This window comes from Protomyctophum parallelum, assembly GCF_964188405.1.
Source record: "Protomyctophum parallelum genome assembly, chromosome: 11".
Taxonomy (NCBI): domain Eukaryota; kingdom Metazoa; phylum Chordata; class Actinopteri; order Myctophiformes; family Myctophidae; genus Protomyctophum; species Protomyctophum parallelum.
Window position 1 is genome coordinate 17,986,960 of NC_139707.1, and position 112,500 is coordinate 18,099,459.

The following is a 112,500-nucleotide window of genomic DNA, read 5'->3' on the forward strand; positions in this document are numbered from 1 at the left end:
GGAAATTGCAAAGTGTGGTTGCCCACATCGCACCCGTCGAAAATGGAATCGCTTTTGGCTCTGCGTTGATTAAGCCACCCTCGACATGTGATTCAGATTTGGGATGGATCGGACATTCCGTGCGTGAATTGTGGCGTGTTTTGTAAAGTAGGCCCCTCCCACTAACTTCGGAAGACGATTACGGCCGAACGATACAGAAGATCTAAATTCTGACTGTGCTGTTTTAATCGGATAGGTCCGGAGATCATGTGTACCGATTTTTGTGAAATTTGGACAAAATCTGTAGGAGGAGGAGCAAAAAGTGTGTTTTGAACAAAATTCAAAATGGCGGGAAATCTATCTAGACGCAAATGGGCGGGGCCTATATGGGGAGATGCGTCATGACCCAAGGAATCCAGGGAAAAAATATTTTTGATTTTACGACCTACGGTTCAAGAGTTATACCCCAAAAGGTAAAGTTGGCTGTTATAGCGCCACCATGAGGCAGAACGTTATACTTCTAAGGTAATTAATTTTAGTAATTATTATGAATCTCTCCTCCAAGTCTTGTAAGTATAGCCCTTACGGTCTCAGAGGAAAAAATACTTGAAAGTGAGTTTTTGCATTTTCCCATTCATGTCTATGGGGAAATTTAATGCACTAATTAATTCATATCAATTAAACTATCCAACAAATGTCTTATCCCAATACACGCACACGATTCCCGATGTAGCCCGTCGTTTTGACATATGGCTCGAGTGCGCGCGACAAAAACTGTGGGAGGTATAACGGGACAAAATAAAGTTTATCTATAATAATAACATTATTAATAATAATAAAAGGTCACAAAAACAATAGTATGGTTGCCTTCAGGCAACCACACTAATTAGAAGTTGTGCTCGTCCATCACAATTGTTTCCCTACAAGGGGATTAACCACTCACCCACATCAACTCTAGTCTCACCTATTCGGGGCATGTCATAATAGGCAAACATTCGTCACAAATTGGCGAATGAATGAATAAAGCTAAATAAAGCAGCATTTTAGGAATTGGAAGCCGGATCAGAACCATAATATTCAGTCATTGTGATATTCCTTCAATAATGATCATGGAAGAGAGATTTGAATGAATAGGTGAAAAAAATAAGTCGTGGAATGAGTTCCCTAACCTGGCTGATTGGCAAGAACAGGTCTTTCATCTTGGCTCCTTGTTGGAGGAGCAACATGCTCTCCTCTTTCAGGAGTTTTTGGAGAAACTCTGCAGCAACCTTGTTCTTCTGGGTGAGGAGGGAGGCCCAGACGGCCTTGTAGACCACAGTATTCTCTTCAGTGGGTTTTCCACTGGGGTTATCAATCACCCCCACACGCACTCCAGAGCTGGCCTTCTGCACACGGGCACGGGCACACGCACACGCACACACACACACACACACACACACGCACACACACACACACACACACACACACACACACACACACACACACACGCAAGATAACACACAATAAATACAAGATAATAATGCCTAACCAAACGTTTTATTTCAACAGATTTCTTATTCATATAACACAACTAGGAATGTCCAGATCAAATTATTTTGCTCCCGATCAGATTCCAATCATTTTATTTTGAGTATCTGCCGATACCGATTTTCCCTGATCCAATAATTATATTTTTATAGAACACTTATGCCATATCACAATAGTACAATATCCAAAATCACAGACAATATCCAGCCTAATATCATGATATGGATATAATATTGATACTAGGGATGTCCCGATCACATTTGTTTTGCTCCCGATATATACGTACATATATATATACCTGGATATACGTAGCTGGCAAAAAAAATAGTTAATTTACAGGATGATTGTTTTGCTGAGAAAGGTGCCACTACACTTGCTACAAGTGTAGCAGTATGCAATGCAGAGACTACATAACAGAGTGATTTGCATTGTTATGAGTCAGGCGTCAAAATGCTAAGTAAATAATTTATTAAATCAACATCAATGCTACTGCATAGTAATACAGTAGGTGCACATGTGGGCATGGACTGCAGTGCACAGTAAAAATCCTCAGTGATTATTTAACTTTAACACATTCAGACCGTAGCTCTCGTTTGGAATATTAATGCTTCTAGAGATACTTTATTTGTGACATCGTGAGGTAAAGACGGAACCTTATACCTCCCGTTTTTTGTACGGAATGGAAGAGGGGGGGGGGGGGGCTTTCAGAGTTAAAATAATACTGAGGAATTTGCTGTGCATTGATGTGTAAACAACTGCAAATCAGTGAATGTGTATGTATGAATTTAAGAACGAACAGAAACCATGATCTCACCACATGTTTCAGGGCATTGAGAAACAGCCTTCTTCCTGACTCCTTCTCAAAATCACCAACTATCCACATGGTCACACCACACATGCCATCCTCATCTGAAGCAGAAGAGAAATGGTACCATTGAAATAATGATTATATGGCATGTCACATGTTATATCTGTCATGCTCAAATACCATTTTGATAGCAGGAGAATGTGCTCTGTGACAGACTACATAATCGATATGCATATCAATCCCCACCCTTGCATTTAAGTGTAGCTGTAAAGGCAAGTGTGTTTTATCCAATTTTCCCTTCCAATCTCGATCCTAATGCTTAGCTTGCTTTTAGTGTTGCTAATCCTTTAAAAGGTTCTTCACGCTATCTACAGTCTATACGCCGACAGTGAGATGGCAGCAATCAAGTAAATGAAATACTGTGTGTGCGTGCGTGTGTGTGTGTGTGTGTGTGTGTGTACGACTGTACGTGCACATCCACAAGTAAGGCAGATGGCGAGAAAGACGGGGCAAGAGTGAGAGAGAACAGTGAGAAACGGAGAGATCCTGGGCAGACTGAAGATCGTGATACCCCATCATGTCTTTATTTCCTCAATCAATCAGTAAGATGGACAACCCATAAGGCTGTGTGTTGGTTCCAAACAGCATTATCTTGCTGGCTGGAAGCTCTTGGTGTCTTTGGCAGTGTCCTGCTAGTCTCATTCACCTGGCTGCTATTTTCTGGCTATTCCATCATACAGATTCATGTTGGTAACATCTTGCTGATGTTAAGTACTGCACGCAACATTCTGGTGTAGCACCCATCTAGAGACTTCTACAGGGTTGGCTTCAGGGTCCAGCATTCACTGCCGTATAGGAGAACAGACTAGTCTACAACACTTTAATTTTAAGAAATTCCATTTTTAATTAATTTCTTATAATTAATTTAGGCTTAAAATGGTTTCATCTTGTTGCGGATCTTTGGTCTGTCTCTGAACTACAGTATGTCAGTCAGTAAGGCACTGTAGTAAGAGAGGCAATCAGTCCTTCAGTAAGGTACGCAGTCAGTCAGGTACTGTAGTGAGAGAGATAATTTGTCATAGCTACACTCCAGTGCAGTCTTGGGCAAGTGTTGGCTCTGATGACAGACAATTGGCCTAGAGCCAATCAGCAACCCCAGCAATTATCTTGCTGGACGCACAGCCTGTCTCTGTATCCAAAGAGCAAATTCACACTTTCACAGATCCACTTCACTATAGCAGTGTATAATTTTTTTTGTTTAGATACTATTTGCTTTTGTGATGTTTGACAAGCAAATACACCATGGCAACACATTTGACCATTTGAACAGTGGTATTTGCCTCAGTGGGCTTGAGAATTTATCTAACATGTTGACCAGCAAGCATCGCATTAAATGATAAGTGACCTCTTACCGTTTTTTGTGAAGTACTTAATTCTCTTAGCCAGCACAGATGTCTTGTCCCTGGAGTCCAGGAATGAAAACATAGTTGTGTCCTCCCAATCGTCTACATCTACAAAGGAAAAGGAAATCTGTTCAGGAGGTCAAATCACAAAGGCTTAAGTATTAGGGAAATTAAAGTCTGGAGCTTAAATACGTACGTGGAGAGGAAGTGAAGTCCAGGTATTTTCTGTCTGTGCTGAGAATGCGAGGGTTGATCCTGGGGACTACATTAGGCTGGTCCATCAGGTAGTCCACTACATCAATGCCCTCGGTCAATTGACCCTTGGTATGAAATAATAGTCACATGATGTTACCATACCATATGTACTATATGTAATACTGTACTATAGGCAACATGAATACTCATCAATATTCTAGGCATTTCTTCACTTGTATTGGTATAGCATTCACAATATTATGGTAGTGGAAACCTCATACCGGTATGTCCAAAACTACATTTGATTAAAATTAAAAAGAAAAATAACTGACATTCAAGCTCAAAACATGTCATATCACAATGCTTTTTTAACTTGTAGAGCTGATATTTTTTGCTACTTTTGTGTGACACTGTTGTATGACCAAGTAGTTCATAAATTTACGAAAAAACACAAAAAGTTGAAATATGGAGATCAGAGGTTTCTGCCAGACATCAACGTTATGCTAATACAGACATCAATACATTTATGTGTACATTTAATGTACTATAGCTCTGCAAGCACATCATCAAGTTACACATTGTCATAGGCTCCACAAAATGTATTAGATACGAGAAGGTTAACCATATGAACCCTTGCGCCTGTATTCTGGGCATGTCATAACAGACGAACATTCGGCAAAATGATTATTGGAGTAGAAGGTCAAAATCAAAGAGCCCTGGAGGACTAATTATTAATGGGTTACTTTACTCTAAGTGGTTAAGGCCCATTTCACATGCAGCATCATACCATGAAGACAGCTCTCTGGAAGACGTTGGTTGAATCCATGATGCGCTGCAGCAGGATGGTCTCCAGCTCATCAGGGTCTGTCTCATCAGGGCTGAGAGGGACCCCGTTAAACAGAGCCAGAGGAAGGGATCCCAGCCCACTGTTCTTGTAGAACTGGGCACCTGTCTAAGAGCAGATTGGGTCAATGACTTACATTCATAGTCATTTCGTTTTCATACATTCACCCCAATCACAAGATTCCCGAGGTAATTGGCAAAGACGTCTTTTCTTTGCAGAGTTTCCCGAGTTATGTTTTATTTGTTTTATTAGCCGATTTCTGTAATTTTTAAGACATACAAGGTTTTCCGCTGACACGTCACACGTTTGGACCGGGAAAAAACTGCTTCTCGCAGGGCTTCTGGGTAATCGAGTCCCGATGCAATCCTATGGACAATGGCGGCAGGCTGTGGGTGGGTCTGTTCTTGCTTCTTGTTGTTGAAAAGTTTTCGACATTATGACAAACGATCGCACTATTTTAAGGTGGACTTTCGTGAACTTTTGTGAAATGGAGCTACGTTCACGATCGGATGATTCTTCAAAAGTTAGTGAAAAACTGCTGCAGGGAAGCGTTGTTATCGATTCCTTTGGGAGTCAATGTGTTAAAAAACCGGCGAGATTCTAAGGACATTAGGGCAGCAAATCAAGAGGGAACACATTTTTATTTCCTTACCTTTCTTTTGTCGTCATACTCAGAATTGACTCCGAGAACCCGTTCAGCGTTGGCTTTGGGGAACTTTCTCTTCAGGTAAGAAGAGACAGTTTCGACAGACAGCGTCTCTCCTACGTCTACTTGGCTGTACATCTGCAAGAGCATGAAACAGCAGACCAGACATGACCATCACTCATCTTTACAGTATTACACTTCATTATTCATTATTCCTGCCACTGCTTATAACCTCCACCCCTGCTGATTTCCGAGGTGAAATCTTCTCCCTCGTCTAGTCGAATAATGTCTCAGGCAGTCGAGCAATAGTGAATGACTTCAGAAGCATGATGAAATATGAAATTACGATTGCTTAATAACCTTCACTCTCCCCATTTACTCATCATGCCAAATTCCAATAGCCCTCTCCCTAATGTTGAACTGGGAAGGGTATGGACACACATGGGAGTCACCAGGTGCCTCGTTTCACCCAGAAGGCATAAACGCGTGTAGAGTGGACTCAGTGGAGTGCTATTCTGCTCCTTGCTGAACAGACCATCTTGTAGGAGTCACTGGTTCAGTCCAGACAGTGTTACCAATTCGGAGTAGGGATGCACTGAAAGGGAATTTCTTGGCCAAAACCGAATAATATATTATATTATATATATATATATATATAAAAAATACAGTTGAGTTACCCCCACCCCCCCCCCCCCGTAAATAATATATCTATTATATATTATATATCTTTTTTCCTACCATTGCTATCATGGCCGTACCTTAAAACTACCTGATTTATGGCAAAATAAATGGTTATGGCAAAACTTAACTTAAATAATAATCACTATTATGGGTCCATAAAACATTTATCCAGTTATTTTGAATACATTAATTGCATACACTATTCGGTGTATGCAATTACACCGAATTTTGAATGCATACACTATTCGGGCCGAAACCGAATAGGCAGAAAATGCTTTTTTAGCCATTTTCTGCCGAATATTTTCTGTGGCCGAATATTTGGTGCATCACTAATTCGGAGGCACCATGGATGAATTGAACCCCAGTAGGAAGTTTAACGCTGTGCCACCCAGATGCTAGCATGCTAGAAGTAGTACTTACGGAGACCATAGAAATCAGAGCTTGGGATAGATCATACTCTTCTGCAATGTAATTCAACAGCCGGTAAAAGGCAACCCCAGCATCAGCGAAGCCATCAATCTCATCTTCTGTGTTGACAACAAACACAAATCCAATTCTACAAGAAGTGAGAGAATACAGGTATTCAATTTGCAGGTGAAGTGAGAGTCACCATCTGGTGAAGATGGCAAGTGCAAAGATTGCAGGGTAAACAGATGTACAGTACAACCTCTGCTGAGCCAGGACATACTGTACCTAAGAGGAATCTTATGCTTGTAGAAAAGCTCTGCCAGTTTCACCAGCTCAATGCTGTCTTCTTGTACTGGATCAAGGAAAAGAACCTGACAACAAAGGAGTAAATGATAAAATGAAGATGTTTACGCACGCGCGCATTCACACGCACACGCACACGCACACACACACACACACACACACACACACACACACACACACACACACACACACACACACACACACACACACACACACACACACACACACACACACACACACACACACACTACCCAGCGTTGTCTGTGTTACATAGGCACAAAGCAATATGTTTGAATGGTTATATAATCAATTTTAATAAACATTTTATTGATCCTTAGCAAATGAAATATCACGTACAGCTTTGGCTATAGTGAAGCCAGTGGAGTGCACTGCAAATGTCTGTGGTGCCAGGAAGCACACTCCAATGACGGAGTGACATCAAACTGTGTTTCTCGCTCTCTACCTGTATCTGTCTGTGTATAGTGTGGTGTGCGTGCACGCATGCGCACGCCGCACAGCACGCATCACAGGTGTGCTGGTTATGTTTAGTGAATTGGTATTAATCAGAAATGGGCTTTAACTGAACGGCATCTCTCTCATGCACGTGCACATGAATGCATGACATAGGTACGTCAGACACTGCAGAAACCGCTGCCTAACAACACTGAATTACACGGATGTCAGGCATGTCCATCCATTTTTGTCCACAATCCGCCCTCCCACCACTGTGACAGACACACTTGAACTGTATACAGGTATATTAGAATAGATATACTTACTGTATATAAAAATATATTAACCTTACTCAAGTTCCTTTCCTCTGGTTGATAACTACCTTGTTGTTTGATGTGTCTTAATCAGACCTGTTCTAACATTGTTGTAATACACCACAAAATGCGGAATGTTGATTCAACTTTAGGCCAAAGAAAAGCTGAGGAAAGTCACTTTCAGAGTAAAAATGAACAGCCAAGCTGCATACACTGCAAAAGAACATTGACATTTTGATCAGGGACTCAATCTGGGTAGAGAATCCGAGATCAAGGGTTTTGAGATTTCAGTTAACCTGGCAGTAGAAATAACGGTGATGGGTCGCACACATCAGTGTCACACTGATGAAGGCTGGATAGCCAAAACGTTTGTCTATTATTTACTATGCAAGAATAAAAACTAAAGCAGTTCTTGGTGTGTGCGACACATCACCGTTATTTCTATTGCATGATTTGAACGGGTAACCATGAGTCAGAGCGGTGGTCACAAAGAAAAGTTAACCTGGCAGTGAACGGAGGGGAACTTTTTCACTGACGGACCATGGCCTAGCCCAGGAGACCCCCGGAAATGCTTTGGCCATGTCTCTGGGACTCACCAAGTTGAAAAGGTTCCGCCGGACCTGCCGGATGACTCCAGGAAAGGTGGCTCTGAGAAGCTCCTGTACTCCTGATGGCCAGCTGCTGTACATAGGGTCACTCTCGATGTCATTCACCCACTGGAAAACACATAAGAAAGATGATAAGAAGGCAGGTGTTCCCTTTATTTTCACAGTTTGTCAGTCACTGAAGGGATCCAGAAACAACAGCCACTTTCATCACAGCATCCAACGTCTGAGTCATGCCTTCAAGATGTTTACTGAGCCTGAAGTAGAATGACAATTTAGGTGTCCTTTCATCACAGTAATATCATTTTGCATGACAAAACTTCACAGGGAAGTGGGGGGGGGGGGTAACTCAACTGTATTTTTTGATTTTTGAATCTGCTGACTTCCTTTAAGACTCAAAGCAAATTACTTGGTGTAATCATTCTAACTGATGACCTGGGCACTTGACCTTTATGGTGTTGAAGAAAACAAATTCTGTGTAAAGTGGCATTTCATAATCCCAGGAAGGCAATATTATATAACACTGAGAAAGGTTTAAACAGGACTTATTAACATGACTCTCATCCAATCCAAACCATTGTCAATGTGCCCATAGGACATCCTGCCCCTACACTATAAGAACCCTTGTGATGAGACTATGTTGGTGGTGTTCCCTTTATTTTCACAATACTCCTTAGTTATGTGTAACAGTTAGTCAAGTTAGTTAAAAGTGATCCATAAACAACCATAACTTCAATTTCTGCATCCAACATCTGAGTTATGCCTTCAAGATGTTCAAAATGAAAAATGGTAAAGCATTTATATTGCGCCTTTATCCAAGGTGCTTTACATTCACCCAATCACACACACAACACACATTCATATCCGACGGCAGAGGAAACCATGCAATTAGGAGTTCAGTGTCTTGCTCAAAGACACATCAACACTAACTCTGGGGAGGCTCTACCCCCTTAGCCACTGCCGCAACCTCACTTTGTTCTGCGTTACATCATTGTGAGCAGAAATGTGCTGGGTGTGATGCTAACATATCAGAGCAACGTTCTACAAAAACAACTTGACAAGCACCAAGCTTCACCTGTGAGAGATACGTAGGGGAAGGAAGCTTCTGTAGCTAGTAAATAATCCATCACCTGCCAAAATGGCAAAAACAGCTAATTCACTTCCAAAAGCCTTGAAACCTCCATAAGAAACAAAAGTTCCTCCCTGTCACTGTACTTATCCATCACTCCTTCACTCACTGGGAAGACACTGGTTGAAATGATAGGCAGGGAAACTAAGTTGAATGAGTACATCGTTCAAGACTTAAAATGATCACATTCATTTGTTTAGTCATTTCTATCCCTCAACCATTTGAATATTAAAATGGCCAGAGGGGCCTGAATGAAAGTTTGCAAGTTTTTTAATTTGATAGCTTTCCTTGGCTGCCTTCCCAGTTTATAATTGAGTTTTTTTTGCAGACTCGGGACTGTTGCCATAGTGGAATGACTGATCCACTAATCCACACCCTCATGCCAGTGCTCAACACAAAGCACCTGCAATGCTGATCTGCGCCAGCAGAATACTGCAGCCCCTCTGCCGGACAGCACTTGGCACAGTCTCTCACCATTATGGCTGGATGTCTGATATCCAAGGCATAGCTATCCTCCACAAAGTTCACAGGTAGCCTGAGGAGCTTGCCCTGGTTTTCTCCTTTGATCCCAAGGTTGTGAAGACCCTCCAAGATCCTGGCCTCTCCTCTGATGATGTCCAAAATGCTGACAAACATGAAACACAAAAAGCACAGGTCAGTTTCCATCCATATTAGTGGGGCAGTGGCTGTCTGTTGTGGTCCACTCTCTTAATACTGGTGTGTGCGACAGGATCAGTGAACCCTGGGCAGCTTTGAGGCAGCAGGGAGTGAAAGCAGGCAGACTACTGCCTACTCTGCCAGGCTCTTACCTGAAGGGGTTGTGAACGTCCAGATCAATGTGCAGTCCGTTAACGAAGAGCCCTCCATCTCCTGGGTGGATCCCTATAGTCTCGCTCAGTCTCTGGAAGAACAAACTCAGTGATGTAAGTGCAAAGTAGACCCGGCCTGAACGATTTTGGAGAATCGTACACCACCAAGGCAATAACCAAAGGTTTGACAGATTTTGTCAAAAAGCTCAAAATGTTCAATAATAATCATTGAGAATTTGAGAACATTTCACTTATAAACAAAATAATATAATATAATAATTGTTTTTTACTGACATGCCCAAATTAGAGAGGCCCTCCCCAGAGGTTGCCCACGGTTGAAAGTGACAAAGAATCAGGACACATGGGCAGCATAATATCCAATACCAATATTGTCCAAAAAGTCAAATAATGGCCAATATATCGGTCTGGCCCTAGTCAAAAGCCAATTACAAAACCCTTGAATGTGTCTTCCCGCAGTGTGTGATCTAAAAAATATTAAATAGCCTGAGCAAACACAACAGCTAGTGCAAAAGTAAGACTAAATATGTCATTGATTGGGATGATACACTACAATGATACACTACAATAGACTACAAATAGTAAGTAAACAGTAAATAGTACAGTACATCCTTATAGCGCTTTAATCTTAAGTATTTTTTAGATACAATGTACAACACATTCACACACCAACAGAGGCGGCAATGACACAAGGTACCACTCTCATCAGGAGAAGTTCAGTGTGTCTTGAAGTACACTTCAACACAAAGCCAGGAAGAGTACAGTCACTCTACCAAGTAAGCCACACTTAGTTACGTACTTACATACAGGAATTAAGTAATTTATTAACAAAGTTACAACAAGCTAATTGTCTGACACTCACGCACTAAAGATGTTATTATAATGTACAAAGTACAACACGATCTCAGGGGATGGTGCGTACGATATCACACCTTTTGGTTCTCCTCGATTTCCTTTCTCATTTCATGTTTTATGGCCACTCTTGTCAGGGATCTGTGGGAATAGTAAAACATGAACAGTCACCATCAGCTCTTTCCACCCCAATCCCCGGGTTGGCAGTAAAAGCCCCAGTTTTAATCTCCCAAATCTGTGGCCCCTCAGATGGCACGTCTTCAGCTGACTCCCTGTAAACATTCACTCCAAGTCTTTACTCAGCACTTTTTGGTTGTTCTTCATAAGAGCTACAGTACAGTAATATAGGCTTAGGCTATCAGCTGTTCTGTGGGCATGCGCACATGTAGGCGTGTGCGCGCGATTGCACGTGCGTGCAGGTGCATGCGCGTGACGTGGTACCAAAAAAGAATCGCCATTACACCACTACCCAGCAGAAAGATTACATTTGCTTTGATATAACAACATGCTGGGTTGGCAGTGTTAGTTAGGTCACCCCAAACTTTAATTCTGCCTATGCTCGCGGATTCTGCCATTGCTTTTCAATTGGAACGGAGTGGTTTTTTGTTGCAGAAATCCTCGAATGGCAACAAACCGCTCCGTTCCCATTGACATTAACAGAATCCGCCCGCATCGGCAGAATTAAAGTGGTTTATCTATTTCCCCCCCATTCAATTTTGCATAATTCAAAAATGTTTTGACTAGAGGACTGAGATTTTCGGAGAAAATAAAACAATTGTGCAAACAAAAAGCATGGGATATTCGTTTTTTATATGTCTGATCATTTGAAATGACATGTTGTAACTTACCTGGCTTTGCTTGGAAAGTTCTGACTAAGATCTTGCATGAGCTTCAGAGCATCAAACTTTGGCACAGACAAGATTCTAGCTGCTGCCTGGAAACTAAGATCTGAGGGTGACAATAATATACATTTGCATGTATGGAAAGTAGCTGCTTAAACAAAGAGACCCAAACAAGAAAACCAAAGAGCAGTGGTGTCATGCTCATACCACGCCGTGGTACCCCAAAAAATGTGACGTGCACGCGCAGGTACGGTACGGAACGGTGCACGCGCATGCACGCTAGAACACGTCCCCCTAGAATCTAGATTCAAACGAGAAGACACACCTAACCTTGGGTACGAGACTTAACAAGACACACCAAGTACCCAGTATACTGCTGTGAACCTAGACGAGCAGTATGGCTCTAGTAGGCTACTGCCTGCTGTGTTCTGCACACAACAAGAATGCCTCCTCCACCATCAAAGAAGAGATTTGTCCGACTCCAAAACAAACTTTTTTGTTTCGTTACTGTAAAGAAGTTGTCTGATTATTTTAAGTCTATTTTTGTGTTTGTGTGTCTAAAACTCTCGTACACTTTATAAACATTAAACAATATAGGCTTAGCCCAGGCGGTGGCGTAACCGTCTGGGCACCCGACTGGTGATCCAGTCGCAGTGTGCCGCGGGTTCGACTCCCGAGCCCGACACGGCCTTTACCGCATGTCTTCCCCCATCTCTCTCCCGTTTCCTGTCAGCCTACTGTCTGTCCCTTCAAAAGAAACCCAATAAAAATATATATAAAAAGAATATATATATATATATATATATATAGGCTTAGGCTATCAGCTGTTCTGTGGGCATGCGCACATGTAGGCGTGAGCGTGCGATTGCATGTGCGTGCAGGTGCATGCGCGTGACGTGGTACCAAAAAATAATCGCCATTACACCACTGCCCAGCAGAAAGATTACATTTGCTTTGATATAACAACATGCTGGGTAGGCAGTGTTAGTTAGGTCACCCCAAACTTTAATTCTGCATATGCGCGCGGATTCTGCCATTGCTTTTCAATTGGAACGGAGTGGTTTTTGGTTGCAGAAATCCTCGAATGGCAACAAACCGCTCCGTTCCCATTGACATTAACAGAATCCGCCCGCATCGGCAGAATTAAAGTGGTTTATCTATTTCCCCCCCATTCAATTTTGCATAATTCAAAAATGTTCATCTAAATGTGTGTTTATATATATAAACTACAACTATAATATAAACCTGGAGGCAATAAATACCTTGCATCTCCCAGACTTTAAGAGGGGCCATGTCATTGGTGCTCTCCAGGAGATGCTTGCAAAATTCCCCAAGCTGCTCCTGCAGTTCAGGGTGAGATTTCCTTAGGAATGGAAAGAGGAACAGAAGAAATTACATTAATTAATACAATTGCAATAACCACCATCTACATATTAGGACGCTACTAAAACATGTATAGCTACAGTATATACAGTATAATCCTTGGTGTTAGTTCATCCATTTGTATCTCTGAGGCCCCTTTTCCAACGGTTGGGAACCGGTTCAGTTCAGAACCAGTTTTTAGTCCATGAGCCAGACCTGCAAAATTGGAACGTTAATGAATTGAGTGGGCAAAACCTTACCTATATTAAATTATTATAGGATCAATATAAGTAAATTAATAAATGATAACTCTTTCACAGGAGTAGCTTTTTCAGATTTATCACACATTTTGTAATTTTCACCTACAGTAGGTCTATACGGGATCGGTGAATAGGTAAAAAAAATAATGAAACCATGAAACATCCCCAGTTGATTACTTAAATCGTACATTTAAATATGCAAATTAAGCATTATGATCAATTCATAATTAACGTTCCAATTTTGGAGGTATGGCTCATGGACTAAAAACTGGTTCTGAACTGAACCGGTTCCCAACCAGTGGAAAAGGGGTCTGAGAGTGTCCCTGTTACAGGGGGCCGGCGTGCCGCCCCGCGTCCGAAACGGTTGAGAAATGACAGAGTTATCGTGTGGGGGTCCCTCTACTGTACTGTACTGTCACTGTACTGGCACACCCGAAATCATCATATATACAGTTAATATGTCCGTGCAGGTGGTGAAAAACAACCATGCTGTTTTCGTGCTCATACCCACCCAGGCACCCACCCAGCTACCCAACCAGCCAGCCACACACACACACACACACACACACATAGCTCCGTAAGGGAGTGGTTGCACTACTCAAAAAATAATAGGAGACACTGAACACACTAAAGCTTAGATGCTTACTTTAACGTTCCAAAAAGGAATCCTTCGACATCTTCATTATTATCATCTTCACTGTTGGCAGCCGAATCTATAGAACAAGGTTTTCAATTCAATTTATATAATGTGAAGATACAGAACAGGATGTGTAATTAGTAACAAACAGACCTTTTACTTTGGTGTCATCCACAGCTTTGTACTCTGTGCTTTTTATAGCCAACTCAACACTATATCCAGACAAGAGCATCTTTTGTGGCTTAGGATCCTGTAGCAAAAGAAGCAACATATGTTTTTCAAGGTAATCTGTGTAGATTTTCTCTGAATATATTAGGCCTGCAACTATTGATTATTCTAGCAATACATTTTCAGTTTAATCAAATAATCTTTAAGGAAATAGCAATATAAATAAAACAAAACTGCATTTGGTAAGAAAAAGGGACAAAAAAATAGTACATGTGGACCACAAACACGTGTCAACAAAGTTGCGCATATTCAACGTTGACACCAATGTCAAATTCTTATTCAAAGCATTTCCTCTATGTTTCACGCCTACTGTACAAGCTGCCTTTCTTTGAAGTACACGTCTAAGAGCATGTCAGTTCTGCAAACTGTTTAAAGGCATCTTAGACCGCCCCTGACTTTTACACAGCAATGTGTTTCATTCTATTCAACATTGGCTGGTAATGCAATCCATTTATTCCATCGCTTGCCTTGAAAGACCTCAGCTTTTATCTGTGTTGCACTAAGGATGGTAATGGCCTCCTTGCAACATTTCCATCTAAGTAATGCTTAAAGTTGCTACTGTGACACCGGAAATACCAAACTCATATCAATGTGCATTTCCATCAACTCTAATCTACAGCAATAATTGATGATAGAATTTCCCAATGTACATGCCAAATCTCAAATCAAATATCTTGTCCTTGCAAATAAATGTCTTCCAAGTCCTATTAGAGTACAGTACAGGGGTATTAATGAGCAGAGACAAACATTCTGACATACATTACGATACAGTATGTGCCATTTGCTAAGCCCCCGCTATGTAAATAATAGTACCCTGTCAAAAGCATACTAATTCTGTATGCACACCCAAGGGAATTCACCTTATATAAAGGGTTGACAAAATCATGTTACTTGTTACAATTCACAGGCACTGTGGTTGGTGGGTGCAATGGTTGGGAGCCCTAACCTCACAGGAAAGCCATGGGTTCGTTTTAACCTGCCACGGGTTAGTTTTAACCTGCCACACATGTCAGGAGCCATGGGTTCATTTTAAAGGACAACTTTCGTTTTTTTCAACTAAGGTTCATGTTTTAGGTTGTTATTAGAGTAACTACAAGGTGAGTGTTAATTTTCTTTCATTTGCTGCTTTCTTTTGTTTTTGGGATTTTAGCAGTTTTTGACAGGGGGGCATTCGAGCATGGGGCTAAATATGTATTTCTTTACAAAATATTATGGCGATTTATTTTTGTATTATTTACTATAGTCCTAATAAACCCCAAGACATTACATCTGACCACAAAAGATCACAAGATCTATTGAATGTGACAAACTGACATATTGAGCCTATACACACAGTATAAGCCTTCCCCCAGTAGGCCTCCTTCACATTCAGTAGATCCTGTGATCTTCTGTGGCCAGATGTAATTTCCTGGGGTTTATTAGGACTATAGTAAAAAATCCCTAAAACGAAAGAAAGCAGCAAATGAAAGAAAATTAACACTCATCTTTTACTTTCTCTCATAGCAACCTAAAACATGAACCTTGGTTGAAGTTGTCCTTTAACATGCCGCAGGTGAGTTTTAACAGGCCATGGGTTAGTTGTAACCTGCCACACATGTCGGGAGTGACGGTGTTGTTGGACTAATGCCTGTCGGACTGTTAGTATGTCTAACCAACGTATGCACCCTGTGGTTGGTACAGTGGCTAAGTGCTTAGCACTGTTGCCTCACAGCAAGAATGGTGTCTCTCTCCCCATTCTCTCTCCCCGTTTCCTGTCAAGCTACTGATTATCTATCAATAACGGCAAAAAAGCCCCCCCCCCCCCCCCCCAAAAAAAAAAGCCTGTGTTTGAACCCTACTGAGGCTTTCTATGTGGACTGGAGTTTGCATGTTCTCCCTATGTTCATGTGTTTCTGTTGGGGACATACTCCTACCAGTTCACTAAAAGTTAGATTCCCCACAAGGAACAATAAAGTATAACTTCACTTTAGGTTATTTGAATTTGTCTGTAAAATCATTGTTACTCACCGCTACATAGTGACGCAGTACATATGTGAGTATGCCCTCTTCAGCCTTCTCAGACAGCACCTTATGAAAGGAGTTGAATCTTTTCGTTCCGACTTCGGCATAGAGAATCACAACTGGCACATCCGTCTTATTGAGCCCTGGGTACCTGTGATCATTCTTGTACAGATACGGCTTTGGCCTGCAAATATTTGAAGTGCTTGTTAAAGGAAAAACTTGACAATGACATAGACAGACTTATTTGTAGGAACATGATATGTGTCTGTCTGTTGCAGGAAGTTGTATTAATTAGAGCACTATTGTAAATGTAATTGTTTCATCTTTTTATTTTTCGTTCGGCTGATTAAAGTTTGGCACCAGTAAAGAATATGATGTGTCATTTTGGGTTACCTGCCCGCAGCTGCCTTCAGGAGCTTCTTAATGTCCTTGGTACTACAGCTGTGTTGACCATGCACAGAGACAAAGGCAGGGCAACCCCCTGGCGGTGGTTCATCAGTGGCGATCTGGTAAGGGCAAGGAAAAACACATATGACATATCATAGCTCCATGGCCAAGGCCTGGCTGGCACTAATCTCAACCTTGTTGCAGGTGTGATTCCCACTGAGGTTAGCCATATTAAAAACATATGTGATACTGTTGTACTGTAGGAGGATTGACATTTATTACATATCACATATAGCAATTCTTGCCTTGTTTTTCATCATTACAACACCTGCAGTGCAATAGCCAGGATTTGAGAATTACTGACTACTACTGGCTACTGAATTACTGACTGAATAAAATACATTTATACAACCTAAGACACATCATGGTTGGTGACGCCTAAGACTCCCATGCTCTTTAAATACCCCACTAAACACTCTGTGATGCACTCTGTGATACAAACCGAATGCATGTGAAAGATAATAACCAATTTAATTGGTAGAAACAAACAGTTCATAAACTACCTCTTCACTTGATACGATAATAAAACTTTAAACATCTGTGTTATGTCTGATGTTTTATGACAAAGGATAGGTGGAAGGGGAGCCACAGGGGAGGGGGAAAGGCTTGCCTTTGTTTATTGAGGCTGTGTGTATATGTATTACCATTATGATTCATTTAAAAACAATATATTCTTTTTACTGTGTGACACACACACACACACACACACACACACACACACAAACCTGCTGCGATGCAAAGACAGCTGGTGAGTAGGACCGCAAGGACAAAGCAAATTTGAGCAGATTGACCTGCAGGTCTGTGAGGAATTGTCCAGCCTTTTTGAGGACCAGGTTGTAGTAGGAACGCACAGACTCTGAGAAGAAAACAAATGTGATGCAGAAGCATTATAGTAGCAAAATTACAGATTACAAATTACAAAAACAGATTATTACATCTGAAGGGTCCCTATAGTTCCCTATTGTATTTGTCAGGTTTTTTTTTCTTCCACAACAAATTGCAGTTCTGGCTTAACCATGCAGTCGGCTTTTGCAGTCGGTGAGGATGCAAAGCCCACAGCCATTGGCCAAAGGGTGGTGCTATAGCGGCTCATGAACCGTTTGACCGTCCGTCAGCAATAAAACTTCGATACGTCTCCTCATGACGAACAACTTTCGTGTTCTGACTTTTGACCTCTGACCTTTAGATCACCCACCATTTTTAATTATATGGATAACAGTTCAAATCGATCTTTGATCAAAATTCATGAACATTTCTACACACAAACTTTGGACCAATATCTAATGAAAATGTTGGGCTTTTGTTTTTATATTTAAAAATTGCAGTTTTATGAGCCAAAGAAAATTGCAGTTTTATGAAAATTCTGCTTCTGTTCCTAATACATGCAGAGTCAAATGTTTATGAAACTTTACAGTATGATAGAGGGTCATGCCAAATAGCACTGAAACCAGTCTTACTCAACTGGCCAAAGGCAATAACAATCGTTTGAAAATGAAAACTTTGAACAGGTCAGGCATAACTTAATGCTTTGTTTGGCCAAAAGCCATGGACCTTGTTTACACATGTGTCTTGACTCGTGCGGAAGACATCCGTTAGTTTAACCAATAACCTCCGCCCTCAGCAATTCGCGTGAAACGTTCTACAAATAATCTATGATTATCTAACTGTCTGTAAGTTTGGGGTACGAACAGCTGCAATAGCGCTGGGTGACCTAAAGTGGCACTGTTGAGCAGCCTATAACTATAACTGCAGCCAGCCAGCTGTGTTGTTGTTGAGCAGCCTCAGTTCACACAGGGGTGATATCTATCTATATATACAGTATATATATATATATATATATACACATACACATATACACACACACACACAATCAATATATATATATATATATATATATATACTAGAATTTCGCGGCCGCTCATCCCAGAGTTACTTTGCCGCGCACTATGGGAAGAAGGTAATTGCGGGAGTTGACTCCACATGTAGTAACGGATGGGTTATTAGTTATTATTATGTGTCCTTATTAGTGTAGTGTAGTGTAGTCAACACGTTATGGCTCATACACACTGCCCGGTATTTCCTCCGATTATGCTGTCGGGGAGCATTTTTGGCGCTGGCCGACAAAACCGCTGATCTGACGTTAAGCGGTGCCCAAAAGGTAGATCAGGATCTACCAGTATAGATCACAAAGGCTTTGCAGTTAGACCACATGACATGGCCCTAAAAAAATATATAATTTTAATATAAAAAACGATTTTTGCATCTGCCGCTTGAAATGACCTGAGATGACTTGATTGACATCAAAAAGGGCCTGTCAGCTCAAACACACACACACACACACACACACACACAAACACACAGTACAGTTGAAAATAGCAGATCTACCAGCTCACAATGCATAATCATGTAACATATTCTGTTTCTCACACACACACACACACACACACACACACACACACACACACACACACACACACACACACACACACACACACACACACACACACACACACACACACACACACACACACACACACACACACACACACACACACACACACAGAGAATTGACATAAAAATGTACTTTACAGTTGAAAATAGCAGATCTCCAAGCTCATGATGCAGCAACACAGCAGATCTCCAAGCTCATGATGCAGCAACACAAATGTCCAACATAGATAAAAGTAATTACTCACCTACTGCTGCAGGTCCATAAATAATCCCAGTGTTGTTCAAGATGCATAATAATGATTGTCGCGTGGTTTAGCGACGACTACCACAGTCCACATACCACTATGAGAGGAGAACGACACACACGTGCGACTACACCCACACACGTGCGATACCGCACGCACGCAGCGCACGCAGCATTGATGTGTGTTGCTACGAAGCAGCATTGTGTTGCTACGTGCGATAACACACGCACGCAGCGCACGCAGCATTGTGTTGCTACCTTAGAGTATATACTCTAAGGTTCCCTGGTATAGATGATTATTAATGCTGGGCCGTTATCGGCGTTAACGTGCTGCGTTAACGCGAGAATATTATCGCGCGACAAAAGAATTATCGCCATTAATCTATTCTCAAAGTTGGGTCTGGGAGCTGGGTCTGCATTGACTGCATACAGCGAGCAAACTAGGAATTTCACTTTGATAGTTTTACCTGGCGGAATTACTCTGTGGGAGGGAGAAGTCCTAACCTAACAGGGACAAGGTGAAATAAATTACTCTGAGAGCGGGGCGGTAACAAATCCTAACCTAACCGGACACGGGTGAAATTAATGAACAGTGCGGCGTGCCACATCAAACGTCAGCATGCAGGACTCTGTGAACCCGGGTTTGCTTCAGGGGAAATTTCTTTACAAGAAGCTTCCCAATGGAAACATCGACAAGAACAAGGTGGTTTGCACCCTGTGCAAAGCTTACTGTAGGAGTTCTTCAAGTCTGAAGTATCACCTAACGCACAAGCATCCCTTTGCGTTGGTTGATGATAGCGAAGCTGCCGGCGGGCCAAGCACTAATATGGCTCCGGGGAAAAGTGTTCGTCAAACTACAATGTTGGAGTGCAACCGTGGCAAGCCCGTCAGCCCAACTCTCTCAGCTAACTAACCTCCTAGCTCAGTGGATTGCCATCAACTGCCGGCCTATCAGTGTGGTTGAAGATGATGGGCTCGAGCTTCTTCTCCAGGCGGCCACAGGCGACCCATCTTACAAACTACCTGCGAGACGAACTATCACAAGGAGAATCCATGACCAGTACGCCGCAGAGAAAGCTGCGAAAGATGAAAAGTTGGCCGGGGCGGTTTGTGTTTTCAATGCTTTCGGCTGAGTTCAAATGAGCCATTTTAATCTAGATTAATCTAGATTAACTCCAGAATTGCAGTGAGATTAATCTAGATGAAAAAAATTAATCTATGCCCACCACTAATGATTATATATATATATTCATTCCGTGGTTAAATCCCTGTAGGCTACCCACATATTGGTAGCCTATATTAGCCCAACATTGGCGTTATGCATTTCACTTGAATAATGTTGTGTGAGAAAGACAGTTATTTAATGAAACTCAAGATTATAACGTCCTGTCTCGCTGCCGCCGTGTATAGGCTGCACGGCTATTCCTGTGTGTGTGTGTGTGTGTGTGTGTGTGTGTGTGTGTGTGTGCGTGCGTGGCGAGAGAGAGAGAGATCGTGGCTTCCAGGCGTGCGTGTGTGTGTGTGTGTGCGCAATGAAATGTACTCGGCAGTATGGCTGGCAGGCGAAATGGCGAATTCGAACGGCGTAATTGTAATAGTTTGGAACAAACCAAAATCTGTCAAAGAACAATATTTATGTAACTAAGTGATTCGCTGAGAGAGCGATATTTAATATACAGAGATTTAGAAGGAATAAGCAAAAGAGTGAGGCGAAAGTTCCTCTCCTTCCTTGTATTTTTCTCCTGCGGGCTGCGGAGTCCGGACAGTGGACAGGACTGTCAGGGAGACTCGGAGATCAGAGCAGCACAGGCTGAGAGGCAGAGCTAGTAGCCAATGAAAAGACGGAGTAGTAGTTGCCAGGTTCGCGAATTGTAAGCGAGTCGTAGTGTGTGTTGAATGGCATTTGAATGGCATTGGGCTTGTGAATGAATTTTCTCACATGTAATTTGTGCTCACTTGCATAGACCTGGCGAATTTAGCGTGGTGAAAGGGCAAAAGTGTTCCGGGGGTGTGGGTGCTTCGGGCGATAATGTTTGTAGTAAACAAATGCATTGGCGGCGTGAGTGTGGACGGGAGGCATTTTTGGTGGCAGTGCCAGTGCCAGTGTTTGGCGGGTGGTGTCGAGTTTTGCCGTTCGGCACGATAGGAGGAGATTGCGTTGCAACACTGCGAAGGTAAGTGTGTGACGTCACTGCCGTGTGAGTGTGTGTGGGTGTAGTGTGTAAGATGGTGTTGTGGGTGTTGCAATAGCGACATAGCTGTTGTGCCTTTGCGTTTCTTGCCATGTGTTGGGTACAACTTTACAACTATTAAATTAGATTGTGTGTGTGACATTTTTGAAAAAGTCTGGAAAATGGTTTACTCTTTTTCCATTTAGAGATCTAGAGCAACTTCGGTTCCCAGGAAGACACCAATTTTCTCTTTTTGGTCTCAAGGTGAAAAAGTTTGGGAACCTCTGTAGCCTACTACCGCATAAACTAACATTGAAATTAATGACTTGTTTACCAATTCAACATACCTCCATTTTTGTAGACAGTGAGCTCTTTCACAGTGTCAACAAACTGCCAGAATCTGTCATTCCCATCTTCTCCAATATACTCGCTGCACACAAAGAGATTGAAATCAAACCACCAAAAGAAGAACACAGGAATAGAGTACTGGCACACATGGCATTAGCCTCGGACACTGCAGGCGGTTTTGTGTGCCCATAATTGTTGTGAATTAAGTTACAGTATGTGATGCTATGTTGGAACCATTTGATTTCAATATACAGTATGTTGCATTTATTTAATATTTTGACAGATTTCATGATCATTTACATTTGACAGGTCTAAAGGTAATGTTTCATAAAATGAAACATATGAGGCACTGGCTGTATGTTTATTTCCACTGCTTATTGAGGAAGTATTTTTGTTAACGGGTTAACGGTATAGCTGTTAATTTGGAATTTTTCACAATATTTCAGTTTAGCCATTAAATAAGAATAAAGTAACTGCATTTTACATAGTAAGGGGGGGAAGCATGGTTTGTAAAAGATGCTTGGCACAGACAATTTAATGAAAGAAAAATACTTGCTCTGTACATTCACCATACTCATGAAGACATAGTAATGGTAAATTGATAGTTTGAGCCAGCATAGCCATGGTTCGTACAATGAAAACGTGTACATAAACATTCAGATTTCAAATATAAAGTACTCACCACGTGGGCCACGGGTGTTAGAAATGTGCTGGTACAGCGATTAGCAGTGTTGCATTCCGTGTTGTTTAATAGAAGGCATTTTTATCCGAGCTGGGTTTTTTTGCCATAGGCTTTCAACTACACGCCCTTATCGGCCGGGAGGAGTGTTGCTCTGGGTTTAAGCACACTTGGGCTTCCATGTGCGGCCAAAAGCCGCTCGTGGCAGGCGTCTCGTCCTTGGTTTTTAGCAAGGAAGCTTTGAGAAGGAAAGGAAACGGTCAGGTGACTGGGCTGCGCCATGACACTTTCATGGACACTCACACCGGAAGTTCAATGGCTGGACCAGCTCATAACAAACATTTGAGATCTTTGTCATATAATCGGTTCAGGAATATAAACAAAGACATCACTTTCTTTTCGATGTGCACTTAAGCCTCTCCAACTGATCCAAAATGCCGCAGCTCGCTTGGTCTTCAACCAGCCAAAATTCTCACACGTCTCTCCCCTTCTCCGCTCCCTCCATTGGCTCCCGGTCGCTGCCCGCACAGAATACAAAACTCTGATGCTGGCATTCAAAGCAACCAAAGGTATGGCTCCCCCATATCTTGCAAGTATGATCGAACCCTACAAACCCTCCCGTGCACTCAGATCAGCCAACGTGGGGAAGCTGGAAGTACCTTCACTAAAAACGCCGGTACAACGCTCCACACGTCCCAAACTCTTCTCCCTTCTAGCTCCAAAACTATGGAATGCACTTCCCATTACAATCAGAACTGCAGCCTCACTCCCAATCATCCGCCGTAGTCTGAAAACCCACCACCTTTATGTAGACTTAGATAGCATTTTATACAGACTCTGAGTCACTGAGCTTTCATGACTCCAGTGCATTCTGCCGAACTTCCGGGTGTAGTTTGGCTTCGTTTGGCTCCCATGAAAGCATCCATGAAAGTGTCATGGCACAGCCCAGTCACGTGACCATGTCCTTTCCTTCTCAAATCTTCCTTGGTTTTTAGACAGCTGGTGGATGGAAATGAAGCTCCACCCACGCAGAAGATTTTCAGCCAGATTCCCGGAAGCGCTTGCCCAAGGAGCTTCATTTCCGTCCACCAGCTGTCTAAAAACCCGGAAGAGACGCCTGCCGGTCGCGGCTTTTGGCATCTTGTAATCAGAATGATATTACAAGTAAGGTGGGTGAAAACTTACAGTAGATTGCAGTTAAATGTAGAGAGAGAAGAGCATAAAGTGCATAACATGACAATTGTGTATAATAAGTAAAAGTTCATCATGTATGCATGTATGTATGTATGACTACTGACTAGGCTATAAACAAAATGAGTCCCTATTAGAACATGAATCCGTTCAGACTGTGCAACAAAACTTAGCTCTTGTTCAGCAGTCTGATTGCTGACAAGTAAAAGATGTTCAAGATGCTCCCGATGCTCCTGAATCACTTGCCTGGCCGTGGGTGCGGCAACGGCTTGAACAGGCTATGGATGGGGTGGTGAATGTCCCTGATGATACTTTACTCCTGTGTTGAGAGTCATGGGGTCCGATGTGATGTTTCCCATTCTCACCACCTGACCACCACCTATTGCTGTTAAAAAGTTCAGTATCCAGCTGCACATGGCCGGGTGCAGGCCTAGATCCCTGAGCTTTGCGTCTAGTCTGGTGGGAATGACGGTGTTAAAAGCAGAGCTATAATCCACAAAGAGCATTCGGACACACCTGTTCTTCCCCCCCTTGTCCAGGTGGGTGAGCGCCAGGGCAACTGCATCGTCGGTGGATCGGTTCTGACGATATGCATTGCAAATTGCCATGGGTCCAATGTAGCCGGCAGCACAGAGCAAATAGTCTCTCTCAGTCTGGTGACGCTAAAGTGTGCCTGCGCTGACTCTGAAAAACTGGATGTGTTCGATATAGGCACGCTGACCGCACTGCCAATACAAACCAATAGGCGAGTGCGCTCCTGGTGTACAACTGTGAGTTTTCAGAACGCACCCCATTTGAGAATAGCCGGGGCGCTCGGATAAAAATGCTTTTTATTAAACAACGCGGAATGCAGCAATGCTAATCGCTGGAGCAGCTAATTTATAACACCCATGGCACACGTGGCAAGTACTTTATATTTGAAATCTGAATGTTTATGTATACGTTTTCAATGTAAATGTAGCGATTGCATAAAACTGGCTTCAGTTGCATCATGACAGTCATGTTTCAGGGCTAGAGCCAGCATAGCTATGTTACCTGAAATATTATGAAAGCAATGGAGCATCAGAAAAAAGGTTCAAAGTGGCGTACTGGAATTTAATGCATTTAATTTAAGTCTTGTCCACCTGTTTATTGACCACCAGAAAACATGTAGCCTATGCAAGATAGGCCTATCACCGGTTTGGATGGTTTAAAATACTACTGCTAGGATCAACATATGCAGTTTAGTTTTTTAATCCTGGTTGAATCTCACACTTTGATGAGTGTCACGTATCTTGGAATGTGTGTGTGAGAGCATCCAGTGAGAATGCTACCTTGTCTCTAGGAGGAAAGGCGTCATGGTCCATTTAGCCTTTAGGCTGGCAGAGACGCCTTTGGATGCAGACAGAACATGATGGATGTTTACCAGCAACAACAGCAGAACAGCTTTCCTCATCATGTTATGTGCAGGGCCAACACAACCCCAGTGTAGCATACACCTACCAAAAAACAAACACGAAGCATGTCAGTAGTACAGTAGTAATGTTACCCCTTAAACCACTCGTCGTAGGGCACAAATATTTGACATTTTTTACATGACATTGACATGCCCAAAATAGGGACGCCCGATTAAGATACGTTGCCACGTAGTGTTGTTCTAGCTACAACACAGTTTGTGTTGTAAAACGTAACAATAGGCTATGGCTAGTAGTCGTCCACATCAATCTAAAAGAGTATAAACTGTTGAAAAAACAGAGCACATAAACTACGTCTGTTTTATAAGTGTTAAAGTGTAGATATAGACATAGTCGACTGTGTGTGGCATGCAGCGGGACAGCGCTTAAGATGGTAAAGGTCCATTTGGCTTTGAATAAAATGATACTGCTCAAATACACGTACTGTACACTTGCAGTGCTTCCGTAAAACGGTCAATTCGAATAAACTGGCTGTAACGTTGCTGATAATACATACACGTCTCTCACTCGCTGCTTGAAGCTTCCATAATACAAAGCACTTCGGGGGTCTTTTTTTACACACAGTGAATTGTGGTGCCTTGCGCTGACATTCCCCGCTGAGGGAAACAAAAGTGATTTAAAATAATACTGCAGATTTTTATTTTTTAATTATATGATTCTATGGCAGTCTTGTGCATAGATACACAAGACTGAAACATAAACATAAAATAAAACGAACCATACAATGGTACATTTGTCAGGCAATGCCATGGCCACCTACGTTTCTGAATCGACGCTCTCGACGCTCTCAAAAAGATTCCCACCAAGCGACGGAGCGTCTGTTCTCTGCTCCTACCGGCTACCACTGCTGTCAGGTCAGTGGAAAAACCGTGTATGTCCAAAACTGTTACTTTAAGTTTTTAGGAGATAGACGATAGAGAGGAATGGAAAAAATGGGGAATGTAGATATTATTTAGTCACAAGATATTTTTAATACTTTTTTAGCTCTGGTCCATAAAGATTGATTGATTGAAATATTTATTAACAGTTTGTAGAATTACAGTACATTTCAAGCACAAACTCAATACAAAGACTGATAACTGTGAGTGGACGACCCAATTAAGCATTACACTTGTTTACAACAGGGTCCACATTGTTCAATTCATCAAAACGGTAGCAAGACCACTCGCCCTTGGCGAGTGGTCTGGGCGAGTGGTCTTGGCGACTCGCCAAAAAGTCAAGACCACTCGGCCCAAGCAGAAGGCCATTCGGCCCGGGCGAGATGACTTCCCCTTTTGGCGACAAGTCTTCACTTTCACTAGCTACTGTGCTAAAGCAACAAAAATAACATCCATGCGCAAACCAAACCAAACCAGGGTTGCCACATATCGTGTAGAGATGAGTCGGTCATGAACGAACGAATCAAAAGAACTAGTTATTTTTGGTGAACGAAACCGATCCGGTCACTTCCGTGAACGATCCGTTCAAAATGCAAATGACGGGGAATCGCCCGGCTGCTCTTCTCATTCAGTGCGAGGCTGCGAGCCGGAGGGTGCAGGTCGGGGCCGTGCTCTCAATAAAAGTGACTGGTTATTAAATTTGCTCTCTTCTGTTTAAATGTACTAATATTAAAATTTATGGTGATATATACTATTATATTATTATTATTATTATACTATTATGGTGAAATTATATCAATGGAAAATAAACAGGCTAATACATACCAAAAAATATATATAGTATTTAATGCTATAAAAACATGAAAATAGATTAGGCTCCTTCTTTATACTAATGGCATTAATAGCATACAATTCATATTACCATAATTGGTTAGTATAGATTAAATATAGGAGGGGCTCAATAACCATGGAAACTAAAGGGATGGAGGGTAGAGAAATGGAGTTAATCAATGATAATATTTTATTTGTGGATAAATTATATATTTCCCCTAAAATATCTTAGTTTTACCAACATTGTTAATGTGAAATAGTTTCAATATGCTTATTTATTTAAATTGTGATAATTGCTATAGCTATTGGAGGCTAGCTCTGGTGGTCCCAGAAGACAGGGGATGTAAAGAGGAAATTATGCCCGGGTAGAAGGCATCATGCCTGGGGGTGACTGGGAGGAGTGACTGGTGTTGACATCGCGGATCGTCTGACTCTGCCAAAACGGAACAGTTACCCTTAAAAAAAACACCTCCATTCAGTTTCATTGTAACTGAGATTTTCAATCATAATTCATAATTTTTTAATACTGTATTTAGCTATAACGAGCGCAAATGTTCGATGCTAATTGACAGTGCTAGTCTGCTACTACCATAGACCGCAGGGGAAAAAATGGCTACTCTCAACCGCACAAGAGGAGATTAGACCCCATCCCTCCCAGAGAAAATCCCATAGCCTGATTCAGATTTTACAGAGGCCAGTTTCGAATTGCAGCCATCCGTAGGTGCCCTTTGAGAGCGGTTTTGAAGGAGTCAAGGGATTCACATGTCTTAATGACTGCTGGTATAGGGTGTTCCACATATTGGTGGCATAGGAGCGAAAATAATTTAGACCCTTGTTTGTGCCGAATCTGGGTTGTACATGGTTAGTTGCACTCCCTCTGGTGTTGTGGGTGTGGACTTCGTTTACATTAAGGAAGTATTTAGACAGGTACATGGGTATCTTGGTCATGGTGTATCGAATCTTGTGGACCAGACCCATTGCAAGATGCTGTACTCTGTCGTCGACCCTAAGCCATCCCAGCCTGTCAAAGTGGGCAGGGGTGAGGTGGGTTCGGGGGGTGAGGCCAAGTAGGAGCCTGACCAGCCTTACTGCTTCTATGATTCTGCCCTGCAGTATAAAGCTAACTTACTGCAGCATGGGCTATGGACCAGAGTTAATACTTTTCATTAGTTCAATTTGTATAAAACTCAGAGACACACTTATCCACTTAAACTTAAATTTATTTATTGAGGCTATTTGTCAAAAATAGTTGATCTACAAGCTGACCACAAAGTGCTTGTACCTACATCAACTATTGTTGGAGCGGTGCCTCCGCTCCATTACGGAGCTATGTGTGTCCATATGTCTGTCTCTGTGTCTGTTTGTATGTCTGAGCAGTGAGCACGGAAAGCTGCAACACTTAAAGTGCCAGTAGAGTACAGCACAGAGTACAGTACGAGCCCTGGGCTGTTCCTGGGTCTCTGGATGTTCCGGGGACCCCCGGGTACCCCCACACGGACCCCTCGGGGACCCCCACATGGTAACTGTCATTTCTCGACCGTTTCGGACGCGGGGCGGCTCGCCCGAACCGGCCCGGGGCGTGTTCCTGGGGGTCTGGATGTTCCAGGGACCCCCCGCGGGGACCCCCACACAGTCGACCGTTTCGGACGCGGGGCGGCTCGCCCGAACAGGGCCGGCACCCTGGGTGCGTTCCTGGGGGTCTGGAATCTCTGGATGTTCCGGTGACCCCCGCACAGTACACTACAATACAGTACAGAGCACATTAGAGTACAGTAACTATAACAATAAATGTATAGTTGCACCGCTCAGTTCACACAGGTGTGATTCTTCTACTTTTGTGCGAGAATACGCTATACCTATAGGGCATTATTTATGGGCAGCGGTGGCAGTGCGAGGTCGCGAGGGTGGGGGGTAAAAAAAGTTGAAATGTGGAGCTGCAAGGTTTCTGCCGGACCACATCTATGCTCCTACGATTTTGGTCTGGACTGCCAGGTAGCTATAACGAATAACGTAATGCACATGTGATCATATAGATGTTTGAGAGGGTAACAAGACTACTCGCCCCGTTTCTGTTTTCCTCCCAGAATTTTCCCCAGTGAGGGGTGGGAGAGGCTGGACAGCAGACGGCTGGACTTTGAATTTCTCTAACTATAAACTTTCATGACAGCAGAACAAATATAATGTATGAAAAGCTACAGTGAAGTCTGTTCACAGAAGTTGTAGTATGTGGGGATTATCTGACGAGGTACCATTTGAGGGGGCAAAACCTTACATAAATAATACTAAATTGTTTATAGGTTCAATATAAGTCAAATAATACAGCCTTTCCACAGGAGTATCTTTTTATATTTTTCCAAAAAGAATACAAACAGCCAATAGCATATTACAAAGTTCTCCCCCTCACTGGGGAAAATTCCGGGAGGAAAAACGGGCGAGCACCGGGGCGAGTAGTCCAGTATTCTTTGAGAGCATGCTGGCCCTGCATGCCTGAAGCATCAACAAATATGTTAAAGTGTTAGTTCTTGTTTTTATTGTTATTCGCCTATAATAATAATAATAATAATATTAATAAGGGTAATGATAATAATAATAATAATAATAATAATAATAATAACTAGAATTATGCAATTAGCAATTGCAAGTGTATAGTTGCCTCTTGTAATGCATTTTACCAGACTTTATATACCGGTAAGTGGAGATGCTGATGTGTATTTATGATGCGTCCACCGGTAAGTGGAGATGCTGATAAAATAGGCCATAAAGAGAAACATATCACCACATTAACGTTCATTCTGCATGAATGCATTCTGCATGCACCACCTCATCACAGGACACCATCACCATATTACGGTATTGTTATGATCAATAGCTTACTGATTCTAATCTAAGTACTTGGACCCTCGTCTGGTTCTGGTGTGTGACGACCCGGTTGACATTTCCATGGTTCGGACAGACGGACATACGGGCAGGCCTGCTCCGGGAGAGAGATTAACATGACACGGAGACTTGGTCACATCAATACAATCACAAGGTTTATTGTCTTACAGGATCATATATATGCTTGCATACTTTGTGTCCTACTGACGTCACTGACTAGACATCACAAATCACTGCCTGCAGCACGCGGCCTTCAGCGTGCCCCTAACAGACCTAGGGAATGTTACAGTTCCGGCAGTGCACCTTACGCATATATCCATACACATATATAAGTACATTGCATATTCACGTACAAGTACCTGTTATCAGTACACAGCCTGTTGGATATATTACAACAGCCCACTCTTTGACCTTGAAAAGGACATCAATCATCAATCAATCAATCAATCAATCAATCAAGTGCTGTGGTTATAGTGCGGAAAAAGTGTACAATCACGTATTGATACCAAAAAAAACCTGGACTCCGCCAGGGAAAATTGCATCAAGCCTCTCTCGGATCATTTTCATATGATCTCTTTACTTAATCAATAATCATTGATCAATCTCTGAGCAAGCACGCGCACGCCACCTGATTGTACACGAAATGGAGAGAGATAGCAGAAACACAGGAAGAAAAGAGGGGAAGAACAATATATAATATATCTGTACAATATATACACAATTTGAAAATACTAAGGATGTGGGGATAGGAAAAGGTACATTATAATATCACATTAATGTAATATCACTTCAGATCACTGATCATTTAGACTTAACATTACCTCGTGTCTAATTTCAACACTTCCCGGATCATTCCCTGCTAATCTATTCCTGATTTGCAGGACGCTCTCTGAGCAGTATGTTATGACTCCGTCCTCAGTTATGTCTTATCTGGCCATGTTGTTGCTCTGTCTGGAATGAAAGTACAGCATGTCTAACTGGATTAAATCAGGCAGGACTACACTAGCCTACCTCTACCTAAGGCAAACAATTGCATTGATAACTGACATTTCTGACATTTATAACTGACACCACTCTTTTATACCGCTCAACGCCACTCTTTTATACCTCTCAACACCACTCTACACTTGATCTTGCCTGCCTTATCTCCGGAGGCCCTGTGTGAGTGTCATGTATAGGGACAGTGTATAATAACAGCAAAGAAACACATGTTTTACATTGAGACAAGCAACCACCAGTCATTAATCCCATAAAAAGAAAATGTTGCAAACCGTCCAAGCACCGAAACATTAAAATAAAATATTCCAAACGTCCAGGACCCTATTCCAAATGTCCAGGACCCTGACAAGACAATGTTCCAATCGCCCAGGACAATGACATTACTAGAAAATGTTCAAGAGCGTACCATGTTCACCTCACGACCCTAATCCACGTCACTGGAACCGATAGTTCATGGCCCAGAACCAACAGATCTTCATACTGGCAACCGCGCGCAATTGTCCCGTACCGAATCCATATCAGATAGCGCGCATGTGCCCATGAGGCCGCGTTGATGATATATCCATAAAAGTTGCGCGCGAACAATCTCGCGCACATCCTGACCCAGGACTTGTCTCATAAAAGTCTGAGCAAAAACAGTTTCCGTCACCATGTGACTAGGATCCTATTCCCGATCATGAGTTCAGGATCCGGGTAATCTGAACATGGGATGTCGTTCAAATAGCACACTTGCATCTGGTCTCCTAGACCCCCCGCTGGGCCGACGCCGACCCTCCTGGCCTGCGGTCCGACATGTGACCTGTCAGATACAGACCCTTGCAGGACGCGGTCTGCGTCCGGTGTAGGCCGTGGTGGTTCGACCCTGATGTAGCGTCCGCTGTAGGCCGTGGGCTGGCCCTGACGTGTCATCCGATGTAGGCCGTTTAGGTCCTTCAGACTTGGTCTGGGCCCAGCTGTGGCGTCTTGCAGGCCACAGTTGCTGTTCGATGCCAGAGGCCATCTCCCTTCCCCGGCTGACCGCATTAAGCCCGCTGGACCTGGTGCCTACCAGGACTGGGTCTCGAGAACCTTTCTGCATTTTTTGCAGGCTGCTGTCTAGTGTCCTGTGGAAAAACTTGAACAGCACAGGGTCTCCCCCCCCCCCAAAAACAAAGAATACACACGCGTATTGTGTGTGTGTGCGTGGGGGCATATGTCCTATCTTCATTGGGTTTTCATAATCACTATCCCTCCAATTGATCCATCACCCATCCAAGAGGACTACTAATATAATACAATTAAAATTCAAAATGTGTATTTTTGAGCATGTTGCATGGCGCGTCTAATACTTACCGCCCGTGACCCCTGAACACTGGTGCTTTCTGGACCTCTGCCTCGTGCTGCACACCTGCTCTGTGTAAACAATTGCTAACGGCCCACTGTGTTCTGATAAGACACAGGGCCTTGCTTTTTCACAACAACCATATACGCTCAGAGGGCCTTCTCCCAAATTCTTTCAAACCAGAAGCCCAAACACACTTGTTATGGATTAATCTTTCAGACCATATTGCGTCATACATCCATCTTCAAATACAATTTGTATTTGCCCTCTTGAAACACAATTATACAGACACATTTCATATAAACGGCGGTAGGGGACATAAAAACATGAATTATAGTTATTCAGCATGTCACAGGTCCGGCGGTCCAGCATGAACTGCATTCCTGACTGCTTCTGTGCGTTTCTGTGAAGGAATATAATTAGGGTTGAATATAATTAGGGTTAACTTTACTCACCCACTCTTAACCACGCTTGTGAAACACAACGTGGTTTTATCACAGACTATCACCTCTGTACTGCTGGCAAATCGATCGCCAGGCTAAACTACACCATGGTGGTACTCCCTAACCTTTCTCATGAACCCTGACACTCAACTAATTTTCTCTGCGCTTATATAGCTTGACAGACCTGCGCTTATATAGCTTAGACCTTACATAATTTTGCTTTTAACACTTCATTTATGTCTGTCTAATTTATGTCTAAACACAACACTCCGCTATTTATTTATTTGAACTGAATATGATACTTCTCCCCCCTCCACAAAAAACATGCGTCCATGCTGTGGAATGGAAAGAAGCCCCCGTCCAGCCAAAATCTAAACCCTTCTCTTAACTGAACACTTCTTCTCTCACTCAACTGGGGTTTTTCCTCGCTTACTTAGTAATTAAATACAAATTATTTCAGGCCTAATAGTGCACTGATTATATTACTACTCAAAACTTGCACACCTCTCCTAATGGTGCACTGACGCACCCCCTATCTTCTCTAAGTTTACAATAACATTGTCCCAAAAACACCACAACAAAATCGTCTCTCTTTGAACGATTTATTCGTGAGCATCGCTTTCTGCTCCTTACCAGGTGTAACTACTGAGTGGGACATGTTGTATGTGCTGTGCTGTAGTCCTGTATTACTTTTACAAACCCTGTCTGTTTTCCCAAGGTTGTGGTCATTATTTAAACTTCTCTATTGTCCTAATTTGACAGTTACTTACTTGCCCTATCCAGACTTTATAAGACTAAAGTTGGCCTAATCCGATAAAACACAGTTACTTGTCTTCACCATTGACTGGGCCTAGGACCTATTGGTTTTTATTCCTCCTTAATCCTTATCTAGATGGAGTTCCCTTCCAAATGGATTACAGCTTGCTTATACATTGCACCACAATTCTGCTGCAACAATGAACTATACTTTACTTAATGATTGTGAAAATATCAGATCTACCCTGATGCACACACGTATGTGTACGCTTAGGTACACACACATCGCACCCCTTCCTTTGAACAGGACTTCTTACTATAGACAAAACATTCCCCTGTTGTCTATCCTTCCGTGTGTGTGTGTGCGCGTGTGTGCGTGTGCCTGGGCGCTGCTCTCACCCTAAATGTGAAAATAACTTGCCACACATTTCCGAATTCCACTATAAAACTGGTAACATAAATATTTAAACCTTCCCACTCAACCTCGTCCGCTGATGTAGATGTAGATATGACGACATGGAAAGCCCCGCTTCTTTCATATGAAACAAACAAAAACAAGTGTTCATTGTTCAATTCAATCTAGTGTGTCACCAACTGGCACACACAACCCATCGCATGAAATCAATGTGTCCCATCCGACACAAAACAAAAATGCCCCATAGTTCAGTGCCAGACAAACGTTTCAGTGGTCAAAAACTCCACAGAATGACTTTCTGCTGCTCCTCTCAGCAAAATGGTTCAAAGTTCATTGGCAAACACGCTTAGTGGTAAACCTCCACAAAATATCTTTCTGTCTCCTCTTAGCACAAAAAGAAAAGTCCAGGTTTATGGTCTTGGGTGCTCTGGCTGGAGTTTACCCCAGCTGGGTGGCTGGGCTGTTGACCATTCATCTTTTAGACGATTACAGAGTGGGAAGGATGAATATCCTTGATACTTTGGTTTTTTTTTTTTAATGTGGCAGTTTTACTAACATAAAATGTTGACTAAACACTTCCTTTTAGTGTGTGTGTGGGTGAGTGTGTGGTCGTGTGAGAAATCTACACACATGGAGTGCTTACTGACTGCACCTATGTGAACTGACCTCCAGGCTGACTACAGCCCTAATATACTGTTTGACCTAAAAGCTGACTACACCTTAGAATATGACATTGACCTACCAGGCCGGCTTAAACTGTCCTCCCTGAGTCATATCCATTATAGTTTAATTTGATAAACTCCCTATATGCTTCAGGCCTGCCTGATTCCTATTCAACTCAACACACCCCCCCCCCTCCATATAGGGACCCTAAATATGGGATCATGCATTTGGTGCAACTTAAAGGGCTGTGTAATGAAATGTATTTGACTGGAACTCCACCAAAATACCGCATTATACACTGAATAATGACTAATTTTCACTTAGGTAATGCTTACATTTGTTAATACCTACTACTTAACCTGGCCAATTTGCGCTATTCATTTTATTTATTTATTTTTCTTAGTGCATGCGGCCCTTCCGGCCATACGAGCTTGTAGATCTGCTATATATATATATACTGATCGCTTAGTTGGGTGCCTAAATGTTCTATCCATAGTGACTTTTAATACCAATGATCGCGTGTATACACCACGCAGTCTTTTCCAAACTTGTCAAGTCACAAGAACTACACCATTTCGCTTCAAACAATCTGACTACCGTGAATGCGGCCCGTTTCCTTAATTTGTTCTCTCTGCAGATCTATTTTACTCCTGATGAATAGCCTCGCTCGTTACATAGTAATGTACCTGACCTAGCCAATGTGCCTATATTTTACAGCTGAATGAGGCCATACCGGCCATTACGAGCTTGGAGATCTGCTCTTTTGCTGCCTACATTAAGGTCCTCTACTTAACTAAACTTGAAGTATTTGTACATATCCTGTCCAAAATTGCCCTGGTCACTTTATTTCTTGATACATACTACAGTGCCCTGCCGGGCATAATGAGCTTGTAGATCTGCCCTTTTCTTTTACTTTTTACTACTTGGCTAATTCCTGTCACTATACCCGTGACTAATCATCTCAGGCCTATTTGGTGCTCCTGATAAATAATCAAGTATTATTGCTGAATGGTCCTATCGGCCAGTACTCGACGTTTGTAGGCCCGCAACCTGTCACTATGCACGTGACTAATCAGTTCCTAGATTAATAATGAGTTTCACTCTGACTCTACACCAACTATTTAGTGTTCCTAGTAAATACTCCTGTATTGTTTGTTCACTCCTGAACTTTGGCCCAATGCCATATCACTTATTGGTCTTTTCTTTACAGCATTTTTTTCGTCATAAATTAATATAATGGGTTTCTTGATGCGTTTTCAGTGAGTAATATTAGCCCATACTGAGAGCTTTATTTGAGTGTGAAAGCATGTCTTTGACCTTGGCTATATGAGATAAGAGATAACACGCTCCGTGAAAGTCAGGGAGTAACTCTCTAGCTGCGTGGGGGTAGGGAAGTTCTAAACATGTTGTCTGCGCCAAGCCGCCAACGCTCTCTCGGCTTTCCTCTTGGCCCAGTCAGAATCTCGGGGAGTGCTCCTCTCTGGCGATAAGGTTACCATGGCTACGCCAGCTTCAGCGCTTTCTCGTCCATGGCCCGATGTGCGGAACAGAAAAGATGAGTTCCACGTCTCGCAACCGAAAACCGAAAACCCCCCCTCAAAAAAAACATTATAGCACTTCCAATCCTTACTTTGAGGCTATCTTTTTATTATTATTTATCTATGGTCAATTGATTCTTAACAGCTCACAGGGCAGGCTAACTAGACACATTGAAACTTTACTCCACTCTTACATTAGACCACCTTTCCTGCCTTTTTACTAATAGGCTGGAGATCCTTCTTAATGCTCAGATTTTTGACTATATGAGACTTCTATCTACATGCCTTGTAACTAGGCCGGACAATCTATTTCAATTAGGCTATTTGTGCCGCTTGTAGATCGGCTATTTTGCACACCCATTTAAGTGAATGAAACCCGAACCTCACTTCGGTCCTTACTGAATACTGATTCATATTTCACTTAAGCAATCCACCAGCCCCCTCAGATTGGAGGTTGATTTAGTGTGTGATAACCACATCAGCTTGACTACATACCGTGCATTACACTGCATTAATTCACAAACTGCTTGCTACTGTATTAACTCAACTCCCAGGCTGTAGCTCAGCAGAAACCAATGTATTACATGAAAGACACCAGAGATGCCACTCTTATGTGCCCACCTCTTACCATCACCCTGGCATAATGGATGACCGTGTCCTAACAACTGTGGTACACTTTCATACACATGAGCACCCCACTGCTGGGGGGAGCTTGAACTTCGACTGCCCATAGCCGAACTACTGTGGTACTTAAGCGTGTCTGGGAACCTCGACATCACTTTTTTTTTATAAACTTGTGCACCCCACTGCTGGGGGGTTGCATCAACTTTGACTGTCCATAGTCGACAAGACACAGAACACAACAAAAAACATAGACGCCACATGGAATGCACAACAATGTCTGTTCACACACCAGCCCTTATCTGGTACCTTGAAATGGGTACCTAAAATCTAGCAGTGACTTTTGACTTTGACCAGAGTGAATTACTGTATGCTGTGGAAACACGACCACAGTCTTTAATACGCTATATCTCAGAAACGTAAATACGCTATATCTCAGACACGTATCCTGCTAGACAACATCATAGCAGATTTATAAAACAACAGGCAGAACTCACTAACCTAGCTGCGTGATACAACACTAGGCCACTGACCTGCTTCAAGGAACAGTGTAATAACCAACAGAATAAATCTGTTCAGCTGACGTACCAAACGTCAGGCTTAATATGGACTCCAACCATATGCTGCGTGGAAACACAGACGCAGTCTTTTTCAACAGAATTAATCTGTTCTGCTAATGAACCTTCATTAGGCTTACATATGGACTCAAACCATATGCGCTGCTTGAACACAAACAGTCTTATCTCTAAACTCTGTCAAGTCACTAAAAAAATTGTATCAGTCACTTAAAAAACACACACTGACTAACAGGATCTATATCAGTGAAATTTGGAAGCTTGTACTAAATGTGGGAACAATAAAAAAGACAAGGTTTAACTAAGGTAAACCCTGCATCATAACCTATATTACTTTTACCAGACAAGAGGAGAGGCACTTTTTCTCTGGATGAAGAGTAAAATATGAAGTGAACTCACCCCTTGTCTGATCCCACTTCTGACACCAATTGTTATGATCAATAGCTTACTGATTCTAATCTAAGTACTTGGACCCTCGTCTGGTTCTGGTGTGTGACGACCCGGTTGACATTTCCATGGTTCGGACAGACGGACATACGGGCAGGCCTGCTCCGGGAGAGAGATTAACATGACACGGAGACTTGGTCACATCAATACAATCACAAGGTTTATTGTCTTACAGGATCATATATATGCTTGCATACTTTGTGTCCTACTGACGTCACTGACTAGACATCACAAATCACTGCCTGCAGCACGCGGCCTTCAGCGTGCCCCTAACAGACCTAGGGAATGTTACAGTTCCGGCAGTGCACCTTACGCATATATCCATACACATATATAAGTACATTGCATATTCACGTACAAGTACCTGTTATCAGTACACAGCCTGTTGGATATATTACAACAGGTATTATTACAGCTATAGGCCTATATATACCTGCAGCTATAAGATCCCACGTAAATGTTTCTCACACAATTTCCCTCTCTTAACAGACACAAACATGTATACTCAGGTATAATAATCCCATCACCTGCAGTTAATGACGCCCATGCACTTTTCCTATATTTACTATATATATATTTATTTCATTATTTGTATTTATTTTGTAAGTTATTTTGTCTGTCAGAATGTTATGCTTTATTCTTCAAACATGATATGTGTAGAGAGGCAGGGTGGATAGCTTGCGTGCATGCTTCTGCAACTGAATTATACTGGCTTGTCCCAGCAATGCTATTGTATTCAATCTATTTAAGGCATTGATTAAAGCACATATTTTTGCCATCTCAAGTTCTCAACTCTGAAAGGTCACATGTACGCGTGCCTGTGATGTGGATTTTTGGGCCATGTCGCGGGCTACACGTGTACACACTCAGACACACTCGATTGCAAGTTAAAGTTTAGTGATTATATATGTGCAAAATGCAGGTGCCTCGATCAATTCAGTTGCCTGCAGGCTATTGTAATTGTGGCTTTGCGCTGTAACAACATGGCAATGCGATCATGTGAGACTCGATCACTCGAGAGATGGAATGAATGAATCTATCCTCTCCCAGTCCCAGCCCAACAACGACAGCGATCGCATAACGCCTCACTCGGCATGAATGCAGCATCCTCCTCCTGGTACCACAAGTGCAAACCGCGATGATGCTGTAGGATGCTTCAGGAAGATTCATCCCAGTTGTCTCTCCGCGCCCACGGTTTGGACATGCCGGTGAAACTGAAGATTCCAACTGAAATTAAGTAGACAACGGACATAAAACAGTCTGCGATTTAGATTGGGATCAGAACAAAAAGTCGTTTCAACTTGACATCAAGCGTCGGTACGGGTGCAGTAGCCTATAGTCTCCTGCTTTTAGAAGTTGGAAACCCAATGGGCTCGGGGACAGCCAAAATGATTATATGCCATATGACTTCTTTGCTATTGGCTCAAATTCTGTACATTTCTGCTGCTACAACACCTCAGGCGTGCAGTATTTTAGAGACCTAAACGTATAGGCTACCTGATACTTGAGATTGTGCCTATTCAGAGGACCAGACTACAGCTATCTTGATCAACATGTGGTAGGCTACCGGTACTTTGAAAATCTATATAGACAGTATACACATAACCTCAATGAAGCATGCATGAAGGAATTAATCCTGAAGAACCAATTGGTAATTGTTATTCACAGTAATGGAATGAAAGCACTATCGTGATATGATGGATGATAGATCCAGTAAGCTCATCTTGGTTCCTATTTTAGCCGTTCTTTTTGTAATGATAGGTTATCAGTATATATGTCCAGCTGGCAGCAATGCGTGTCATTTTAAGCCCGTGGAAAATGTAAGGGGAGTAAGTCTGCTCTCTACATCATATCTGGAAAGCGACGATTTTTACAAAGATCAGGACCTCGAGGAAGATAGCCCTCCAAAACTACCGTCAAAATTCAACTTCACTGAAAGGGACCTTGAGCGACACGTGGAGTTCCACATCAAAGGAGACGACGTGATTGTGTTTTTGCACATTCAGAAGACCGGCGGTACCACGTTCGGAAGGCACTTAGTTAGGAATATTCGTCTGGAGCAGCCGTGCGACTGCAAACCTGGCCAGAAGAAATGCACATGCCACCGGCCAGGGAAAGAGGAGTCCTGGCTATTCTCCAGGTTCTCTACCGGCTGGAGCTGTGGGTTGCATGCAGACTGGACAGAGCTGACGAACTGTGTACCTGTCATTATGGACAAGAAGGAGGCTCAAAGGAACAGACGGTAAACATCTTTGCTCTTTGCATGTTTTTTGTGTGCGTAGTACGTATACACACCCGAGCGTGTAAACTATGCGTTTAGGCTAAACTTGTTGTAAGCTAATTGTGTTCATTGTAGCCTAACCGTCCGTCCGTCCGTGTGTGTGTGTGTGACTGTGTGTGTGTGTGTGTGTGTGTGTGACTGTGTGTGTGTGTGTGTGTGTGTGTGTGTGTGTGTGTTTGTGCGTGCGTGCGTGCGTGTGGGTGTGTTTGTGCACGCGCGTGCTTGCGTATAGCAGATTGAAATGTTCAAGTTGGAGTGACCTGACCTGCAGTACTGAGTACCACTACCATACCATGCAGTAAACTAAAGTCACAGGCAACTTGTGACTAAAAGTTTGATGCTGTCCCATTTCATGCTGTCCCATTTGACACAACATTGTATGAACAGTGATGGATTTATTCCACATTTATTCCACATCTCTTCAAATGTAAACCAAAGTGAGAGAGAGAGAGAGAGAGAGAGAGAGAGAGAGAAGAGTGATTTGATTAGTAAGGGCCGGGGTTAAAGGTGTTCCCAGTTTCCCCGCTCCACTGTACCATGGTACCCATTCAACAATGTAAATTAATATAACAATGAGACGAGTACTTACTCCCATGCCATCCCATATTCTTCTCCTCCAACACACTTGAGCAACCCTGGATCCTGCTAAGGAAGCAATTAAAAAAATTGGTTGTTAACCCTGTGACAGGCATGTTGGTCATCATACGTCATCTACATAAGAAGAGTTGTAGCCAACGCTGTGGTGCCAGACACGTATACATTTCACATGTTGTCCTGCAGGTTGTGGACAGTGCTGGTTTTCAGGTGTGTACTTCGTTTGACTGTTGGAATGGGTCACTGAAAGAAAACTATAAACGACCCCAAATGGGGTCAACCATGCATGCACAGCATTTTTTCCTATATTGCTTGATGGCTGGACCTGGTGAGAGCTGGAGTGGACCTGGTGAGACGTAGGAGGGGCCCGGACAGGAGTCAACCAATAGAGCCTAGTCCTTCCACGTGCCAGAATGGTACCTCCCAGTCCCGGCAGAGTAGTTCAGGAGGAACGGATTGTGTGGCCCTGGTTTTTCCCTAATGGGACTGATCGAGGGTATCTACTGGGACATAAGTCGGGACTTGATCACCCCGGCTGGGTACCCTGAGTGAGGGGTATGATGTTGGGAGACCCGAAACCCCGATGACCACCAAGGGCAAGGTGGAGACTGCGGAACCATTTTGGCATATTTGTTTTTGTTGTTGCTTATTACTAACCTCGCTATGATGGAGGTCTACAATTTACAATTGCCTCAAAAAGTTCAGACAACAATCAGTGGGCACTTCAGCACCCCAAATAACAAATTCTGCCACAAACGGACTCAAAACAAGCCTTCTTCAAGTACTTAACTTCAGAATAAGTAAAGGGATAGCAGGAAACCTGCTATCTGTTGCAAAGGCTGGCATTTTTTATTGAATAGTGCACAGATCCTAAAACTATGAAATCCTTTTAACCAAACCTGATGTCACAGCTGGATTAACAACATTAACAACAAACAATACAGAGAACCATTTGTGAAAATAAAAATGTATCTTAACCACCCCCACCAAAAAGGAGGGAGAAAGCTTTGTAAATAAAGTTCTTCTTGCATTTAAATTATACCCCTCCTTCTGTCCTCAGCGTGGCTTTCCGCAATGAAAGACTCCTTTACACCTGCACAGTTGGTCTGGTGTTGTTATTTCCTACCTGTGGCATTTAATCAATTGTGCTCTACTGATTTACAACCCTCCTTTTACTTTACAACTCCATTACACATTCCCTAGAAAAAGCCTCCTTCATTTTCTGCATTGTGGGAACTTGTTGCAAACACAGCATCACCTGATCCTTGAACTGCATAGTATTCAAATGTTACTTCAACTGACTTCAAGCACATCAAAAAGAAGAATCCAAATGCAACATATATACCTGCAGCTTGTCTCCCTGCAGCTAAACAGTTTAGACCTTTCTGCTGGGCATATTTACTGTATAATGTGTATGTTTCTGCTGAAACCTCTGATTTGCTATCAAGCTTGTGGGCTGCTATTTGGTCTTTTACTTCTCACCAAGCTGGGCCACAGCCCTGCTATTCAATCAGTACCATGCAGTTGCTTGTTGGCCTAGGGGTAAGACCTTGACATTGTGTTCTGTCAGGGAGGTTAGTGGGACTAGAAGTACTGTACAAAGCAAAAGCATACCTTCATACCCAAGTGTAGAGTGTAGACACTTCAAAGAGATTTAAAAAGGCATACTGTATGTTTCACTATCAATATTTTATACCAAGTGCCTCAAAGCGCCATATACTGTATGTGTCAACTCACACCAAGGTGTGAACTAGTGCACTTTGGGCTGGTGTGTGTTAACACCAACAGTATAATGTATTTTATAGCATTATTTGATCACACAGTAATGTAACAAATTAGAATAAGGCTGATGCATTGCACACCTCAACAGGTTGGTGACAGGTGTGTAGGGCAACAGTGCAAAAGGGTATCTTTGAAAAACAAAGAAGAGGACCCACATACTGTCAGAAACTTGCCAAAATGTTGCTCTTTTATTAAGTCGACGTTTCGGCTGTTAGACCTTCATCAGGACAGACACAATGATACAATAACATTTATAGATCCAGTGAGGAAGTCATGGAGATGCAGCCCATTGACTGCAGAGATAAACCAAAACCCAAATGTCACTCCCCTCAAAACCATATCAGACCCACCCTAAAAGCCTAGAACATGACATATACTGTACTGTATGGGGAAATAATTTATTGTGTTGAAATTATGTTCAACTGTAGGCTACGATTTAATTGCACAGTATACACACCCATCGCAACAGAAATAATGATGTTCGTACTTCGTACTAAACCACAGTATGTCGGTGCCCTCTGGTAATTTAATTATTGCTGATGAACAAGAACTCCTAATGCTATTTTATTCAAAAAATTGAGGCTGAGTTTAATCACAGTACAAGCCAAATGCCATCAGAATCCATAAGGATAGAACGGGCTAAAGGGCCAAGAGTCATGATTGATTTTCCTCTGTGGTCTTTCATCCCTATGGATGAGGGCATCCATCTCTGTCCACTCAGAGGTTTAAAGTTGGCCACTAGGACACATCCTGCTGTCACACATACACACCTTACTTGCTCTCCCTCAGGTCTTTGTTCTGCTGCAGTCTTTCTTGATTGCTGATGTGATTTATAGACTTTGAGGCTGCAGTTTGTAGTGATATCTTATATCTACAACAACTCAGAGTTCACTACCATTGTATTGACTTTACAGCTGCTGATGATTCATTTTTATTTATTTATTATTATTATGCTGATTATTTGTTTTATTATTATTATTATTATTAGATCGAGATGGACATATACAGTAGATACAAAAACCGATATGTATATATATTTGGTTGATTAATTCTGAAACAATAACTATTATTATTGGTGTTTTATTTTATCTCAGCCCAATGTGGCATGAGTATTTCATTAATGTAGTCACTGTTGTTTGAGTGCCTGATTTCTGTACTGCAATTTACGATTTGGAGTGTTAAAGTTACAAATGAATGTCATAGTGTAGTTGAAATCTATCTAGGTTTGTCAGTGATTGATATACTCAATTAAACTTAAATATGCATATATAATCCATACCGTCCATTAATATTAACGGCAAAATAATTGAGGGAAAGCACAGAACGAGTTCCTTGAAGCATACTGTATCTTTGATGTCAGAACTGCAGTGATTGTAGCAGAGAATTCCCTTCATTTCTTTGAAGAGTAAAAATATTTTTTAGCGCCAAACTACAAGGACATGAGCACATGATTTATTCCCTGCAGTGCCAAGTGTTTCCTTTACTCAGGAAAATTGTTCACTGGATGAGGCAGCCCTTCATTTCACAGCTGCGGCATTCTGCACTTACCGAGTTGCCTTGTTCATTGTTATGAAGTACAGTAGGCACCCAGCAGCTTCTGAAATTTTCCTCCAACCAAATTTAGTTACAAACATGTCATGTTTTACCCCCATGTTAGCCACAGGTACCATAGCACACGTATGAGCTAGCAAAATAGATAACTAATATTATGAAAATGTCATCTTAAATTAAATAAGTACCGTAAATAAAAAAGAGGACCCCCTAAAAAACAAGATGCTGCTCTCAAGGGTTATCCTCCAGTGAAATCTAAAAAATAAAACAAAATAAATCTTGGAAAACAGTTCTAGGGCAGCGCTCTGTAGGAAGCTAGCCGTCTAGAAGAGGGTCTGTCTGAGTCTGTCCAGGGCTAATCTCAGTGACAGATTTCTTGTGCATGCTGCCAGTAGGCCAAAAAAGTATCTCCTCATATTTAGATTTTCAGATGTTCATTATATGAACATGGCTCCACCATTGACTTCCATGATCATTTATTTATCATAGAAGAAGTCAATAGTGGAGCCATGTTGTTATTAGACCACAACCTTTTATGTTGGTGAGATTCCCTTATAGTGTCAGGCCTCATTAAGGCAGATAATGTTCACTTTTACACAGTACACTAATTAGGAACTTAATTACACCATGTGCAGTAGCTCAGTAATTTAACTGGATCAACGGTTGAATTTTAGATTTACGAAATGTTGTATTTTGGAATGCTGACAATGTGTCACTGCCAAATTCAAATGGCATGCCGTTGTTTTGTGGTTGAGAGAGAGCCTCTCTGAATGAGTGGCTTCAATGTCGAGGGCATTCACCCTGCCAGCTCTGATATGGCAGTAGGGGCGTTTCAGGGCTGAAATGGGGCAGTGGTCGGAGACGGAGGCAGCATTGTCTGTGCAGCATTGCATGGCCTTTTCAGATGGGCATGGCACAGGTTGATCCAGCTGTGCAGTGCAGGAAAGGTCAGGCGTGTCAGACTGTATCAGTGTGTGTGTCCTACGGTGGGGCTCCACTGGAGTGTGCTGCCAGTCAGGGGAGAAGTGGAGCAGGCAGGCCTGCTGTCTTTTGGGGCCTTTGGGAGCAGCATGCCTCTCATTGCTGTCCTCTTAAGTTGCTATGAGGGAAGAAGCATGTTAATATGAGAGTGGAATGTTCTTCTAGTGCTTGGGTGGAATTTTACAAGCAACACACCACCTTCAGTCACGCAAGGAGATAATCTTTTGAATCTTTGTAGTTTGGATCATGTTCCTTTCAGCTACTGTAGAAATCTTGATAGTTTTACATTTATAGTATTTACTCTGTTGAGGATACTTCAGTATCTCTTTTGTATTTGCATTCAGTATGATACTGAGTCACAACAGAAGCCACCGTTTTCCTTTTTCAGACAGAAGAAGAGCTTGACGCTCGAAATGTCACTTTTCTGGTATTTTATCATTTGATTGTGAATGCCTTTTAAACGTTCTGCATAATCTTTTTGTACAGAAGCTATAGTGTCTGAACCAGCTGTAGTTATACAGTACATGTATTGTTATAGAAGAAGAATGTGTAGTGACACATTTCACTGAAATATTTAAAGAAAACTGTTCTTACTTTTGAATTTCCCCATTTGCTTTTGTATCACTTGATACCATCCTTTTTCCATCAAGGTTTCTCTCCAGTAAGAGAGAAAGAATGCACTTTCTGCTCTACTCTGTCATCACTAAAACTGCTGGCTTGAGGTAAAGAGATTAAACCTGCTAAACATTCACCCTGATGTCTGTATAAAGAAATGCATGCAAAAAATGGAGTAGCCTTGTAAAGTTCAGAAAATCAGAGAAGTAGCCTCTGTATATGGACTTTCAAGGTTTTCAGGTTTTCTAATTATTTAAACAGAAATTTAAATAAAGTTTTAGTCAAATTCTGTCATTATTTATTTAGAAAAGTTGTTCATGATGTCAACTTTCCTAATTCTATGAAACACTTGGATAAGAGGGAACACCATCAAGCTGAATCCACAATTAGTCTTGCATATTAATTAGTCGCCTATATGCATTGTTAGCAGCATTAACAGCTTTTCAAATACAGTATACTATATAGCGTATATGTTTTAACAATAAAAAAAAAAAAATTGTTCCTGTAGTACCTTTGGGCAGTGTGCGGGTAATTTATTTTTTATTTTTGCTAAATATATTTTATCTAGCTGTGTGAAAGTTTAATAGAAATCCTCATACCTAAAAATGGATTCTGCTTCATTACAAAAGTTGTCTGTATTCCACAAAAGTTGTTGGCGAGGAGACACAGAGCGGATCACACTATGGTCCCGGCAGATGTTGTGGTAGTGTGAATGATGCGTACCGTTCCCGGGAGCGGATCGCCCAACCGTCCCCGGGACCGTAATCAATCATGTCTCTAGAAGGAAATGACTTATATATTTTTTATAATGACACATTATTTTACCTGGGTTGTACTTCTGGTAATGATAATCTGCTAGTGTTTGAGTAGCGCGAGCCATGAAACAAAAAAACACATGCGCTGCAGCTAGGACAAACATACCAAGGAATAGTCAGTGACGCCACTGTTAACATACCAAGGTTACGTACGTGACGTCACTGTCATACAGACGAGAGACGACGTTACATTGCGCTGTTTCAAAGACCATCAGCGCACACTGCTTTGGTTGTGTAATAATCTTTATTGTCCCGAAGGATATTTGTCTTCACAGTTTGTTCAAACACCCACATCAAAAACAACACATACATAGCACATAACACCAAGACAATACAAAAACATGAGGTCCCCACTGTATACAGAACCATCCCATCATACACATACACTACTGTATACAGAACCATCCTAGCGGCGGGGCAGTTTGTTTAATGTCACGATGGCTGAGGGGACAAAACTCCCACTAAAACGGCAAGGTTCTGTATCTTTGTCCAGATGGCATGAGGTTAAATAAAGCGATATAGAGGATGATCAGTGTCATTTGATATTGGAAGTGTTAGCTGTGTAATGGTTATGTTATTATTATATTTGAAGATATGGAAAGTGCTAGCCGTGTACTAGCCGTGTAATGGCCTTATTGTTGTTATGTTATCTAACTAATCATCTTCTAACTAATAATTCACTCAATGTCTGAATGAATGAATGTCTGACTTTTCACACAGACATTGACTATAATAATTTACGGAGGTCTCTAATTACTTACACATTATCACAGGGGTGACTTGACATTGTAATTGGCTAGCTAAATCAGTGGGAGGGGCCATTTCCCAATGCTCCTGTGCCATCGAGCCAACCACACTTGGCAATTTCCCCAGAATTGCACCTTTCCTGTACTACTTGCAGGTCCATACCAACAGTCCTACAGTCATGAGTCCGAGACCCTACCCAAAACCCTACCTAACCCTAACCGCATGCGGACGCCACGGTGATATTTAACCTGCCACGGGTTCGTTTTAAGCCTCGGTCCCAGGCTTACTCATCTAAGAAGAGAAAAGCCTGGTCACAATAGAGGGTATGCGCGTGACATCATCATCAAACCTGGAAGTTATGCGGTAACGCCTACTGAGTGGCAAAAAAGTACTTTCTGGCCTTGAAAGCCCATACATCCAAACAAAAAAGTCCAATATGCTTGCATTAAACAACGATGTGCCATTCACTTTATTCATGCGCTATATAGTTAGGCAGAGAGTGCATAGGCGGAAATGTTGGGACGGAACATCCGTCAGATGTATTTCCCCCGGATACAATATTTGTTTGATCAATCACCATATTTGTTTCATTCACGGAGAATGTAAACAGATTTGTAAAGCGTCAACGTCATTTCCTTGAGCGTTACTTCCGCCAAAATCCCACCACTTCTGCCTAATTTCAGCTATGCACTCTACAACAACTAGTTATTATAACTCAAGACAACGTCAAGAACACAGCCAAACTTTATTATTTGCATGTCGTCGTTACTGATCCATTCTCCTGTATTTCTAATTATCTTCCTCCTCTATTTTACATCTTTTACCATTTCCTCCTTTTTCAACTTCCAATTGCCCAGCCCTGACTATTTATTTTATTTTAGCTTAATTTTTAATTATTCCCCTTAATTCTAATATGCTACTGTTATGAATATGCTGGCAGTCACAGAAGCACTACATGCTGCCCAAGCTGCTTCCCACTCTGCAGTACTGATTCTCCTAGACCTATCGGCAGCATTTGACACAGTGAACCACCAGCTGCTCCTAGACACCCTAGCGGATCTAGGCATCGGTGGAATGGCACTAAAGTGGTTCTCCTCCTACCTCACCGACCGGACCTACCAGGTTTCCTGGAAAGGCCTGTTATCATCCCCCCGAACCCTCCAAACTGGGGTCCCACAGGGATCTGTACTTGGTCCCCTCCTTTTCTCACTGTACACTAAATCCCTTGGCACTATCATCTCTGCTCACAATATATCCTATCACTGCTACGCCGATGACACACAACTGTTTCTATCCTTCCCCCCCTCTGCCACTCAGGTGGAAGAGCGCATCACTGCATGCCTGGCTGACATCTCACAGTGGATGTCCTCCAATCACCTCAAGCTGAACCCAGACAAGACTGAGCTTCTCTTCTTCCCAGCTAAGTCCTGCCCTATGCGGGAGCTAACTATCTCCGTAGACAACGCCCTGGTAACGTCTGTCCCAACAGCCAGGAATCTTGGTGTTGTCCTGGACAGTCAGCTCTCGTTCAAAGCTCACATCACAGCTGTCACTCGATCCTGTAGGTTCACACTCTATAACATACGACGAATTAGACCGTTCCTCACCCAGGAATCAGCCCAGCTCCTAATCCAGACAACAGTCTTGTCAAAACTCGACTATTGTAACTCCCTCCTTACTGGCCTACCAGCATGTGCACTTAAGCCTCTCCAGCTGATCCAAAATGCCGCAGCTCGCTTGGTCTTCAACCAGCCAAAATTCTCACATGTCTCCCCCCTGCTCCGCTCCCTCCACTGGCTCCCGGTCGCTGCCCGCACAGAATACAAAACTCTGATGCTGGCATTCAAAGCAACCAAAGGTACTGTATGGCTCCCCCATATCTTGCAAGTATGATGGAACCCTACAAACACTCCCGCGCACTCAGATCAGCCAACGCAGGGAAGCTGGAAGTACCCTCACTAAAAACGCCGGGACAACGCTCCACACGTCCCAAACTCTTCTCCCTTCTGGCTCCAAAACTGTGGAATGCACTTCCCATTGCAGTCAGAACTGCAGCATCACTCCCAATCTTCCGCCGTAGTCTGAAAACCCACCTTTTCAGACTCCATCATGGCCCATAGCACTTACCCTACCCCCTTAGATAGCATTTCTGTAGACTTAGATAGCATTTGATACAGACTTATAGCATGTTATGTAGACAGCACTATAATTGCATTGTATATAGTCATAGCACGCCATAGTACATTATGTATAGCATAGTAGTATATATATAGTTTATATGTATAGTCTCATAATATAGATATTCCACTGTTACTTTCTTAGCTTACGCATGTTTCATGATAAATGCTTTTTTGTGATGTATTCCCATGCTTTTTGTTCTTGCTTAATGTAAGTCGCTCTGGATTAAGAGCGTCTGCTAAATGCCTAAATTGTAAATTGTAAATTGCAATTGTTTTAATCATCATGGCTTTCTTGTTTCTTGTTTCAAAGACAGCAAAGCCAAACCACAAATATGAGCGTTCTCTTGCATCCTTGTTTGATGAGAGAGAGAGAGAGACTGAGAGAAAGACAGTCAACAAAGTCCTTAAACATACAGTATGTTCATGTCGTCGTTACTGATTTTGTGAAGTGTGCAGGAATGCAATTTAGTTGCTCTCCTACGTTTTCCCAACAATTTAAGAAAGAATAAATTCACAACCTCTTCATTTCCAGAACAATCAGATTAATGAGCAACTTGCAGCAGCAGTAATGGCCCATTATTACTTACATGGCACGCAGATGACACACTCCTGCCCTACTCCTGGCTGAATAATACCCTGCGTCATATTTTATTCATTATAGCTGACGCAGAAAGGGCTGCAATTACTGTGTGGCCCTTACCACTTACAGCTGCGATCACTGAGCTGTGCATGTCTCACTGTACACACTACCTGCGCCTGACATCTATATGCCTTCATTAGGCATCTCTCTGCATGGCCCATGTGGGAGGTGGGCATTATCACACATGACCCAGATGAACAGCAAATGCAGATAGTGGCTCTATTGTTGCATTTATCCATCAGATCATGGTTCTAGATTCTTTATTACTATAATATAATAATGATACTGTACATTATCAGGGCACTCTGGCACACCATATTGCTTGTGCTAAGCCCCACAATTATGTTGATTCAAAGCCATGGATACATAGATTTAACCATAAATGCATGTATTACAAAGCTGCATCAGAGAGAGAGGCACAGTCATTTTGGCAGCAGGAATAACTAAATATGAGGGTGTGTTTTCTGTACTTTGACATTTAGAAAATACAGTCTACTGTACATGTACATGTGACAGCTGCTTAGTCACAGAACGAGGAATAACCTAGCAGGGGCATTGCCATGGGTCTACCCCCTTAATAGTGAAGCAGCGGGGTAATAGGTGCCCTACGGGTGTAGATGAACCAACGTTGAAGAGATCTATAGCTCTGGAGGCATCAGCAGGCACAGGACGCGAGTGCTCATTGAGATTATGGGATGTTTATTATGTGTGGAGCTGAGTGTGCCCTTGTGGGCCTTGGACTTTCAGGGTGTGGAGATTGCTTTTCATGTGTCATTAATCCAAGTCGTCATCGCTGGCAAGCCTGAGCTGTAATCCAGTTGGCTCGATAATTAAGTGTTACCTAGACAGGGCGTCTAACGGCATCCGTCAAGCACTTGTCCACTGTCTTGACAGAGAAAATAAAACAGTCGAGCAGGTGACTGACTGAATGTGATTTAAGAGAGTAGCCAGCAAATTATGTACTTTTCTGAAAAATAGGGCAGGCAGTTTTATTGAGATTATGTCGCATGACATAATCATAATTTTTAACTGCTATGTGGGCTGAGAGCAACATTTACAACAGCTGAAGTCTGTTGTCTCATGTAAATTCTATGTGATCAAATTCTGTAAGGCTTATTTTATCGTTCAAATGCTTATCTGACTGACTATGTTCTTCAGAAGATTTCATCTACCGGTAATCAGTTTTAGTCAGATTTCCTTTTTTCAGTTTTTTGCTGAATTGTTTCAGTCGCCTGTGTAAATATCCCTGTTGGTATATATGACATGTTAACGGAGATGCCTGAGTTGCCCTCCTTCTTATTTTATTGTTTAGTGTACGTTGATTCAATAGAGTACTGATCTGAGATTACAGTAGTATTTGGAGAAAATGACATGCTGTGCATGTTTATGAGTCATTCATTATGCATATTTGATCCTATTGCCACAGAAACCTTTAAGATACAGTAGGGAGCTGAAAGTCCATCTCTAAAAGCCACTCTAGGTAATGAAAGTAGTGCAGCTTGCCAGTACAAGCAACACAGCTTCTCTGATGCTGCTGTCAAATACTTGCTGGTCGGGCAAATATGAATCTCCAATACTCTGATTCAGCTCTTGCAGTGAGATTAAAGGGTAGTCTCTGGTCGGGTAGCTGGCCAGGACTTTATGCTCCACTAACATTTGTCTGGAACTCATTTTGTAGTGCTTGCACCCATATACTTTTAAAGCCTATCCTCCATGCTTAGACGGGATTGTATTTTACACTATAATATGGCACATATTCTTTAGATGTTTTGTGTAATGTTTCATCACTTGCATGGGGAATGATCGAACAAGTGATCTGCTTTTTGAGTAGTAGTAACATTTAGATTTCACCAAGAAAAAGAAAGAAAGAAAAAATGACTCCAGAGGCAGAGAATGTTCCTGTGGTGCTCTCATTAACCACATGTACCCTAGCGCCCCTATTCTGGGCATCTCTAACATTCTGCCAAAATAGACCTGAACATTGGGTGAAAATAGCAGAACTACAACATGCTGTGACATGTTTGCAGATCAGCTATTTTCACCATTTTACATACAATGTATACAGGGTTTATTTGGTTAATCCATTGCATATGATATTGCCCGTAATTCCTTTTAACTGCACACCATTGTGTTGTGAAGCTGTACTGTTAGATCCCAGTAAGCTTTTGATCAGAGCGAGATCACTGCCAGACTTGGTGCGAGGAAGGGGGAAGAGGCAGCTCCTATACTGATCTGGTAAAATGTAGTCATCAGTCTGATGGGGAATGAGTCAGCTAGGGAGTGTGTTTGAACGTCCCCAAGAGGCCTGCTTGGTGAGTGAGCAGCTCAAGCACTCCTATTATCATCGGGGCAATTAAGTTTGGCATCATTTTCCTCTAATTGAAGGGAGAGAATATTCTACTTCAGTGCTATAAGGAGCCCATGGAAAAAAGTAATTGAGTAAAACTAAGGTTTTAGCTTTAAATACCCTCTATAGTGTACTAATAAATAATTCAGCAAGCCAGATTGAAGATAGGTAGGGGCTTACCATTGCATTACTGTGAAACCCAATTAAGTACACTTCAGACATGCACAACACATTTTGTACGAGAATATGACTCCATGAAAATGACTTTCTGCTAATAACCTGCCATTGGTCAGGATTTCACCACAGGGTGTAAGTTATATGACAACATCAGCAAATGATCAGGAAATTGGTGGAAAATTGTACTAAAATATTTAGCACTTAAAAGACTTGATTGACCTCGTCACTTCTGTTCACGTGTACATGAGTGCGTGTGTGCGTGCGTGTGTGTCGGTCAATATGTGCGTGCTTGCATGCGTATGTGTGTGTTTGTGTCTCAGTGTGAGTGTGTATGTGAGTAGGTGCAAGGGGCACCTACTTCTTTACAAACTTGACAGATTGACACATCAAACAGTGACAGGGAAAATGCCAGCATAGATGCTTGGCTATGTTATTTCTCAATTGGTACCTGCAAGGCCTGACGAAAAGGTCTGTGCCTAGAATAACTGCAGCTGGAGTTGATTTATTATAACAACCTGGAGAAAGGTCATCTGTCCTTATCTGGGGCGAGCTGGTGACAGGTAAGCTGTGCTATAGAGGGGAGGGTGAGCCGGAGATGCCTGCCTCACGCTATACTCTTCAATTTGGCCTCAGTGGTTGAGTGAGCACCTGGCACACTTTTAAATGTAAGCACAGGTAGAGTCACCTTCACACAACCTAATCTCCCCTTGTAAGACCATATTGTACCACCCCAGATTCCTCTGGCCGGGTGAGGACGCTTTTGATGTTGCGGCGTGCGCCAGCTTGCAGAGCGAGAGGGTCCATGACTCATGCTGGCCATTGCATAGGCAAAATTAGCAAGGCTTGAGTGCGGCACTTGATACTAACTCACTGGGGGGAGAACTTGCTCGAAGGTTTTTGAATCTTCTAGCATCAGTCCATCCATTCAAAAGTAACTATCATTCTCAACATCATAAGAAACACTCCTGCCAGACACCTAAAGGCTTAATTTTATGGATGGATGGATGGATGGATGGATGGATGGATGGATGGATGCGTGCTGTGTGTGACGTTCAGGGATGTGAATACTGATTGACAGATGAGCGGAGAAATCTTCTGTGTGCCTTATAGAAGAGTTTGACAGCGCTATTAGTGGCCCTGGTGAGAACACTACATTTTATCACGCACAACGGTCCCCTGTCCAAACAAAACACCCTGCTTGAGTTATTGAGTTATTTCCGCATTAACTGTCTTCCCCGTCTTTATTTCTAGTGCCTCTGAAAGACTCCCTACACTTTAGCTTATACAAGTCTTGCTGGGAGATAGGCTTGAATGATCTCACCGAACAGATTGCAGCCCAGATTGCTTCTTAAACTCCTACATTTATAAATAGGTACTTGTGTGCATTCCTGTGCAAAATCTGTTCAGATATTTGATGAGCAGTGCCCAGAATCAGAGCATAGACATGCACTCTTAAGAGTCTTGTGTTCATATCATATCACATATAATGTAACACATGACACAATAAAAATGCATCAACTCAACATGACACAAGAATTACCTACACAGTATGTATCTTTAGTAGATTATTGTTTCCATCAAAGTGGCATGCATGGTCTTTATCATGTATTGTTGATACCTGTATGAAAATGCATATTAGGTATGTATTTATTATGATATTGTATGTCCTGCGTCATGCTGACTACCGGAAAACAGTGTTTTATTTCCCATTGGAATAGGATGCCACCACTGTTGATCAATCCCTGTGCACAGCCCTCCTACTATATATTGCAGCATAAATTGGGTCCCAGTCCACAGCATAATAATTATGGATTGAAAATCCATCCTAACAACAGTGTGGCATTGGAGAGCAGAACAACATCTTGCGGCAAGTTAGAGTGGCAGTGTGGAACAAATAGCATTATGTCCCGGCACGTGCTCTGATACAGCACATCAACCCCATCATAGGAATCCAATGTCCCCCAATGTAAGCCAGTTTTCCCGAGGCGCCAGATGAAGAGCTGCATAATAGAGCTCCAAATCCCATTCACAAATCCAGGGATCAGTTCGTTCTCATTGGGCTGTGCTGTGCAATGGATCATAGGCGCTCAACAGTAGTACATTTTTCATACAAGTCCCCCCTCTTGTGTTTTGGATTTAAGTCCTGATTTGTTTGCTTATACTGTTTGAGGAGTAGTGGATAAGGAAGTGTCCTAACAGTAGAATGTTATTATTACATTATGTTGTATCTTGGAGTCCCCACATTTAATTCACTGCATTATTCAATGATAGCCTATGCCAGTATGCCCTATGGTATTTCAACATTGATTGACATGCTATGGAACCACTATTAGCGTAACATTGCATACAGTACATTGCATACAATAGTCAGTGTGTTCGCTGCGAGCTTATAGTAGTGTGCGCCGTGCAGGGAAGTTTGTTTCAGAGCCGGCAGCACAATGTACGGTAGGGTGCCAAAATGACTAATGAGCCTCACCTGGGCTGGCTATCGACTGCACAGAAATACACACGGATTGATTTGACTGTTTATGCCACCACCATAAACTTCCCTCTGATGATATGGTTTCACGGCTGTTTGTAAAAATGCTGCTGCAGCCATTTCATCGACGGATGCTGTAATATCAATCTGATCACCTAACCTATGTAGGCTCTAAAATGTTTTTGGCAGGAGAATTGCCTATTCAATGTGTTCATGTCTTTTTTACTCGAGAGTGGAGAATCCACATGCAGTATGTGTGATTTGCATGTTTTGACTGCCTCCCACGATGCAGTCCAATGTCCCTCACCGCCAGCTGTAGAAAAGGGGTATTTTATTTTGAAGACCGCCTAGCTAATGTGACCATCATATCTTTAAAAGTCATCAGAAGCGTTTTAATATTGTAACGGTGAGGTAGCGACGATTTATTAATGAGGCCCTAACATCAACGTTCTGTTCAATCACCTCGATCTGAGCCTCAATTCAGAGAAAAACACGGCTAAAGATTGCTCTTATAATGGAAGTAAACGGCGGGGAAACATTTCATTGATGGACCTTGCGATGGGGAAGCTAACTGGGTAGATATTAGCGAGACCATTCTGAATCAATATAGAAACCCAAATCACATCAATCACGTCAACGGCAGGAATCGACATTAGGAAAAATCACGCCACGTCATTGGCGGCCAATGAGTTTGGGGAGAAAACATTATTATTCAGTGTGACATGTTTTATCCCTGTGACTCCTCTTTGTGAATTATAGCATTCTTAATGAACAAATTGTTCCACTACCACTTACTTTTAAAAGAGAAAGAATGAGTAAAAGTGAGGAAGTCTTACTGTATATTGCAAGTGTTCAGATCTCCACTATAGGATGTCTTCTAAACAATGTGTGGTTGAGCTGTGATCTTTCCTTTTGAGCCTCAACTAGCTCAATTCCCTCAATTCGTTGTGCTTCTTGCTCAGCAACCACAACCTGGAGTGAAATTAACTATTACGTGTTACCCCAGTTGCTGTGTAAATTGTATTTGGCTGTGAAAGGCAGGTAGGTAAATGCCTAGATTGTAATTGCTCCTTAACATCTGTCACTGGACACCCCAGGTAATTTACCTCGGTACACTGGATCTAACATCCAGCTAAATGTACCCCTTGTGATTTGTGATTGGCTCTTATGGGCTACAAGGAGGACCCTCACCTCTGTTTTGTTTTTGCGCCTGTTGCACACCATGGGAGTGATTGTGTATGCATCAGCATCAGTTACAGCTGGAATTGCACTTGTGGTGTGCTTGAACTGTGTTCTGCCGTGTTTTCAAAGTCTGGTCTGCTTTTCCAATGCCTAATTTAGTGTCAATTCCCGGAAATAGCCGTTCTAGAAGCTTGTAGAGCTTCTAGAACGGCTATTTTTGGCAAGCGACATTGTCATATGACAAAGTATAAAGTATAAATCAGGCTTTATAGCGGCAGCTCCAGCACTAGACTGTGGCCTTTCCATGTAGATGATTGATTCAGGTGCAGTGAGGAGGGAAAGGGGGGATCAGGCTTTGGGCTGTGTTCGTTAATCACGCTGTATTACCACACAGAAGGCATTTATCACCCAACACCAAAGGCTTCAGTCTACAGGGAACACTGAACCCAATCTACCAGCTTACATACAATCCATCCAGGTCCAGAAAATAGCAGGGTTGTTGAGCCCTACCACGTTCATTTATTCTGCAAGGACGGAACACTCCAAAGAAAAACTGAGGGGGATCGAAGAACCCTTTGCTATAGTTCTTTACACTTTCTTTGGAGTTTTCATCCAACTACATCCAAAGTCTCCTAAATTGGCAGATTACCTTTGCCACAGGAAATTGCACTGCACTGACATTTCTATTCAGGAGAGATCCATAACCATGTTGATTACATCTAGTGTACACAATGGACATATTGTTATGTCATGTCTCTCTCTCTCTCTCTCTCTGCGTCGTGTGTGTGTGCACGTGTGTGTACGTGTGTGATTTATTAAATCGTCTTGACACCCTGAAGCAAAACACTGAAAGCTGGGGGGCTTTTGGACAATTGAAGTATCCATGACCGTGACTGTAGAAGGGCTTTAACACTGGCAGGCTTTGGGGGGATGCTACAGTTCAGTTTTCTGACCATAAAAAATCTATATCACAGTTATGAATTAATCTACCAAGGAGCCATTGAACCAGGGTTTAAGCATTTCCACTCTGTACATTTGAGACGGCTCCCACAGTGCCACATCACATCAGTCTGTTTCAGAACGTGATTTCAGGAGCCCTGTGTTGAGCATGTGCTCCAAATCCCCTAGCATCACACAAGGACCACAGTAATGGTCCTTGAAGACATTTGCCTTCCGCACAGCCGGCCCGATTCTTTATCCTGCAGAGTAAGCTTTTCTGAGAGCAACTTAGCTCACTGGATAGTGGTATATGTTTATAGCAGCACTGTGAAAAGAATAAAAAAAGGAGATTTAGTTAGTGATAGTGAAGTGTTTCCTCGACAAAAAGACAGTCAGGTCTAGACTAGAAGCAATACGTACTTGGGTTTATTCTTTGCTGATAGTGGAAAGGTACATTTACAAACATTATAAAAAATAGCTCAACTCACAAGTCACATCGTGAGGTTGTAGAATAGATTGTCTATTGTCACCAATTTAGTTGTTTTATAGTTTAGTTTTTTTCCTCGCAATGGAGGTCCTTGGCATGGAAAAGTTTGTGAACCCTGCCTTAATGTACACGGTACAGCCACTAGTTGTGCTGCTCTTTATAATGTATAAAGAGCAGAGTTTAAATGGTATATCAGTCAAAAGGGAGACATCAAAGAGGAATGATGGTTGGGGAAGGATCAACACATGGAATGTCAGAACAGGTCAGCTCCATATATGGAGATCTAAGGATTTGAGGTTTGAGGTCAGATGTAGAGTTGCAGGCCAATATTAATGACATCAGGAATCTCCAAATGTGGGCATTCCCATATATGGGCTTAATATTGATGGGGATGAAGGGATCTCCATCCATGATGATGTCACGTGTCATAAGGTCATAAGGGGTGACCAACCCAGAGGCATAGAGTAATACAACTCTGTTCACTTCATGGGGCCAGTCCAATGGCGGCTCTTCTACATAGACTTCTATTGGCGAACAGTGACAAAGGCCTGAACCAGAAGTTTACGGAATGCATTGCGAGTCTATAGGCTTTACAGTGACAAATGAGTTACATGAACCATGTGACGGGGCTGTTTTCTGCCCCCTCAATGTCCTAACTCTGTCTTTACTCTATGGCTCTGGACCAACCAACCAACTGTCGGGAATTGCACGTTTTCATAGTAAATAACTAGAACTGCACTCTGTCGAGTGCCTACTTGCTTGTTGCACCCAAGTAGAGCAAGCAGAGCGTGCAAGTACTGTTGTGCCAGGAGGACTTCCTGGGAGCATGACACCAATTTCTCGCCACGAAAGTCTGCTATATTGAGTCTATATTCGAACTCAGGAAATTCTCTTCTACATTTCTCACAGCGGTAATTTCCATTCTTAAGGTCAACAATCTTGTCCTTGCAGTCCTCATGGGGACATTCATGGTATATTCACCTTTCCTTACGAATGTCCATGATTGGCTTACGTAATTAATAACCAATTAAGGTCGTTTTATGCGTATGCTATGGCTGCGTATGACGTAATGAAGATATGTAACTTTGCCATTGTATAACTGGCTCTCAATGGTGACGTAATAAAAGATAAGTTTCGGTGTCGATTAAAGGAAATGCCTCTATGTATATGTAATTTGTAAGTTGATTAGTGGTATACTGTGGTTACGTGGGTCGTTTGATGCGTATGTCCCGTGTCAGCATATGACGTGATGATTAATTTGTGCTTGATATGGCAGTGGTGTCAGATTACATACATGTATACATAGGGGCATTACCTTAGGTAGCACCTGACGAAAAACATTACTTGCACGCTCTGCTTGCGCAAGTAATAATGAGGTCCCTTATTGCCATGGCAATTGCTGTAATATGTGCTGTACAGAACGTCTGCAGCATATTAAGAATATTACAGCCTATGTCAATGTGAGATGCCTGCTGCATGACTGTGGCCGTGCCAGCATACTATGTATAACCCAACTGTCTCTGCTGCCTTTCAATGCATAACACGTCCTGTCCATAGGGAGCACTATAGCCCAGGATAAATCGCTATGACATTTACATTGAAATTCACAGTGTGACAAAGTAAGGCGATATGCCCACTCCCCCTCCCCTCTCCACTTACCTCTACATATCTGCTCTAATTGTTTAAAAGCATAGGCACAGAAGGCGAAGCGGGCTCCCCCCGGACCTGAGCACTGATGCTTGATAAGCTAACGCAAACAGACGCTTTTTTATGCCCCGGCTTTGATGAATGGCAGTGTTTTCTCCCTTTAAGAAGATAAACAGCGTCTATGGGAGGGTAACCACTGCTGTTTTTAATTAACGCACCACACTATGCAATCACAGCAATAAACCTGTCTGCCACTGTTGTCTAATGAAGGAAGATCAAAGTCAAGGCTGTCCCAGCAGTCTGAGCTGAGTCCTTGGTTTTCATCCCCAGCCTTTCAAATGGATGCCGATGAAGTCAGCAGGGGAAATTTACATTATAGGTTTTTAATGTCACCCTATATTTTAGAGGCTTCAGTTCAGCAGCAGACAGCTCCCCCCCAACACACACACACACACACACACACACACACACACACACACTCTGGCAGAGTGGCAGGTCATCCAGAAATTTGCATTCAGGGTTGCAAATGGAAATGGGGTGACTGAGACATGTGTCCTGCAGTGCTAGGCCACAGTTATTGATGTGCGACCTATTAGTCTATGTGTGCGACGGAGGAAAGAGAGTGACATTTAAATGTGTCCGAGGATGAGCGGCCTCTGCCCAGCTTGAGTGTTCAGCAAACTGTGCTCAGCAGCAGAGCCAAACCCAGACACATTGGACACTGTAGGAAGCCGGCTATAAGACCGACCGTTACAGGGACAGGGAGGACAGGCGGGGAGCAGAGAGTGATGGGACCGTGCATGTGGCCTCCTGGTGCAGTCCCTGCTAGCCACCGCCTTGCCGCAGTCGGAGGAGACAAGCGGGAAAATCAATACTCCCACTCAGGACAGTTCACTACAAGGGCCTCCCTCAGCACCACTGTCTATCACAGTCAGTCCCTCAAGCGGGATGAGACAGGAACTGCTGACAAGGTAGGTGTCAGACCACACTCTGAGCTCACTGTTAGTCTAAGGCAGGGCTGTATTTTAGTGAGAGGCAGGGCTGAAGCCATGTCCAGCACCATGGACAGCTCCAGAGAGAGAGAGAGACCCAGCAGAGCAGACAATGCTGCTTGCAAGTGGTCTTTTTCCCAGGCAGTGTGATTACATGTGATATTGTCTGTATTGCATTTCTACTGACTCAGACTATCAGGGCGGTTCAATTCTCTGTGCTTGAGCGTAACAGTGGATCAAAAAGAGTCTGTTTTATGAGGAAACATGCCAATCTAGTTTACTTTTGGCATGCCTCTCACAATTAGCATTACTCTGCACTTGCTGTGTTCACAGTTTTCCCGCGATGCCCCCACATTCATTCTAGTAGCCTAATAGCCCTGGAAGTGCAGAGAGGATGGGAGAGACGGCACCAGTCAGGTTTCGCCTCGATATTTCCTTTGTGTGTGTGTGTGGTGAATGGTAGAGGCCCATCAGCGAGGGCTGCCAATGGTAATGAAGCCACCACTATAAATGGGCCAGTCATTCATGATTAAGTGGCGTGTCATGCCTGAAGTAATTGCCTTAATTAGCTATTGAACAGGTTTCAGGGTTAATGGGACAACAGGTTGGCAGTGAACGTGATTTACCGTTGGAAGTTAATGATTTTACTCTCATCTTCCCCCTCATTCCTCGGAATGATTTGATTAACACTATGGGAGAAACAGAGCCCCCTGTTTGTTAATACAAAATCAATTTCATGGCCGACTGGGCTATCTCTGACAGTGTTTTTGTTGGGTGAGCAAGGTCTTCAGTCAGCCACTGGAGACAAGACAAACAGAGGGAGGCCTGTGGTGGAGAGTTGACAGTAAATCTGCCTCTCTGAGTGCATTGCATCTACTGTACAGTATGTTAGTTGTTAGCCCTCCTTCCCTGCCAGCAAATTTACCTCAAGCCTTTTTGATGTGATGTCTAGCAAGCCAATCCAATGTGTTTTTGTTGAGAGTGTCAGAGGAATAAGTCTATGCGAATAATTGGGTAGCTGGTACTGTAAAGTCCCCGCTGTGAGGTGAGATCAATGTGTTAGTTTAGTGTGAAAATGCCAGAGGGGTGAAAGAGTAAGGATATTGCTTTCAAATCCTCAAATGCTAAGGCCACCTAATTGGGGAGAAATGCAACACCCTTTTTTATTGTAAACTTCGCCTTTTCTAACTGAAAACAATTTGGCTCGGCTAGTACGGCTACTTTGTAACATATTGTGCCTGCAGCATTGATCAGATACATACAGTATTTTGGCAGAGCTTGCCAGCTGGTTTCAGTCAGAGCTGGTGTGGAATCACTATAGAGATTACAGCCCTTTATTTTATTTTCATTTTCTGACTGTGATTGGTTTAGCATATACATACCCGTGATTAGAATAGGTTGATAGCTGCAGTATGCATCCAAGCCAGCTGGGTTTCTTCGATGATTTAGGACAAGCTGACAGCCTGTATTTGTTCATTTTGTCTCATTTCTATGCAGTACACGATGGAAAGATACATTTATTGACCCAAAGCTGCTTGCATCAGCTAAAGTGACATTTTACTTATTTTTAGTTATTTTATGATGTGTGTTTAAATGGTCTGTGCTGTAGTTGTTAGGAGTAATTCAGACTGCTGTGATATTTCTCCGCAACTTTGTAATGCTTAATTTAAGCTCCGCCGTATGATGGTGCTCTGTACTGAAAATGGGCGTTCTACTGTACATGAAGCTCATAATAAAGTGTCACATCATCTTCTTATGTTAAAATTGGCTTAAAGGTGTGACTGGCCAGCGGACCACGTTGTTCCACTCATGTCACTATGACTCAGCCATATAAGGCGGTACCAATGCAGCAATGTCCAAATGTGTTGTCTTGATCAAGGGACAAGGACTGACAGATATAGATATCTCCATGTATGGGCATATTGGTCAGATGGGTCGTGCGATGTAGGCGTGAGGGCCACGTAGCAGCCCCAAAGGGCCACGTAGCAGTCCCAAAGGGCCACGTAGCAGCCCCAAATCTCTAGTCTGTAGGCGTGAGGGCCACATATGTATAGCAGCCCCAAATCTCTAGTCTGTAGGCGTGAGGGCCACGTAGCAGCCCCACATCTCTAGTCTGTAAAAATAGCCAGTACGTGAAAATAGCTGATTGGGAAGCGTCCACGAGGCATTGCGAGGTTGTAGGTCAGAAATTATTTTGTTGCAAATCTTTTGTCTGAACTAGGCTTAACTCTCAGCCCATCCTGGTTCTATAATACAAAGAATTAAACTGTTGAGTGTTTTAATGTATATTATATTTTCTTTTTATGACTGATTGGTTACCTAAACGGACTGCAGCCACTAGCCACCCTTCCCGTGGGGTGTCTATACATAAGAGAATTGACTCGGCTGGAGGGAGATCTATTGGCAGATAAACCACTTTGATAGTCACTGATATACCCCTGACACACATAGATTAAAGCCATATGGAGTACTAAAACAGGAAAGTTTCTGCTGAACTGCAAAAAAACAACTTTCCACTGCCTCCACTGAGAGTCATAAAAGCACCGCCACCGTACAGTATATGAAGTGTGAGTGTATTTCATAGTTATGTGCTGTGGACTAGAAGCTATGGTAAGGGGGACCAGAGAAGAAAAAAACCACCATCTCCATCAGTCATAGGAGAGATGAGAAAGGGAAGAAGATGGAGGATGAGTATGATTGGAGCGCTATAGGCTCTCAATCCTGCCTTATGGTGTCTGGAAGCATCTTGCCCACACAGCTACAGTCCCTGTCTATGGCTACTCATGCTGTTGTGAGACCAGCAGCACAGATCATTATGTACTCCTTCCATTGCTCTGTATCCATCATATGAACAGGCTGTTTATTCAGCGGACCTGGATTGTTGTGTCTCTGCAATAGTTCATGAGTGTGATGTACAGAGGGAGCTCTATGGAAGCTGAGACAGCTGCAGTATGACCAGGGCTTTTCTCCCAGTGTTCCCCCATCACTCAAAATATTAATCATTTCAGATGAGGATTATAACCACATGAACCCTAGCATCCCTGTTCTGGGCAGGTCATAACAGGTGGACATTTGGCAAAAACATTTGCCGATCTCCAGAGAAAGTTTCTATTAGCTTGGAATCCCCATCGATCACTGGCGCCTATCCAATGGAGCCAGGTGGAGAGGTGGAGCGCGTGCTCTCGCTGACAACTATTGCCTGTTGCCCATCCCATTGCTATGATTTCTGAAATTGTTTTAATTTATGATGTCAATGTACAATACCCTATCAATGCTTGTCTCGGACACGCATTCGGCCTGTCCCTGTCGGAGACAACAAACGAAGAGGTTAACGGGAAAATAGTCTATGACTCTATGTTAATGACACGTATGATACATAGCCAAAGCTGGGTAAATTAACAATGACCTGTATACTCCTGTGACCTGTGTAGTTTCAGCAATCCACACCTACGTAACATAACAATAGGAACGAAAGCATAACAACTACAAATGATCATTTTTTTTCTCCCTCTGTCTGTCTCGCTCCCTCTTCTTGTTGCCTCTATTTCTTGTGTGACATTGCCAATCCCTTTGTTCATCCAGAAAGTCTTTCTACTCAGCTTGTCAATGAAACTGAGTGTCAGTAACCCAGCCAATGCAGTCAAAGCTTTCTGTTTGTGAGACAGAGCTGTTACTCTGATGAGGCTGTCAGGATTCACTCTAGCTTAGTTGTCTTTTCTCAAAGAAATCATAGGCCCTCATTTATCAATCGAGTGTAAAATCTGCCACAGATTCGAGTGCAGGTTTCGTAGTACACCCACGTCGCCACGGCATTTATAAAGTGATCGCAAACAGCTGATCCTTCCTTAATTTTGTTCTCACGTTAATAAATGTCACGGCTGAATTTGATCTGGCACGCCCTAAGAAATCAAGCTTCGCCCTCGTTTTTGCGACATGAACAACGGCAATACGTTTCCTGAAACCATGGTTACATGAAAAAATAGGTTTCTCCCGTGTCTTGCTGCCCGCCTCACCCCCCTCTCTCATACACACGCACAGCACGCACACGCAACTTGCAAGCCCAACTAACTGGTGTGTTGTTAAACAAATAAAGAACGAACACCAGCATGAATTAAATAAAGTTGTAGGCCTACCCTGTCTGTTTCACTCTCACCTCGCTTGCCTTGCTGTCATGCACGCACGCACGCACCTACATGACACATTAAAATAAAGCTGTCTGTTTCTCCTCTCGCTTCGCTTCCCTTGCTGCCCGCCTCACCCCCCGCACGCACGCACGCACATATCGCTATTTGCAACTTTCACTGTGTGTTGTTAGTTGTATATTAAATTATTAAAGTATTTTTAATTTAATATACAACAAGATATATTAGTGAACGAAAACCTGAACCTGTGAACCATAATTAAATAACAAATAGGCACACACACGCTGCTGTTTTGCAGGTGCTCCTCCTGTCCTGTCTGTCTGTCTGTCTGTCTCTATCACAGTGGTCCGTCCGTGACCAACTGACCATGCACGTTCCGACGTTCGACAGTCTATTTAGATTGCCTCGCAGTCGTTAGTCACTCACTGCAGTGGCCGGGCTGTCAACTGTCATTATATGAATGTGCAGCCAAAACAGTATATAGCCTCATGGCTGGTGGTGGGCAGCGTGGGCTGGCTGGGTAATATACCTATATCTCCGATGCAGTTCCCACTTGCGCTGGGAGCCTGGCACGGTACATTTGGCATTCGAGCGACGCGTCGGGTTTATTATATTGCACATACCGTAAGAAAGACATCGGCCTTCATGCTGTAGATTAGGCTACAGTAGGCTATACCTGCACGTTAGGACTCTCCGCAGCTGAGCTGCTGCACTATACTCTCCAACGTCCCGTCATGGAAATATTTCAGCACAGACAGCCCAAATCCTCGCATGTATGCGCTCATGCAAAACACTGTTTAAATGGCTTAAGCATCTCTTGCAACATTGTTTTTAATTGCGCGATTTTATCTCCTACTAATTTCATATGACACATGTATTCCTTAACATTTTTATTTATTTATTTTTTACATGTAGCCCATATACATTATACATACATTTTATATAAACATTTTAGGAGTGAATACATATATGTTTAGATGCCTGTGACAGCCTCTCAGCAGTTCAGACAAGGCTGCTGCTCCGCTTGTGTAAGACGTGACCAGACGTGACTATTTGTCCTACTCAAGTTCAATTTCAAGCTTTGCCGGAAATGTTAAATGCCGAAAATGTCGGTAATTTCGGCGTGCGCCCATATTTTGGCGTACGCACGGTTGATAAATGAGGGCCATAGTGTCTAAAACAGTGGTTCCCAAACCTTTTCATGTCAAGGACCCCCAAATTGACAATAATTAGGCCGCGGACCCCCGTTTGAAAAGATGTGTGTGTGTGTGTGTGTGTGTGTGTGTGTGTGTGTGTGTGTGTGTGTGTGTGTGTGTGTGTGTGTGTGTGAACAGCTACTGTAATCTTCAGCACCAGCTCCGCTGGACTGATCAGCGTGCCGTGAAACTTTCCCAGGAGGCCAACAAAGAACCTTTGCCCCAGATCATTCACTTTGGCCTGTTATAGTGAGGCCAGTTTTTGCATAACACATTTTTACAGAATTTGTTCAAAGTTTGAACAAATTCCAACCTCAATCAAATCAGTACACATTATATGTAACTGTCAGATTTTTCATATTACATCATGATTGGCTAAGATTGGCTTCCAAAGTTTGCACAAAATGCCAGAAATCCTCAACTGCAGTCTCCAATTGCTGTGAAACATGACAACTCCACACACATTCCCATCAGGCCATGGGAGTAATGCCACCTTACATCTTTCAAACTGGCCTCATGGTGGCACTATTACAGGCCAATTCACGTTTTGGCCTATACAGTAACTCTTGAACCATACAATCAAAAATATATTTCCCTGAATTCCTTGCATAATTATTCCCCAAAACGGCGAGAGAGATGGGGGGGGAAGACACACAGCAAAGTTCGTCGGGATCGAGACTCGAACCCGGGACACTGTCATTCTGGATTACCAGCCAGGGTGCCTGGACCGCTAAGCCAGCCCATTTTGCAAATCAGTTTTTGCTACTACTACAGATTTTGTCCAAACCTCCCCAAATAGGCCAAAAATGTCCCTAAAAAAGGAAAAAACACTAAGAAAAAACACCCTTTTTGCTGAACCTCCAAACCTCACCCAAATTGGTACACATTAAGTCTGGTGTCACGTTATCAAGACTTTCACTTAGTAAGAGACCACACGCTCAAGATTAACAGTTTATTGAAACAGAATGAAATGAATGCGGAGTGGAGTGAGGAACCCAAGGTAGGGCGAGACTCAGGGTGGGGGCGTAGTCTCTGGAGCTGACAGTCATCTTTGCTCTATACTCGGAATGAGCGGTTGGTCGTCTCTGCTCCGTCACTGCCCCCCCCTGGGTTCCTAGAGAATCGAGGTGGAAGGAGGAGGTTGGGGTGGAGGAGGATGACGATTTTGAAGAATAGTGAAAATAGCCGAGCTACAAGTGCAGTACTCACAACTCATGTTTGGTCTGTCGTGGAGCAGAACAAACAACTTGGTTGAGAGATCGCAGGTGTATTTATGCTGTGGTGATTGCACCGGGGATTGGCCGGGTGATAATGAAAGGCAGGTGAGTTTGATGAGGAGGGAGGAGTTGTTGATAATGAGGGAGGAGTGGTTAAGGTCAAAAGGAAGGAGGTCTCTTCTCCCGAAACTGTGTTGTATAAATAAAACTACCCTTCCAGATCCCATTCCAACTGGCTATGCCTTCCAAAGTTTTTATGGGGCCTGGGTCGGCAACCTGGCCGGTGGATCTATACCACGAGCAGAGCACTTTTCTAGTTTAAAATGTATTTATTTGTTTGTTTATTTCAAAAATAGCTAACAGCAGATCTACAAGCTCACAACGGGTCACAATGAGACATGCTATGAGCTTGTAGATTGCCAGTATTTTCACCATGCAATGCACCGTCGTACGTCAAAGTACAAAAGTCAAAGCTGGTAGTTAAGGCAAAAATGATATGTTAACGGTATACAGCCGCACTCAGTTATAACCATCTGTGTTCTCCCCTTTTAGAGTAGTTTAAGTTACATGTCTGAGATGGTCTAGTAGTGCTGCTCATCCTGTAATGAGAGCTGATCCGGCTGTAACTAAATGCGTACAGAGATGGGGGGCTGTCAGTGGTGGGCCTGCAGGCGCTGGCAGGCTTTCTGCCGGCAGACTGCTACAGGCGATTGGACTGTACACACAGAAGGATAACACGGAGAATATGAATCACAGACGGTTATCAGGTGAAGATCCATGGCCTCTCCCTCACTCAAACACTTAGCGGGCCCCAGAGATGCTGCGGGGCTGATAGGCAAGCACTGAAGGCTTGCAGACAAACACCAGAACACCAGACAGTGCCGCAGCTACTGTACGTCACTGTGACAATGATGACTTGGATCGTGCTTGCGTGCGTGCGTTTGTGTGTGTGTGTGTGTGTGTGTGTGTGTGTGTGTGGGGGGGGGGGGGGGGGGTATTGCAGGTTGATCTGACACATGCATCAGAGAGAACAGTGAGAGAGGTTCACCTAACCCTGTCAGTGCTCCTCCTGAGATTGTAACGCTACAGCTTCACTAACAAGCGAGCACTCTGACATGAGGCCTTCTCAAAACGGCATATTGTCGCTGTCAGAAGGATTTTATGTCCAAAACCGTTACATTTCGGGAAATGGAAAAGATAACCTTTGTTTCAATGGATCCAATATAGTTAGTATTTATTATTTTACGCAAATTCGTAAATGCTTGTCATCGGTTAAATATTTCTTGTAAAACCCACAGACAGACTTAACCACTTTCAACCTGGCCGCCAGGCCCAAAATGCCCTGGCGTCCATATTTTGGGCCTTTCATTTTAGGTGAACATTCTAAATAAATTGCCCAAATTGTACAGTACAGTATCACAACGTGTTGTACACTTGTTGATCTGCTACATTCGCTACTCTTGTGCAACATTGTCATACAACAAAGTAGGGCATTCATTTATTAAATAGAATAATCTGCAGATATCTGAGGGATTCTGCCCGGCAACATATTTTTGTCATTTGTGATGCCATGGTGTACAGTGCTGGAGTGCACTAGTGTTAATATAATCTGAGATATTTTGCTTTAACACTAATGAATGAATTTATTTTCGTGTCTGGCTGGCCTTTCACAGCCCATCCCTTACGGAATTATTCAGACACAATTTGTCTGAATTGTGCGCTGACACCAAAATAATAAACAAAGTAAATAAATATCACACAAACACACACACTGTATACAGTAGTACATGACTCGGATCAAGAGTACATTCAAGTAGTCTAATTGGTTAGAAACGAGAGAGAGAGAGAGAGAGAGAGAGAGAGAGAGAGAAGAACAAGGAGAGAATAAACAAATAAAAGTCTAATTGTGGTGATTTGGACAAGGAGCAGACAGCAGCATGACGTGACGGCTGCTGACGGAGTCTGGATTAATATAGTGTTGCTGTGTCCATCTGTAGGTCCATCTGTTGTGACGGGCAGGAAGAAAAGAGATAACAGCAGTTGTCTGGGCTGGACAACTCATAATAAAGACTATCCAGACGAAATGACCTAACATGAAATCATGTGACCAAACATAAATTAGACTAGAACTGCACTCTGTCGAGTGCATACTTGCTTGTTGCACGTAATGACGTGCGTGCGTGAGTGCGTGCGTGCGTGTCCAAGCATGACGGCGCTTTGGTTTGTGTGTGAGTGCTGTGGTGTGCTGGTGTTTTGTTGTGACGTCCATCCAAAGGCTAAACCCTTCGCTAATTAGATACAGCACAGAAGCCAGCCATTCCTCATCTCTATTTCTAGGGGTGAAATGTCACTATTGACTGAACAGTTGAAGAGAGGCCAAGTAGTTTGTGAGGTTTGACCTTTCTTATAGAATTGCATGATAACCTCAATCGATTATGGCCGCACACATTATGCCCATGAAGCAGAGGGTTTATTTCCCCTTTGATATTGATCTCGTATCATTTTGAGGCAAGGTAGTGAAATCAAGTACTATGAGGATTTTTTATCTGTGAGACCTTACCTGAATCAATAAAGAGCAACATGCAATATTACATTTCATCTGTAATAACCAGGATGTTTTCAGAATCCCTTCTTTTCCCCCCTCTTTGAAACAGGCAACTTGGTGCATAGAAGGACATCTTTGTCTGCCACAGTCGATAATAATAAAAGCTGCCAATTAGAGGCACTCACGGGGAAAGGTCACTTCACCAGTCTCATATTTTCACCGAATAGCCCCTGTCTAGTTTCTTTTATTATTTCTTTCTGTCACAGTAAGGAAATTTGAACTCAATCCGATGGTGGGATCAGATGATGTCATGGTCGTCACTGTGTCAAGCAACATGTCAGTGGCAGGATCTGTTTGTGAACTGAGGTAACCGAGAGCATGGACAGAGTGAACCCGTCTAACGCTGTGTGCGGTCCTGTACATCCACGTAGTTCCCAAACGTTTTCATGTCAAGGACCCCAAAAATGATACTCATTAGCCTGCGGACCCCCCATTTGAAAACATATGCCAAGGACCCCCATAAGAGAAGATTTGTACGGCTCTAGGGCTGCCGGTTTGACCTGAATTAGGCTAAATGAAATTTCTATCTCTGGGACCCCAATACATATTGTAAAATCAAACTTAATTGTCTCCACCAGGCCGAAGGCATGGGGGGAGAGTATGTTTTGCACTCCGTCCGTCCGTGTGTGTGTGTGTCCGTCCGTGTGTCCGTGAGCAGCTAATCTCGGCCACCGTTAACCCGGTCGATGCCAAATTTTAGCGCCACCAGGAGGCCACCAGGAGGCCGCTTTGTGCAAAACAACCCGGTCGATGCCAAATTTTGCACACACACTCCCTGGATGCCAACGATGAACCTCTGCCCCAAAATTTCCACAACGGCCTGTTATAGCGCCACCAGGAGGCCGCTTTGTGCAAAACAAGTTTTTGCACAGTACACCTACAGATTTTGTCCAAACATCGTGCAAATTGGTACACAGCTAGTCTCTCTAGAGCCATTCAACGAAACGGGTCTTTCAGATTTCTCAGACTCCATCCTGATTGGTTAAGATTGGCTTCCAAAGTTCACAGGAGTGCTCAGTTTCAAACAAAATGCTGCAAATCATGAACACATCGCGTGATTTCCGTGAAATTGTGCACGCACATTCCCACTAGGCCGAGGAAGAAATGCCACATGAACAATTTCAACTCAGCCTCAAGGTGGCGCTATAACTGGCCGAAAAGTGTTTTTACCTCTAATTTACTTTTGTTGGCCTTTTACCCAACCACCAGATGAAGGCAAGCTGCAATGTCCTACATTCCTATCCTGGTGGAGACCTGTGCCCAGAAGGGCACTTTTTCTAGTTTAACTCTGAGAATGTAGGTTCCATTTGTACACTCTCTGAGTTACAGACCCATAAGGGGACCCCCTTGAACTCCCTCAAGGACCCCTAGGGGTCCCCGGACCCCACTTTGGGAACCACTGCTGTACAACAACACAAGCCGCTTCTCTTGCACTGCAATGTCCATAGGCTTCTATTCTTGACTATGTGAAACTATGGAACTGAACTGTTGGAGCTGGATCAATACCAGACAGCAGATGCCTGAGCAATTGTGTGATGAATCAGAATTTCGCTTCTATAGAAGAAAATTAGGAAATTATGATTTGATGTATAGAAAAGAGGTCCAAGTACATATCCCTGGGGGACCCCTGTCAATGAGGTTGTGGTCTTGCGTGCGTGTTTTGCAATATATTTGTAGGATTGGGTGCAGCCAAGTTGTGCCCTGTGGCCCTGACTCTGCAGGGGTGTGAAGATCAGCCAGGTTTCCAGGATGGTGCAGTATTATCTCTGCCTCACAGGAGAGAGGAGAGGAGAGGAGAGGAGAGGAGAGGAGAGGAGAGGAGAGGAGAGGAGAGGAGAGGAGAGGAGAGGAGAGGAGAGGAGAGGAGAGGAGAGGAGAGGAGAGGAGAGGAGAGGAGAGGAGAGGAGAGGAGAATGATATGAGGGGAGAGGAGAGGGGTGGAGAGGAGAGGAGAAGAAAGGACCAGCAATCAGTCAGCTCTCCTCTGCCCTATGGCTGTCAGGTCCATGGCCACTCCATTTAGCTGCAACATGGGGACTATATGAGGCCACATACACATTTATTTTATATTTCTCATATTCCATATAACCTAACCACTGTAACCAGTGATCTCTCAAGAAGTAGGAGCATTCAGAACGTGTATACATTGGGGATTAGTGGAATGAAAACATAAATATGCTAGTTTTAACGACTGGCTTACCAAGTCAGCTCCAGGCCACCTAGAATGTAACATTCACATGTTGTTGAGCCCCAAAACGCTGACATAGTACATTGCTGGTCTCACAAGAATCCGTCTATTAAATATGTTATACTGCTGTGGATGATTAGCAATTTCTTAAAAAATTAAATTCACAATTGTTTGTCATTGTTTGTCCTTTATACATGGGGTGTGTTAGGATGTATAGGCACACTGAGTGCACTGACAATACAAACGAATAGTGCACATTTCTAGATCTTGCCGCATTATGTGAATTTCCATTGTGATATGTGATGATATGCAGCTATAAGGCTCAGTTGAGCCAGACGATCCAAATGCCATGAGCGCTCTGGCAGCCTGTGGATGAACAAAAATGTCTTTAAATTAAGTCAAGAGAAGACAGCAGTACTTCTAATTCTAAAAATAGAGAGTTATCTTGAATACTGAGACCTCAATTTTCAATCTCATAGACACGTCTGGCTTTCAGACGTGATGTCATGTGACTATGGACGTTTGACTTACTCATGCGTCCCAAAAAGTCTATGGACAAAAAACAGGCTCCTGCTCTTGACATCATGTGGCAGCCAAGTCTATGGAATTTTAATGTTTGCTCTAAGCAGTGGCGAAATGAGGAATTGCAGCACTTTAATGGAGGTGGGCGGACGTTCATGACGTCACGTGCATAAGCCCGGACCTCAAAATGGAGGTCCGGGGCTAGGCTAAATTCCGCTCGCTCGAGCCATTGAGTTATAATTATACTTCCGGCAGTCTTCCGGGTGCTTCATCGTCATCGTTTGTCTCTTTATTGTTAATGGCGTTTAATGTTTGTGTTGGCACCGTTTGTTTTACATCACCATTACATCACCTAATCAACATGAGTTAGACTTTAATATATTAGCACCCCTCACTTCACACGGGTGTGATTTTTTCCACTTGGCTGCCACATGACGTAAATTTTGAAAACCAGACGTTGGCACTGCTAGCGCCCCTCAAAAACTGATTTTTATCTTTAAATGGCTGTAATGCACTTTTTAGCGGCCTGACCAAGAAGTTTATTGATAAACTTTAAACATACAATAATGCTGCTGCCAGAATCCTAACAAAAGCCAAGAAAAAGAACATATTCCATTTGTCCTTGCTGCTCTGAACTGCCTTCCAGGTTCTTTTAGAAATTAATTTTGAAGGATGAAGAGAAGGTGGAATGAGGTGAGGGTGAGGGGAATGGATGGAGGACGGGGCATGTAAGACAAAGAGTATGGGGAGAAGAGAGAGGGATGGGGTATGACTGAGGGAGTTGAAGCGAAGGGGGTGAGGGAGAAGTGAAGGGTGTGAATATACCGTATAGGGATCAGATGTAAGCAGGGCCACTGTGATTCAGACATTGATGGTTCTGGAGGGGTGAAGAACAAGTATTTGGCTAGGAACTTTTAATGTTTATTGAAAGCCTATAGTTATAAATTTCCCATCCCAGCCAAAGTCTATAAGTTAGGGTAAATTATGATGTAATTTGTGCCAGCCAAATCTATGGACTTTAATGTTTGTTTATGATAAATAATCAGCGACATCACCTCGCTGATATAAATACATCTTGTAATAAATGTATTTAATTTTTCATGGACATGAGAACATCAACATGCTGAGTTTATTTTAATTAGAGGAATATTGGGGGAAGTGTTTAACAGCCAACAATGGCAATCAACCAAACGGATATATTCCTTTTTAGACACCTAAAGACACCTGACTGGCCTCGGTTAAATCTTCCATGGAGTTTTGTGTTTAGTTTTTTTTTTTTTTTCAATGCAGTTTTATTTTATACTTAATAGCTCTGCAGACTTCTAATGTCAAGGTCAATGGTTGCTCCTCACAGCCATAGCAAAGCATCTTCTCAAGATTCAAATCTAGTAATCTACTCCAGTCTGAATTTGTGTAGAGAGTGGACGCCCCCCAGATAAAGAAAAAAATGAAGTATGGGTCCAAATAAAGAATAAAAAAGTTGTCTTTAGAGGAGAGTTTATAGCTCATTCTGCTCCTCCGTATACAACAATGAGCTCAATAGAAGAGTGGACTACCCATGCAGCTCTGTAGAGTAGAACCCACAGATCACTTTACTGCTGGAGTCAAGCTGCTCCCTAGCCAGCCGTAATAGGGTCGCTGCAGGAGTGCACATTTTCCCCTATAATAAACAAAGAGCAAAACAACAAGGCATTTAGGATACAGCAGACAATGGCCAAAGAATTACAATGTAACACAGTCACACAGCTTTAGAAACGTGAAGTCAACAGCACTCATTAAGTCAATACTTTTATTGTGTATTATTCTACGTAGTTACAAAATGCTCCCGTTGCATTACATTTGTTAATTTTGCATTACGTTTGTTGATTTTATAATGCCCAGATCCCTAGCTCAACTGCACAGTTTATAGAATGTTTTAGCTGTGTTGCAGAGCTTGTGGGCAAAGCCAGTGAAATCCTTCACTCTGAGCCTTCGATCCCCCAATCAACACTGGCCCTCCTGAGCAGTGGAGGGAGTTCATGGCCATAATAACATATCAGTGATGAGTATGTGATATCCCTGCCGTAGAAGAGAGACACATAATCCAGTTTTGTGCCTAAAAAAGAATAATTCAGCTGCACCCGAATAATCCCCTGAAATAACAAGCTTAAGGGCTAAACCCTCTATAATTTTATCTGTAATCTTCCATACAGTGGTATCACAATGACATCAAAGCGGGACTGCAAATTCATGGCTAACAAATCAATAGACAGAGGAGTCGCATTAAAGCTTAATATGTGGCAAAGTGGAGCTTTGGGAAGGCTGTGGGTTTGGACTTGGCCAGGGAAGGGAAGGGAGAGAGATACAGGGGAGACTGGATCAGAGATACCCAGCCTGTGACAGTCCTCCCATTGTGGTCTGTGGTTTAAAGCTGCCGGGCGCACACATCAAGCCAAGGTAGTTTTATATTCTGGTCTGATCCACTATTCTAGTAGGACATTCTTGCTTGGAATTTATTTATTTATTTATTTAACTTCAGTATTGCACAAGAGGACAAGTCAGAGGCTAGAAACACTGCGCTTCAGTTGAATTGCAATTAGTTTGGTCTGAGCACATGTTGCTTGCTGTATAGCTTGTATTATCGGATACTTATTTTTGGTGTTGTGTTGGAGTTTGTGGTACTCTATACTACTTATTGTAGCACAGAATTTTTTTTTTTTAAAGATCTACAGTCAGTCCTATTTGTTTACCACATTACACTACATCCTATCTAAAACATCTCTAATCATCTCTTTTTGACAATAGCCCCTCCAGCGCCTGGAATTGCGTGATGTCCCGTGGCAGCCAAGTCTATGGACTTTTTATGTTTGCTTTATGTATGCCCCCCGTGACGTCATGTGGCAGTTTGTGCGTGCCCCCAAAGGTGCCCCTCACTTCAAACATTTTCATACAATATGCTAATTATGAGATAATGTTGCCTGTTTCAAGAATCTTCTGCATTTTCATTTCTTATTTGAAGGCATACCCAATCCCAAATCATTCCCGAATCACTAACAAAGCATGAATATATTGAAATGTGTAAAACTATATCACCCCTCACAGAATTTTACTTTATTTTACTGTGAGACAAGGCTTCTTGTTTTGGTGCTCCATTTTTGCGATGTGTAAGTGAATAATTCATTCAGTATACTCTGTTCTTATAATAGTGTTGTTGGGTGTTTTCACTTTTCAGTTTTTCCCCTTTATTTAGTTTTTGCCTTGTCAACATGTCATTGTATCCATGCTGAGATTTCAACATTTTCCTGAGAGAAGTGCCAAACGGAGCAGCATGGCCTCACTGTGGTAATTAGGGATGGAGGGCTTTGACCCTGCCTCATTCAAGGACACAGCTTTCACAGTGCAACCGTCTTTCTTCTGTCCCATTACACAGGCCTTCTTTGCTCTCTCTGCAATATTGCCTGGGGAGCATCACTGTGAAATGAGGCTGCTCACTCTTTGACTTTTTATCTGAATGCTACATCACTCCGTAGAACTGTCTCCATGTAGGGATTACTGTTCAGAGGACATCAGTGATATATTACAGTAGATAATTTGCTTCACTATAGAACCCTCCTTGGGTCCCCATTCTGCTCGTTGACATATTAATAAGCATGCAGAAATGGCCTTTCAGACTACAAAGCGACACCTCAAAGAATTGAGTCAGCTATAATATTCAAATAAAATGTTTTACGCATTCACATGAATCTCGTGACAACCACTCTCAAGGGAAGATAAGCTCAGATACAGTATGCCGTGTTCATATCAGAAAAAGGGGACCACCTTAATTTGTCTTTTTGCATTAGCTTATGGGAGAACGTCTCTAAAGCCAAGTTCTAAAAGTGCTAAACAGTTTTAAACCCAAAGCGTATTGAACTAGTAGATCAGATCAGCTACTCTACTTTCGGTGCACGGCGGCGTCGTATGACAGAGCATAAATGAAGCATTAGAACGTTCAGGAGAAAAATCTGCAGTGGTCTGAACGACCCCTAATAGAACAGTTGGTTCTGTGGGCTGTGTGCAGTCTGAGGAGCGGAGCGGATGAGCCACATGGAGATAGATTATGTGGATGCTCAGCTACATGAGGAAATCTTGTTGTCCTAGCACTAGGCCATGGCTGGCATGGACCCCAAGTACCCCCCAAGATTACAGCCACACACAGTAATAAATGGCTGAGGATCCCAGATGCTGGAGGCCTGGGTGGGAGAGAAGAGAGATGAGCTTGTTAATAGGTCAAAGCTATTACTAGGGCCTTATCATTCCCTTAACGCCATTCCAGTGGAGTCACCCTGCACCGGCAAACAGAATATGTTTTTCCCAATCATGAGTAATATGGCAGCTGAAGATAATAGCTAAAAACATAATGCATCAAAGTTGCTTATTTATTGAATTATTCTAGTAGAGTGGTCTACATCAGATGTTGCTCTTGCGTTTGCTATTTGATACTTTTGTCAGAAAATAATCAATTTTAACTGGAAAGCTACTGTACTTGTACTTAGCTATCTGCTACTTTACATAATGTAAACCGTTAACTGCACTCGTAATAGACACCTGTATTTTATCAGATTCAAAAGCAGCGTCCTTCCACCATTTAAAAGTGTTGTGCCTTGTCAAGGACACTTTAGTACTGGAAGTGGGCATTGTAGAGTAAAACAAAACGCCTGCGGTCTCCGAGGCTACTTTTCGAGTAATTCACAGCTGGAATGTTCACAACTGTTGCTGCCAGAGATTAAACCAGCAGGTGCTTAGTCTCTCTGCCTTAATGCTCATCTGCTGGTTTAATTAAACTAAATGTGCAGGCTTGCACGTGCAGAGGCGTGCCCTATCCTGAATAACTTTGCCCGGCTAAAGGACAGACCTATAATGAGGTTGTTTACTTTATGTCTGGCATTATGCTGTCAAAGTGCAGGAGAAAATATCCTTGAAGTAAAGTTAGAGGTAAAGCTTGAAGTGAAAACTTTATTAAATGAGCCATCAAATATGAATCACTATCATTTGCCCTAGTTCTTCAGTTTCATTGTCATGCAGCGGGAACAGAGAACAATCTTCATTTCACGATGATGAGCCTAAATAATTGAAACAGTAGTTATTTATCTCAATTTGTGCTCTGGCCTCTGCCTCCTTCTTTTAAATTCCGCTCTGTTAAGGGAGAGGTGCTGAGACAGATCTGCTGATCACATATCTTGTTAACTGACAGCATGCCACGTCTATATCTGCACAATAACACTCCACAAAACAAGCCTTTAGAAGTCTATTGGACTCATTACCTGCGACACAGTGATTTAATGAAAAAGGTTTCTCTCCCACTCTCATTTGCTTTCATGTTGGCAGGATTGAAAAGATGAATAGAAACTATAAATGAGCTGCTGTGAACCACTGTAGTGTATGTACAGTATTACAGTACAGAATGTTGGTGTATGACATAATTTGAATGGCAGATTTTCCATGGTAAAAAAAAGATCCTGGTATGCAACATACACGTAGCCCATAATGGCCCTAATGACTGTTCCCATTTTATTTAGTCTCCTGCATTGTTCTTTAACCACTTTAACCATGGTGTCCCTATTTGGGGCATATAACATTCTAGGATCTAGGTGAATTTCAAATAGAGATGCATATTACGACCTGGCTCTTAAGGGAGGCATCCTTTGGTAGACACGTGACTGGTTTAAAAGTGTACACAATGATACATTAACTGAAATATGCAACAAATCATTTGGGGTGTGTTAATCAGTGAGATCAGTAGTGTAAATGAGTCAATGTAGTGTGGTGTGTACTGTGTTGAATGGTGAAAATGCTGCTGCTCTCATGGAAGGAGCGAGAGACTGAGTGTGACCACACCCAGCCTTTTATAGTGCACACTGGGAACACTGGCCAGGTGATTGTCGTGCCAGCAGCAGAAGGGTGAAATCAGCCCTCAACAGCTTCTGTCAGAAATATGGGGAGGGGAAGCCTCGCCACCACGGGTGATGCTTCCCCTCCCCTACCCCTCCCTTACTGGGCAGGGCTTTTCTTACCCCTGCCCTACTGGGCGGGGCTTTTCTTTATTTTTACATGAGTTGGAGATTGGAGATGAAAAAATATATAATAATTAATTATATGATATGCTACATTTAACCCATAATCCGCCGGGATTAATTAATAACGTGCCCCGTTCAACCCTTATTTTGAAGATCCAAAACACCACGACCGGATATTGTGTCAGCTTAATGGTGTGTGTGTGTAATTGTCGCATCGATTGTTATTGTTTCACAAGCCGAGGAGAAGCATATGCCGGCGCCATTACTGCGACCACTAGGCTCCGTGCAATAAGCGTTGTTTTGACCAGAAATGCCGCCTGGGATGGGGATTTGGAGACTGAAAGCGTGCGTGTGAGTGCACACACACGCGTGCACACACGCAACCCTTTCATGACGACGCCAAAAAAGTGTTGTAACCTGCCTTTTTTTTCTTCTTTCTAATTATTTGTTCGGCCCAAAAAATTGTGTTTGTTGTCATGATTTGTCACGACAAGAGTTGGCTTTGTCCGCGGTGTAAACGTCTTTAAATAAATACTTTCTGAAATGTCTATGAGGAAAATGAACAGAGAATCATTTCCTGGGCCCTGGTAGGGGGCGGAACTGCAACGCTCTATAGTCATGCAGTTGTAACAGGGAGGAATCTTTATTTCACTATGAAGAGTAAGAGTTTAACTGGTCCACTGTGGTGTTGGTATGCTGAAGGCAGTCTCCATGAAGCCGAAAGGGATCGATATGCGTTCCATTCTGAGGCACCTATAACCATGCTGTGGCCGTGCCCCTCGCATCCCGTGTGGGTTTGACACAAGTCTCATCCCACCGCAGGGCCGCGGGGTGATTTGGAGGACCTTGCCTTTCTCTTTTGTTACAGTGACAGCAAGTCAATCCAAAGCGCAGGAGATAAACCTCATCGATCTATATCCGTTTTCCACACAATGTAGCGGTACCCGCTGTTGATCGATTATCAGCTTGATTAAGTAACCTTACGCCATATACAGTATTTACTTACTGTAGATCCTGCACTGAATAACAGTTCAGACAGGAGGTAGAAAAATGGAAGTGATACCTTGACAGTACATTTTCTCTTCGTCAAAAATGGCTGCAGTTTCAAGGGGAATGATGGCCATTAAAAACTGTTTTGGCTGTCACATTACATACTATTACTTTTTAGTTTTTTTAAGTGTAAACTGGAATCTCTTCTCTATCTGTTCCAAAAAATATTATTATAATACATACTGTACGTTACTCCATGGCAATGTATTACTCTCATTTACTTATCAGTCTAAATGTTTAATGCATAGGCATTCGGGTGGGCCTTTGTGTGTCTCATGTATTTGTTGATGAAGGCATTTTCCTGGAATTGACTCTTAATAACGGCTGGGAACTTGATGTTAATGAATGAAATTTCTCTTGGCAAGTATTGATTTCGGGGTCTTCATTTCTCTGTTGTAGAGCCTTGAAAACGCTATGAGGTGGAGACCATTTAAGCGCCCTGCTACATTTGCTGAAGATCAATAGTATTCTATTTACAAAACAGACGAAGGTGACTCAGTTAATTTGACCATGAGAATACCATCTCAGGTTGTCAGCCAGTCTACAATGGACAAAAACGAATGGAATAACCACAAGATGACTTCCTAAAGTTAACATTTTCCAGAGTGCCTTAAGTTTGACGTAATTTCACATCCTACCCGGTTTGCATTTTTTGCCCCCATTCTGAATTCCCATAGACTTTTTTCATATCGTGTTAAATAAGAACTGTGTTCAAAAAATAAACAAATGATTCCGGCGGTTTGACTCATATGGATATGAAGAATCAAACGCTGTTACTCCTGCCGAATTAGTAACATTTGGACCAGAAACAGACTGTATCAAATATGAGTGATACAGAACAATATTATCCAACAACATTGCAGAGACATTTTGTATATGAGATGATTTCAACATGACCCAATGTTATTCTTCATATAACAAAATACATACATAAATGGATGCACCTGGGACGTATCCTCAGTGATGTAGGTCATCAGGGTTTCGGGTATCGCAACATCATACCCCTCACTCATGTGACCCAGCCGGGAGTGATCAAGTCCCGACTTACGTCCCAGTAGCTACCCTCGATAAGTCCCATTAGGGAAAAACCAGGGCCACACAATCCATTCCTCCTGAAATACTCTGCCGGGACTGGGAGGTACCATTCTGGCACATGGAAGGACTAGGCTCTGTGGGTTGACACCTGTCCGGGCCCCTCCTACGTCTCACCAGGTCCACTCCTGCTCTCACCAGGTCAGGCCCTGTGCGTTGCACCAGACTCCCAGCACCAGGCACTTTATTCAGGAATGGTGGATTCTCAAGCCGCAACGGTTCCGCAGGCTCCACCTTGCCCTTGGTGGTGCCGCCGGCTCCGCTTGAGGCTTGCATGGCCCTCCTAAAGGCCTCACCGTGGGTTTGTTGGGCTTCTTCCTCACGGAATGGTATCATAGAGATACCAGGGGATATTGTGACATCAGGACTTCTGTACTTTTTTACTCCTCAGCACTACAAAATAATGTCTTGCTGTGTAAAAATTACTACTAAGGTCATAAATAGACACAAATAATAGAATGATACAATTATAATGAGGGACTTAAAAAATACAAATCTGTCCATACATTTTATATAAACACAAATGGCTTGAACTGGGCCGTTGGAAAGATGGAGAGCAATAAAAATCCAATGCTGAAATGCATGTTACATCGGCCGTGTATTTACCCAGACTTTTTCATTGCTAGTGAATGACTCATACTGTTATTTATTTAAGCAGAGTCTGAAACTTATCTTTTCATTGCCAACTGTGCACCCTTTTCAGCTAGAACATTGACATGGGCTAGAATATCTGTATCTGTAAACCCATCAATTATTTAAATGACCAACAAAACATCCACAATGAATATTTGATTATTACTATTATCAGCCACTGCCTAATGTGGAATTTGACGAAACAAGTTCAGCCCATGGTATAGGAGCCACAAAAGTGTGTTTCTGTGTGTGCGTGGGTATGTGTCATATGATATACTGTACCATATGATATGTGATTATGCAACCATATTCAGTACATCACCAGTTAAGCATGAATCATGCAATGTTCTATGTCAATGTCTTAATAGTATTAATAGCAATAGCAGTAGCTCTTTCTGCCCAAAGTGTTACCCAGGTGGCTTGTGCAAATTAGGTGGGTGGAGCAATCTGTGGCCTGTCAGTTGACAGTGAGGTGTGCTACAGACCGAGGTGTAGCCCAATGATGCAGACTGGTTTCAGGCTGATGGATGCGGTGGAGCAGACAGTAGGCTTGAGTGTGCCCGGCCCGCCGTCTGACAGGGCACACTAAAACCTGCATGAATAATTACCTAATGTGGCAGAACGGCACTCCTGACATGCACACGATAACGTCTTCCAGACAAGATCAGCCTTCTCTGCCTCAACTTTATAATCATCAAACTCTCTGCCAAAGGAATATGCCCATCGACAATGCCATATTTCCATTGAGGGTAATGCAGTATTGCCTTACCGTGTGAATAATGCTGATGTTTGATTATGCCACCTATAGTCAAGAGGCCAAATGCACTGAAGACCTCTTATTCTGCTGCCTGGACAATTTGCGCTCAATTTGTGAAATGAACCTATTGAATATTTCATTAGATAACAAGCGCTTGTTTCCACTCAGAATCTTTTAGCCCATTCACTATTCAGGTCTCTGCACATTGCCATGATACAATGGCCTATGAGTAATGGGATCAAACTGAGGATTGTGTATTACGTGGTTTTTTGCTGCTCACTGGTTTTTGCTCTTGTGGTTTTCCTGCTTCCTTCTCCCTTGGGTGCTGATGAAAGTGATTTGACTAGTTTTGCAACATAACAGATGCATGCAGTTTAGTGCATGTCCTCCACACAGGAATTATCCATCAATGAGAGATGTCCCCAGCTCTACTCTTCAGGTCTACTATTGCAGTACAGACTGCAGAGAATAAAATAGAGAATTCACCAGTGTCTTAATTTAATGACTCAGGGCTATGTGGGTGAATTGGGAATCAAAAAGCAATATAATTGTATTATACCTAACCACCTGTTTGTACTTCAGTTGCATTACATACGGTGGGATCCTGTCCGTTTCTTCCTAGATCTCAAAATGACATCCATGGGTACCTATGGGTATCTATGTTAGACACACCCACAGAAATGGGGGTCCATACTCCATAGACTAATGCATGTCAAACTGGGGGTCCTTGAAATTGAGAGGACCCCCTGTTCTGTGGACCCCCTGTTCTGAGAGGACCCCCTGTTCTGTGGACCCCCTGTTCTGAGAGGACCCCCTGTTCTGAGGACCCCCTGTTCTGTGGACCCCCTGTTCTGAGAGGACCCCCTGTTCTGTGGACCCCCTGTTCTGAGAGGACCCCCTGTTCTGAGGACCCCCTGTTCTGTGGACCCCCTGTTCTGAGAGGACCCCCTGTTCTGTGAGGACCCCCTGTTCTGAGAGGACCCCCTGTACTTCAAGACATTTAGCCTGCAGTACCCAATTTCCCGTGATGTAATGGGCTGTGACACCCATATAGGGGACCATGTTTGTAGCGGACCACATGTCGGTTGTTAGCGCGATAAAGTCAGCTGCACCCATCTCGTTTTTTATTTCGCCCCTCATTTTGTTATACAAGTCTGGAATGGCTAACTTGGAAAAGTATTGCCTTGCAGGAGGCTCGTACTGTTTGTCAAATGTGTAGAGTAACTCCTTGAATGGCTTCGTTTCTACAGTACGGAAAGACAGCATGCCCTTGCAGATATATTTTGTCACCGCCAAGGTGCATGTTAACCATCTCGAGCTATCCCTCTTATACTTTACACACTTTGCAAAGGCTCCGCCGATGTCAGGCTGCTGTGGTGGCGGTGCTCTTGCTGTTGCACCTGCGGCCGATGAGGCACGGGAGGAGGCGCTATCTTTAGCTGAAAGTCTGGCATACGCCACGGGATGGTGAATGGATAAGTGCCGGACCGTGTGTGTGTGTGTGTGTCACCCTGTGTGTGCTGCTGCTGCTGTAAACACCACACATTATTTTCTCGCGAATACATCGTCAATCGCCGATTCTTTGTCAGACGATTGGCGATTGAAAAAAATTGGCATATCGCCCAACCTTAATGGTAGGCATAAGAGTAGAGTAGTCAGTTAGCGTTTTCTTTTGTCAGTCAGATAGTCAGTATTGGGAGGGGGTCTAGTATAGGGTGCAGTGTTAGGGCATTTTGTTGCTTTCTTTGCTTTATGGTCCTGCGTAGCCTGCTCACCTTGTTCACTATTGTTGCTCATTCATTGTTTCTCTCTGTATGCCACAGAAAAGTTAAGTAATAAAACAACTTTGGCATATTCCATCTAGCCTTTTTCCTCATAACCAGGGCTGCACACAACTTTTTTGGTCTAGTACTCAGAGGAGCACCTGGAGGAGTTACTTGTTGCTCCTAAAATGCGGCGACCCGTCTTGCCGGATGGATAAAAGAGGGATGCATGAATAACTTATAGCAAAACGATATTTATTGGATAAGTGGGGACTGGGGAGTCAATGGCGAGTATTGCAACTCTAGATTCATCCCATTATACAAATAAATCTAGAGTTGCAAATTGCAGCTATAGGTCCATGTGTATTCCATCCCTATATGCATATTTTAATACAAACTTCTTAATACTATGAGGATAATATGAGCATCAAAGCAATATTTAGATACTTTTCTTTATTTAAATAGCCGATCTACTAGCTCACAACGTGTTGCGGAGGCGACACGTTGTGAGCTTGCAGATCAGCTATTGCCTATTTGTTTAACATACATTTGTTTGGCCCAGGCCGTAGCGTAACGGTCTGGGCACCGGACTGGTGATCCAGTCGCGGTGTGCCGCGGGTTCGACTCCCGGACCCGACACGGCCTTTACCGCATGTCATCCCCCCATCTCTCTCCCGTTTCCTGTCAGCCTACTATCTGTCCCTTAAAAAATCAATAAAAGGCGTAAGCCGCAAAAAAATATCTTAAAAAAAAAACAAAACATACATTTGTTTAACATAAGTTGCATCGCACACGAGCAACTTGCTCCAGCACCCGGAAAACAAGCAGTGAGCAGCTTGGAATCCTCCCCATAGAGTGGATCCTCCCTCGTTTGACTAAGGACGCGCTGTGATTAGCCACAATGGCCAGTGCACTTGTGCAAGACGTGCTGTGTAGCCAGTAGTAGCTACTTTGAGTGGCAGTCAGTGGAAAATGCTCTCGCCACAGAATGTGCTAGTATTCTGGCCATGATAATAATTCTGTGCGGCCCCAGCTGTTGGTACGCAGAAGCGCTTCCCGGCGCTTGATTGACAGCGCATTATGAATTTTGACGGTGCATGCGCACTGGCGCACCACTTATGTGCAGCCCTGCTCATAACCGTCCTAGACTCAGTGAGTCGTAACAGTGTGTGTGTGTGTGTGTGCGCGCTCACACACACGCTCACACACACGAAAAATATATTTGTTTAGTTCTTTGCGTTTTTTACTGGTTACATTTCTCAATGTCTTTTTACTGGTTAAATAAATCATAAATAATTATTGTTCATTGTTAATTATGTTTTTTCCCTGCACACTGTTCTTAAAGGATTCAATCAATCAATTACATGAACCCTAACGCAATGTTGTTTGTTTTGAATGTATCATTAGTTTTCATGTTCCATTTAGGTAATTTTTTATTGTAATATGGGGTATTTGTAAGGGAATTAAAATGTTCAGAAGTGACAGACTACACTACAGTATGCATCCACTGCACACAAAATTAAGTGGAAACTGAGTTACATGTCCTAACCGTACAGAACTTCTGGGCTGTATGTTTTGATTAATTGAATACACAGGACCTCAATGGAAACAGGCCATATCTTGGGGTTAATCCTTTTGGTAAATGGTAAATTGTGCTTTTATATAGCGCTTTTATCACAAGCGCTTTATATCATACTCTTGTTTGTATTCAACTTTACTTTATGTGCGTGTTTCTTGCAAATAAAGTAGTCAATCCATCAATGAGTTATACAATAGAATCCTAATTTATCTCTGAGAGTGTAGCCATCTTGGTGGTGTGTAGCGAATCTTGTGGACCAGACCCATTGCAAGATGCTCTCTGTTATCAACCCTAAGCCCTTCCAGCCTTTCAAAGTGTGGAGGTGTTAGTTGGATTCGGGGGTTGAGGCCAAGTAGTAGCCTGACCAGCTTATTAGCATGTCTAAAGAGACACTTGAAGCTGGAGATCCTATCATCCTAGTGAGTTTGCACCTTCTTACAGAGAAGATAGAGCAAAGATTTTCAACAGGGGAAAAAAATTACAAGATATATTGTGCCAGTTCAATTCTTGTTGGGAGCGTACCTATGTTCCCCAGGTTCTATGTTCCCCACCACGCAAAAAAGGTTCTTTGTTGAATATTTTGTTTTACATGCTGTAATTATTCAGTTTGGCTGATTATTCCAATGAATTGGATTCAGTTGTAAAAGGAGCTGGCTTATTTAGTGGGTGGAAGGGGCCCGGTTGAAAAGTAATATAAAGTAATATGTAACTATATTACTCTTGATTCCAAGTAATAAGTAATGTCATAGTATTACTATTTCTAATGAGTAATAAGTAAAGTAAACATATTACTCTCCTAAGTAATATTGCCCAACACTGGGCCTAATGGAGATGGAGCTGTTCCATTCCATTCTTTTGTGTTGGTTCCCTGGTTTGTTTGCTGTAGCAGACAAACTTTGTGTGTTTTTTAAATAAAATACACACACAAAGCATGCAGAGCCAATAAGTTCCATTACATTAAATTATAAGTGGTATATGTGTTTAGCTAGTTCTACTGTAAATATATATACTGGATTTCACAAGATCAAGCGCTTCCCCTCCGCCTGTCCCCCCCAGGTATAAAGACAATAGCAAGCCCCACTAAAATGGATGTATTTGTAGACACAGGTCTTAACTACCAATCTTGAGAAGGAACAGGTTTTTCGCATAACATTTCTTTCTAAAATTGGACATTCATTTAGTATATATATTTATGTGATTATGACAGACACTTTTTGGCAGTTTGAAATTGTGACCACTTGCTGAGGACAGGCTAAATACAGGCATTTTTGGGTACAGAGCCTGCTTTTAACTAATTCAGATGGCATATGAAAAAAATATAATTAAATTAATGTCATGTCTAAGACTCAGGCCAATAGGGATACATACACAGGGTTAACATACAAGCATTTTAGCCAGTGTACCCTTAATCTAGATGTATAACATGAACAGCTCACTGAGGGGCTTGAAAGCACTACAATGATACCATTTGTTGACACATCCAGCCTTTTCATAAATTTAAACATTAGATTTCTTAGAAGTGCTTTAAAAGTTCTCACTCCAGCAGTGACAAACATCTGGCTATAGCACTGCCCCCTCTGGGGGGAGTATTCTCATGGCATCATTATGCAACTTGCAACTTGTGCATGCTAGACTTTGTATAACATGACCACAGCTGTGCAGTATAAAGCGGTGTGCAATATGCCTTGAACAAGGACACTTATACTCCCACCCCATTTGACCTGCATGGTCTGGTGGGCAATGGGCATACCAGTAGGCCAGGACCCTCACAATAAAACCGGGCACTCCTCTTTGCTTCATTTTCATAAAGAGCTTATTATGGTTAATCCTATCGAAGGCACGGGACGCATCAATAAAACAAAATGAGGACTGATTAATTACTAGACTTGTATTAGCTCACAATTTCCTTGAGAGAAAGAATACATAAGACAGTACCATGCTTTGATGAACAAATCACTATTAATACACTATATATATATATATATATATATATATATATATATATAGTGTATTAATAGTGTATTATATATATATATATATATATTAAAAGAGTATTGCAGCATGTTTTTTTTATTACTTGGTTAATTTGCAAGCTGGGATGTATAGTTGCTCTGGCCTCTGTCCTACTGTCCTACTGTCAGTTTATTATATTACACAGTGGGTGAAAAAAACACACCCCTTAAGACTAAACCACACCCATCAGAGGTGTGCCTTCCAGAGGTCCCTGGGTACCTATAGATACCTCTAGGTGTCAGCCTGGTACAGACGAAGGGGACACCACTGTATCACAAAAGTCTGTTTGTGATTATGGGGTTGATTTAGGACTTCTATTTTACTTACTTCTATATTACTAATCTAATTACAGTATTATGATCTGGGGGCGTGTAGTATGTCATATTGCAATTTTGGGCATGTTAAGAAGCGCTTTTGACACCCCGCGGAGTGCGCAAAACAACCTTGAATTAGTCATGGGTGTGTTTAAGGCGTGTTTGAGACGTACCCAATCAACATGTCCGTACTATTCTATTTACCAGTCAGCTGATGTCACATACGGAATGCGCACTTTGGGGATCGTGGTAATACATTTCTTCAGGCTGGCACCATAGAAGACATGACATGACTTTGTCACATTTGGGTTAATTATTCCTATTGCACTGCATGCTATCACCTTTATGCCTCAAAAGAACAGACCCACCTATACCTTTCAGATCGGAATGGAACTGCGAGTAGATAGCAGCATATTGGCAAATTGGCAATCCATGCGTAATGTTCCCAGAATCGTCTAACCCCCGAACATGCAAGTTCGTTTGATATTGTTTAATTCGATAACGATAGAACCATGTACCATACAGCGAATGAAAGCAAGATTCCTAAGGAATATGGAGATTTTTACATTTAATAAAACGGTTGAGAAATGAGAGAACCATGAGGCTAATATCAACGTTTTTTTATGAAAGACAAACGGGCTGTGAACTTGAAGAGCTCAATCACCATCCCGACACGGAAGAAATATAGCCTAGTGCATGCATGTATATGCACTGTTGCACTTGCACACAGTAGCCTACACACGCTCTTTATTTGTTTCTATTGAAAAAAACCCAGTAAAATAACGTTTATTATATTTTATTTCATTCAAATCACGAGGAAGGAATGAGTTGAATGCGTGCTGCGTAATGCTGTGGCCCCGATGGTATGGTCTTCGCTGTGTTCGCTCGTAGCATTTTATTTAAGAAGACTTGAATCGGGTGTGATACAGCGTATGAAAGCAAAGTTCCCAAGGATTATGGAGATGTTTTTATTTTTTTTAAAGGTTGAGAAATGTAAGAATTATGGCCGTTTCTAATCTCAACATTTTTACCAAAGAAAGCCTCTCTCTTTGCCAGCAGAGCAGCCATGTTGCCATGTCCCATAGAAACAACTAAATAGGTCTATAAAAATAATCCCAAAAGAAGCGCATATAACAGGGGTCTGTAACCTATTTTAAATGAAGTGCCATGTTTTTATTTTCTAAATAGTGAGTCTGCCATATCCAGATTAATTTGAATGACACCACATTAAAATAAAAAAACATATTTTGATTGTCCACAAATATAAAGTTCTTCCTTCTTTTTAAATATGTTCTTGCACATTGTTATACTGATCATTATATATCCCCCTGCAGTCAGAGTTCATAGTTTTAATGAATGAATGTGATGCATTGTGAGCTGGTATAGATCTGCTATTTTCAAAAGTAATCATTTTATTAAATTTTTGGATTAGCCATCCTTAGTTGGGCAAATGCATTCATATGGGGATCCTTGACATGGGAATGTGCTGTGTGAGGATCACTGGTTTAAACAACATTAGGAGAAAAGCCCAAATAACCACTTTAGAAACAAGAAAAGCAACCACACAGAAAGCAACTTTACAGAAAAATAAGCCGCTTATAATAAACAGACATGGCAACACTCTAGCAGCCTCTCAGAGCCGCTCAAGTGTCAAATCAAACAGTGCTTTTTGCGTTTATGAGGTGGTCAGACCCACGTCTAATCGTTATGCGCTGAGTGTCTTTAGGTCAAGGGGCTTAATAGCAAATTGCGCAAAGCGAAAATAATTAACATATGGACACTCCCACAATGCTAAAATATTCAGGAACGCGGTAAGCCATAATGTGTGTGCGTTCAACACGGCCGAGTGCGTTCAACACGGGCCGATATGCCTTTCATAATACGAATGTGCGCAGAGCGAGGCCAATTTATGTATTTCCATTGGTAAAACGCACCTTCAAAATCTAGCCCATTGTCTCTGTTTAAAATGGAGTGACACCAACTCATACAGACAGTCACGCTGCCACCACCTTCATCCCCTTCACCGACGAGCTTTCTCCAGGAAGTTAATCGCTGAATAATTCATTCTGCTCTGTTCCTTCCATGAAATATATGTCTGTTGTTTGATAAAGCTCCTGATCTGAGATTCTGAAGAGGAATTCTTTGCCCTAGCCTGTACATTCCAGTCTTTGGTTGCGACTTTGTACAGCATGGGTGTCAGCTGGCCCACTGTGCTCGTCCTGTGTCAGAGAGAAATCAGAGGACAGCTGGACCATATAATAATTTCAATTATTTTCTTGGATATTTTGGGTGTAGGCTACAATTATGATGCAAAGCAATAAAGCATTTGGCTGTTTCGTACTTCCGAAAAGCGGTTTATAGGCTACTGTATGCAGAAGCTGTGCTCAAATCAGTGAGTGGGCTTTGATCATCAGTCCTGCAGTAGGTGGGTATTTTCAAAGGTATCAAGGAGAAACAGGCATTCTTTGATCCTTGCTGGATTCTCTTTCGCATGGAGAAACGATTGCTGAGGAATTATTATAAGTACAGTATGTTATCAGATTAGTGATAAAAGCCTCCCAAAACACAAGCCTGAACACTCAACACTGGTAGTAGATCAGAGGTACAATGATAATTAAATTAGGTAGTGAGAAGTTGTAACTAATTGTTGGCCATGTACTAGTGTAACTGTAAGTTACAGGGCAAAGCTCAATGTGGAGTAACTTGGAAGGAATTGCAGGAGGGGAGTGTGTCTTAAGCCTGATTTATACTCCATGTGATGCATTGTTTGCTTGAATATTTGTTTTTGTCGGCAAGCGATCGATTGATTGATTGATTGAATACTTTATTAACATCCGTCTGTAGCCTGTCTTTGACGGGTATCCGGACGTAAAAAACAATCCATTATCAGTACATGCAGTACAAGTACAGTGTCAAAGGTTATACTAAAAGGATAAGACAAAATTGTGGTCCATACCATGCTATGGCAACAGAGGTGGACTAAGTACATTCTCATGAAGGTGAGATACCCTCACTAAAAACGCCGGGACAACGCTCCACACGTCCCAAACTCTTCTCCCTTCTGGCCCCAAAACTGTGGAATATGCACTTCCCGTTGCAATCAGAACTGCAGCATCACTCCCAATCTTCCGCCGTAGTCTGAAAACCCACCTTTTCAGACTCCATCATGGCCCATAGCACTTACCCTACCCCCTTAGTTAGCACTTTTTAGACTTACTTTACTGTAGATATCATTTGAAACAGACTTATAGCATGTCATATAGACAGCACAATAATTGCATTGTATGTATTGTAGTCATAGCACTTCATAGTACATATATGCTATATATATAGCATAGTATAGTATATGTATAGTTTATATGTATAGTGTCATTATATAGATATGTTCTATTTACGTTCTTAGCTTACGCATGTTTCATGATAAATGCATTTTATATAGGCCTATGTGATGTATGCCATGCCTTTTTGTTCTTGCTTAATGTAAATCGCTCTGGATTAAGAGCGTCTGCTAAATGCCTAAATTGTAAATTGTAGAGACATGCAAGACACAACGGGTCAGATATGAATTTGGGTCCTCAAACTCCTCACACTGTCAAGTAGCATATGGTCTGTGCACTAACTGGCTGAACCACCAGCCACCCCTGACCTTTCTGTCTGAAAAGCCTCTGCTCTGTAGAGGGGTCACTGACCTATAGCACTGTGATGAATAAGAGAGAATGAGAAAGAGACAGCATTGCAGCATTGGATGACCGTGTCCTGCTGGTGTATTGTTAGACATTTTATGGGAGATGGTTTCTGGTCTTTGATCAAGGGCATGTGTGAGTGAGCTCACTGTGAGCATGTGGACAGTCTGCACTTCTGTGCATCTCTGCCGTTCACTCTTTCTTGGACTGGTTTCTCATATTCACAGATTTATTCTGTCCTTTGCATTTTCTCATCTCACAACATTTCTTTTAAAACTTTCAAACTACAAATATCTATGCAAATGCGATACTTGTGTTTTTCTGCGTGCATGTGCAAATGTGATGTTTTGTCTGCAGTAAGACCAGTGTTTCAGTGTATTCCTTTATCACGACACAACAATACTACAGTATTGCTCTCTCTATCTTTCTTTATCATTCATTTCTTTTTTTGCTCTCATGCCCGCTTCTGCACCCCATTTTGCCTCTCTGGCCTGTCCACCAGACACCATGCGACCATGGTTTCGTCCTCGGGTTGAGTACAGAGTGACGTAGAGGGTGCACTGTGACTGGCCAGTCGCTGTGATTGACAGCCTACACCTAAACCTAACCCTAACCGTAACCTCAGTAAAACTATACCTAAACCTAACCCTAACCTTAACCTCAGTAAAACTATACCTAAACCTAACCCTAACCCTAACCGGGAGGCATACTATCATCCGACGGAGCATTGCTCCGAAGGATCAATGCTCCGAGGTGCGCTGCGGGTCGGGAGAGGGTTGCGGTTAGGTTTAGGTGTCTGCCCCGGGGGAGGTTAGGGTTAGGGTGAGGGAGGAGGTAGGTTGTCGTTCGGACCAATGATCCGTCGGATGAAAGTACTGCACTCACCCTAACCTTAACCTCAGTAAAACTATACCTAAACCTAACCCTAACCCTAACCTTAACCTCAGTAAAAGTATACCTAAACCTAACCTCAGTAAACTAAACCTAAATCTAACCTCAGTCAAACTAACGCAGTGGCTGGGGGGAGTTTTCAAGAACCCGAATCCGAGGACGAAACCATGCTAGCGTCCACCATGCATATGGACAATAATGACTTGCACAGAGTTCTTACATAACTCATATGGACAATAATGACTTGCACAGAGTTCTTACATCACTCATATGGACAATAATGACTTGCACAGAGTTCTTACATCACTCCCATACTTTGGCCTCAGGAATAATTCTGCGACTCTCACTGCAATATGACAACCTCCCAGTCCCCAATGCCAAATTGTTCGGGTAGCTTCATCTGGACTAGATATAAGTACAACTGCATTCATTACTTAGGTCTGATTGGATAGCTGTAAGGATATGTAAAACTGGCATTGTGGGAATATCAGGGCCATGTGAAAGTACAGCCAAGTCAGTGTGAGACCTCTGAGCATTGGGAAATGAGCCACATCAATTTCCCTTCAATGGGCTCGACATGCAGGCCCATAATGCTTGGCAGAGAAGTCATTCCATTAGAAATGTGCATTAAAGGAAACCATCAAGTTTTATTGCATCATAATTGTGCACATTCTTATCATTTGTAAGAATTACATGAAAGTATTTCTTTAAATGATAAGTTTTATGACTCATGCATCATTTATTATTTGCAATACTTGCAATAATAAATGTATGCATATACAGTAAGTTATTAAAGTAATCTTAAAATCTGCTTGTAGGAGTCAGAGGCTGTGAGACAGAAGAAATCAAATAAAGTGCAGTACTTTCATAGCACCGCAGGGTACTACGGTAGTCTCTTAAAATCAAGTGGTTATGAGATCAATATACTGTAAGCTGCATTGTTCTTGATTAAATATATTCATTATAACTTGGCATAGCCAAACGGCCGGCTAATCAAAGCTCTTCAGGTTATGAAAGTCATTAAAGGATGGAGTAGACAATACTACTAATGCAGAAGTGCAGAGAGGTGGCGAACTGTATGGGTTATATGCAGACCACTGATGTACATTAGATAGCACACATGCTAATGTCTTCTAAGGCTTTTGTCACACTCCCTCATCAGCCAAGAGGAATGTAATGAATCATTTGTGTGTTGAGGTTTGTGAGACTTTGGTTTTTGTGGTATGGGAGAGTGATGACTGGGTTGAATGTCTAGTTCAGAGAATGAAGTGGCAGAATGTGTGGCAGTAATGTTTTGCGGCAACCGGACACTGCATGCGTTCATGATTTGAGGCATGTTGTTCAAAATGGGCCCACTGCTGCAAACTTTGGAAGCCAATCGAGAGACGGTGAGGTCAAAACACTGACCGACGTTGTAAAAAAATGGGTCCAGGAAAACTTGGCCTCCAGTAAGCGTGCATAGTTTCATGCCTGTAACCGAGGCTCTATATCAAAGAGCCTGACATCTGGTCTGGGAATTGCAGCCGAGAGACTTCCCGTGGTAATTACAGTCAGAACTAGAAAAAGTGCCCTTCCGGGCACAGGTCTCCACCAGGTTATCCACAGATCCGTGCAGTTAGAGGTAAAAACACTTTTCGGCCAGTTATAGCGCCACCTTGAGGCTGAGTTGAAATTGTTCATGTGGCATTTCGTCCTCGGCCTAGTGGGAATGTGGGTGCACAATTTCACGGAAATCACGCGATGTGTTCATGATTTGCAGCATTTTGTTTGAAACTGAGCACTCCTGTGAACTTTGGAAGCCAATCTTAACCAATCAGGATGGAGTGTGATAAATCTGAAAGACCCGTTTCGTTGAATGGCTCTAGAGAGACTGTGTACCAATTTGCGTGATGTTTGGACAAAATCTGTAGGTGTACTGTGCAAAAACTTGTTTTGCACAAAGCGGCCTCTTGGTGGCGCTATAACAGGCCGTTCTGGAAAGTTTGGGGCAGAGGTTCATCGTTGGCATCCAGGGAGTGTGTGTGGAAAATTTGGCATCGACCGGGTTAACGGTGAAGTTTTTGCACAAAGCGGCCTCTTGGTGGCGCTATAACAGGCCGTTCTGGAAAGTTTGGGGCAGAGGTTCATCGTTGGCATCCAGGGAGTGTGTGTGCAAAATTTGGCATCGACCGGGTTAACGGTGGCCGAGATTAGCTGGTCACGGACACACGGACGGACACACACACAAACGGACGGACGGAGTGCAAAACATACTCTCCCCACATGCCTTCGGCCTGGTGGAGACAATGATAGTCCCTTGAGAATAGGTGAAATAGTGGAAAGTAAGATAGTAAGTAGTAATCTCCCCAAATATCTTCTTAATCCGACTTGGTTATCCTATTTAGGCCTGATAAAGTCTTGGTGATGTCGCCTCTGACGTCACTGCTGTGATGTCAGAGGGACATCTCAGATAATTTCTATGTACACAAAACACACAAGACCTTCACGCCATCTGACACTGCTCACCCGTCCAACACTTCTGGTGGAAAATAACCAACAAAATATCCCCAACAGAACAGAATCATACTCATCACCATTACTATCGCTAAGTAAACGAGCCTCTTGAATTGGTAATAAAGGAAACAACTAAACACCACACAGTGGTCTAACCTGCTTGCGGTTTGTTTGGAGTCTGAATTCTCACCCCATAAACTCCCCACCAATGCTTATGTTTAGTCCAATGCTTTGTTTGTCTGGTTCCCTTTTGTTCATTTGTGTTGTTATTATTTCTTAGTTTTGTGCTCACTATGTACCAATTTCCCCCCTTGTTAGTTCCTATTAGGTCTTCTTCAGCAGCCAAAAAGCCTTATATTTATACTTGCGTGTCAACGTGCACCGAAAATGTGAGATGTGACCTTTTAGATCGTCTATACAGTATAAAATACTTTATGCAGTGGTTCCCAAAATGTTTAGCCTGTGACCCAAAAGAGAAGTTTGTCTCCCCAGAACGGGAACCACACACGGGCCCCAACCCAGTGTTTGGGAACGATTGCTATTTATATTTGGAATAAATCAACCTTAAGATTCTCACGGCATCAGCTCTGTACAGCTTCTGCGGGGTCCCCCACCCTGTGTTACACGATGTGAAGTGCGTTGAGGTTTCCCCTGTCAACCCGTGTACTTGTATCTCTGCCGGCATTATCATTAATTCAGGGACTGCTCAAGTACACGCCTTGTCTCCTCCCCCCTCCTCTTTCTCCCAGGCCCCTTGCCTTGGCCTCTTTGTTATAGGAATGAAAAGGACAGGATGATTACACTGTAGGATTCTCTCCTACTTGGTAATTGTAGTTGTGCTGTCACATTAGAAGATTTAATTGTCTCACACTGCAAGAGATCAATCAGAGCAATGGTGAGTTTTGCTTCATTACACTGTACCGTACACCGCTCACCCCGCCCTAACAGGTATGTAAAATGCGTCACCTATTACATTTTACATGTCAAAGTCTACATTTTGTTTCTACATAAATAGAGACGCGTTTATGCATTGTACCTATACGCTGTTATTCCATTATTCGTGGAATACCTTAATTGCAGTTCGATTATGTGAAAACTGGCTGGCTTCCACTTAGAGCTTTGTTCTCTGCTGCTTGACAAACAGAGGGGGTCAAGCAGGCGCTGTCCCAGGTGCTGAAATGAGACGACAGATCTCGTTAAAGATACACAGACATTCAGATTAAACTGACGATAGTGTCCTGCCTGAGTCGCATTCCAAGTTGTTACCTCCAGACGAGTCCAGAGGTAAACGGTGCATTCATCAATACGATGTGTGCAGCTTATACATCAGTTGTGGCCTCCCATGTAAGCCCTCTTGGTACAGTAGGTACTGTAGTAGTAGATTACGGGAACTCAGAATGCAGTCCTCCTGGAGGACGCTTGTGTTGAGGTCAGGGGGGCAGAGGTGTTCAGAGGATTCTTAGGTTTCTGACCTTTATGAGTCTGGGGGGACTAGGGTGTTGAATGCAGAGCTGGAATGTATAAACAACATTCTCAATTTCTCATGTAGGATTTCCTAATTTCCAGGTGGGAGAGGGCAGTGTGTCGTTTTGTGGCATCGTCTGTGGATATGTTTTCCCGTTAAGCAAATTGGTGCGGGTTAACAACTTGCTATTGATCAGCTCTTTGACATGCTTCTCATGCCCACTATATGGGGGTGAGAGCCATGGGGGACACCAGTCATTTAGAGACAAAAAAAAGACTGCAGCTTTTGGTACCTCTAAGTTGAATCTGTAGGCTACTTTATCCCAGTGCTGTTGTTTGGCTGAATGAACTGCACTTCTGAGGACATACTGTAGCATGTGGAATGTTTCTCCTCCTCAGTTCCAGACACAAAAATAACCTTTAGTTTTGATGGGGCCTAAATTAGTTTGATTTACAACAGCAAAAGCATTTATTTTAAATATATGTACTCCATCACTAGACACTCACCGTGTTCAGCCAGTAAATGTCACTGCTTACCATTGTCACCATCCATTAAGTGGTTTCTTGTGTCTTAGCTCAGGCTCACTGTTCTGTGAACCACTGTGAAGGACACGTCTGACTCATGGAGATTAGGGGGTTAAATTAATATACATTTATAAGAATATAAGTATGGTTATGAGAGAACAATCTGCATGCCGGGGCCTTCATTTCAGGCAGCCATGTGTGGTTGGACTTTAGAAGTCTCCATAATGGCCAGAAATACTACATACAATTCTTCCATGGTTGTTATTCAGCTACAGTAATGTATTTTTGTCAGCCAGGTGTTTCGCAAATTACGAACCAGACTGCTTCCATGAATTAGAAGTACATTATGATTCATTATGCTAGTTCTGTTCTCATTAGCTGTGTTTGTAGAGTAACGTAATGTACGTGTACGTAAATACAGAAAGGTGAGGGCTGTTCACCTATACAGTACCAAGGGTTTACAGGATTGCTGACATAAGTTATGTCCACACTCCTACATACAGTACGTTAATAACAATCATATTTCCCCCTTATTCAATGTCAAATGAATTGCATTTTTCCTTTGGCCCGAGTCCCCACAACAGAGGGTAAATATGAAATATGTCTGTGTTGAAGGGCAGTATTTCTCCTTGTTGTTATCCACCCCTGCTAGGACAAGCACTTTCAGTATGCACACCATGTCAAGTGCAGCCAATGCCAGCTTCCTGACAAGTAAATGAAAGGCCCCATCGTTCTTCTTGTTTCTTCCCAGGTGACACCCTCTGTCCCCATTCCGTCACCATCAAAAAGCTGAACAAGATGCCGAGAACCTCAAAAACGGTCCATTATGGGCTGCCAGGGGGAGCGCAGACACCATTAAGGAACGATATCGGTTACAAATAATGCATGTCTCCAGCCTCATTCTCATCCTGTCTGAGAGAGGAGGGACAGCGCTGAGATGTACAGATGCACCACAGAGACCTTGCAGGCGGTGCAGCGTCCTCGCTCTCGCAGACCAAGGGCATCTCCCCCCCACCAGAGACATAGTTTCTGCATATAGAGCATGTCATGTAATTCCACACTGAACACACGTACCGAACATACACTGTAGAGCGATTGAAATGAGTGAACTATATTGCTGCCCTAAGCACACGCCATTTGTGTCTTTACATCACAGCATATTGTGATGTTCTTTATTGCTCTGTTTTCGGTGATGGAGGATACATACTGTAATACTGCAGTTCATAAAGTGGTCTGATAAACGAGGGCTCTCATCAGTCTCAATAACCTCACCATCGGTGATATCAATGTCACTTTTCATGGCTGCTGAAATTAAAGACCGCAGGGATGGAGGAAGTCATTACTTAGAAAAGTCATTTAAACATCTCCTCCCATAGTGTATGAAACGGCACTGTCAAACGACCAACCTTTGCTTTCGGCTGCACAAGGTTAGTCAAGCACGTAGTACTTGTAACATCTCCTTTAGCGGTAAAGATGCAGTAATCAAGATGAGACAAATTCCACAATGTTTTTTTTGTTTTGTTTTTAAACATATGTTTATTGATTTTCTTTAAAGTACAAAGAAGTATTTTTCAAAACAATTTACATATATATATATTTTTTCCATTACTATTTAGTGTACAATTTAATGGATAAATACTGAGTATACATAATTTAGGACAAAGAGGAACTGGACCTGATGTAATCTGAGAGACATAATGGACCACAGACCTCCAGAATGTTTAAATCTCCTCACATTCCCATAAGCAGTGGAACAGTGTTCCACAATGGTTTTTGTGTGCTAAGGGAACCTTCGCAGTTCGGTAGGCTTAATCACATTTGTCTTACCATAAAGTTTGTGCTGGGGGTTAAACTCACTGTTACTTAATTATCTTCCTCGTGTTTTACCATGATGTAATTTTCTCTATAGATGATCCCGCTAGAAACAGTAGTGGTAGGAAATGATTTCACTGCAGCCAACCTGGTTTCAAACCCAGGGAAAACAAACTTCTACCACTCTTCCAAGCGGGAATTTCCGCATGATGGCAGAGTTTCTTTACTATACTACCACAAGCACAGACAAGACAATAGAAAGACAAAAACATTTTAAGATGTGTTGCAGAACTTTACTGTAAATCATTGGATGACTCCAAGCTTTTACTGTTGATTGTTTAATTGTGATAAAAAGGCAACAGTGACCAGATAAACAGTAGTATAAGTGCAACATTCTTAAAATGTAATCTCAAAACCCTGAAGGCTCACCCTTTCACAGTGAGATGCCATTAGGTTTTGAGGCATTTATGTCTTTTTAATGAGCGAGCTAAATTGCTTTCATACGCAGTGATTTTTGTGCAACTGAAAGCCTTACAGACTATGCATGTCAAGTAGACAGCTAAATGTTCCCTGGCACAGTGCAGGCCATGGGCTATAGCATTAGGAGGCTCACAAATGACCATGTGACTTCTGCTCTGCAAGAAAATAAAAATTACAACGTAATGGATGAAATGCAGATTTCTGACAGGAACAAGCTTTATACGCTACAAGTCACCTGCTCCTACATACAGGATATCATCACTTGTGGGTGGAAACTTTGTATGGTTACATTTCAGAATAGAAGATCTACAAGCTCCAGTCCCAACACATAGCTAGGTAAACTGAGACCACGCGTGGCTTATTACTTTTATAAAGGTTACTTGAAATGGCAACATAAAAATCATAGACACGTCCTAATTAAAACAGTTCTTAATAATTCACTACAAGAACAACTTCTACAAGAAAGTAGTTCTCGGGTACCAGGAAGAGCAACTTCAACCTGACAGAGATGAGTGTCTGTTTACTCAACCACAGCCGGTCTGTGTTAGACGTCAACTTTCCCCAAACAAACACATAGAGAACTGTTTCTAAAACATAACTCAATATCTAGATATTCAATAGAGCAGGGATTCCCAAACTGTTGTGTGTGCACCCCCTGTGGTGTTTGAGTGCATGCCTTCTATAGGGAGCGCCTAGGGGGCGCATAACAAGGCTAATGGTGCTTGCGCACACTTACAATTACAATTACAGCATGATGAACAACATATACTGCAATATATGGCAAGTGTATGCAGAATATATGCCATATATGTGGATATGAAATATTATAAGAGCAAAAAGTGTGAAGAAAATTCGAAATGGGCGTGGCCTATTATGTTATAGTTAGTAGCTATAGAGGGTCGCAGTCCCGCCCCCTTTCATGACGACGCCAGGCCCAGGAAATTATTCCCAATGCATTTGTCCCATAGACATTTCAAAAAGTATTTATTTAAAGATGGTTACGTCGCGGACAAAGCCAACTCAAGTCGTGACAACTCATGACAACAAACACAATATTGGACCAAACAAATAATTACAAAGAAGAAAAAAAACTAAAAAAATTGTTTGTTGTCATGAGTTGTCACGACTCGAGTTGGCTCTGTCCGCGGTGCAAACGTCTTTAAATAAATACTTTTTGAAATGTCTATGAGGAAAATGAACGGAGAATCATTTCCTGGGCCCTGGTATGGGGCGCGACTGCGACGCTCTATAGGGCAAAAGGTAACGTGGCCACCTGACATCTGTAATGACAACCACAGTCACAACCAGGAGATTATGTTCAGGTATACAGTACACATTAATTAAAGCATCAGTTGTTTAATATTTGCCATAAACATGGTATGGCTGAATGTCCTAAGATCAGCTCGCTCCTTTTGAGTACAGATACAGTATGTCCTCCTAATTAGTAGCTCCACCAAGTACCAACATTTAGTCAACATTTTAAACAATATGACCATTGTGTTTGTAACTGCTGGGAAAACTATCAACCAGAGAAACATATATTTGCTAGCTGGCAAATGTTGTTTATTCATTAGTAGATGTACTAGTGGTATAAACACTGACTGGACATTGACAAAGTTTTCACACATCTATTGCAGCAGCATTAGCATGTTGAAACCATCTAGGGCCTCTCCTAGAGATGCTAAGCAATAAATCATTGCAGATAATCATATTTCTTTCACCTAAAGAAACCCCCCTGTCCATATTGGTAAAGAAACTTGCTTTTTCTGATGAGCTGGTGTTTTACATCTAGTTTGAGACTGCAAAGAGATGTGACGGGTAATGGATATTGTTGTCAAGGCGAATGTGAAAATCTGTCATGCATGAGAGCCTTGAAATAAATGAAAGACAGAATAGCCAATATTATGTCAAACTTTTGACAGGTGGAACTAAATGTAAGTATGATACAGTTTACATTTCTTTATGTAAAGTTATGGAATCAGTCAGTAAGAGTAGACAGGCCAAAGTCTGTGACTATGTTATTATAGATGATTCTAAATATAAACAATCCAAACTCATTTTATACTTTAATACTTTTTACAAAATGTAAAGGCATTTTAACATCTATTTTCACTAATGAAGAGCATAAAAGTGAATGTACTTTGTGTAATTATGCCTTATGTTAATGTAAATAACATTAAATAAATAAGATCAGGCTGAAATTAATAATAATAAAAAGACTTCTGGTGGGTAAAATTAAGTATTTATTTCTCAGGAGATAATTGCTTTCTACTAGTTTTTCTTTGTGGGATTCAGGAAACAATGTTTTAACTACTGGCGGCTGCTAGTCCTTAAACAGAATATCTAGCATAAACACTGATAGCAATTATTTCCCTCGTTGTACCCTATAATTACATTCACATCATGATTTTGACATTCAACCTTAATGCCCTATACTGTTCCAGAAAGCAATGTGCCTTGTGCGTTTATAACAGAGAACACTTTATTAGGAGCGGGAACTTACTGTATTGCCTGTATAGGAGCAAGGGTGTAGTATTTATAGTGCTTCACCCCAGGCTACAGGGCTGCATTGATGCTGAAATTAAACCTTGGAATCCTGCCAGACAATCTTCAGGGAGAGTCTCCTGGCAGGACACAATGCACTATAGCACAGTTCTTGGCCTTTCGCTCCCAGAAGGATAGTATGTACTTTCTTGTGCCGTTCCACAGGTAGACTGCATTGTTGTTGTCTCACCTGCTGGGGAACAGAATTCCTCCCTCAGGACTCATCCCATGTGTTAACGAGATGGCGACGGGAAGGCCAAGACAGTTTGTCCTCTACAAACCTTCTTTGATGAGATTTTAAACCCCCTGCCAATGGCCACATTGCAACAACAGCCAAGTCAATTTCTATTCAGCCATATATTCTAGAATGTTTTAGTGTCTACACTTCTAATATATTGAGTTTGAATTGACCTCTGAGAGTGTAGTGCTCGGGGTGGTACAGTGGTGAGGTCCCTGCCCACACCACCACGGAGTGTAGTGGTTCGAATCCACCGCGGTGCATCCGGCTTTGTTGAGCATCTATTCGGACAAAATTGGCCTGTATTTGTCACTGAATGTACTCCTACAGCAACACCTGGAAGTGTTGGGTTGGAGGAGTTTTCTCCCAGTGTGGGCTCCTCACTGGCAGGTGAGCCAGTAGGGTACAATAACAGTGGTGAGTGGCGCCCTCTGGCCAAGTGGTCCAGGCACATGCCACATATAGGCTTTGGCCTGATGCGTTGCGTGTTCGAGTCCCGTTCATGACGACCTTTGCTGCATGTCTCTCCCCTTCTCTCTCTCCCTCTTCCCTGTCCATCTTCACTTGATAAAGGCAGAAAAGCCAAAAAGTTATTTATAATAACCATACGTACCTGTGCAGTTCTCTATATTGGCATATGTGTTTGGACTTTGTAATGTGGTACTGTTTGTTTGTGCGAGGTAGAAATGCTAAAGGAGTCTCTCAAAGAGCTGTAGAGTAGTTTTGCCCAGGGCAGCACCACCAGCACACCCATATATCCAGTGTTGAATGCTAGGTCCAGACATGATCTGCTACTTTGATGTAGAGTTCATGCCTGAGCTGTAGGCACGTTATCTCCAAGCGCCTGTATGTTTGAATGGTGTTAGTGGTGTTGGGGAGTGAACTTTTTATTATATATTCAGTACGGGGCATGAAGGTGAAGATTTGCTAAACCTGCCTTTGGTAAGGTTGTTGTGCACATGTATCTCATGAGACACACTCACTCACAGTGGAGGAGTTTATTCTCTGTACCAAGTACCAACTATATTCTTCATCACACTTTTGGAACTGCATCGCAACAAAGTTTACAAAGTAAATACATATGTTGTTTGTAGATCTACAGATAATAGTCTTGGTTTACATTTACACTGTAAATTACTGTAGATTCCACAGTAATTGTGTCATTATTAATTGCATTATAGGTAAATGAATGTAAGCTACAGTATCTCTCTCTAGGTCGTCCTCGGACGAGCCCTCTAGCGACGTGTCCAGTCATCTTGTGTCTTCCACACACTGGCCATGCCATTCAAAGCCCTACAGGCAACTGCTTTCCTCACTTTAGGTCTTGCTCTGTTGATTTGTAAAAATGTCTTAAACTTGTGCCAATTACGTAGGCAAGTCAGGAATCAGGGTAGGGCCTATCAGACTGATGTCACTGTTGTGAGTTTTTCCACATTTTGGCACAAGGATTATAGAGAGACCATATTGTTGTTTGTCATGAGAGCCTGGTTGCAGATCTCAAATCAATGACAGTTTGTCCAAATATCACCAAACATGCTGGATATTTTTTGATTGGTGCAACCACTCCCTTACGGAGCTACGTATGTGGGTGGGTGGGTGGGTGCCTGGATCTGAGCACGAAAACACCATGGTGGTTTTTCACCACATGTGTGCAACCTAACACACACACACAAACACGCACATATTAACTGTATATATGATGATTTTGGATGTGCCAGTACAGTACAGTACAGTACAGTACAGTAGAGGGACCCCCACACGGTAACTGTCATTTCTCAACCGTTTCGGACGTGGGTTGGCTCGCAGGAACCGGCCCGGCCCCATGGGCGCATTCCTGAGGGTCTGGATGTTCTGGGGACCCCACAGGGACTCCCCGGGGACCCCCAGAGACCCCCACATGGTAACTCTCTCATTTCTCTATACTGTTTCGGACGTGGGGCGGCTCGCCGGAACCGGGTCGTGGTCCTGTGGGTCTGGAACTTCCGGGTCCTGGGGACCCCCAAACGGAGTTGCACCACTCACTTCACACGAGTGTGATTTTATTAGTTTGTTCCGTATTATGTTTCTATTCACCAACTCTGATCATTATGAACATCTTCTAGGGTAGTCTCTTTGGAAACAAAGAATGAAGAGAAAGCTGCTCATATCTAGCAATCTAGCAGCAAAAGGCAAAGAATAGGGTAACACACAACATAGGCAGAGATGAACACGGTGAACAAGGCAGTTGAAGGGGAAGATTGACGAGTGAAATCACCAGTGTGATTTATCTGACAACCTTTAAGGAAAGGTTGTGTGTCCCCAGGGAGTGCTGCCATGCAGTAGAACATAGTGAAGAAAAGGTCAAGAGTCAAGTGAGGTGCAGGATTGCAGAAAGAGAATTTCCTCAGATGTAGCATTTCTTGTCTCCACTGCATTATTGCAAGGCTGTTCTGGGTTTGTGTATATTGTGATTGGCCAGAATGAGATGATGTATGATGATAAGAGCGCCCCTCACTTCACACGTGTGTGATTGTTTTGAGGAGCTCTAGCTCCTCCTATGTTCAGCTTTTGGTGTATGTGCAAACACAAACGTCTTACACAAACATTACATGCCATTGAAGACAATGAATGGACAAACACAAACATTGCAACACAAACATTGAAGACAAAAGAGATGACGCAACTTGTGGCCGAAATGAGATGATATATGATGATGTATGATGATAAGAGCGCCCCTTCACACAGGTGTGATTTTTATATTCTATCGTGGTCAAATCAGAGCGATGGTTATTGTTTCACTTCACACTGATGACTCGTTCACCTTCAAGCACATGCTACAATTTCAAAATTCTACACTTGATCTGTTTGACAAGAGATGTCAGCTTATCCACCGATTCCAGTCATTCCACATCCAAAGGCATGTGCTGAGGCAAAAAGTACTTATGTCCTTGACTCCTTTTTAGTAGCATGCAATCATGGAGGGGCAGCAGGCTGAAATCATGTCATTGAGGTTAATTACAGGCAATTAAACGCCAGTTGGCTCTTGCACTGACACTAGGTGAGGATGAGTAGTGGTTTACAGTCTAATGAGTCTATCAGAAGTGTCTGTCCGTGTGGTGTTATTGGAGGGGGCGGGTGGAGCCTGAAGGTGTGGGCTCAAGTCTACTGTAACTTCCTGTGGAGCGGTTCTATTTTTGTTCAAGTGGTTTTTGTCCTTCATACATACTTTTGGTATTTTTGCAACATTCTACACTACAGTATTAGAGCTGTGTGTTTTGTGAATAAAGTCTCGCTATCGAAACACTGCATTATGTGCACACGGTGCCACACAACATTATATTAAACAATGGAGCTTGTAAAGCTTGATTTGATAGCTGACAAATCACTGTAGCCCGGCGTAGATGAATCCTACGGTCCGTAGTATTAATCTTCACATCAGTTATATAGCTGTATTGCTATCTGCTTCGTCCTGTATATCACCTCTCTTCATTTTCCTGTTTTCTCCCCGTGATTTTTTCCATTAATCCCCATCCCTCATCCTCTTAAACAACCCTATTTAGCCTAAGTTACTCTGCTTGTTTCTGCTGCTTCAGAGCTGAGCATTCTGGGGATGAGTGAGATTCAATATATCTCACATCCATTATTGATCCTTCCTTATTACACGGCTTGGTTGAATGCTTGATTCTGATTGGTCAGTCACAACATTCAGCGGTGTGTTATTTCTTGATAACAGACCGCTCCGCTCAGAGCGCTGACTAATCAAAAGCTCGGAGCACCTGGCTGCGGCGCTGTGCTGCTTGGATTTTATGCTTTGCCCAAAATGACATAACCTGACTCCGCCAGCTGGTGGCAGCAGAGAGTTCCTCTTCCTGCTCCCATCTGGTCCCTCTTGGGCAGAGACTCCGAGCCATTTCTGACCGGAGAGATATGTGCCCGTATGCGGCCGCTAGAGGCGGAATCAATGCGATACTGATGACGTATTGCAGCTCTGCCACAGTGCAAATGTAAACACAACCTAACAAGACTACGACTCGAAATTATTATGGAGATATCATCATTTTTGTCCCGCTGCTTCCAGTTTGTCGTTTCTGCTTGAGAGAGCCCAGATCCAGGCAGGAGGAGGGAACTTGTGAAGCAGCTTGTGAAGTCAGGTTAAAAATGACAGCCAAGTAAACTAACACACAATGTCATTTAACTAAACAACATGCTTTCAAGAATGTTTTTGAAAACATTTGAAGCGAGAAATAGACGACGCAGTACCCAAAAATGTATTGCATTTGATCAACACTCACTTTCTTGTTTCCGAGACGACTTGTTGCGCTCTAGCTGCTGCGGCATTATTATTAAATATTTAACCAAAGTTGAACAAGGCCTCTAACTTAAACACTTAAACTCTTTCCTGAAGGATTTGTCTCTGTACAGTGTTAATGGCTGTCCACATGACAAATGTTAGCTGTAACTATAAATACAAGATATTTTTAAAACAATATCGTTGGGTCACTTTTAGAGCAATTTGATGGACCATAGAATACTGACAGCGAATCAAACAGGGCATCACATTCAGCACATCACTTATGTACATTATTATTATTCGTTATTATTCTAACGTTATTATTGTGTACAGTAGATGCTCACATTATTATCATTATCAATCTTAAATTTGCAGCTGCTATTTCATTCATTCATTCATTCAAAAAGATCTCAATTATGATCTTTTCCTTGGTGGTGGTGTTATTATTATGGGTATCCTTATGATTTACACTCAACACTCAACACCTCATAGTGTGAGCTTGTATAGTTTGGCTATGTTTTGGCATGTGACATCAGTTGTACGATGAAGTATAAATCAGGTTTCAGAAGGGAGAAGCTCAGCGAGACGTCTCCACAGACACTGATGTGTTGTGACACTGATGGTGCACACAGCTGACCTTTGGGCTGTTGAGTGCGGCTCAGACAACACTTGCTGCATGTGTTTGTGTCCCAGAGACAGTCTAATGAGGATGTGTCTGCCCACTCCAAGAGGAAGTGCCAGAATACAGCTGCTGCCAACAGCGCTGTAATCACAGCGCCTTGCCTGACTCATATTGCATTACATACTTGTCTGGGGAGGATTATTCCTATGGTGCTTTAAAGGGTTGAGATATTATCCCCTAAATTAACTTACTGTAAATCTTATATATTTTTTGGTCTTTTTGTGGTTTGATGAACCAGACAATAATATTGTTTTTGTTTTGTGCACTTGGCTGAAGGATTGGTTTTTAAAACATACAGTGTGCTGTACAGTTTAAAATCTGGGAGTGCAAATTTAACTAGAGTCTATAAATAGACTCTGCAGTGGCAGGGAGGAAATGCTGTTTTTGGTAGTAGACAATTTTTAATGAAAATATGACGTGGCTCCACCAAAGTACAGTATGACTGAAATTACAGTAGATAATTTGATCTATCTTTACTAGATTAATTGTATTATTCCATTATCTGTCTGTCTGTCTGTCTGGAGTATAGAGTATAAATCAGGCATTACAGCCTTGAGACTGTGTGATTGTTCATGTGCACACTGCATAGACATTTGCCCTGTGCAACCTATGTCCATTCCTTTGTGTGAATTCATGTGGATTACCCAGTAAAAACTCTGTATCAATTTAACTCTGAGGGTGCACAAAATGTCAAACGAACACTCAGGATTTGACAGTGTATCTTATGTTTGTTGTTAAGGAACTGAAGCATGGAGCAGCTTTGGAATCAGTGTGAAACCTCAGTGGCACGCTCCACTTTATCCGGCCCGGTCTGCTCTCGGGGGTCACATCAGATTGCCGCTCCCATTAAATATTCTCCTGGCACTCTTGAGGAAGACGTCACCTTAGGGGAGGCCTGCTTGGCCAACACCTGTCCCATATCTGCTCTCCATTTGAGCTTGTTTTGACATACCTGTGGTTCAGGGGAGTGATAGATCTCCTTGGAGGTCCTCAGCCTTGCGATGAAGGGCGGACGGATGTGACATGCTGGGTTAATGGACAGGCAGGTCTCAAGTGTGCTCAAAAGAAAATCGATCTCCAGGACAGCTTTGAACGGATACTGTTGAGTTAACCTGTTCTCATATAGTGCTATTTATTATGATGTTTTGAGTTTTGAGTTCATCTGCTTTGAAAGTCTTCTATATTCACACATTGTTAAACAATAATGCTGTATTTCAGGGCACATTCTGTTATCCTCCTTCAACCAATGAGGCGCAGTACTGTCCTCTACTTTGAATGTCCTTATGTTGGCACTACAGAATGCTGATGAATCTAAGTAAAGCTTCCTCGTTTGTCTTCCATGTTCAGTGGCTGTCCTTAGTCTTACAAGGATTGAGGATATAGTCACTCTCTGGAGGAGAGTCAGTGGTGCATATGAAAAAGAATCACTCATTTAACAGCAACTCACCACCAAAATGCCAATGGAATAAATGTTATGCTCTTAGAGGCTTTATAGGATTGGCTGACAAATGATGAGTATAATTTGTGCCTCTTCCTCTGAGCTTCACTTAGCGTAGGTGGGTCCGTTTTATTGACGGTAATCATGCCCAGTTGTCATCAGAATTTCCTGATAAGGAAATACAGGCAGGTACTGGACTAGGAACAAAAAACTCATCTTGCACTCCCTGCATGGTGCAGAAATACAATGTACTCTGTAAAAAGCTCTCTCTGATAATCTCATTACTGAAACTTTCTGTTTGCCAATTAGCATTCAACCTTGAAGTGTGAAGCCTAGTCAGAAAAGTCACCATCTGTCAGTACAATGCAGGGCAACCCTCTGTGATGTTGATGTGCTCACAGCTCTCTGACTGTGTTTGTTTTGGCTGCAGGAACTTCTACTACATCACCATGCTGCGCGACCCAGTCTCCCGCTACCTGAGTGAGTGGAAGCATGTGCAGCGCGGAGCCACCTGGAAGACCTCCCTCCACATGTGTGATGGACGCTCGCCCACCCAGGATGAGCTGCCCACCTGCTACAGTGGTGATGACTGGTCGGGTGTCACCCTGACGGAGTTCATGAATTGCCCGTCCAACCTGGCCAACAACCGGCAGGTCCGCATGTTAGCCGATCTCAGTCTGGTCGGCTGCTACAACCTGTCCTCTATGAACGAGAGCGAGCGGAACCACATCCTGCTGAGCAGCGCCATGAGCAACCTGAAGACCATGGCCTTCTACGGCCTGACCGAGTTCCAGCGCAAGACGCAGTATCTGTTTGAGCGGACGTTCAGCCTTCGCTTCATCGCCGCGTTCACACAGATCAACAGCACGCGCGCCGCCAACGTGGACCTCAGCGAGCCCGTTCGCAAGCGCATCGAAGAGCTCAACTTCCTGGACGTGCAGCTGTACGAGTACGCCAAGGACCTGTTCCTGCAGCGCTTTCAGTTCACCCGCCAGCGGGAGCATCAGGAGGTGCGCTTGAAGAGGCGCGAAGAGCGGCGCTGGCTCCGGGAGCAACGAGAGCAGGGCAGGTCCTGGCTCCCCAAGCGCAGAGGGGACGGGAACAGAGGTGGGAATGACGGAGGCGATAGAAAAGTTAATCACGGTGAATTAATTACCACTACTGAGGACTACACAAGCCAAGTGGCCCGTTGGTGAGGCTGTGGTTCCACATAGAGAGAGTGAGAGTGAATAGAGATTCTACAGAGAACAGTTTCAATACGTACTGTGAGCCTCTCTCTCTCTCTCTCTCTTTCTCTCCATCTCTCTCTCTCATCTCTCTCTATCTTTTTTTGTCTCACTATTTATCTATCTACTGTATCTATCTGTTTCTCAGCTTCAACGTGATCCAAGCGCTCTGCTAGTTTCTTTATTGTTATGAAAACTGCCAAGTCTGTGAGTCTCACAGCAGCTCTGCCTTGGAGTGCCCTTTGGTGTCTTAAATCTTTAAATGGATGGTTTTATTGATTATTTTGTAATGGTTGTTGATTTTGGTTGATTTTGGTTCTTATGTTTTGCTCCTTTATTTATAGGCTTATGCCTTGGTTATTCATTAACATGCAGATTGTTATAACTATTTAAAGACAGTAAAGCTGAAAGGCAAAACAATCAATAGAAACCGCTCGCTGCTGTGTTTTCATTTTAAATTGGACATTCACTGTGAAGGGGCGAATGTCAAATTTGTTTTTCTCGTAACTGGCAGAATAATTGTTCCACTTGAATTCTGTATAGAATAATTTACCGTTGCATGTCACACGTCCATGTTATAGTTATAGAACTGGGGAATGGAGAGTGACTTCCATAAAGAAATGATGAAAGCCAAAGTAAACACATTTACAAATTATATAAAAGTATATCTCCAATGTTGATATAACAGTGCTATACACCCTTTTTTAGTGCAATATTCTGCTGATTGTACCTATCCCAGAGATAACTTATTCTTCATGCTTTTTCTTTTAAAGGTATTTTGGGGGCTTTTCTGCCTTTATTTCTTTGGATAGCACAGGAAGCAGGGAGAGAGAGAGAGACACAGGGAGTGACACGCAGCAAAGACCGTCAGGCTCGGGAATTGAACCTGTGACTCGCTGTCAGGGATATGGTTAGGCTGCATTTGAGCTTAAATGTGGCTGAATCACTAGGCCATCGGCACACCATTCTACACGCATTTTATTTTATTTTCTGTCTCCAACTTCAGTTCTGACATTCTGAAGTTGCTATTCATAGAGCCACAAAGGCATGCTAAAACCATTAACGCATAATTCAGCATTGTTCAGCCAGGTACCATTCTGCCTCACTCTGGATGAGACTTTAACCACATACTGTAACCGTATAGACAAATCCATGTAGACCAGGTGTAGCTAATTAAGGCTGAGGTGTAAAGCTGCGCTTAATGGTACACCTCAGTTATGGCTGCGCCCAATCCTCCATGGATTTGTCTATAGACTTTGTTGACTAGTCTTTCTATAGACTTTGGTCTGTTGGTCCCCATCTTCTTTCCCCTCCACCACATATCTTTTATCTCACCAAAAATAGCAGCTGAATATTCACCTGTATTTCTGTCAAAACTGTTCATCAGTGACACGTTATCGTCGTTATCGTTATCGTAAGTAGGCCTACTCTGATGTAATCCAAAACATATAATATAGAATTATGCTCGAGTTATTTCAGATTTTCTGAAGTAATAGTGGATATTTGGTAAACATTGCAGTTGATGAAATAGGTCAGTGTGGCTGGAGTGCGTGTGTGGCCTGACTACGAATGTAACGCTCAGCATTCGGCAGGAGTGCTTCTCTCGCCGGTCACAGCGGCTGCACCATCCTAAATGTTAGTAGATCTCCACGTCAGCCGTGCCAAGGGCCACCAGTAGCCTAACCCATTTAGACCTGAGGACGCGTCTGTATCGTCTTAGCTTTTAACCACATTAACCACAATTTTAAACTTTAGCTACTGACAAATAGTAGATCTACAAGCTCATAGCGCGGCACCGAGAGCTTGTAGATCTGCTATTTTTGAAACATCGTGAAAATGTGGTGCAAATCTTTGAATATATATTATTTCACAGAAAACGTTTTAACACAAATCTTTGCTTCTGGGGGGTCCCTGGTATACAACATATTTTTAGGTTGGGGGTCGACGGCCGAATACATTCTTGGGGTCCTTGACATGAAATAGTTTGAGAACCACTACGTTTTTCAGATTTAAAAGACATTTGTAGAATCTGATGATCTCACGTCTTAATGGGCTAATGTCAGCAGAGACAGCTGGTGTACAAAGCCCAAACTTAAAGCAAACAATGGAGAAATAAAACACGCCAGTTTCCAGTCCCCCAAATACAATTTGTAGGGCAGTATGTGAAAGATGAATGCGGACATTTCATACAGTATGGTTAAACGGGCATCAAAGGCTGTGCAGCTCTCATGTCTCTTATCTCGTGCAATGTTAAATGTCTGCTTACCATATTAATGCCTTAATTGTCTGTACAGTATAGGCCTACTCATCTTGCTCTTGCTGGAGGTACAAACCACCCAGGGATTCATAGGCTACAACTGTTTTATATAACAATCAAATTCACTGCTGTCAAAGAAGTTGTGTTGCACAAGGTGCATAAAGTAATGAAAAACACAATATAAACTATAATAAATGTATGAGTGCAGAAGCTTACATGTGCTCTGCACTGTTGGAGAGCACGTATGTGTATCGGTGCATAAATATGCAAGTGAGTGTGTAAACGGGATATGGGGAAGATACAAAGTCAAACCCTGTGAGGATAATTAGTGGCATATTGTGGGGATCACCAAGTCTGTTTTACCCACCATTCAATACCTCCATCCTAGACTGCAGTTGAAATCATTAGTATTATTTTCAGTTATGGTAAATGCGTCCAAGATATATTTAGAATGTTTTGCTCAGTAAATTGCCTCATTGTTCCCCTACTATTCTAACTTCACAATTATAAAAGGTGTGTAGTATGAATGTGTTATCAACTAGAAGTAAAAGCTAGACGTAAAGCTCACATACGTAACAAAATGTTATTTTGTTCAATCTGTATGTAATGGTAGAGTATGTTAACACAATTCCAACTTATATACATGCAATTGGGGGGTCCCCAGATTACAAGATTGTGAGACATGGCCAAAGCATTTTTGGGTGCTCCCCACTCCCCGGACAAAACTGTTGAGAACCCCTACCCTACGCCTAGACTAGAGTACCTCATAAAACATGCCGTAATCCTGGTCTCTAAACTGGCTAAACGGGACTTTTTACCCCTGTCGGGTGAAAAGAAGGAAACATGAGGTCAGTCCGTTGCTCTCCCCAGGTTTGCAGAGGGAGTGTAGCGAATATATATATTCTTTTTTTTTACTCAGTGTTAATTTAACTGAGAGTGTAAAATCAGACCCGTCTGAAGTGAGTGGTGCTGTTGGGATGGCTGACGATTGGTTGTCTTACTATTGTTTCTGTACTTCGTAGTACTGTACTGTACTGTACTGTACTGTACTGTACTGTACTGTGTAGAACTATAATGTACTGTACTGTTCTTCGTAGTACTACACATCTTTTGTGTACTGTACTGTACTGTACTGTACTGTACTGTACTGTACTGTACTGTACTGTACTGTACTGTACTGTACTGTACTGTACTGTACTGTACTGTACTGTACTGTACTCCTCCCTGGCCTGTGTGTGTGTGTGTGTGTGTGTGTGTGTGTGTGTGTGTGTGTGTGTGTGTGTGTGTGTGTGTGTGTGTGTG

The 112,500-nt window shown here is 42.6% G+C and overlaps 2 protein-coding genes across 4 annotated transcripts in view; one reads left to right on the top strand and one right to left on the bottom strand.

Annotated features, from left to right (window-relative positions):
• Positions 1-25,829, bottom strand: part of uggt2 (UDP-glucose glycoprotein glucosyltransferase 2) — a 59,654-nt gene extending 33,825 nt beyond the window's left edge. For 2 of the 3 annotated variants that reach the window (XM_083777411.1, XM_083777410.1), the window contains exons 1-22: positions 25,714-25,801; positions 25,149-25,313; positions 21,965-22,047; positions 17,477-17,607; positions 16,698-16,810; positions 16,311-16,488; positions 14,229-14,325; positions 14,085-14,151; positions 13,079-13,179; positions 11,823-11,922; positions 11,055-11,115; positions 10,105-10,196; positions 9,770-9,920; positions 8,158-8,277; positions 6,777-6,862; positions 6,504-6,639; positions 5,409-5,540; positions 4,700-4,864; positions 3,914-4,037; positions 3,727-3,825; positions 2,321-2,415; positions 1,149-1,364 (exon numbers count right to left, since the gene is read on the bottom strand). In XM_083777411.1, coding sequence (XP_083633537.1) covers positions 1,149-1,364; positions 2,321-2,415; positions 3,727-3,825; positions 3,914-4,037; positions 4,700-4,864; positions 5,409-5,540; positions 6,504-6,639; positions 6,777-6,862; positions 8,158-8,277; positions 9,770-9,920; positions 10,105-10,196; positions 11,055-11,115; positions 11,823-11,922; positions 13,079-13,179; positions 14,085-14,151; positions 14,229-14,325; positions 16,311-16,488; positions 16,698-16,810; positions 17,477-17,607; positions 21,965-22,047; positions 25,149-25,309 — 2,508 coding nt within the window. In that variant the 5' untranslated portion in view covers positions 25,310-25,313; positions 25,714-25,801. Of the gene's footprint in view, positions 1-1,148; positions 1,365-2,320; positions 2,416-3,726; positions 3,826-3,913; positions 4,038-4,699; positions 4,865-5,408; positions 5,541-6,503; positions 6,640-6,776; positions 6,863-8,157; positions 8,278-9,769; positions 9,921-10,104; positions 10,197-11,054; positions 11,116-11,822; positions 11,923-13,078; positions 13,180-14,084; positions 14,152-14,228; positions 14,326-16,310; positions 16,489-16,697; positions 16,811-17,476; positions 17,608-21,964; positions 22,048-25,148; positions 25,314-25,713 lie in introns of all 3 variants that reach the window. The other variant, XM_083777409.1, reaches the window with a different exon arrangement.
• Positions 25,830-39,347: 13,518 nt separating this feature from the next.
• On the top strand, positions 39,348-108,911 carry hs6st3b (heparan sulfate 6-O-sulfotransferase 3b; the record flags this gene model as incomplete). The annotated part of the gene is made up of 2 exons (XM_083776032.1): positions 39,348-39,895; positions 108,146-108,911. 2 exons carry the CDS (start codon positions 39,348-39,350, stop codon positions 108,909-108,911), a joined length of 1,314 nt encoding a protein of 437 aa, XP_083632158.1.
• Positions 108,912-112,500: the final 3,589 nt, after the last annotated feature.